The 144,179-nt window shown below is 50.6% G+C and overlaps 2 protein-coding genes across 2 annotated transcripts in view; one reads left to right on the top strand and one right to left on the bottom strand.

Moving 5' to 3' along the window:
- Nucleotides 1–40,992, top strand: part of LOC121284041 (collagen alpha-1(IV) chain-like) — a 208,769-nt gene extending 167,777 nt beyond the window's left edge. Inside the window, exons 30-52 of the mRNA XM_041199004.1 lie at nt 2,286–2,436; nt 4,195–4,308; nt 5,911–6,078; nt 7,949–8,038; nt 10,513–10,665; nt 11,982–12,080; nt 13,420–13,509; nt 16,268–16,407; nt 18,318–18,444; nt 18,541–18,621; nt 20,988–21,086; nt 21,414–21,464; nt 22,754–22,939; nt 26,538–26,671; nt 28,966–29,038; nt 32,814–32,885; nt 33,030–33,158; nt 33,528–33,626; nt 34,771–34,983; nt 36,433–36,610; nt 38,819–38,933; nt 39,961–40,133; nt 40,825–40,992. Coding sequence (XP_041054938.1) covers nt 2,286–2,436; nt 4,195–4,308; nt 5,911–6,078; nt 7,949–8,038; nt 10,513–10,665; nt 11,982–12,080; nt 13,420–13,509; nt 16,268–16,407; nt 18,318–18,444; nt 18,541–18,621; nt 20,988–21,086; nt 21,414–21,464; nt 22,754–22,939; nt 26,538–26,671; nt 28,966–29,038; nt 32,814–32,885; nt 33,030–33,158; nt 33,528–33,626; nt 34,771–34,983; nt 36,433–36,610; nt 38,819–38,933; nt 39,961–40,133; nt 40,825–40,906 — 2,817 coding nt within the window. The 3' untranslated portion in view covers nt 40,907–40,992. The remainder of the gene's footprint in view (nt 1–2,285; nt 2,437–4,194; nt 4,309–5,910; nt 6,079–7,948; nt 8,039–10,512; nt 10,666–11,981; nt 12,081–13,419; nt 13,510–16,267; nt 16,408–18,317; nt 18,445–18,540; nt 18,622–20,987; nt 21,087–21,413; nt 21,465–22,753; nt 22,940–26,537; nt 26,672–28,965; nt 29,039–32,813; nt 32,886–33,029; nt 33,159–33,527; nt 33,627–34,770; nt 34,984–36,432; nt 36,611–38,818; nt 38,934–39,960; nt 40,134–40,824) is intronic.
- Nucleotides 40,993–51,162: 10,170 nt separating this feature from the next.
- On the bottom strand, nt 51,163–135,126 carry LOC121284448 (growth arrest-specific protein 6-like). The gene is made up of 15 exons (XM_041199918.1): nt 134,860–135,126; nt 134,445–134,602; nt 127,637–127,661; nt 92,702–92,764; nt 91,359–91,481; nt 84,077–84,199; nt 82,573–82,698; nt 79,754–79,875; nt 78,631–78,749; nt 75,788–75,983; nt 74,233–74,394; nt 73,769–73,937; nt 63,990–64,141; nt 62,718–62,949; nt 51,163–51,877 (listed from the first exon to the last, which is right to left on the bottom strand). Exons 1-15 carry the CDS (start codon nt 135,017–135,019, stop codon nt 51,726–51,728), a joined length of 2,082 nt encoding a protein of 693 aa, XP_041055852.1. The 5' UTR covers nt 135,020–135,126; the 3' UTR covers nt 51,163–51,725.
- Nucleotides 135,127–144,179: the final 9,053 nt, after the last annotated feature.

Genomic DNA, 144,179 nt, shown 5'->3' with positions numbered 1-144,179 from the left:
GGGGATGTTCACTGATAATTGCACAATATTCACCATTCGCGACTCCTCAGGAACTGAAGCAGTCCATGTCCAAATGCAGCAAGACCTGGACAATATCCAGGCTTAGGCTGACAAGTAGCAAGTAATATTCGCACCGCACAAGTGTCAGGCAATGACCATCTCCAACAAGAGAGAATCTAACCATCGCCCCTTGACATTCAGTGGCAGCACCATCACTGAATCCCCCACTATCAACATCCTGGGGGTTACCATTGATCAGAAACTGAACTGGACTAGCCAGATAAATACTGTGGCTACAAGAGCAGGTCAGAGGCTGGGAATTCTGTGGTGAGTAACTCACCTCCTAAATCCCCAAATCCTGTCTACCATCTACAAGGTACAAGTCAGGAGTGTGATGGAATACTCCCCACTTGCTTGGCCATGTGTAACTCCCACAACACTCAAGATTTTTGACACCGTCCTGGACAAAGCAGCCCGCTTAATTGGCACCACATCCACAAACATTCACTCCCTCCACCACTGACGCACAGTAACAGCAGTGTGTACCATCTACAAGATGCGTTGCAGCAACTCACCAAGGGTCCTTAGGCAGCACCTTCCAAACCCACGGCCACAACCATCTAGAAGGACAAGGGCAGCAGACACATGGGAACACCACCACCTGGAAGTTCCCCTCCAAGCCACTCACTATCCTGACTTGGAAATATATCACCGTTCCTTCACTGTTGCTGGGTCAAAACCCTGGAACTCCCTCCCTAACAGCACTGTGGGTGTACCTACACCACATGGACTGCAGCGGCTGAAGAAGGCAGCTCACCACCACCTTCGCAAGGGCAATTAGGGATGGGCAATAAATTCTTGCCTAGCCAGCAATGTCCACATCCCATGAATGAATAAAAAATATAGGACCCACACCACCTCTTTGTACTATTTACATGCTGGAAGAGGATTTTTAGGCTCCCCTTTATGTTAACTGCTATTCCATTCTCAAACTCTCTCTCTCTCTGCCAGTCTTATTTTCCTCTTTACCTCCCCTCTCAGCCTATTATATTTGACCTAGTTCTCTTGACTTCCATCATACACCCTCTTTTTCCCGTCACAACCTCCATCTCCCTGATCATTCACGGAGCCCTGGCTTTGATTCCCCTGACTCTCTCCCTTCCAATGTATCCGGTCTGCACCTCAGACATTTCCCAAACTATTTTCCAATGTGACCCCATTTCAACACTAGAAAATTAACATGACCCCAGACACAGTCAAAAACAAAACAGTAATAAAGCAGCCTAGTGACATTCAGTATCTAATTATTAAAGTTTGTGTATTATAGATCAGCTTATAATGTGCCATATAAATATGAAAATCTGTATTTTGATCTACTTTGTAAAAATGTTATTATTTTATGTACTTATGTAGGTTTCTGTCTCCATAATCCCCAGTGACAGAAGACTCAGTAACAGCTCTCTGCTCTTACCTCCTGCTGCAGGATGGCTGCACATGCATCTTGCTGCACATTGCATGGACGCCACCTTTCTAGGGGGCAAACACCCGATTGCCCGTTGCCCCCTATAAAGAGGGCAGCTGTTAACCCGAGCCTGTCACCGGGAGAAGCCTTGTAGCTGCTGCCCTGCCTGGAATGAACGAGAGACTGGTCGCTTCTTATTTGAGGTTTGCGGCCTACGCAAGATGTTCATGAAACCTCTCCGCCAACCCAACATGTCCATTGCTCTCCCCCGCCATTCTGTAGAGGGGAACCAAGAGACAAGGAGGGCAAGGGCAGCACCTGGGCCTTGGTGGAGGGCGCAGTCCCTGAGGGAGGAGCTCACGGCTCTGCCTGCTCTTTCTGTGACAGCTACAGGGGTCAATTTGGGAAGCGCTGCTGTACCTGAAACATCTTGTTCTTAAAGGTCATCTATTGTTCCATTACCACTTCCATTTACAGTTGTCAGGATGGTCAGTAACCAGGGACCACAGATTGAAAGTGATTAGCAAAAGAACCAGAGGTAACATGAGGAGAAGTTTTTTACAGCGTGTTGTGTTGTGGTAGACGCTGCCTAACAGGGTGGTGGAAGCAGACTCAACAGTAACTTTCAAAAGAGAATTGGATAAGTATTTGAAAAATAAAAACTTCAGGGGCTCCAGGGGAAAAACAGGGGGGCGGGGTGGGGGGGGGGGTAGGATTAATTGAATAGCCTTTCCAAAGAGCTGGCACAGGCACGATGGACCGAATAGCCTCATACGTTGTATAATTCTGTAATTCTAACCCACTTATTCTTTACTGAATTCAGGGACAACCAGGAGCAGGACTCCCAGGCCCCCGAGGATTTCCAGGTGCCCCAGGACTCGATGGGGCTCAAGGTGATAAAGGTGACCCAGGCCTCCCTGGTATACCCGGAGCATCAGGACGTCCTGGTTCACCTGGCTTCCCAGGTGATAAAGGTGAGCAAAAAGTCAACTCCAATGAAAGTTACAAAGAATGAACTTCAAATCTACATGATCTGGACTGGCAGTTTCCCCAGCACCAACTCAAAAATTAACACCCGGCAAATTCCTCTTTTATATCCACGAAACTTGAAAAATGCATTTTCTTAATTCCTGATATAGCTATCTCACAACTGTTGCAGCTTAAGGTTTTTGTAGTTTCCCAGTTATTGACAATGGTTGCCAGAGGGTTTCATATTCCTACAGGGTCTATCCTCAGCAGAGACAACTACCCCAGATTCCCTGACTCACACTGATCTGTTCAGTGCAATCAACCTGCTGCAAACTGTACTATCCAGCAAGTATTCTTTGAACTGATGCATATTAGCACCAAACCTTGTGAATTTAGATCCCCGTCAAGGAGTCTTCCCTGGGTTGTCTCATGACTTCCTGTCCCTAATGGAACGTGGCTGCATGCAATTCCCAACAGTGAGACGGCCACTCAGGAGTACACGCGTGGAAAATCACCCCTACTGTCCCAAGTTTTTAACCGAAAGTGGTAGAGCAATTTGCAATTAACAATTGGAAGCACAAGGCTGTCCATGCAATATATCACAAGGTTCATGAAAGCAAAAGAATCTGTAATAGGTCAACCGCTCAACTTTGGAAATTGGAAGCAGTATGACAACTCAATCACTGATCATATTTCCGGTTTCTGGGAGAGTCAGGTGCATTGTGTTGTATAATTTAACAGGTTAATCTGGGCCCAAAAAGGAATCATCCATTTGATTATGTATCCAGTTTGGAAAGAATTATTAAGGTGAAGCCACCTTCAGTTTTTAATCTCTCATTGGTTAAAGCTCAGCCTCTTCCATCGTGAAGTTGTCACACGAGCTCAACGACCTTTACATTTGTTTACTTCCTGTAGGCACCATTGTGCTTCAGACATCACATTTCATTGGTTGCCTCAGGGTAAAACTGCAACAAATCAGAAAAATAAGGAACATGCAACTAAAATTCAGGAAATTGGGTAGAAAATTCAATGCATTGTTTGTTTTTTGGCATGAAAAGCCTAGAATACAACAGCAGATCCTGCACACGTCGAGCATTGGCCTGGGGAAGGGACTCTACTAACACAGGGAAAATCTCAAATATTGAGGACATCACTCCAGCCTAGAGCTGGACAGGAACCACCCATTGAACAGATTCCCACCCATCACCCAAACCAAGCAGTTTATTAAACATTATAAATTATTTACATTGTGCAGGCCATGGGTCCATTGCCAGTGCTTATGCTTCACTTGAACACAGAAAGTAGGAGCAGCAGAAGACCATTCAGCCCATCGAGCCTGCTTCACCATTCAACACCATCATGGCTGACTTTGGGCTTCAACTCCATTTTCCCACCTGCTCCCAATATCCCTCAATTCCCCAAGAGACCAAAAATCTCCTCTTGCAAAAGCTGTTGAGGCTGTGGGTGTGGTTTGTTGAGTAAGGGTATTAAATGTTACAGAATCAAGGTGAGTGGATGGTGTTAAGGTGCAGTTCCGCCGTGACCCAGTTGTTCAAGGGGCTGAAGGTCTCACTCATGTTCCTATCTTTCTACATCTGAGCAACGAGGTGGTCAAAGCTTCGGCCCTTAAAGACTTCTGATGACGGGTAAAAGGAAACAGAGGAGTTTGAGCTTCACTGTCCTCATTTTGAGGGTTAGCCGTGGATTTTTAAAATGGAATTGAGACAGTTCAAACGGACATTGGTTTTTTTCTGCTCTTTTAGGCAGCACTGGCCCAGCAGGTCTCCAGGGCCCTCCTGGACTCCCTGGAGCAGCAGGAGTCGGGCCACCAGGTCAGCCCGGAAACCCAGGGCCCCAAGGACCGGCCGGCCTCCCAGGTACCTTCAACATACTCGTCGCCTGGGGGTGGGGTGGTGGGGGGTAGGGGAAGGAAGATTTTTATAGCACCCTTCGCAGCCACAGGGCAGCCTCAAGCTCCTCACAGCCAATGAGATACTTTTAAAGTGTAGTCACTGTTGCAATGTAGGAAACGCAGCAGCCAACTTACGCACAGCAAGATCCCACGCACAGGAATGCAATAACGAGCAGATAATCTGTTTTTAGTGATTTTTTTTAAAAGTTCATTCACGGGATGTGGACTTCGCTGGCTGGGCCAGCATTTATTGCCCATCTCTAATTGCCCCTTGAGAAGGGGGTGGTGAGCTGCCTTCTTGAGCCGCTGTAGTTCATGTGGTGTAGGTACACCCACAGTGCTGTTAGGGAGGGAGTTCCAGGATTTTGACTCAGCGACAGTGAAGGAACGGTGATATATTTCCAAGTCAGGATGGTGAGTGAATTTGCAGGTGGTGGTGTTCCCATGTGTCTGCTGCCCTTGTCCTTCTAGATGGTAGTAATCGTGGGTTTAGAAGCTGCTGCCTAAGGAACCATGGTGAGTTCCTGCAGTGCATCTTGTAGATGGTACACACACTGCTGCTACTGTGCATCGGTGGTGGAGGGAGTGAACGTTTGTGGATGGGGTGCCAATCAAGCGCGGCTGCTCTGTCCTGGATGGGGTGAAGCTTCTTGAGTGTTGTAGGAGCTGCACTCATCCAGGCAAGTGGGGAGTTTTCCACCACACTCCTGACTTGTGCCTTGTAGATGGTGGACAGGCTTTGGGGAGTCAGGAGGTGAGTTACTTGCTGCAGAATTCCCAGCCGCTGACCTGCTCTTGTAGCCATAGTATTTATATGGCTGGTCCAGTTCAGTTTCTGGTCAATGGTAACCCCCAGGATGTTGATACTGGGGGATTCAATGATGGTAATGCCATTGAATGTCAAGGGGCGATGGTTAGATTCTCTCTTATTGGAGATGGTCATTGCCTGGCACTTGTGTGGTGTGAATGTTACTTTTCGCTTATCAGCCCAAGCCTGGATATTGTCCAGGTCTTGCTGCATGTGGGCGAATGCTAGTTAAATAGTAAATATTGGCCTCAGGATCCTGGAGGGAACTTCCCTGCTCTTCTTTGAAATAGTGCCTTGGGATGTTTTACGTCTACCTGAGAGGACTGGTCTAATGCCTTGTCCAGAACACAGCACTGCTGGCCTTCCCTTGGTACTGCACTGGGAGTGTCAGCCTGAATCTATTGATCCATTCTCTGGAGTGGGCCTTGAGCCCATGGCCTCTGACTCAGAGATGAGAGTGATCCAACTAAGCCAAGCTGACAGAGGGAAAAAACAAAGGAAGATAGTGAGAAAAAGAAACAGAAAAATTAGAGCTGGAAAGAACCAGAGACAAGCAAACGAAAGGAAAAGGAATGATAACAGAAGGGCAGAGGTATGGGATTCGAGTGAATAGTTAGCGTTGGGCAAGGCCAGGATAGGCTGGAATTTCTACAGTTCTGTTTGTGACAAACTCTTACTTTAACCCATGTAACTGAAGAGAGAATGTTACTCACTAATTCAATGTTTAGATATTTGATTATTCTGCTTTCTATAATGCAGGATTCCAGGGATCAGCAGGGCCAAAGGGTGACCCTGGTTTTCCAGGGTTGGATATCCCAGGTCCGCAGGGGGAGAAGGGGAGACAGGGATCCAAAGGTCTCCCTGGACCCCCTGGTTACCCAGGACAAATTGGGCCTCCAGGAAAAGATGGTCCTTCGGGTATACAAGGTAAGATATTGTTTGCAGAACATTTACCTTTGTTACTTATTCGTTAATTATTCGAAGGGTAGTTTAAAATCTTAAATCATTGAATCACACAGAGACCATTCAGCCCATCCTTCCTGTGCTGGCTCTTTGAAAGAGCTATTCAATTAACCCCACTCCCCGCTACTCTTGTATGCTTCTACCCTTAAATATTTATCAAATTCCCCTTTTGAAAGTTACTATTGAATTGCTTCCACTGCCCTGTCTGGTAGCACATTCCAGACCATCACAACCCAATGCTTTAGAATAAAATTCTCCTCATCTTCCACCCTGATCCTTTTACCAATTTTCTAAAATCTGTGTCCTCTGGTCACCAACTCTCCTCCCAGTGGAAACAATTTCTCCCTATCTATCCAATAAAAACCCTTCCTGATTTTGAACACCTCTGTTAAATCTCCCCTTAACCTTCTCTGCTCCAAGGAGAGCACTCCCAGCTTTTCAAGTTTCTCTATATGAACTGAAATCCTTCATCCCTGGGAACATTCCAGGCAATCTCCTCCACACCTTCTCTGAGGACCAGACATCCTTCCTAAAGTTCAGTGCCCGAGTTGGACACAACACTCCACTGGAGCCTAGGAACATAGGGACATAGGAACAGCAGTAGGCCATTCGACCCATCGAGCCTACTCCACCGTTCAATCAGATCAGGCTGACCATCTACCTCTTATGCCATTTTTCCCGCACTGTCCCCAGATCCCTTGATGTCATTAGTATCTGAAATCTATTGACCTCTGTCTTACACATACTCAACAACTGATCCTCCACAGCCCTCTAGGATAGAGAATTCCAATGATTCTCCACCCTCTGGGTGAAGAAATTCTTCCTCATCTCGATCCTCAATGACCCGCCCCTTATTCTGAGACTGTGTCCCCTGGTTCTAGACTCCCCAGCCAGGGGAAAATGTCCTATCCACATCTAATCTGTCATGCCTTGTAAGGATTTTGTAACTTTCAGTGAGATCACCTCTCATTCTTCGAAACTCTAAGGAATACAGACCCAGTCTTCCCAATCTCCCCTCAAGAGACAATCCCACCATCCCAGGGATTGATCTGGTGAACTTCTGTCGCACTCCCTCTAAGTCAAGTATATCCTTCCTTAGATAAGGAAACCAAAACTGTACATAATACTCCAGGTGCGGCCTCATTAGTGCTTTATAAAGGACTAGCATAACTTCCTTGTGACTATAGTCCACACCTCTATTCCCAGGATCCCATATGCCTTTTCAACAGCTTTCTCAACCTGTCCTGCCACCTTCAAAGATTTGTAAATGTGAGTTGTGGGCCTGAGTTTCTGCATCCCATGTCAAATGATATCACTTAGTTCATAGTGCCTCAATAATGCCTCTCCTTGTTCTTCCTTCCAACTTGATCAATTCTAATTAAAGATTTCCAGAAGGCCATCGGTCAACTGTTAACTACTAATGATCTTTGTTAGGTTTGTGAAATGGGAAAATGCCACAAAGACAAATACAGGAATCGACAACAAATCAATCCCTGCTCTCTCTAAACAAACAAGTTAGATATTTCCAGTAATCTACCATTGGTTAATATGAATAGTGAGAGTTATAACATGACCACAGAGATCATGAGGAGTTCGAGTTGGTAAAAAAGAAGCTTTGCAAGCCTTGCTGTTGGTGTGATAGATTCTCAGTTTCATAATGATGCTGGACCAAGTAGTGTGAGTCCGAGGTGAAGCCTCAGTCCGCACCAGTCTGGGCTCTGCCTCTTAGCTTTGGACCGACACTAACCGTAGCCTCAGCTACTGTGTGAACATCACTGTTGGGTTTCATTCTGGGCGTAAGTTCTGAAATTCTGATCACCCTCTCCAATTCTAGGTCCTAAAGGAGAAATGGGAGTCATGGGTACACCTGGAAGCCAAGGTTTCCCAGGTGCTTCAGGGAATGTGGGACATGCTGGTTCAAAAGGTCAGTGCTTATATCCTATTGCGAATGTTTTTTGATTGACAGCATGGTAACCGGAAGGTATTTTGCATGAAAACCAATGTATTTACATGATGTGTCATTGCAGGAGCAGGCTCAGCATTTAACAGTGTGTGGCTGAGTCTCCGGGAAAACCTCATTATTAAATGTAAAGGACCTTGCATTTACCGAAGTGCCTTTCACAACCAAAGGCATCTTAAACGTGTTGGGTGCGGTGGGGTTGTAGAGGGGTGTGGAGGGATATGGTGGGTGGTGTGGTTCGGGGGGTGGTGAGGGGTGTAGTGGGGGGTGGTAGGGAGGTGGGGAGTGTGCTGGAGGTGTGGAGGGGTGTGGTGGGGGGGGGTGGATGGTGGGGGCGGGGGTGTGTGGTTGCTGGGTAGTGGTGGGGAGGTGGGAGGTGTGATGGGGGTGAGATGGGGTGTTGAGGGGTTGTGGTGGGGGTAGTTTGGGAGGGGGGGTTGCTGGGGGTGGTGGGAGTGTGGTGGGTGGTTGGGGGTGGGGTTGTGGTTGAGTAAGGAATTTTGCTGTAATACTTTGTCACAATATTAATAGACATGTAAGTTTCCAGAAGCAAGATCAATCTTTTTTAGGAATCTCCTGCAGACTTGCAAATCTGCCCTTTAACCTCTATCGTCCTATTGGCCAAGCTGTACTCAATGCCAAAGGCCACTGACCATAGCCAAATGTAGGGAATTGTTTTTTATTATTCTTCCATAGGATATGGGCATCGCTGGCAAGGCCAGCATTTGTTGCCCATCCCTAATTGCCCTTGAACTGGGTGGCTTTCTAGGCTGTTTCAGTGGGCAGTTAGGAGTCAATCATATTGCTGTGGGACTGGAGTCACATGTAGGCCAGACCAGGTAAGGACAGCAGATTCCCTTCCCTAAAGGACATTAGTGACCCAGATGGGTTTCTACAATGATCACCACGGCCACCATCACTGAGACTAGCTTTTAATTCCAGATTTTATTAATTGAATTTAAATTCTAACAGCTGCTGTTTTGGGCCTGTGCCCCCAGAGCATTATCCAGGGCCTTTGGATTACTACACCCATGGTATTCCCACTACACAACCATCGCCCCCAATCGACTATATGACATCATACTGCCCTGACTTAACACGTAGTGTAACATGCTCAGCTACCTGCTTTATCATGCTTCAAGTATGCCCGGCCTCACAACACCCTGACTGTAATCTTCCAAAATTCATTCTTGGAGTGTGGACATCAGACACAAAGCCAGCATTTTTATTATCCATTTTATAACTGCCCTTGAGAAGGTGGTGGGTGAGCTGCCTTCTTGAGCCGCTGCAGTCCATGTGGTGTAGGTACACCCACAGTGCTGTTAGGGAGGGAGTTCCAGGATTTTGACCCAGCGACAGTGAAGGAACGGCCGATATATTTCCATGTCAGGATGGTGAGTGACTTGGAGGGGAACTTCCAGGTGGTGGTGTTCCCATGTGTCTGCTGCCCTTGATCTGTGTTGGAAAGAATCTTCTGAACTGTGAAGTTAACCAAATAGTTTTCTGTCCATGTACATTTCCACGCTGGGTGTACACCAGATAGTGTGCTACTAATAGTATACAGGGCACAGAAATATCCCCGGTTTAATATACAGGGAGATGCTGGCTTAGTGATAATGTTACTAGACCAGTAATACAGAAACCCAGGCTAATGCTCTGGGGACTTGGGTTGAAATTGAAATTCAGTTAAATAGTGACCATGAAACCATTGTTGATTGTTCACTATCTGGTTCACTAGTGGCCTACATGTGACTCCTGGCCCACAGCAACGTGGTTGAAATGGCCTCTGAAATGGCCTCACAAGCCATTCAAAGTCACAAAGGAATGAAACCGGACGGACCTCCCGGCGTTGACCCGGGCACCGGAAATGACAACAGCAATCTCAGCCCTGTCAACCCTGCAGAGTCCTCCTTACTGACATCTGGGGGCTAGAGGAGCACTGTCTCAATGACTAGTCAAGCAACAGCCTGACATGGTCATCCTCACAGAATCGTACCTTACAGGTAATGTCCCAGACACCACCATCACCATCCCTGGGTATGTCCTGTCCCACCGGCAGGACAGGCCCGGTAGAGGTAGTAGCACAGTGGGATACAGTCGGAAGGGAGTTACCCTGGGGAGTCCTCACTGATGTGATTCTCACTATTGCCTAATTCTGAGCAGGATAGAGAAGATGTAGAATTTGGTGCGAGTAGGATCTGCCTGCCCATTTAGTGACCCTCAATACTCCAGCCTAATGAAGATTGCTCAGGTGCATGAGGTTCCAATGAGTCACCGGGAGCAGCAAGACAGGGAGGAAGAGCAAAACTCAGAATAGAAAGAATGCTGAGTGTGTTTTTAACCACTTTGATGTAGTTTATAACACAGGAGCAGCAGGATTTGAGTGAGCTTAATTGATGTCAACTGATTGTGCCATATTGACACATTTTCATTGTTAGGTGAGCAGGGTTTACCTGGTTTCCCTGGACCCAATGGAGTACCGGGTGAGAAGGGGACAAAAGGAGAAGTTGGTCTTGTGGGAAAACCTGGAGTGATGGACAAAAGTGCGATGGAGAAAATGAAAGGGCAGAAAGGAGAAACTGGAGATCAGGGTAAATTAATCCATTTTGACTTTTCATAAGGCACTGTACTATGCTCCTGTGCCTTGTGCATGCGTGTGTGTGCATGTATGTGGCAGTGTGTGTGTGTGTGTGTAGGTGAGTGCAGTGTGTGCATACGTGCATGTGTGCATGCATGTGCTTGGCAGAGTGTGTGTGTGTGTAGGTGAGTGCAGTGTGTGCATACGTGCATGTGTGCATGCATGTGCTTGGCAGAGTGTGTGTGTTTCCGTGTTACATGTTGTATCCACATGCATGTGTGCGCTTTTGAAATATATAAAGTTGGATGTATGTACACACTTTCCATCCACTTCCTGTCCCTGTAACTCACAATGTGTGATTAGATTGGGTGTTAATATTTAATGTTTATGTAAACATTAGGGGGAATGAAATTGGTCTTTGACAGTAACGCAAAACAAGTGATAACAAATTAGCCCCCTGTTTTGCACCGATCTGATTGGCTTCCCTACTGATAAATAAATTGGGGACTCCTGACTGGGACATCTTGAGAAGTTGGGGATTTGATTTACAACGAAATCCACTTCAGGTCAGAGAGTGGGTGGGGGGTCAGGAACATCCTGACAAGGCCATGGTGGGATTGGGTAAGTTTGTTTCAGTGCTGTCTCTTAGGCTCTTCTGGCCTGTAAGCCTCCTCTTCAGCAGCAGGCACAAGGCCCCAAGGCTGGTACCCAGGCCTCCAGCTGTGGCAATCCTTCCCCCACCAGTTACTGCACAAGGTCCTGCTAAGTGGGTTGGCCCTTCAGCTGGAGGTTGCTGTGTACTTTGGGGGTGGTCTGCCTGCCCAGGGCCCAGGGCCCAGGGTGTAGAGAGGGAAGGTCAAGCAGCAACACCCACCAAAGCGGTTATTCAGGGGGCTTGGTGCAGAGGGACTGGGGCCAACCTTGTCACAAGAACATAAAAAATAGGAGCTGGAGAAGACCATTTGGCTCCTCTAATGTGAGAATAGAGTTAGATCAGGAAAGATGGAGCATAAATGCTGGCATGGTCTGACTGAGCTGGACAGCCCCTTTCCAAATGTATTTGATGTAATTCCGTGTACAGTTAAAATCATAACCTTACAGCATAGAAGGAGACCATCGAGCCCCAACGTCCTCTTTGAAAGAACTTTCCAGATGAGTCTCTCTCAACAAGGCCGCTGTGTCCTTGGGTTTACGATTACCACTCATGGTGGAATCACCCTCAGCTGTTGACAGCGGGGGAATGACAGCTTTGATTCAGGTACACACGGTAACAATGAACAGCTCCTCCTCATGGAATAGTCTTCTCAAAGTTTATGCATCTCTCCGCAGGGCTGTCAGGCTTACCAGGAACAAAGGGCCATCAAGGCATTTCGGGTGATCCAGGAATGCCAGGAAAGGATGGTCAACCTGGATTACCAGGCCAACCAGGTAAGGGGCAAAACAGTGCAACAGGTGGAATGTGACAGAAATATACTCAGTAAATATTCAAGCATTGGAGTTTTTAATCTTTTTAATGAATGGTGTTGACTGAATTGTTAAATACTATCACTTGGGTAGGACAGAACTGAGTGGAATCATTTCTATAGAGCCTTTCGCAGCATCAAAACACTGCAGAGCCAATAATACTTTTGAAATGTAGTCACTGTTGTAATGTAGGAAATGTCACAGATAATTTGTGCACAGCTAGCTCCCAGAAGGAGCAATGTGATAATAACCAGGTCGTTTGTTTTATTGAAGTGGGTTGAGGGGATAAATATTGGTGGGACTCTGGGGAGAGCTCCCCTGTTCTTCACATAATTTCATGGAATCTTTTTATATCCACTTGAGAGGACACCCTTGCCCCCAAATTAACACTGGATAGACAGGCGATGTCCACAAGTGAATTAACTGAGTGACTTTAACCAGAACACACTCCTGAGGCAAGAACTCAGAGGAAGAATGTGTGTCTCCCCTGCAACAATTCACTATGGGGCTGTTTATAGGGTTTTTATAGAATGGTTACAGGATGTTTATGGGCTGTCCGTAGGGTGGTTAATGGATGTTTCTAGGGCTCTTTATAGGGTGGTTAAAGGACATTTATAGGATGCTTCTGTCGCTCCCAGTATGGTGTCATTTTGTGCCATCATGCGATCACTGACCCCTGGCACCTGACCCTGACAGAACCATTGATGGGTCACATGCCCCATTTTCCAAACCGTCAGTGCTTGCTGGACACGCCCAGTCACAGGGACATGCCTTTAATGTTGACACATGGCAGGTTTACCTGATGAATGGATAATCCACACAGGTCATGAGGGTTCTCAATTCAAACCTTGACCTTTGTCAGGTTGGTTGATCTCATTCAGGGCAAAGTGAGAGAGCTCTCAGCTTCCACTGTGAGAGAGGGCACAATTCCACGAGTGGTTAATTAAAACCCAGGTGAAACGGTATGTGTGTGTGTGTTTGTCCAGGTGAAGCGGTATGTGTGTGTGTGTTTGTCCAGGTGAGACTGTATGTGTGTGTCTTTGATTGCATGGTGACCAGGAATCAGGTCAACCTTGAATTCAATAATCTGCCTGCTTTAGTGGAATAGCCCTCCCACACTCATCCACAAGGCTCAGACTGGAACACAAGTGTGGCACTGCCAGGTTGTAGTCTGACCCTACTCCAGTAAACATCTCAAACACAGAAATATAGCTCAAAATATAGAGGGAGGGGAGAGAGAAAATTGGGGAAAAATATAATGGAGTAATAAAACTAATAGAAATGTCACTCCTGCTTCCACTAGGGCCGGTGGGAGACCCAGGAAGACCTGGAAAACCAGGATTGACAGGTGTCCCAGGAGAGAAAGGATCAATTGGAGAAATGGGACTACCAGGTAACCTTGCAAAACAATAAAAACTCTACAAAGTGTGAACACGTCTCAATCTTTCAGTGATTTTGTACCTGTTGGACAGACCGTCCATTGTGTTTTGTTCCAAACAAATGAAAGAAAAGGCTTGCATTTCTATAGCACCTTTCATAGCCTCAGGACAGCCCAAAGCACTTCACACCCCGTGACTTTCTTTTGTAATGAAGGAAACATGGCAGCTGATTTGTGCACAGAAAGATCCCACAAACAGCAATGTGATAATGAGCAGATGCTGAGGGACAAATATTGGACATAGAGGAGAAATCTCCTGCTTTTTCAAAACGGTGCCATGGGATTATTACATCCATTTGTGAGGGTAGATACAGCCTCGGCTTCATGTCTCATCCTAAGGATGGTGCCTCTAACAGTGCAGCATGGCCTCAGCACTGCACTGGGGGTGTCGGCCTGGATTGTGTGTTCAAGTCTCTGGGGTAGCTCTTAAACCTTTGACCTTCTGACTCGGGCGAGGGTCTGCTAGCCGCTGAGTCTCAGCTTGGGCAGGTCGCAACAGTCTCGCATGTGAGATTCTTGAGGCAATCTTATGAAGAATAACCCAAGTCTTTTCCCAGAGACTTCCTCATGGTTTCTGGAAGAGGCTAGTCAGATACATAAAGACAAATAGTAAAAGCTTCTATAGGGATGTAAAAAGGAAGAGATGAGTGAAAGTAAAAGTGGATCCTTTACAGGTAGATCCAGGAGAAATTCTAATGAAGAATAAACATAATGACAGAGACATTAACAAACACCTTCGGCCAGATTTTCATGGAGGAGGCAGGAAGATCGAGTCAGGAAACTTCCCAACTCAGCAGACCCCCGTCTCCTTTAAAATGCCACCCTCCCACCACTTGAGACTGGGGGTTCCCCCTGTGTCTCATGACTCCTCTGAGGTATATGGGTCACTTATTCTTACTGACGGGCCTGACTCCAAAAAGTTACAAGAGTGTGGTGGAGGTTCTGGCTGGACTGCCCATTCCTGCAATGGAGATTGGCAAGGGTGGGCGAACTGCATGCAAACAGGCTACCCAGACCCACACCCTTATCCCTCACTGGCAAAAATTGCCAGCTACTGGTACGGGGGAGTGGGAATCCCAGAATCAGCTCCCACCCACCATTTTTAAAAGGTTCCTGAGAGAGTCTGGCTCAGGGAAAACCCAGGATTTTCTATCTGTCTTCATGATGGAAGAGACAAAAATCATTGTGGAAACAGTGGGGAACCAGGGCTACACTGAGAATGAGGAACTTAAAGAAATTAGTATCAGTAAAGAAATGGTACTGGAGAAAATAAAGGGACTGAAAGTGGTGAAATCCACTGAATCTGACAAGCTGCATCCATGGGGTTTAAAAGTGGTGGCTATGGAGGGTTAATAGATGCATTGGTTTTGATCTTCCTGAACTCTCTAGATTCTAGAACAGTCCCCATGGACTGGAAATGAGTAAAGGTAACTCTGCTATTCAAGAAAGGAGAGAGCAAGTAAACAGGGAACTCTAGGCTTGTTAGCCTGACATCAGTGACAGGGAAAGTTTTAGAATCTATTATTAGGGGACATGGTAACAGGACATTAGAAAATCATAATATGATCAAGTAGAGTCAACACGGATTTATGAAAAGGCAATCATTGGTAGAATTTAATGGCCTCCCTGTGGCGGGTTTGGTGGTGGGTGCTGCTGATTCCAATAAGTGTATGTTGAGGAAGAATGAGCCTGAAGCCAGCCTGCACCTTAAAACAGGTTTATTTCCAAGACAGCAGAGCAGAGTCACAGACTCTCCCAGTCCCTCCCCGACTCTCAGAGTGAACTGGTTTATATACTCCGGGGCGTGGCTGAGTTCCCTCATTCAAAGCCTGATCGAGGGGGTCTGACATCGGGAAGTGGGGGGTGGGGTGGGGGGGGGCGGGGATGCGTGGATGCACTGAGAGCCACCCCCGCCCTTGCTGCTGACCACCCTCTCCCCACTCCCCCACAACACCACCCTCTGACCCCACTCCCACCATCATTCACCTGCGCCTAGGTCCCGTCGGTGAACTTGTGCCTTGGGCGGGTGTAGTATATGCAGCAGGCCCCATCTCCCTGGTGGTGCTGCCAGGCAGTGAAGAGCTGCCAGCCTCCGACTGGCCGGGCAAGGCCTGATACTGCCTAGTTAACGTGGTCCTTCCAGGAAAGAGGCAATGCAGAACTCTCACCAGCTCTCCAGACCCCCGTCACCTCCGTTAAATACCACCCCATGTTTGACTAATCTATTGAGTAACTAGCAGGATGGATAAAGGGAATCAGCAGATATAGTAAATTTGAATTTTCGAAAAGCAATTGATAAGAGGCTATTACATAAAATTAAGAGCTCGTAATTGGGGGTAGTGTTTAGCACGGATTGAGGATTGGTTAATAGACAGGAAATAATCGGAATAAACGGGACATTTTCAGGTTAGTAGGCTGTAACTAGTGGGGTACTGCAAGGAGGTCTGTGCATCAGCAATTCTCAATCTGTATCAATGGCTTAAAAGAGGGGACAGAGTGTAATGGGTCTCTGAGATTGATCTCCATGGGCCATCTAATCTAATTAACACAATTCCATAAGACTTGAATGAAAGCAGGAAGAGATTCATTCGAAGAACAAAGGATTTCATCCATGGGAGGAACATTTCAGCAATCATTGTACATTCAGGCTCGGAACGGGTTGAACTGTTGACCCTACGATAAGAAATTCACCAAGTTGACATTATCTCCTCAGGTACCTCTGGACCCCAGGGTCCCCCAGGTGAGCCAGGACAGACGGGCATCCCAGGTTATACTGGACTGACCGGTGAGAAAGGTGAGAAGGGCATCCCAGGAGTGCCAGGATTCGGAGTTCCAGGTGATCCAGGTCCAAAGGTGAGTTTAGACCTTGAATGATTGTCCAAATATCCCCCTGGAATTGGGACTCTCTGCCGGATAAGTGAAGAAATACATTGCCAAAGAGCCTTGTGGGACAGGAAGATCCCACACTCCAGCCAGTTGACTCCGGTTGGCCTCTGTGTCACTATGATAAAAGGATGGAACAGCTGCACCAGATGTTCCTGATCCTGACGTTGATCCAGTCGCCGAGCTCAATGTGCTCATGGAATCTCTTTTCACCAATTGGCCAGGCTGAACCAGATATCCAGCCAGGACTCTCCCATGAAGACTGGCCATTTGGGATGAGGTAGCATGTAGAGAGTGGCAGCGCTCCAACTCCCAGTGAATAAGGCTGCAGGCCTGGAACAAGAATTTATCAACTCGGCTCCAGAGCTGTATTCAAAAATCGTCCTGTTACAGCTTGTGGGGCGTTGGGGGCTGAAATTAGATTTGGTCATAAGATATAAAACAGGTGGTAACTAATTATCTGTCCTAATATCCCCACAGTCTACATTTGCTCCTGTTAACTTGAAGAGACCTGAATTGATTGGGTGTGAGATGCAAAGGGATTCTGAGGCATTGCTCCAGCGAACTGCACTGGGTTCCTGAGGTGTTGATCGAAAGAACTGCACTGGGATCCTGGGGTGTCACTCCAGTGAGGTGCACTGGGATCCTGAGGTGTCACTCCAGTGAGGTGTATTGGGATCCTGATGTGTCACTCCAGTGAGGTGCATTGGGATCCTGATGTGTCACTCCAGTGGGCTGCACTGAGATCCTGAGGTGTCACTCCAATGGGCTGCATTGGGATTCTGAGGCATTCCTCCAGTGAACTGCACTGGGATCCTGAGGTGTCACTCCAGTGGGCTGCACTGAGATCCTGAAGTGTCACTCCAGTGGGCTGCATTGGGATCCTGAGGTGTCACTCCAGTGGGCTGCACTGGAATCCTGAGGTGTCACTCCAGTGGGCTGCACTGGGATCCTGAGGTGTCACTCCAGTGGGCTGCATTGGGATCCTGAGGTGTCACTCCAGTGGGCTGCACTGGAATCCTGAGGTGTCACTCCAGTGGGCTGCACTGGAATCCTGAGGTGTCACTCCAGTGGGCTGCACTGGGTTCCTGAGGTGTCACTCCAGTGGGCTGCACTGGAATCCTGAGGTGTCACTCCAGTGGGCTGCACTGGGATCCTGAGGTGTCACTCCAGTGGGCTGCACTGGGATCCTGAGGTGTCACTCCAGTGGGCTGCACTGGGATCCTGTTGACCTCCACACAACTCGCCTGAGAAACAAAAGTGAGGCTGAGGCCATTTTACTTCAGGAAACTGGGCTGATGGGGAGATGAGCAGATCTCTCCCCAATCACTTCCTCAAAATTCAAGTCAAGGAATTGTAGAATCTCGCATCACGGAAGGAGATCATTCAGCCCATCATGTCTGTGCTGGCTCTTTGAAAGAGTTATCCAATTAATCCCACTCCCCTTGCTTTCACCCCACAGCCCTGCAATATTTTTTCCCACAAGTTTATATCCAATACCCTTCTGAAATTTTTTACTGAACCTGCTTCCACTGCCCTTTCAGGCAGCGCATTCCAGATCACAACACCTCGCCGGGTTAAAAAAACATTCTCCTCATCGCCCCCTCCCATTCTTTTATCGATTATCATCAACCTGTGTCCCTCTGATTACCAACCCTCCAGTGGAAACAGCTTCTCCTTGTTCACTCTTATCAAAAGCTCCCTGATTTTGAAAATCTCTATTAAATCCGCCCCCCCCCATTCTTCTCTGCTCCAAGGAGAACAATCCCAGCCTCTCCACAGTAACTCTGTACCATGATTTGCGATGGCTCGATGAGAAGGTTGAGATCATTTGCTATGGGTGCGTGCTGAACAGGTTTTATTGTGTGTTGATGATTTAGGGAGATCCAGGTCTGTCAGGCTTCCCAGGTGGCCCTGGACTGACAGGTGAGCCAGGTTTGCCAGGCTTGTCGGGATCGCTGGGGCCAACGGGACCAAAGGGCAGCCCAGGTGTGCCGGGAATCCCAGGTAAGGTGGCTAGAATTCCCCTGAAGCTGAAATGACTCGTTTGAATTCTCTGAATGAAGAGGGGAGCTTAATAAATCTATATGATCATTTCTCTAGGTAACCCAGGACTTCCAGGAAGTAAAGGCAGCATTGGTCTCCCAGGTGAACCAGGTTTCTCAGGAATTCCAGGACAGCCAGGTACAGATAAGTAGCAAGCAAAACTATTCCTCCAAAATATTGGTTCAATCTTTTTTTAAAATGTTCAATTATATGTAACATGAGCGCAAGTTGTTTTGACTGTCCAGTCTGTATAGGTATCTATTCTACACATGAGAGGTTTCCTAATCCCACTTCCCCCATCCCCAGCACAGCGTTCCCATTTCTTTTATTTTATTAACTTTTGTTAATGAGATGTGGGCATTGCTGGCTGGGCCAGCGTTTATTGCCCATCCCCAGTGTGGTGTAGGTACACCCACTGTGCTGTTAGGGAGGGAGTTCCAGGACCTTGACCCAGAGACAGTGAAGGAACAGTGATATATTTCCAAGTCAGGATGGTGAGTGACTTGGAGGGGAACTTCCATGTGGTGGTGTTCCCATGTGTCTGCTGCCCTTGTCCTTCTAGATGGTGGTGGTCATGAGTTTGGAAGGTGCTGTCCTAGGAGCCTTGGTGAGTTCCTGCGGTGCATCTTGTAGACGGTACACACACTGCTGCTATTGTGTGGCGGTGGTGGAGGGAGTGAATGTTTGTGAATGGGGTGCCAGTCAAGTGAAGCTGCTTTGTCCTGGATGGTGTCGAGTTTCTTGAGTGTTGTGGGAGCTGCACTCATCCAGGCAAGTGGAGAGTATTCCATCACACTCCTGACTTGTGCCTTGTGGATGGTGGACAGGCTTTGGGGAGCAGGAGTTGGGTTACTCGTCACAGGATTCCCAGCCTCTGACCTGCTCTTGTAGCCACGGCGTTTATATGGCTGGTGTCTTTATCCCTCTTTCTTTCAATCAGCTGTCAACTCTATTTGTAAACGTAGTCACAGTCCCTGTTTCAATCACTAATGAATTCCATAGCCTCAGGATCCTCTGTGAGTACAGATGTCCTGATACTGTTCCTGATATCTGTGTCCCCTTGGTCAAGACTGTCTTCCCCTGCCCTATCCTGAATTTTAAACAATGCCCCCCCCACCCACAACCTTTCTCCATCTCTGAGCTTGTCCAATCTTCCTGTACATTGCCTTCAGTTCCCAAGTGAAGCTAAACATCCCACTGAAAATGAGGCCTTGAGATGATAGAGGCCTCCCAGTGAGAACCAGCCATCCATCCGAATTCTGTTCTGGGAGTGACCCTCCTGTCCACCCTCCTCCTGCTTCCATTTATCCAGCATTGCGCACATCCCAAGATCCAATCAGAAATGCTGTATGGTTATCTGTAAAGAGATGAATTAAAAAGAACGTGGATCATCATGTTAGAAAGAACATTAAGGGTTAATTCTCCAACAAGACACAGAACTTGGTGTTACATAGTGTTGATCTGAGGCTTTTTCAGTGTGACTTGCAACTAGAAACATCCAATCGGTACGTTTGCTCTTTATTCAACCATTCAAGTTCCAAAGGTCTCCTTGGGGGACATTTCTGATCGAATCTGGAACTCTCTCTGTGAGAATGTTGTTAATGCTGGGAGTCATTTGAACTTTCCCACAGATTTTTGTAGGGAAAGGATATCTATCAGGAGATAACAGAGAAAAGAGGAGTAAATGGAATTGAGGTATAATCAGCCATGATCTCGTTGAATGCTAGAACAGGCTTGAGGGGCTGAATGGCCTCCTCCTATTTGTATCTTCCTGTTAGAAAATAATGGTCCTGGAAGGAAACAAGATGAAAAAGAAGATGGATATTATGTGTATCATAATATGACCTTAGCATTCCTCATGAATACACCTCAAATATGGCATCGATCATATTGACCAGTATTGTCCTAGATTTAGTCACTGGCGTTTATTGACCTCTCTGGCCTCCAGCTACAGGGGAATGCCACAGAATCCCTGGGCCATTCCTGATCACTACCCAACAACCCCTTTTTGGGATTTCATGCCTGGAGTTATAAGCATTGGAATGGCATCAATGATGTCCTTTATTGGCTAGCCTTCCAGCACTCAATTCAAGATGTGTACAATGGGAATAACCACCTGTGATACCCTTGAGGTCCTTCCCCAAACGTGGGCTGGGATTTTCCGGTCCCACCAGCAGCGTGACCCGTTGTGGGCGGGATGGGAAATTTGGTGGACCGGCAAAAAGTCCATCGACGCTCTGCGGGAATTTCAGCAGGACCGGAAAATCCCAGCCACGGTTTGTTATTTTCAAGGGATGAGATGCAATGAGAAAGAATTGGAGGAGAAAAATTGAAACGTTTAGATTTTGCCCACAACCCAACTTGTCTTCATGACATTTTTTCCAAATAACAGCTACGAACCTGCTGGTCAATGGACGGGGGTCCGAGCAAGGTCATCCACTGCTCTCTAAATTGCAGATTTTAGTTTTGTGGATCTTTTTATGATTGTTGTTTTCTCGTGTCAGGTCCTCCTGGTCCTCCAGGCATCCCAGGAATTCTTGGAGAGAAAGGCTCAAGAGGCCTTGACGGAATCCCAGGAGTGATTGGCGAAAAGGGTAACCAAGGTATGTGTGTCTAATGCATAGGGGTAAATCTTTGAGGTTGTGACACAATGCATAGGGTCCTTCTAAAATCCCAAATATAAGCTAACAATTCAAACAACCAGTTGCAAAGGGTTTGGGCCGAGGGCGCGGGTGATAGTATGTCTGCCATTTGGAGGTCTCGAGAAGGCAGCATTGATGGAGAATTCCTCCATGCTGGACATCGTGCCTGGATTGTAGTGAATCTCCTCTGTATTAAAAACACCAGTTTAAGCGTGGAAACACTGAAGATTACTCTAATTTACAATCTTGCATCTAACGTCCAATCTGTACTTTTTGCACATTGTTTAGGCATCCCAGGAAGAGATATCCCAGGAATCTCAGGTCTGCCAGGAACTAAAGGTAAAGTCACCTGTTCTTAAAAAAAATGCTCCATCTCCACCTCTCTGTCTCCTCCTTTCAGATGCCCCTTAAAACCTGTCATTGGTTTTTGGAATATGGTTATTCCTCCACCTTCACTGTTGGCATCTACGGATTAAATTCCCTCTTTTAGCAGCTTAACACTTTACCTTCCTAACCAGAAGCTTTAGCCTAATGTTTGAATCAGGCAATGGCTAAATTTGAGAAGCAATGACACAAAGAACAGTAGCAGCAGTGTGTGTACCATCTACAAGATGTACTGCTGCGACTCACCAAGGCTCCTTAGACAGCACCTTCCAAACCCACAACCACGACCATCTAGAAGGACAAGGGCAGCAGATACATGGGAACACCAGCACCTGGAAGTTCCCCTCTAAGTCACTCACCATCCTGACTTGGAAATATATCGGCCGTTCCTTCACTGTCGCTGGGTCAAAATCCTGGAACTCCCTCCCTAACAGCACTGTGGATGTACCGACACCACATGGACTGCAGCGGTTCAAGAAGGCAGCTCACCACCACCTTCTCAAGGGGCAATTAGGGATGGGCAATAAATGCTGGCTTAGACTGTAATGGTAACATTCCAAAATGAATTTAAAAGAACACCAAACACAAAAGGAATTACCCAGGGAGGCTATGGACACCAGTGTATCAGCTAACGAGCTGGAGGCAACAGGACCTTCTCCTAATCTTTCACAGGATGAGGGTATCACTGGGCTAGGCTGGTATTTTTCCCATCCCTCATTGCCCTTGAGGAGGTGGTGATGTGCCACCTTCTTGAACCATGGCAGTTCATGTGATGTGGGATAGTATGTGGACTTACGACCGGACTCATGGCAAGCAGTATACCTTAGAGCAAGCAAAGCCTATTCACTCAGAGTCTGTTTAAGCAGCCTTCTACAACAAGCCATCTAAAGATTCCAGTTCAACTACAGCAAACAGCCCTCATGACTGAAAACTACAGCAACCTCTCTCAATGAAAGCAGATACAGTCCATGCAGATGGCTATATAAAAAAAGTGTCTAAAATCAATCCCAGTCATTTATAGCAGTGCGGCTCCAGGAATGATTAGCCAATCATCTTCCTCCTGGCTTGTAAGAATGGTGTCACTAGGTGCAACCGGAATTACCTCCACTGCCCCCTCCCCCCAACCACCTTGCACAAACCCAGAGTTTTGCTGTCACAAGACTGACAGTGTTTCCAACTGTGATCACCTGTGGAGCCGGTGGCTGCATCATCTACATTGTGCTAACTGTGTGCTCTTTCAACAGGTTTGAAAGGTGACCCTGGTTTACCAGGATACCCGGGTTCACCTGGAGTTCCGGGTATTAAAGGAGACCGAGGGTTTCCAGGTCTCAAAGGCCATCAGGGCAGTCAAGGTCCTCCGGGACCCCCCAATGTAGCTCTGGAGGGACCAAAAGGTGAAAAAGGAACTGTCGGTGAAACAGGCCATCCGGGTAAGTTGTCCATCTTGACTGAAGATTTGCTGTGACGATGAATGAGTAGAACACTAACTCCTGCCAATGCAGGATGGCCGGTCTGCACATGCTCCCTGGCATGGGCATGCACGGAATGCCAGTGATGTCATTCCACTGTGCCCAGCTGCTAATGCACCTCTGTGTGTGGGCGAGAGAAGCTTTCCTATCTGTATGGACGCAATGCCTGCAATGAATATGGTCAGAAGTTTAGGTTTAGCCAGAAGAGCAATAACGTTATCTGTCGATTAATTAATAAATCAATTATTTATTTTCAGCCACAATTATTTGTGATTGTTTGTTGGCCAATGAATGCATTCTGAAGATCATGTGCTCCTTGGCTTTGCTTGGTCTCAAGTCTATTCAGTGTGGAATCCCAAATACATGTGGAAGAATCTTAAAACTAAACTGTCAGGAAATTCATCAAAGATTCCACTTACTTACCTCATTTGGAGTGCCCACTCTCTTCACACACCGTGTACATCCATAAATCTTAGAATAAAGGATCCCCAAACCCTCTTAGTGTTGGAATTTAACCAGCCAAAACTGCTCACAGAGGATAAGTGAACTGCTGGTCCAGTTACAGCCTCACTTCTTTAAGAATGATCTGGAAACAATTTGATGAGACCCAGGCTCCAGGGACAGGTATCTTTCCAAAGTCCAATGTTGAGCCAGCCAAACTCAGTAACAGTAGGTTGCCCTGGCAAACTGTGTACATCTCTGGTTCATGTGTCTAATTGTTGACTCTGCCAGAGAGGATAAGCTGAAACCCAATCCCCCCTGGTTAAAACACATTCCTAAGGAGACCCTGCTCACACAGGTTGCATGAAATCACATCAACCCAGATCAAGCAATAATGACACAGGGAGGTCTTTAAAGATTGTTTAGCCGATCAAGAACCATTAAAATACTGTGTGTGAAAGACCCCTTATTTCATGTCTGGACTTCAAGCCTGCTATTAAATTTTGTGCTTAAATTACACTTCCATGAAATTATATGCCTAGTTTAAAAATAAAATACTAAAACAAAAGTCATTATTTTTTTCCCCCAACCACTTTACTTGTCTGCTGCTAACTCAAATATGAAAGATTGCAAATGCAAGAAATCTGAAATAAAGGCAAAACATTGAGAACGCACAGTAAGCGTGCCGGTATCTGAAAAGAGAAAGCCAAGTCCTATATGTCAAGTCTTGGTCAGAGTAGCAGTTGAACAAAAATCTTCAGCCCTTAAAGTTCAATGGAATGTTGTGTTAGACAATTTTAATAGGCGAGTTTGGAAAATAGCATCACAATATTGTTACTGATATCCAGTTGCAGCTTGTGTGGGATGTGGTTATACAAATTCGTGTATGTACGCATCTGATAGTCCCCTTCAGGTTGGCATTAACAGGTATTAAAATAAAGCATTTTGGTTTGTCTATACAAACCAAAATGCAATGGGGATGTTTGTGCAGTACATTTAATATTGACGACAGGTTTAAAATAAAGTGGACACGGTTTAAGATTTCTGCCTTTCTTCTTAAAAAGATATTGGTGAAGTCATTATTCACAAAGTAATTAATTCAAGTTTAACAGTGGGGTGGGGGCTTTGACCATTGCTTAAACAGCGGGGTAAACACAGCTGTGATTATTTGAGCGGTGCCATTTTTGGTCCTGGCTGTTGCCGACACCATCGCTCGCTATGACACAAGGGAACAACAGAATCGACTGCACTTGCCCAGCATTGACTGCAGAGTTGTTAGCAAACGCAACCTAGTTAGAATCACACTAACTCCCTGCTCCTCATATAACATCACGACCCAGAAAGAGGCCATGTGGCCCATCATGCTTGTGTTCACAGATCTATCCAATTCACCCCTGCCCCTTCCCTGAAACTCCAGAATTATTTGCCTTTTCAATTATTTATCCAATTCCTTTTGAAAGTTCCTATTAAATCTGCTTCCACCGCCCTATCAGGCAGTGCATTCCAGTTCACAATAACTCACTGCATAAAAAAGCAAATTCTCCTCATCTCCCCTCTGGATCTTTTGCCAATTATCTTAAACAATTGTCTCTTTGGAAACAGCCTCTCCTGCTAGTAAGAAGAACAGCAGTTGTGTAACTGGTATGAATTATAACCACACATTGCCTCCATTACAATTATAATATTCTGATTACATTTATTATAATTATAACTATGTCATAAACAAAAGCTTGTTCAGTTGACAATATTTGAATAAGACTGGGCGTTCGCCCCAGTGTCCCGGCCAATATTTATTCAGTATCATCAAATCGTTAATTGGTCATTTTTTCTCATTGCTGCCATGGGATTATCCTGTGCACAAGCAAATTACATTCCTACAGCATCTTTCATGGTGATAGGTCCTCCCAAAGAGTTATACAGCCAATGAAGCACTTTTTGAAGTGAAGTCAATATTACAATGTAGGAGATGGTGGAGCTCCCATAAACTGCAGTCAGACAACACCAGGTGATCTGTTTAATTGAGGGATAAACATTGTCCAGGACACTGGTCAGAACTGCCCTGTTCTTCCTTGAAATATTCGATCTTTCACGTTGACCTGAGAGGGCAAACAGCCTCGTTCTAAACATCTCATCTGAAATGCAGTACCTCAGACAGCACAGCACTCCCTCAGTACTGCACTGGATTGTCAACTTCAGATTTTTCTGCTCAAGTCTCTGGAGTGGGATTTGAACCCACAACATCCTGGCTCAGAGGCTAAAGAGTGTGTTATTCATGGGGCCATGTAACTGTTCCCCTCTTGGGAAGACTTGATGACTGGACTAAAAAATGTGACATCATTGAGTTTCACCAATGTTGTAATTACATAACTGACGAATGGATTCCTCTGTTCTGTAAGATTTTATGTAAATGACCTGAAGACCACAGCATGCTCAAATCCACCAGTTTCCCTTGTGACTCTCCCTGACACTGGGGTAGGATATGGAAGCAATCTACCTCTTGCTTATCGCGCACACACTTCTTGGATGGGCAGTTTGGTGACCTCAGCCTGAGGTAGGGATGGAATTTTAAACGGAAGTTCTGGATCTGGGAGTGGTGGTAACTGCGGGGTGTGGAGTCACCCCACAGTTAATGTTATAGAGAAAAAGACATGGATGAGAGAGCAGGAGCAGTTTGTTGGGTTCACCAATCGGATAACCAATTTCCCAAGACCTTTCCACCAGAATGCCCAGGAAATGGATCTTTATATCCTGGAGTCTCTGGAAAGGTTGTTAATCCGACATGGACTGGGGAAACAATGACGCTCATTTCCAATTAGTTTCCAGCCCTTCCTATTGGCTGTATCTGATGCTTGAACAAAGCTCTGCTGCGCTTGCTAAACAATTGGCAATGCTGCCACCACACCCACATCTAGAACCTTCCCGGTTGACACAAATGTCAACACCACAGATAAGAGTCTTCCAAACAATTCAAAGGTTGTGGTTGAATATTCACTTGCATTTGGACAATTGTAATGGAGGTTTTCAGCTCTAGAGCTACTGAGATCTGAGTACATGGTCTTTGGGGCTTGCTTGGAAGGTTATTAGAAAATTTTGATGAGCACCTAATTCCTTTTTACAGGGGCCCCTGGTATTCAAGGAGGTCCTGGAGCTCCGGGACCGCATGGAGCCAAAGGAGAGAAAGGAGAGATAGGGTTTTCAGGATCCCACGGCTTTCCTGGACCCAAGGGGGAGAGAGGAGTCCAAGGGTCTCCTGTAAGTTACATTATTGCACATACTATCCAAGTGTTCACTGCTGTTCATCAAATGCATTTAAGGGGAAGCTAGATAGCCAAATGAAGGGAATAGAAGGATTTGCTAATATGGTGAGATTGAGTAGGATGGGAGGAGGTGCAAGTGGAGCATAAACACCGGTCGGGCCAAATGGCCTGTTCCTGTACTGTAGCCTTGATGTAATTCTACCTATTAATTTTAATGGTAGCTAATCCATAACTCCTTGGCCAAATACCCAATTTTTCACATTGTAAGGTAGATGCCAAATAGAACACTTGCATCTCCCCAACAATATGGAAAATTGCCCAAGTTTATCCTGTCCACAAAAAGCAGGACAAATCCAGTCTGGCCAATTACTGCCCCATCAGCCTCCTGTCAACCAATAGCAAAGTGATGGAAGGTGCAGTTGACAGGGGCTATCAGGCAGTATTAACTCAACAATAACCTGCTTACCAACACACAGCTTTTTCCGCCAGGGCCACTCAGTTTTTTTTTAATATTCATTCATGGGATGTGGGTGTCGCTGGCTAGGCCAGCATTCACTGTCCATCCCTAATTGTCTTTGAAAAGGTGATAGTGACCTGCCTTCTGTTGCAGTCCATGTGGTGTAGGTACACCCACAGCGTTGTTAGGGAGGGAGTTCCAGGATTTTGACCCAGTGACAGTAAAGGAACATGGCTCCTGACCTCATTATATTCAAACTGGACAAAAGAGCTGAACTCCTGAGGTGAGGTGAGAGTGACTGCCCTTGACATCAAGGCCGCATTTGACCAAGTGTGGTATCAAGGAGCCCTAGCAAAACTGGAGTTAATGGGAATCAGGGGGAAAACTCTTCGCTGGTCTTAACAAACTCAAAGGAAGTTGGTTGTGAATGTTGGAGGTCAACGATCTCAGCCCCAGTGTAAGATTTGAGTTTGGGGGTCAGAGATGACCCAAAAAAAGTGGGTCTTTTTCATAAGGATTTTAAACTAGTGATTTAAGAAGCAACAGTTTAAACATGATGCATAAGCTGAATAGACAGGAAAAACAAATGACCCATAATAAGTAAGATCAGTTTACTGGTCCCGGAGGGAGAATGGTTGATGCAGAATGTGAGATGACCTCCATAACTGTTGGCAGTAGCCAGCATCCCCTAGCTGAGGTGAGACTCTCTTTTTCCTGTCTCCCTCAGTCTGCTCCTTATGAATCACTTCGAAAAACTCTTTTCTGTCCAAAGTGATTTTTTTCCGCTCTCGAGAGCCTGTTCTTGACCTTTTCTCAGAGTGTTGGTTTATGTACGAGCCACGAGATACAATCTTATTAGGAATGTCTGTGCTACAATCTCCCTGCCAGAGATAACAGGTCAGCCTGTGTTGTTCAGCCAGTAAACCGCTGTGGGAGCTTTCTTCATAATTCCAGTTGTGATTGGAGAATATCACAAAATATGAACCATACCCGTCAAATAGGACATCACCAAACATGGAGACAGTATCACCAGCTAAATTGGGGATATGCACAATTGGAAGTGATTGTACCGGGTGAATAAATTGCATCTGCAGGAACAGAGATTAAATCATTCACATGTTCCAAGGCAAATGACATTCCGAGAGTACAGAAACCATGTTCAGTTCTGGGCACCGCACCTCCGGAAGGATATATTGGCCTGAGAGGGAGTGAAATGCAGATTCTCCAGAATGATCCCAGGGCTGAAAGGGTTAAATTACGAGGACAGGTTGCACAGACTGGGCTTGTATTCCCTCAAGTTTAGAAGATTAAGGGGTGATCTAATTGGGATGTTGAAGATGATTAAAGGATTTGATAGGGTTGATAAAGAGAAACTACTTCCTCGGTAGGGGGGATGTGGTGTGGGGAGGGAGAGGAATCCAGAACAAGGGGCCAGAACCTTAAAATTGGAGCCAGGCCGTTCAGGGGTGATGTCAGGAAGCACTTCCTCACACAAAGGGGAGTGGAAATCTGGAACTCTCTCCCCCCCACCTCAGAAACCCGTTGAGGTTGGGGGTTGGGGTTGATTAAAATTTCAAAATGGAGATGGATAGATTTCTGTTGCTTAAAGGAGTCGAGGGATACGGAACAAAAAACGGATGGTTAAAGTTGATGAACAATGATCTAATTTACTGGAAGAACAGGGTCAAGGGGCTGAATATTCTCAGTTTCTACAATATAGTGTGTGAGCGCCGAACAGATTGACAAAGATGGTGACTGATAATCGGAAGCCATCAGGTAGATGATGATTGGTTTTGCTCTGAATGATTAAACATGGACTGTCTTCCCCACAGGGCAATGCTGGTTACCCTGGTGTTCCAGGGCCAAAAGGTGAATCAGGACCTCATGGAGTTCCAGGCTTTATTGGTTCGTTAATAATTTATTCAACTAATGAATTGCTAATCTAAGGTTGTTAAAGTATATACGGTTACAATGAATAAAGTCGGATTTGTTATGATCCAGTTAGGGACCAGGAACTTGTTGTTTAAAGTAGAAAAATTTTGAAATCCCAGTTACCCGCTAGGAGAATTTTAAAATTCCACAGTTTTAAACAAGCAAAATAAACTTTACTATACAAAGTTAGAAAAGTAAAACAATTTACAATATTTATCTGATACTCTGACATTTAGAATTAACATGAGGTAAATATGAATTAACAAGAAAACTGTGTTTGAACACCCCACATTGCATATTAAATGGCAGATGCAACCAGGACAGATCCCATGGATTTCAAAGCAACCCACCCAGATATCAGTGACCACTGTGAGTCACAAAATCTTGATAAAACTCAAGTCTCCCTTATGAGGGATTTCAACACTTTACTTTTGCGGGTCCAGCCTCTGAATTCCCTGAAAAGCCACTCCGACTCAGACTACCTCAATGACTGGCCACCTCCCGATGCTTCAAACTCTTGTCTTGAGACTGCACTCCACGGGATTCACAAAACTTCCTCCAGCCTCTAATTACCGGCACACTTCCCTCTCTTTCACAGGCCCCTAGCTTCCCTAAGCTGGCACTGTCCTGGGTTTCTCCAAACTCCAGTCTCCTGGCAGCACCACGCTAAAAATACTCGCAGGACTTCTCGGAGCCTTAATTGCCTCCAGGACAGAAGCAGTGACCTTCCACCACCTTCTTAGCTCCCAGGGCTTCTCTGAGCCCTAACTGCCCAAAGCCTGGTGACAGCAGCACCTTTTCACTACCCTCTTCCCTGTTGCAGAACACTCAGATAAATTGAAACCTGAGAACCTTACCACTGCCTCATGATGGTGCAGCCTTTCAAGGTTCACTGAATTCTTTTAAACTAACTCAGCTCTAACTTCCCAAAACAAAACACCTCTCTGGAGTGCACTTCTTTGCAAGCAATGTAGACATCACATCTCCTCCAGCTCTCCAGCTAAGTAAGCCCACCTGCTGTTTTAGGATAAAAGTAAAGTACTGCCGATGCTGGAAATCTGAAATAAAATCAGAACGTGCTGGAAAAGCTCAGCGGGTCTGAAATCATCTGTGAAGAGAGAAACAGAGTTAATGTTTCAATTTTCAGAACCCTCCGGCATTGCGGCACTCCCTCAGCACTGACGTTCCAACAGTGCGGCACTCCCTCAGCACTGACGCTCCAACAGTGCGGCACTCCCTCAGCACTGACGCTCCAACAGTGCGGCACTCCCTCAGCACTGACGCTCCAACAGTGCGGCACTCCCTCAGCGCTGACGCTCCAACAGTGCGGCACTCCCTCAGCGCTGACGCTCCCACAGTGCGGCACTCCCTCAGCGCTGACGCTCCAACAGTGCGGCACTCTCTCAGCGCTGACGCTCCAACAGTGCGGCACTCCCTCAGTACTGCACTGGGAATGTCAGCCTGGATTTTTGTGCTCAAGTCTCTGGAGTGGGCCTTAAATCCACAATTTCCTGACGTAGGTGATGGCGCTACCCACTGAGGCATGGCTGACACTCTCATGAATGCTAACAGATACATGTCCTTGGGTAGATTTTGTGCTCCTAGCTTGGGGTCATTTATGTCAGGAGCTCTTATTCTCCCCTCAGCTCATAAGGAATGAAGTTCAGCCTGGCTACCAGTAGTTTCAGCCGATGCATTCCTGACTGCCAGTGGGTGAATCACAGAATCACCGTGTTGTGAATTGGGGTGTGGTCCTCAGTGGGTCCTGCAGGATTGGCCTCTGACCTCCACCCCCAGGGCACCAAGCCCCGGTGTACCAGAAGCAGCTAAGTGCATGCTTCTTCCTTCACCCCCTCCACTTTATATCGAAATGTTGGTGCTAATGGGTTCAATCTTTATTCTGCACATCTTATATCATCAAGGCTGATTATTAGAGGTATGCAGTTTATCAGATTATTTACAGATATGCAGTTTATTAGGTTATTAGAGATACACAATTTACTCCACAGTAACTCCTGTAGGCTGCACCGCCCCCCACCCTGCGTGATCTCCCCAGTCTGAGATCCTTTTCCAACAGCCCACAACATCAAATCACAAATAAACTCTGCCCCAACATATTTTAAAGAATATTTCCTTAAACGCTCTTTATGTCCTTCTACAATTTAAATGTGTGTGTGTGGTCACAGGGGCAATGGCCCAGTTTTTATACTTGAACCCGAACTGGCACTGAGTACTGTTAATGTGCGGTGTCCTTTAGGAATATAATTCCAACATTAAAGTGAGACAATTTTCACTCCACCCAGCTAAGGAAGTAACAATCTCTGATTAATATAATTTAATATTATATCTACTCTACCCAAACTTATCTCTGCCTCATGTCTGGCTCTGTTAGGTAGAGATTGGCTCCAGCGACTAGGCAATAACTGAGTTATTAGGCGTAATCCTCCCAGTCTAAGTTTGGTGGTGGGCGTGGAAATGGGAGTGGGGGAGGGGGTGTGGCTGAACACATGTAACCTTGTGCTATTCCACTTGTTAAATGTGTATCCATGAGGAACTCGCCGATCCCCAAGGTGGGGACAAGCAGGAAGTCGCCACCCCCGCTGTTACCTCGTGGGGTTGAAGGTCCAGGTGCCATATTTTGAGGGCATCTGGACAGCCTGCACCATCCCTTCCACCTTTGCCCAGCCTCTGCTTCACCCTTCCCCCTTCTTCCAGCCTTCGTCTGCTGCCCATTTTCATTCTTGGTGTAGCTTCTGCTACCGGCACTCGAGAAGAGTCAAGTTGTGCAAGGTCTCCACGACGGCGAACACGACATCTACTGACCTCAAAGCTGTGGAAGTGGTGAAGTTCACTAGGAGCACACCTCTTATATACAGTTGTAAAACTGAACACTCTAATTTCCCACTGGCAGAGAACTTAACTTGGAGGGGGAGCTTAATCCCGGCCAGGCGGCTTTTTAATGAGCGTTCATGAGATGCTAAAGCATGAAAAAGGGCTTCCTGACATTGTTTGTTGGCCTTTAACATCCAAGGAATAAATTCCTCCAGTTCAGCCCAACACCTAGAGACTGATTTTTGACCTCCGGCCAAATTAAATTCCATCCCCTGCCATGCTTCTCGCTGCTGACCGGACCGGAAGATTCTGCCCATTGTTTGTATCACGTGGACCACCACGATGGCAGGAGGGGAGTGAGATGGACAGTCTGTTCATTCCGCTGTTCCAGACGGCCTGCTTGCTAACTGTGAAACTCCATGACCCCTCTTCCAGCTCATACATCATCCCTCTGACACCAGGATCAGTTTTAGTTTCTATGTACACTCTGGTGTAAAAGAGGACTGTCACACCATCTAAACATCCATCCGGTCAGCCATCGCTCCTTTCCAATCAGTGGCCGGAACCTGGATTACAGTTGGAAATTAAGAAGGAAGGTTTGTGGCTGGAACCAAAGGGACTGGCTTTGGTTTTCCAAATGTGAGGTGGGGGGGGGGTGCAGCTTATAGCAGAGAAATAGGAGGGGACACGACGATAGATCCTTGAGGAAGAGGAGAGGTAATGGTGCGGGAGTGGAAACAGAAACTGTCACAGGCGATTCTGTAGCTGTGATTGGATGGGTAATATTGTGTAATGAATTGTAACACGCTTTACATCATTGGAACCTTGTAGTTGTTTGATTCCTTTTGGAAATGTTGGACAGTTTCAGATTTGAACGCAGTGTACGTAAACATTCTTTTCACTAATATCTTTCTAGGAGTCAAAGGTGTAGCGGGAGTCCCTGGATTTCCAGGTACACAGGGTGAGAGAGGACCACCTGGACTACCTGGTAAACAGTTTTGTTCCTTTTCCATCTTGCTCTCAAACACCTAGCGGGGCACCACAATATTTTATGAATTTAAATAAAGAGTCTGCTTCAGACGGACTGTCTCACGCCGAGGATTTCACCCACATTGTGGTGTTTGGTTAACAGGTCCACCAGGTCCCCTTGGTCCACAGGGCCCTCTGCAGATTGTGAAAGGAGATCCTGGTTTACCTGGTCAGCCAGGAGAAGATGGAGCAAAGGGTTATCCTGGGTTTCCAGGCATTAAAGGCGACATAGGTAAGCAAATATTCCTGAACGTGCAACGTGGAACTCCAGAAAATGAATCAGTCAGTCCCAGGTCACAGTTCACCAACTCAGTTGTGAGCTACATACAGTTTCACACGAGTGCTTGGATTTTTGATGCGTGCTCCGAGCAGGTGAGATTCTCTTCCTGGAGCAAAGTCAGGGAATTATCCCAATTGCATCGCACCCTTAACCAATAAAAAGTTTCAGTCTCTCCCTGGCTGTACCCCTCCCCTGTCTGTGTAAGCTTCTCTCAGCCTACCGCTGTCTGAGAACTCTGGCCTCCTATACACCACCCGGAGTAGCGGATAACTTCAGAATAACGGGAATGTGAGTTGCCATATTAATCTGTTTCCCACACAGGTCTGACAGGGCCAGTTGGAGATCCTGGTGAAGAGGGGGCTCCTGGATTTGATGGGAGACCTGGACCAAAAGGAGAAGTTGGTCCATCTGGTCCAACAGGTAAGAATTGCTTTAGGAGTCTGTGCACAGAAAGAGGTCACGTGGCCTACGGAGCTGTTGGTGTATGTGGTGTTGTCAATTAATGAAACTGAATCCCTTGATTTGTAACCAGGCCCCCATCTTCCACCCTCCAAAAACCTGAACTCATCAGAACTATCCCAAGTCCTGTTTGTCCATCCCTCCTGTGCTCACTGACTTACCTGGGCTCTGGGTTGATCAATGCCTCAGTTTTAGATTTCCCATCCTTGTGTTTATATTCCTCCATGGCCTCACACTCCTTATTTCTGGGACCTCCTCCATCCCCACAATCCTCTCTGCTCTCTTCAAATTCTGGCCTCTTGCTATTGCTGATTTCCACCACTCCATCATTGGCAGATATACCTTCAGCTGACTGGGCCTTAAGCTCTGGGGTTGCCTCGTCTCCACCTCCCTGCCTCTCTCTCTCTCTCTCTCTCTTCCTTTAGGACATCCTTTAAAACTGACTGCTTTGACCAAGCTCTTCAGCACCTGTCCCAACAGCTCCTTATGTAGTTTGGTGTCAAATTTTGTCTCTAGCGCTGATGTGACTGAAGGTGTGTCAAATATGCTATATCAATGCAAATTGTTGTTGTTGTCCAAACACACACACACACACACACACACACACACACACACACACACACGTGCACACACAGACACACGCATACACAGACACACGCACACACAGACACACGCATGCACGCGCGCACACACACACACATGCATGCACGCACACACACACGCATGCACGCACACACACACAGACACACGCACACACAGACACACGCATGCACACACACACAGACACACGCATGCACACACAGACACACGCATGCACACACACACAGACACACGCATGCGCACACACACACACAGACACACGCATGCACACACACACACACGCGCATGCACACACACACACGCACACACAGACACATGCATGCACACACACACACGCACACACAGACACATGCATGCACGCACACATACACACACACAGACAAATGCATGCACGTACACACGCACACACATGCACACACACAGACACATGCACACACACACACACACACGCACACGCACACACATAGTGTACTTTAATTACCTCATTTATGTCTCTGTCTTTAAGGTCCAAGGGGTTATCCAGGACCTGCAGGCCCAGAAGGATCTCCTGGTCCTCGAGGATATCCTGGTCCTGCTTCAATAGCTCACGGCTTCCTTGTGACCCGACACAGTCAAATGACAGAGGTTCCCAGCTGTCCTCTTGGGACATTGAAAATCTACGATGGGTTCTCACTGCTTTATGTCCAGGGCAATGAAAGGGCTCATGGCCAAGACTTGGGTGAGTGATTTGAAAGGCCTGGTTAGGCTTTCCAGCTCAAGCACACTTCCTGTTCCAGGCAGCTAGGCCAGGATTTCCTTAGTGCTCCTGTTCACTGCCAGAACTTCACCAGAAAGGCAGTGCAAACCTTGTTAATACGAGGAATCGGGGAGGGGGGGGGGGGTCCAGATAATTCACCCCATTTATATCAGGGAACAATCTTGGTGCAACACAGGCCTCAACAGGAGGCCCAATGGCAGGAATGGTGGGAATCGAGGCTCCCACCTGACTGGATTGTTTTGGGTGAGCTGCAGGCGACAATCGTGGCTCGAGGTGCAACTGTCCAGTCCCTGGTGGGAATGAAGATCCATCAGCTCTGATACCAGGAGGGGAGGTGGGATGAGACAGGTGGGAGGAAGGGGGTGATGGGGGGGTTGAGACATGCGAGGGGTGGGGGTGGGTGATGGCGGGGGTGAGACAGGTGAGGGGAGGGGGTGGGTGATGGGGTGGGTGGTGGGGGGTGTGAGTCAGGCGAGGGGTGGGGTGTGTGGGGGGGTGAGAAGGGCGAGGGGTGGGGGGTGTGGGGGGGGTGAGATGGGTGAGGGGTGGGGGGTGGGTGATGGGGTGGGTGGTGGGGGATGTGAGACGGGCGAGGGGTGGGGGGTGTGGTGGGGGTGAGAAGGGCGAGGGGTGGTGGGTGAGTGATGGGGTGGGTGGTGGGGGGGTGAGACAGACGAGGGGTGGGGGTGGGTGGTGGGGGTTGTGAGATGGGCGAGGGGTGGGGGTTGGTTGGGGGGGTAGGGGGATGAGCAGCAGCCAGCAGTGGGAATTGAACATGGAGCTGGGAGGAGCAGGAGTTAAAATCTGGTGGCTGCTCCCAGCAGTTATTTAATGGCTGTTGGTTTGATTGCCAGTTGCCTGAGAATACTGGTCTCTGCGGATAGGGGGTATACTGCAGTTGATGTAAAAGGGGTATCTAATGGATGGTAAGCTCTTGATATGCATAAGCAGGGGGTCTAAGGCCAAGTTCAGACAGGGGTCCAGGAGCCATTACCAATATGGCGGGCAGCTCACTTCCAGATCAAAATGGCTGCCACAATTGGACCCAGTCACACCAGATTCATTCCTGTAACCATGGAGACAACGCCACTGACTATCCAGCCCAGGGCTTCCATCCCATTTCATGTGGCAGCGCAGGAGAATTCCCGAAGAACGATAACAGAGCCCAGGTCAGGAATCCAGCACAGTGACCAGTGTCCTTCCTGCAGGGTCAGTTCACCAGCAGCCAGACTGGCGTGCTTGCAATGGGGATTAGTGCCAACTGAAAATGTGTAATATTTATTGCCAGTGCCCAGTCAGCCCTTTACATTGGGAACTGCTCCATTAGTTTGATCACAGCGGAGCTCTGAGAGAAGGCCAGTCCCAGTCCTCTCCTGCTTCTCGGTTAACATTGTCCCTTCACCATTACAGGCACTGCAGGGAGTTGTTTGCGAAGGTTCAGCACCATGCCATTCCTCTTCTGTAACATCAACAATGTCTGCAACTTTGCATCAAGAAACGACTATTCTTATTGGCTGGCCACACCTGAACCAATGCCGATGAGTATGGCTCCTGTGGTTGGTGAAACTATCGAGCCATTTATCAGCAGGTGAGACTACAGACATTGTGGCACTGTGCAACTGTTTGGATGTTGAGAAAGACAGAACATCACAGTAACAAGAGGGCACAGACTGAGAATTGCTGAATCTTGCAGCACAGAAGGAGGCCATTTGGCCTATCAAGTCTGTGCTGGCTCCTTGAAAGAGCTATCCAATTATTCCTACTCCCTCTGTTCTTTCCCCTGCACAATTTTCCCCTTTCATCCAATTCCCCTTTTGAAAGTTCCTATTGAATCTGCTTCCAGTGCCCTTTCAGAGAGCGTGTGCCAGATCACAACAACTGGCTGTGTAAAAAAAGACTCTCCTCATCTCCCCCTCTGGTTCTTTTACCAATTATTTGAAATCTGTGCTGTCTCCTTATTTCATTATTATCAGAAGAGAAAGATGTTATGTTAGTGGAAACACATTCATACAGCTGGTTATTGAAAGGTGGAACGTTTTACCACCAGAATGTTTTATTCACAAGGATGATACCAGACTGAGGGGTTATTATTATCAGCAAAGATCGAAGAGGCTGGGGTTCCAACAAAGAGGTGAGGGAGTGTGACCTGATAGAGGTCTTTAACATTTTGAAAGTGGTTTGATAAGATAGATATAGAGGAGTTGTTTCCAGTTGTGGGGAGATCAAAGGCCATCAACGTGAGATAGTCACTAATAAACCCAGTCAGGAATTCAGGAGAAACGTTTTTACCAAGAGAGTCGTGAGAATGTGGAACTCGCTACCACATGGAGTGGTTGAGGTGAATAGCATAGATTATGATCACAAAAAGTTGGTATGTAGGTACAGCATGTAATCAAGGCAGCTAATGGAATGCTATCCGTTATTACAAGAAAGATTGAACATAAAGATAAGGATGTTATGCTTCAGTTATACAGGGCATTGGAGAGAGCACATCTCAAATACTGTGTGCAGTTTTGGTTTCCTTATTTAAGGAAGGATGTAAATGAGTTGGAGGTGGTTCAGAGGAGGTTTACTAGATTGATACCTGGAATGAGTGGGTTGTCTTATGAGGAAAGGTTGGACAGACTGGACTGAAGTTTAGAAGATTGAGGGGGATTTGATTGAAGTGTACAAGATCCTGAATGCTCTTGACAAGGTGGACATGGAAAGGATGTTTCCTCTGGTGGGTAAGTCTGGAACTAGGGACATTGTTTTAAATTTAGGGGTCAGGGATCTTTTAGGACAGAGATGAGGAGAAATTTTTTCTCCCCGAGGGCTGTGTGACTTTGGAACTCTCTGCTTCGGAAGGTGGTGGAGGCGGGGTCATTGAATATTTTTAAGGCAGAGATAGATAGATTCTTGTTAGGCGAGGGAATCAAAGGTTATCAGGGTTAGATGGGAATGTGGAAATCGAACCACAGAAGATCAGCCGTGGTCTTATTGAATGACGGAACAGGCTCGAGGGGCTGAATGGTCTACTCCTGTTCCTATTTCTTATATTTAAGGGGAAGCTGGATAAACTCATGGAGGAGAAAGGAATAGAAGGATATGTTGATAGAAGGGAGGGAGGAGGCTCATGTGGAACGTAAACCCCAGCATAGACCAGTTGGGCCGAATGGCCTGTTTCTGTGCTGTAAATTCTAAGTAATTCTATGGAGGTGATGAGACAATCAGGCGAGCTGATGCAGGGATTTTGCAGTTCATATTGTTGCATCTTTGCAATGTTTGCAAAGTTGGAGGGGGCTGGCTGCTCTCCATTTTGATGTGGTAGCACAGGCCCGAATCTCGGAACACAGTCCTGGTGGGACCTGACCCCTCACCAGTACAGCAAGCTCCTGATATCAGCTCCAGAGGCGAAACTACTGTAGAATCAAAAATTGAAGATGAGATAGGGAAGTGCAAAAGATTTGCAAAATGAACCCTCCACCATTCCTACCTACAGTGGTAGTGTGCAAATCTCCCAACACTGGCTGCAGTCTGGATGCATCCTCTTTTATGTATTTGTTGTCCAAACCCTGGCTCCCTCAGAAGGACAACTAGTTATCGGGGGGCATTGCTCGAGTTTGCTGGAGTTGTGTGTGATCAAGGCCAGGTAGTGATGGCAGATTATTGAGGCAGGTGGAAACCTACACCAGTCAGAGTTATTGGTTTTCAGGTGCCAGTCCTGAGGCTGTCAGGTTGATTGATCTGAGTGTTGGCTCAGTAAGAGCATAGTGTTGGATCTGGAATAATATATTAACCTGTTCACTTCCTACAGATGCTCTGTGTGTGAGGCTCCAGCGATGGTGATCGCTATTCACAGCCAAACAATTCAAATCCCGCTGTGCCCCACTGGTTGGCATTCTCTCTGGATTGGCTATTCCTTCATGATGGTAAGCACCTGATCACCTGATCACCAAGCACAACTGGGCAGGATTCCCACTCTCGGTCCAATTGGGAAAACGGGATTGAAGCTACGTTTGGCGTTTGAGACTTCAGCAAAAATTCATTTGCGTAATTACAAACATCAAATCAACATTACCCAGCACAGTCAGAGGAAAAACCAAATATTATCAGATGGTTCTTTTCTCTATTGAACCATTTTCCTGGATGTATTTAAGAGTGGTTACCTGGGCAGGCTTATTCATGGGGTTATCATCAAAAAGAAACATTTTTAATCAGACTAACCTGGTTTAAAATCACTGAAAATAACTTTAAAAAATGACACTGAACTGTGCACTTTTTGATCTGCCAGTTTCTACGTAAATTAAATATTTTTTGATATGAAGAGATTTTTGAAATGTGCCGACTCTCGTCTGTGCACCAGTGAGAAAATGAGGGTCGTTTCGTGAATTCCCAAACTGTGCAATTGGCAGAATCTCACCATGCCAACCTCGAGGTGTGACCAGCTGGTGGATGGTGCCTCATGCAGGCAGACTAAACCTTGGGCCAACTGTAAGGATCGAGGGAAAAACAGGAACATGAGTGGTCCCTGGGGGTAACTCACTTGCCTCTGGGAGTGTCGGCCTGGACCTTTGTGTCCCAGGCCTGATCCCAGAACCATCTGACTCCAAGGCGGGAGTGCCACCCCCGCTGACACACGGGTGGGTGACCAGCAGTGGGTTTGTCCCCATGTTCCACAGGGCTCCAAGTTCCCAATCTGAATGGCTCCACTGGCTGGAGGCTGACTCTGTAACACAGTCTTGGGGAGAGTTGCCCCAGACAGTTCCTGTGCATTCACTAACTTTAGAGCAGGGGCTTGGGAGCAACCGGAACATGTAAACAATGAGATGGGTAAGATAACAACCTGAAAATAAGAGCATGGGGACAGGAAAAGTTTGTACTAAGGAGTTGTTTATTTATGGTTGAGTAAAGCCAGTTTGATTAGCAGAAGGTTGAGTCCATTCTCTCTCTGTGCAGCACACCAGTTCTGGAGCTGAGGGCTCAGGACAGGCTTTATCATCACCCGGTTCATGCCTGGAGTCATTCCGCTCTGCTCCCTTCATCGAGTGTCACGGTCGAGGAACCTGCAATTACTACGCAAACTCCTACAGCTTCTGGCTTGCAACCGTCGAGACCACAGAGATGTTCAGGTTAGTGATGGGAATTCCTGGGCATCGTGTTTTACTGACTAGGATGAACAGATTGTTGCTGCGAGTGTAAATGGACATTGGAACATGACCTGCTATTTACATACAAACATATGAACTTACAAACGTACGAATTAGGAGTAGGAGTAGGCCACTGGGCCCCTCGAGCCTGCTCCGACATTCAATAAGATCATAGCTGATCTGATTTCTCCACATTGGACACTAACCTGTGGTATTGTCGTCATTTTAGCCAACTGAAGAGTTCCCGAGTTTTGCCAGTATTTAGTATTATTCCAGCACTGGTATTTAAATCTCATTCCAATTCACACCAGAGGAAAGATATAACTGCCCTTCTTCTGCGGAGACAGGACATTACAAAGTGCTTTACAGCCAATAAAGTGTAGTCACTGTTGTAATGGAGGAAATGCAGCAGTCAATTTGTGCACAGCAAGCTCCCACATGAGGTTTAAAACCTCTGACAGTGCAGCACTCCCTCGGTGTGGCGCTGTAGCGTCAGTGGGGTGAGGGGTTCAGGTCCCCGATTGGGGTTTCCGAACCCATGACCTCCTGACGAGGCTGGAGCCCTGGGGCTGATATCGGAATATCACTTCACTTCCTTGGGGGCGTGTTTATGGGACAGATATCAGCTTCTGTGGGGGAACCCTGTTCCTAAAAAGTCTCTGTTTTCCTCCAGGAAACCGGAATCGGAGACCCTCAAGGCGGGCGAGCTGCGAACACGCATCAGCCGTTGCCAAGTCTGCATGAAGAAGACGTAATGTATTCTGAGACTGCCAAGCTTATCAGCTGTCTCGCAATCCTCTAATGAACTATGGTGCTATTTCTATAATAAAGCAATTTACAATATCCTGTGTACCTCACTCATCTATCATGACGAAAGAAAAAGTGCAGAGCAAAAGGAATGGAGATAAAAAAAAAGAAAATGCTTTTCTTGCAATATTCTGGTGCCCTACCACTCAAAGAAAAACAATATAAGCTTTCTATTATTGACATACTAAATGGCACTTTGTTCATTAAAGCAATGCACTGAATATTAACAGAAATAAAAATACTTACAGTACAATGAAAAGATGGGAGAGAGTTAAGAGGCTGCAGACAACATTGAGGATTTTGTAAATGGTGAAAGATGCTCACAAGAACGGCTAAAGCTCGGGTTATTGGGTAAACCTCACACAGTGACTCTCATTGCCTGGAGCCTCACCCCTTGGGGGCACAGGTCACCGAGAGGTTTTCATTCTTAATCTGCAGCTATTGTGATTGAAATTACTGACCAGACCATCAGTTGGAGGCGGTGGGTGGGGGGGGTGTGGGGGAGGATGAGAGAGAATCACTGATCCTGGCTCCTGTTCTCCGGAGTTCCCTCTCAGCAGATTTCTCTTGGGTTGTGGGTGTCGCTGATGGCCAGCATTTGTTACCCATTGGTGAGTGACTTGCTCCGCCATTTCAGAGAACAGTTAGAGAATTAACCACATCGCTGTGGGTCTGCAGTCACCGAAAGGCCAGACCAGGTAAGGCTGGCAGATTTCCTTCCCCAAAGGACATTAATGAACCAGATGGGTTTTTATAACAATCTGGCCATTTCATACTTATTAATAAGACTGATATTTCATTCCAGATTTAACAATTGAATGAACTGAAAAATCTCCCCACTGGTGGGATTTGAATCCATGTCTCCAGATTACTAGTCCAGTAACATAACCACTGTACTACCAACCCCAGTAAATCAAGTGCAGATTAACTCCCTCCCATCTATTTAATATATACTAAATAGTTTCTATTTAAGGTTTTGTTTGTTTCCTGACTGTGGGTATGAGATTGAAGCAAGTAGCTGTAAAGACACCATGACATGAAGACATTGTGGATTTACGATTGTATAAACACAGGCTTTTCTGGAACTAGCTCAGGGCTGATTTTACATGCGGGGATTCTCCATGTCAGGATATTCCTGATCGGCACACCCAACAAATCAAGCTTCCCACTGGCAGCAAGACTTTGTAAAATCATCCCCAATATTTAGTATATATTATTGGAAATTCTACACCAAGGTGCTATGGAACATACACTGTCATTAAACTATCCAGTAATCGTTCTTTTGTAGTTCCAATTAGTATCTCTGCTCTCCTTCAATCTTCACTCATGGCTGCTAAGTGCTATTAAACTGCAACATTTTAAACTTTTTTTTAAAAAAAATGTGTATTAATATATGCATGGGCACCACAATTGCAAGTTACTGTAATCAATTCCTCACCATTAGTGTTTTGTTTGCGATCAATAACCACAAGTCCTGGTGTCCTATCACCCTCTGTTACTTGGCTGTTGCTGCCAGATCTAACTAACCAGGCCTGTTAACCCAGCTTCCTTGGCATGTGGGATTGGAGAACAGGAACAGGGAGGCTCAGCTGCTGAGATAGATCTTTAGAACATGTGTATATGTGGGGGTGGGTGGGTGCGTGAGTGTGGGGGGTGGGGGAGGGGGGTGGGGGGTGCGGGGGTGCATGTGTGGGGGGTGGGGGGAGTTGGAAGGAGCACAAGTTAGCCTGGACTCAGCATCCCACACTTACTTAAGGCAGGACTACCAGAGGCTCAAGATTTTAGCTTTGAAGCTGTTGCTGGCTACGTCACTCACACTGAACGGCACCAGTTAGAATAATTGATTCTCTTACCAAGAGATTATTTACTATCAGAGTAATAGCAATACGTGTAGATTTCCACTGTGTGTAAGCGTACATATGTAAGTGTGTCTGTAAGTGTGTCATTGATCACAATTTTCCAATTAGTAAGTGTACAAAACTTAAAAGCCATTTAGGAAACAAAGCTTTTGCTTAGCTGGACTATATTGAGATCTTTCAAACAATTTTTTGACTAAACCAGCGATATTATTCACCTGGTAAACTGTTCCTGCGTTTTATCAGTTGTGCACTGCTATTGTTAACACACAGCCCAGGAAGATTTTGTGCCTTGCGTTATGTAGCATGCACATTGTAAATGTCCACCCAGTTATCCACTCAAACTCTCCTCAGTACTGGAGATGGGGCAATGATGAAGAAACACCAAATAATGAAGACTGTTACCTGAAAAAAAGTGGTGACACATCATTAACGGCTGATGTTAGGGTTTTATGTTCACCCACTGGGGTTCATACTGAAGACTTCCAACTGCCATCCCAGTATTCTCCATCCAATTGGGACAGGAATTGTCAAATTGCAACAACAACATTTTCAGCAACAACTTTTCATTTATATAGCGCATTTAACGAAATAAAACATCCAAAGGCACTTCAGAGGAGTAATTATCAAACAAAATTTGACAACAAGCTACCGGAAGGAGACAATAGACCAGGTGATCAAAAGCTTGATCAAAGAGGTAGGTTTCAAGGAGCATCTTAAAGGAGAAGAGAGAGGTGGAGAGGTTTAGGAAGAGAATCCCAGAGCTCAGGGCCTTGGCGGGACAATGCCAATGCTGTGAGTTATTGATTAGAGAATGTTGTGATCACTGTTCCTTTTCTCATTGATGCTCTGTCTCCCCTGATTGGAATGAGTCCGTTATTATCAGGGTTTTTGTAAATTATATCTTGTACACTTGAATGACTTGATTCACTGCTTACCTAAGAGACTTTTATTCTTCTGTTTTGTATTTTTATACAGTTTGTATTGAAGTTTAGTAAAATGGTTCAGTAATGGAATATGTGGCTGTTACATACTGCAATTGCTTGATGCGAAAACATGTTAGTAACCAAATCAATCCATGTACAACACACATCTCTGTAAGTTCAATGTTTACATGGAAAGATTGAGGCTCTTTATTTTGTGGTACAGTAAACTAAACCAATTCGATTTCTCCAGACCTATTTGTACATTATAAGACATGGAAGATTAAAATTAATAATTTTGTGTTTTAAAACAAAATGTTTTATTCTGCTTTATTTCCAATAGTAACATAGGAAATTTTCAGTACAGTAAGAAGCCATTTGGCCCATCATGTCTGTGCTGGCTAAAAAAAAAAATCAAGTCTCATCGCATTTCCCAGCTTTTGGTCCAGAGCCCCATAGGTTACAGAACTTCAAGTAACTGTTTCTAGTCCGCTTTTGCCAAATCATCTCAGTTTAGTAAAATGACCTTTCCCTAATTTAAAGCTTTTGCTCAAGATCTATTGTTATCCTTTTCCATTACTACTTTAAATTAACTGAATTATGATCACTACTACCAAAGTGCTCCCCAACTAATAGCCTTCCCCCTGCCCAGCTTCATTCCCTAAAACTAAATCCAGAACTTCCTCTTCTCTTGTTGGTCTTGTTTTGTACTGGCTAAAAGATCGCGTTCTCTTAAACATATTCTGAGAATTCTGTACCCTCTATTCTTTTTACACTGATTTTACCCCAGTTAAGATTGAAATAGTTGAAATCCCTACTATTACTGCCTTATTGTTTCTGCACTTCTCAGTAATTTGCCAACATATTTCCTTTTCTTTCTCCCTCTGTTTGGGCATCTATAGCACACTCCCAGCAGCATTAGTGCCCCTTTTTTGTTCTTCACTTCAACCCACATGGCCTCATTTGATGAGCCTTTTATCATATCATATCTCCTTACAGCTGTTATTGTAACAGAATTGTTACAGTGCAGGAGGCCATTCAGCCCATCAGTCTGCACCGGCTTTCCAAATGATCATTATGACTCAGTGCCATTCTCCTGCCCTTTCCCTGTACCCCTGCACATTGTTTCTATTTAAATAATCATCCAATGCCCTCTTGAATGCCTCGATTGAACCTGCCTCCACCACACTCCCAGGCAGTGCATTCCAGACCCAAACCACCCGCTGTGTGGAAAAGTTTTTTTCTCACATCACATTTGCTTTTTTTGCAAATCACTTTAAATCTGTGCCCACTCGTTCTTGATCCTTTTACAAGAGGGAACAGTTTTCCCTATCTACCCTGTCAGACACCCCTTTTTTTAATGCCCTCTCTCCTTATTTTGACTTTGTCCCATATCCCTTACTCCTGTGCCCTGTGTTTGTACGGCAGTCTGTGGGAGACTGATCCTGGAAGTTTTGTTTAGTTTGGCAAACTCACATCTCAGCACTCAGGAAAATCTGCACACATTGTGGGATGAATGGGATGATGAGGTGATTAACTCTCTATAACTTCCCATGGTTTGTCCAACATGCAGACACTGACACCTGCTGATAGCAACTGGTTTCTGCAGCAACATTTGTTACTTGCAATGAGGAAATCCCAACACTGATACAGCACAGAAAGAGGACCTTCAGCCCATTGTGCCTGTGCTGGCTCTTTGAAAGAGCTATCCAATTAGTCCCACTTCTCCCTGGTCTTTCTCCGTTCCCCTGGAAATTTTCCCCTTCAAATATTTATCCATATCCCATTTGAAAGTCCCTAATGAATCTGCCTCTTCCGCCCTTTCAGACAGCGCCTTCCAGATCACAACTCACTGTGTAAAGAAAAAATTCTCCTCATCTCCATAATGGTTGCTTTGCCAATTTCCTCATCTATGTCCCTCTGGTTACCAACCCTCCTGACAACGGAAACACAGTTTGTCTTTATTTATTCTATCAGAACCCTTCATGATTTTGAACGCCTCTGTTAAATCTCCCCCTTAACCTTCTCTGCTGTAAGGAGATCAATCCCAATTTCTCCATCTAACTGAACTTCCTCATTACTGGGATCATTCCAATAAATCTCCTCAGCATTCTGTGTAAGGCCTCAGGAAATTGGCAAGCCAATTGTTAAAGCAGATCTAACCAATAGGAAGGCATATTTCTGCTGTTCTATCTCACCAACCCTCGCCTTGGTTGGGGGGGTGGGGGGAGTTGAGTGGGGGGGCTTTCTCTCTGTCAGTTTTGCTTTGAGCCCTAAAGCAAGTGCATCACTTGAGCACATGACCAGGATACTCAGGGCCTTGTGTTGTCAAGACTAAATGTAAAAAGATCTTGGCCTCTATTTAAGGGCAGGGGGAGTCCGCCTGCAGCGTCCTGCTCAACATTCCATGTAAAACACAGATTAACGGGTCTCTATTTGCTACATCGGAACAGCCGCTAAGAGACTCAGTTAGAATTATGTCCTGCCACCTGATCCTGAAGTATCAAAACTCTTTGTGAGAAATGACGACCCAACTATGTACAATCTATATGAATGACTTGGGTTCAGGGATGGAAGGTACTATCGCTAAATTTGCAGATGACACCAAAATAGGTGGGAAAGTAAGTTGCAATGAAGGGATAAGAAATTTACAAATGGATATGGACAGGTTAGGTGAATGGGCCAAAATTTGGCAGATAGAGTTTAACATGGATAAGTGTGAGGTTATCCATTTTGGTCGGAAGAACAAAAAGGCGACTTATTATTTAAATGGAGAGAAACTTCAGAATGCTTCAGTGCAGAGGGATCTGGGTGTCCTCGTGCATGAATCACGGAAAGCTTGTATGCAGGTACAGCAGGTAATAAGGAAGGCAAAAGGAATTTTGGCATTTATTGCTAAAGGAATATAATATAAAAATAGGGAAGTGTTGTTGCACTGCACAAGGTATTGGTGAGACTGTACCTGGAGTACTGTGCACATTTTTGGTCCCCTTACTTGAGGAAGGATGTAGTTGCATTGGAGGCGGTTCAGAGGAGGTTCTCTAGATTGATTCCAGAGATGTGGAGCTTGTCTTACGAGGGGAGATTGAGCAGTTTAGGCCTATACTCGCTGGAGTTTAGAAGGATGAGAGATCTAATTGAGGTATATAAGATGCTAAAGAGGATGGACAAAATAGACGTGGAGCAGATGTTTCCCCTTGTAGGGCATTCTAGAGCGAGAGGCCATAGTTTTAGGCTAAGAGGTGGTAGATTTAAATCAGAGATGAGGAGGAATTACTTTTCTCAAAGGGTGGTGAATCTGTGGAATTCACTATCTCAGAGTGCAGTGGATGCCGGGACGCTGAATAAATTTAAGGAGGAGATAGACAGATTTTTAATTAGTAATGGGTTGAAAGGTTATGGGGAGAGGGTGGGAAATTGGAGTTGAGGCCAAAATGAGATCAGCCATGATCGTATTGAATGGCAGGGCAGGCTCGAGGGGCTGACTTCCCTACTCCTGCTCCTAGTTCTTATGTTCTTCTGTTCTTTGCTGCCTGGCAGAGAGATGATTAGACAGGTAGAGGCTACCATCATCAGCTTTTCACACATATTCCTTCTCGAGATTAGACCAATAGGCAGAATATCAGAGGATGGCTTGATAGTATCTACACTGAAGTCTGTCACATCTGTCATAGCTGATTACTTTACATCTCAGACTCTGATTGTCTAAATGGCAGAGCAGGCACACAAAGGGGCTGAATGGCCTACTCCTGCTCCTTGTTGGTATAATTAAGGCAACCAGGTTTGTGTGCAGATCAAAGACAACACCGAGACAGTAAAGCTTTTAACAAGATAAATATTGGCCCTTACCCCATCACTAACTTTAATCAGCAACAGTTTATCATTAGCTGTAATTAAAGTTACAAATACTCTCAGGTTGAGAATATTTTACCTAGTTAATGACAGTTTTTTCTGATTGAAAAATGTTGTTAGAAGTCTGGGAGTAAGAGGTAACAGATGTAGTACAGCAATCCAGGACAGGAGGTCATGGTAACAGCCCTGCTCCTTTGAGAGCGCTAACAGGAGCGAAATATCAGACACCAAAATGTTTCATCAGGAAATACTTACATTGTATGTCTTAGTATTTACAGCACAGAAACAGGCCATTCGGCCCAACTGTCCTATGCTGGTGTTTATGCTCCTCTTGAGCTTCCTCCCACCCCTCTTCATCTCACCCTATCAACAGATCCTTCTATTTCTTTCTCCATCATGTGTTTATCCAGCTTCCCCTTTAATGTATCGATATTATTCACTTCAATTACTCCCTGTGGGAGCGAGTTCCATATTCTCACTACTCTCCAGGTACAGAAGTTTCTCCTGAATTCCCAATGGGATTTATTAGTGACTGTATCATATTGATGACCACCAGTTTTTGATTCCCAGACAAGTGAAAATCATGGTGAGAGATTTTTTTCCTGAAAGGAACCATTGCATGTTTTAATTTTGCAAAATACTTCATGAAGTACAGTCAGGCTGGGAAACTGAACTCTCTTATTTCTTATGTTTATGTTCAAAATCTGCTTGCAAGTGAAAGAAAGATTAACAAGGGTGTTGTTGAAATTCTAAACCCTCAATTCCAGATCATTCTAACATGTAAAACATTTCTTCACTTAGCTGAACCCAGTTAAAGTTGCCTGTTTGTTTATGTGATAGTGTACATTCAACCGTGTGTATTCAAACATACATTCAACTGTGTACATTCAAACGTACATTCAACCGTGTATATTCAAACATGTACATTCAACCGTGTAGATTCAAACATACATTCAACCGTGTATATTCAAACGTGTACATTCAAACGTGTACATTCAAACATACATTCAACCGTGTATATTCAAACGTGTACATTCAAACGTGTACATTCAAACATACATTCAACCGTGTATATTCAACCGTGTACATTCAAAAATACATTCAACCATGTACATTCAAACGTGTACATTCAGATCCATTGCTCCTGTGCACGGCTCAGAGTGTCACAACGAACCCCAGGCAGGATGAAGATGATTGGGTAATTTCCCTGTCAATCATTCCTGGGGACCACACTATTGTAAGTGGATGCAATTGATTTTATACTAAATCATTGGTACTGAAAGTTGTCTGAAGGTTTCTCATGGTGACAGCAGTAATATTGAGGAAGACAAATTCACAGTTAGACCATTGTAAAGTTTTGCTCTGCAAAGAGCAGCTGTTACCTTAGAAGAGTTCCTTGGAAGAATCACTAGGCAAGGCCTCGCATTACAAACACTAATACTATACCCATCATCTGGAGGCATGAGTGGAACAGGTAAGAGGTCATTTTATTTATTTAGTAGAGGATGGGAAAATGGGATCTTATTGCTGATTGGTCAGGCTATTGTGTTTGTAATTGGTCAGTTTGTGTTAACATGCTTGCTGCTGACTGGTCAACTGTGTAGAATGGCTGGTGGTGTCTTTCTTTGAGTAAGGGTAGTTTAACTTGTATTAGGTAACTACCCTCCACCAACTGCTTTTTCTGCAGGAATAATCCTGCTTTTGTTGGGAGACTTAATTGAATCACAGAGTGGTTACAGCATAAAAGGGGGCCATTCAGCCCATTGTGTATCTGCTGGCTCTCTGACCAATTCAGCTGGTGCCATTTCCCCCAGCGTCTCCCTGTATCCCTGCACGTTCTTCTGTTCCAGAGAATAATCCGATTCCCTCTGGACTGCCTTGAATGAACCTGCCTCTGGATTCAGGCCAGGTTTTGTCTGACAACCTGCCCCAATACTGATGCTCTTTGAATGGCTCAGCACAGTCAGCGTCAGAGGGGCTGAAACCTTTCCCCCTGTAAAATCCAAGACAATGGATCAGCACATTCGGCCAATAGTAATTCTGTCATTTGATCTGCTGCACAACAACCTACTGGATTGTGCTCTTCTGGCTAGTAATCAAATGGATTGTGATCTACTGAGTCATGAATTACTGCATGGTGATCTACTGGATAGCAATCCACTGGGTAACAATCTACTGTGTCCAGATAATCATTTTGCAGTACAGAACTTGAGTATTGCTGCAAAAAGAGACACGGACTCATCAGGACGGTTGGCAAGAGAAACCGACAGTAAAGGGGACAATTTATACTGCATGAGAAACAAGTGCTGATTGGTTGGCAAGTGGACTCTGATTGGTAGGGGCGTTGCCATGGAAAATGCAGCAGGGAACAGTTAACGGCCACACCTCCCTTCAAATTGAAACCAGGCAGGTCAACTCTGATTGGTCAAGGCATTGCCACAAGGAGTGAACTAGGGAATGGCTGTCCCCCAGGCTTCGGTTTAGTTGAAAGAGGCCCAATGTGTGGACTCGCTCCTTGTGTCAGAAAGGGCAGGGCCCTGTGTGTGTGGATGTATGAGGCCTCTAGCATGTGTAAGTGAGCCACACTGACAATATTAAATTGGCTTTCAGTGTAACTCTCAGCACTCTCAGGGACGAGTGGAAGATGAAAAGCTTATAGACAACCTGGGGCAGAATATTTGCCTCTCCGAAGTGGCGAAAAGTAGTGCGCCATGGTGTCGGGCGAGCGCCCCGAGTCATCACGCACCCTGACCACATTCCGCTCGCAGGGCAAGTGCAAGAGGCGGCAGCGCCCCCCCCACCCCCCTCCGACAATTAAAAGGCCGATTAAGACCCTGAATCAATGAATTAAATGGAATTTTTCGCTGCCCGTTCAGTTGGTGGGTGAGCCAATAGGCCAGGCGGACCTTGCGTTTTTTGTGAAACCTCTACCACTATGGGTGGGATGAGGTTTCGACCAGTGATTTAAAAATAAAAAATTTTAAGCTCCTTTTTAACGCGTCTCTGCTCATGTGACAGAGCCACACGAGGGAACATGTTTTCCTTAAATTTTCAATTGTTTATTTTTAATATTAGAAACCTTCAGCCCCCTGAGGCCGCTCTGTGCCTTCAGAGAGATTCCTGTGAACGCACACCCCCCACCCCCCCCCCGCCCCACCCCCACCGCGCACAAGCTCTGACCTCCGCACTCGCCCTCTCCCCCCCCCACCCCCTGCCCCCACACCACCCGGCAGTGCCGAGCGATGCAGCGCCCGGTTCTCGCTGGCTGGTCGTTGACTGGCAGCTGGGGCCCGATCGTGGGCACCGGTCAGTTTTGCAGCCGCTCCCGGTCTCGCCTGCCCGACCAGGTAAAAATCCTACCCCACGTCTCATTTTTCGGGGATAATCCACTGTGTTGTGATTTACTAGATTGTGATCTTCTGTGCAGTGATCAGCAGCTTTATGATCCACTGGATCTTGATCGGCTCTGCAGTATCAGTAGATTAATCATTATAGATTTCTCATAAAACTGTGATAATCTCACACAACATTAAACAGACAGAATCATTTTATAAAATTCACACCTTGAGCACCTGAGTCTCAAAAACAATGTATTATGGCTTTTTGTTAAATCCTTTCATTGCATGAAGTATATTTCCTTAACTTCCAAAATGCTGCCAGTGTTTACAGACGTACAGTTTGAATATAACAAAGTATATATATTGTATTTTATATACGCTGCATTTGAAAAGCATTAGTAATGATACTGCGATCAGTTTCTAGGTTACAGTAGGATAAACATCTGAAAGCTCTGCTGTTTATGGCCAGGATCAATCTGCCCCAGTTTGATACCAGTTAATGAAATTGTTTTTCTCTGGTTTAACAGCAGACTACAATTCAAAAGAGGAGCTTTAACTGCAGCCGGTGTCCCCATTACAGAACAAATTGTCACACATCTTTTTATTGTGGTGTCTCACAAGCCTTCACTACTGAACCACCTTCCTTCCACCTCACTCTTGTCAGCCTCCCGCGCTCAGAGAGAGAGAGAGAACCTCGACTGTTAAAGCTACAGTAAATCAGTCACTTCAGGTCTCGGAATGAACAGGAAATGGCTTCGGTGAAACAAGCAGACAGAGTGAAGGCTGGCTGCCACTTTGCTAATCGCCCTCATTCAGAAGAGGACAGGAGTGTGATCTTATTTCAAAGTGTTTGTAAAGAGCCTCATCCAGATCTATATAATGGTTATTGATGTAAGTCTCCATACAGCCGTTGTAGAATGCTGTCACTGGCGTGGAAGTTATTGGAACATCTGTGAAGAAAGCATTCAGAATCTGAGCTAACCGAGCATTAACAATGGCAACCTGACACTCTCACCACATCTTGGGATGAGACATACCAGAGACGACAATTATTAATCATAGGAATCTCAGGTTTCTGGAAGGCCGAGAGGCTGAATACGCCGGGTGACCAGTGTGCGGTCTGATGGGCTTTTCTCCCTTTTCATGGCTTCATCAGCAGATGTTTCCACAACTGTTCAATTAAACACATCCCTTACCCAATCAGTGTAATCAGAAAATAGATCATCGTCTGTACCAGTGCGTCTACTGCCTGAGGTACTGTAACCAGTGAGTCTACTGCCTGAGGGACTGTAACCAGTGAGTCTACTGCCCGAGGGACTGTAACCAGTGAGTCTACTGCCCGAGGGACTGTAACCAGTGAGTCTACTGCCTGAGGTACTGTAAACAGTGAGTCTACTGCCTGAGGTACTGTAACCAGTGAGTCTACTGCAGGAGACACTGTAACCAGTGAGTCTACTGTCTGAGGGACTGTAATCAGTGAGTCTACTGCCCGAGGCACTGTAACCAGTGAGTCTACTGCCTGAGGGACTGTAACCAGTGTGTCTACTGCCCGAGGGACTGTAACCAGTGAGTCTACTGCCTGAGGGACTGTAACCAGTGAGTCTACTGCCCGAGGCACTGTAACCAGTGTGTCTACTGCATGAGGGACTGTAACCAGTGAGTCTACTGCCCGAGGGACTGTAACCAGTGAGTCTACTGCAGGAGACACTGTAACCAGTGAGTCTACTGCCTGTGGGACTGTAACCAGTGAGTCTACTGCCCGAGACACTGTAATCAGTGAGTCTACTGCACGAGGCACTATAACCAGTGAGTCTACTGCCCGAGGCACAGTAAACAGTGAGTCTACTGCCTGAGGCACTGTAAACAGTGCATCTACTGCCCGAGGCACTGTAACCAGTGAGTCTACTGCAGGAGACACTGTAACCAGTGAGTCTACTGCCTGAGGGACTGAAACCAGTGAGTCTACTGCCCGAGACACTGTAACCAGTGAGTCTACTGCACGAGGCACTGTAACCAGTGAGTCTACTGCAGGAGACACTGTAACCAGTGAGTCTACTGCCCGGGGGACTGTAACCAGAGAATCTAATGCCCGAAGCACTGTAACCAGTGAGTCTACTACCCAAGGCACTGTAACCAGTGAGTCAACAGCATGAGGCACTGTAACCAGTGAGTCTACTGCCAAAGGGAATGTAACCGGTGAGTCTACTGCCTGAGGCACTGTAAACAGTGAGTCTACTGCCCGGGGCACTGTAACCAGTGAGTCTACTGCCCGAGGCACTATAACCAGTGCGTCTACTGCCCGGGGGACTGTAACCAGTGAATCTACAGCCTGAGGCACTGTAACCAGTGAGTCGACTGCCAGAGGGAACGTAACCAGTGAGTCTACTGCCTGAGGCACTGTAAACAGTGAGTCTACTGCCCGGGGCACTGTAACCAGTGAGTCTACTGCCCGAGGCACTATAACCAGTGCGTCTACTGCCCGGGGGACTGTAACCAGTGAGTCTACTGCCCGAGGCACTATAACCAGTGAGTCTACTGCCCGAGGGACTGTAACCAGTGAGTCTACAGCCCGGGGGACTGTAACCAGTGAGTCTACTGCCCGGGGGACTGTAACCAGTGAGTCTACTGCCCGGGGGACTGTAACCAGTGAGTCTACTGCCCGGGGGACTGTAACCAGTGAGTCTACTGCCCGAGGAACTGTAACCAGTGAGTCTACTGCCCGGGGGACTGTAACCAGTGAGTCTACTGCCTGAGGCACTGTAACCAGTGAGTCTACTGCCCGAGGGACTGTAACCAGTGAGTCTACTGCCCGAGGGACTGTAACCAGTGAGTCTACTGCCCAGGGGACTGTAACCAGTGAGTCTACTGCCTGAGGCACTGTAACCAGTGTGTCTACTGCACGAGGGACTGTAACCAGTGAGTCTACTGCCTGAGGGACTGTAACCAGTGAGTCTACTGCCTGAGGCACTGTAACCAGTGAGTCTACTGCCCGAGGGACTGTAACCAGTGAGTCTACTGCCCGAGGGACTGTAACCAGTGAGTCTACTGCCCAGGGGACTGTAACCAGTGAGTCTACTGCCTGAGGCACTGTAACCAGTGTGTCTACTGCACGAGGGACTGTAACCAGTGAGTCTACAGCCTGAGGGACTGTAACCAGTGCGTTTACTGCCGGAGGGACTGTAACCAATGAGGCTAGTGCTTGAGGCACTGTAACCAGTGCGTCTACTGCCTGAGGCACTGTAACCAGTGAGTCTACTGGTTGAGGTACTGTAACCAGTGAGTCTATTGCATGAGGGACTGTAACCAGTGCGTCTATTGCATGAGGGACTGTAACCAGTGAGTCTACTGGCCGGGGGACTGTAACCAGTGAGTCTACTGCCCGAGGCACTGTAACCAGTGAGTCTACTGCCCGAGGCACAGTAACCAGTGAGTCTACTGCCTGAGGCACTGTAAACAGTGCATCTACTGCCCGAGGCACTGTAACCAGTGAGTCTACTGCAGGAGACACTGTAACCAGTGAGTCTACTGCCTGAGGGACTGTAACCAGTGAGTCTACTGCCCGAGACACTGCAACCAGTGAGTCTACTGCACAAGGCACTGTAACCAGTGAGTCTACTGCACGAGGCACTGTAACCAGTGAGTCTACTACCCAAGGCACTGTAACCAGTGAGTCAACAGCATGAGGCACTGTAACCAGTGAGTCTACTGCCAAAGGGAATGTAACCGGTGAGTCTACTGCCTGAGGCACTGTAAACAGTGAGTCTACTGCCCGGGGCACTGTAACCAGTGAGTCTACTGCCCGAGGCACTATAACCAGTGCGTCTACTGCCCGGGGGACTGTAACCAGTGAATCTACAGCCTGAGGCACTGTAACCAGTGAGTCTACTGCCAGAGGGAACGTAACCAGTGAGTCTACTGCCTGAGGCACTGTAACCAGTGAGTCAACTGCCCGGGGCACTGTAACCAGTGAGTCTACTGCCCGAGGCACTATAACCAGTGAGTCTACTGCCCGAGGGACTGTAACCAGTGAGTCTACAGCCCGGGGGACTGTAACCAGTGAGTCTACTGCCCGGGGGACTGTAACCAGTGAGTCTACTGCCCGGGGGACTGTAACCAGTGAGTCTACTGCCCGAGGAACTGTAACCAGTGAGTCTACTGCCCGGGGGACTGTAACCAGTGAGTCTACTGCCTGAGGCACTGTAACCAGTGAGTCTACTGCCCGAGGGACTGTAACCAGTGGGTCTACTGCCCGAGGGACTGTAACCAGTGAGTCTACTGCCCAGGGGACTGTAACCAGTGAGTCTACTGCCTGAGGCACTGTAACCAGTGTGTCTACTGCACGAGGGACTGTAACCAGTGAGTCTACTGCCTGAGGGACTGTAACCAGTGAGTCTACTGCCCGAGGTACTGTAACCAGTGAGTCTACAGCCTGAGGGACTGTAACCAGTGCGTTTACTGCCGGAGGGACTGTAACCAATGAGGCTAGTGCTTGAGGCACTGTAACCAGTGCGTCTACTGCCTGAGGCACTGTAACCAGTGAGTCTACTGGTTGAGGCACTGTAACCAGTGAGTCTATTGCATGAGGGACTGTAACCAGTGAGTCTACTGGCCGGGGGACTGTAACCAGTGAGTCTACTGCCCGAGGCACTGTAACCAGTGAGTCTACTGCCCGAGGCACAGTAACCAGTGAGTCTACTGCCTGAGGCACTGTAAACAGTGCATCTACTGCCCGAGGCACTGTAACCAGTGAGTCTACTGCAGGAGACACTGTAACCAGTGAGTCTACTGCCTGAGGGACTGTAACCAGTGAGTCTACTGCCCGAGACACTGTAACCAGTGAGTCTACTGCACAAGGCACTGTAACCAGTGAGTCTACTGCACGAGGCACTGTAACCAGTGAGTCTACTGCAGGAGACACTGTAACCAGTGAGTCTACTGCCCGGGGGAGTGTAACCAGTGAATCTACTGCCCAGAGCACTGTAAACAGTGAGTCTACTGCCCGAGGCACTGTAACCAGTGAGTCTACTGCATGAGGCACTGTTACCAGTGAGTCTACTGCCAGAGGGAATGTAACCGGTGAGTCTACTGCCCGAGGCACTGTAAACAGTGAGTCTACTGCCCGGGGCACTGTAACCAGTGAGTCTACTGCCCAAGGCACTATAACCAGTGCGTCTACTGCCCGAGGGACTGTAACCAGTGATCTACTACCCAGGGGACTGTAACCAGTGAGTCTACAGCCTGAGGCACTGTAACCAGTGAGTCTACTGCCAGAGGGAACGTAACCAGTGAGTCTACTGCCTGAGGGACTGTAACCAGTGTGTCAACTGCCCGGGCCACTGTAACCAGTGAGTCTACTGCCCGAGGCACTATAACCAGTGAGTCTACTGCCCGAGGGAATGTAACCAGTGAGTCTACAGCCCGGGGGACTGTAACCAGTGAGTCTACTGCCCAGGGGACTGTAACCAGTGAGTCTACTGCCCGGGGGACTGTAACCAGTGAGTCTACTGCCTGAGGGACTGTAACCAGTGAGTCTACTGCCCGAGGAACTGTAACCAGTGAGTCTACTGCCCGGGGGACTGTAACCAGTGAGTCTACTGCCTGAGGCACTGTAACCAGTGAGTCTACTGCCCGAGGGACCGTAACCAGAGAGTCTACTGCCTGAGGCACCGTAACCAGTGAGTCTACTGCCTGAGGGACTGTAACCAGTGAGTCTACTGCCCGAGGGACTGTAACCAGTGAGTCTACTGCCCGGGGGACTGTAACCAGTGAGTCTACTGCCCGGGGGACTGTAACCAGTGAGTCTACTGCCTGAGGCACTGTAACCAGTGAGTCTACTGCACGAGGGACTGTAACCAGTGAGTCTATTGCCTGAGGGACTGTAACCAGTGCGTCTACTGCCCGAGGGACTGTACCTAGTGAGTCTACTGCCCGAGGCACTGTAACCAGTGAGTCTACTGCCTGAGGGACTGTAACCAGTGTGTCTACTGCACGAGGGACTGTAACCAGTGTGTCTACTGCCTGAGGGACTGTAACCAGTGAATCTACTGCCTGAGGGACAGTAACCAGTGAGTCTACTGGTTGAGGTACTGTAACCAGTGAGTCTATTGCATGAGGGACTGTAACCAGTGAGTCTACTGCCCGGGGTACTGTAACCAGTGCGTTTACTGCCTGAGGGACTGTAACCAGTGAGTCTATTGCCTGAGGGACTGTAACCAGTGCGTCTAATGCCCGAGGGACTGTAACTAGTGAGTCTACTGCCCGAGGCACTGTAACCAGTGAGTCTACTGCCTGAGGGACTGTAACCAGTGTGTCTACTGCACGAGGGACTGTAACCAGTGTGTCTACTGCCCGAGGGACTGTAACCAGTGAGTCTACTGCCTGAGGGACTGTAACCAGTGAGTCTACTGCACGCGGCACTGTAACCAGTGAGTCTACTGCCTGAGGGACTGTAACCAGTGAGTCTACTGCACAAGGGACTGTAATCAGTGATTCTACTGCCCGAGGCACTGTAACCAGTGAGTCTACTGCCCGAGGGACTGTAACCAGTGTGTCTACTGCCCAAGGGACTCTAACCAGTGAGTCTACTGCCTGAGGGACTGTAACCAGTGAGTCTACTGCCCGAGGCACTGTAACCAGTGAGTCTACTGCAGGAGACACTGTAACCAGTGAGTCTACTGCCTGAGGGACTGTAATCAGTGAGTCTAATGCCCGAGACACTGTAACCAGTGAGTCTACTGGTTGAGGTACTGTAACCAGTGAGTCTACTGCATGAGGGACTGTAACCAGTGAGGCTACTGCCTGAGGGACTGTAAACAGTGTGTCTACTGCCCGAGGCACTGTAACCAGTGAGTCTGCTGCAGGAGACACTGTAACCAGTGAGTCTACTGCCTGAGGGACTGTAATCAGTGAGTCTACTGCCCGAGGCACTGTAACCAGTGAGTCTACTGCCCGAGGGACTGTAACCAGTGTGTCTACTGCCCGAGGGACTGTAACCAGTGAGTCTACTGCACGAGGGACTGTAACCAGTGTGTCTACTGCCCGAGGGACTGTAACCAGTGAGTCTACTGCAGGAGACACTGTAACCAGTGAGTCTACTGCCCGGGGGAGTGTAACCAGTGAATCTACTGCCCAGAGCACTGTAAACAGTGAGTCTACTGCCCGAGGCACTGTAACCAGTGAGTCTACTGCATGAGGCACTGTTACCAGTGAGTCTACTGCCAGAGGGAATGTAACCGGTGAGTCTACTGCCCGAGGCACTGTAAACAGTGAGTCTACTGCCCGGGGCACTGTAACCAGTGAGTCTACTGCCCAAGGCACTATAACCAGTGCGTCTACTGCCCGAGGGACTGTAACCAGTGATCTACTACCCAGGGGACTGTAACCAGTGAGTCTACAGCCTGAGGCACTGTAACCAGTGAGTCTACTGCCAGAGGGAACGTAACCAGTGAGTCTACTGCCTGAGGGACTGTAACCAGTGTGTCAACTGCCCGGGCCACTGTAACCAGTGAGTCTACTGCCCGAGGCACTATAACCAGTGAGTCTACTGCCCGAGGGAATGTAACCAGTGAGTCTACAGCCCGGGGGACTGTAACCAGTGAGTCTACTGCCCAGGGGACTGTAACCAGTGAGTCTACTGCCCGGGGGACTGTAACCAGTGAGTCTACTGCCTGAGGGACTGTAACCAGTGAGTCTACTGCCCGAGGAACTGTAACCAGTGAGTCTACTGCCCGGGGGACTGTAACCAGTGAGTCTACTGCCTGAGGCACTGTAACCAGTGAGTCTACTGCCCGAGGGACCGTAACCAGAGAGTCTACTGCCTGAGGCACCGTAACCAGTGAGTCTACTGCCTGAGGGACTGTAACCAGTGAGTCTACTGCCCGAGGGACTGTAACCAGTGAGTCTACTGCCCAGGGGACTGTAACCAGTGAGTCTACTGCCCGGGGGACTGTAACCAGTGAGTCTACTGCCTGAGGCACTGTAACCAGTGAGTCTACTGCACGAGGGACTGTAACCAGTGAGTCTATTGCCTGAGGGACTGTAACCAGTGCGTCTACTGCCCGAGGGACTGTACCTAGTGAGTCTACTGCCCGAGGCACTGTAACCAGTGAGTCTACTGCCTGAGGGACTGTAACCAGTGTGTCTACTGCACGAGGGACTGTAACCAGTGTGTCTACTGCCTGAGGGACTGTAACCAGTGAATCTACTGCCTGAGGGACAGTAACCAGTGAGTCTACTGGTTGAGGTACTGTAACCAGTGAGTCTATTGCATGAGGGACTGTAACCAGTGAGTCTACTGCCCGAGGCACTGTAACCAGTGCGTCTACTGCCTGAGGGACTGTAACCAGTGAGTCTATTGCCTGAGGGACTGTAACCAGTGCGTCTAATGCCCGAGGGACTGTAACTAGTGAGTCTACTGCCCGAGGCACTGTAACCAGTGAGTCTACTGCCTGAGGGACTGTAACCAGTGTGTCTACTGCACGAGGGACTGTAACCAGTGTGTCTACTGCCCGAGGGACTGTAACCAGTGAGTCTACTGCCTGAGGGACTGTAACCAGTGAGTCTACTGCACGCGGCACTGTAACCAGTGAGTCTACTGCCTGAGGGACTGTAACCAGTGAGTCTACTGCACAAGGGACTGTAATCAGTGATTCTACTGCCCGAGGCACTGTAACCAGTGAGTCTACTGCCCGAGGGACTGTAACCAGTGTGTCTACTGCCCAAGGGACTCTAACCAGTGAGTCTACTGCCTGAGGGACTGTAACCAGTGAGTCTACTGCCCGAGGCACTGTAACCAGTGAGTCTACTGCAGGAGACACTGTAACCAGTGAGTCTACTGCCTGAGGGACTGTAATCAGTGAGTCTAATGCCCGAGACACTGTAACCAGTGAGTCTACTGGTTGAGGTACTGTAACCAGTGAGTCTACTGCATGAGGGACTGTAACCAGTGAGGCTACTGCCCGAGGCACTGTAACCAGTGAGTCTACTGCCCGAGGGACTGTAACCAGTGTGTCTACTGCCCGAGGGACTGTAACCAGTGAGTCTACTGCAGGAGACACTGTAACCAGTGAGTCTACTGCCTGTGGGACTGTAACCAGTGAGTCTGCTGCAGGAGACACTGTAACCAGTGAGTCTACTGCCTGAGGGACTGTAATCAGTGAGTCTACTGCCCGAGGCACTGTAACCAGTGAGTCTACTGCCCGAGGGACTGTAACCAGTGTGTCTACTGCCCGAGGGACTGTAACCAGTGAGTCTACTGCAGGAGACACTGTAACCAGTGAGTCTACTGCCTGTGGGACTGTAACCAGTGAGTCTACTGCCCGAGACACTGTAACCAGTGAGTCTACTGCACGAGGCACTGTAACCAGTGAGTCTACTGCCCGAGGCACAGTAACCAGTGAGTCTACTGCCTGAGGCACTGTAAACAGTGCGTCTACTGCCCGAGGCACTGTAACCAGTGAGTCTACTGCAGGAGACACTGTAACCAGTGAGTCTACTGCCTGAGGCACTGTAACCAGTGAGCCTACTGCAGATGACACTGTAACCAGTGAGTCTACTGCCCGGGGGACTGTAACTAGTGAATCTACTGCCCGAGGGACTGTAACCAGTGAGTCTACTGCCCAAGGCACTGTAACCAGTGAGTCTACTGCCCGAGGCACTGTAACCAGTGAGTCTCCTGCCCGAGGGACTGTAACCAGTGAGTCTACTGCCTGAGGGACTGTAACCAATGGGTCCACTGCCCGAGGGACTGTAACCAGTGCATCTACTGCCCGAGGCTCTGTAACCAATGAGTCTACTGCCTGGGGGACTATGACCAGTGTGTCTACTGCCCGAGGCACTGTAACCAGTGCGTCTACTGCCTGAGGGACTGTAACCAGTGAGTCTACTGCCCGAGGGATTGTAACCAGTGCGTCTACTGCCCGAGGGACTGTAACCAGTGCGTTTACTGCCTGAGGCACTGTAACCAGTGAGTCTACTGCACGAGGCACTGTAACCTGTGAGTCTACTGCCTGAGGGACTGTAACCAGTGAGTCTACTGCACGAGGGACTGTAATCAGTGAGTCTACTGCCCGAGGCACTGTAACCAGTGAGTCTACTGCCCGAGGGACTGTAACCAGTGTGTCTACTGCCCGAGGGACTCTAACCAGTGAGTGTACTGCCTGAGGGACTGTAACCAGTGAGTCTACTGCATGAGGCACTGTAACCAGTGAGTCTACTGCATGAGGGACTGTAACCAGTGAGTCTACTGCCCGAGGGACTGTAACCAGTGAGTCTACTGCAGGACACACTGTAACCAGTGAGTCTACTGCCTGTGGGACTGTAACCAGTGAGTCTACTGCCCGAGACACTGTAACTAGTGAGTCTACTGCACGAGGCACTGTAACCAGTGAGTCTACTGCCCGAGGCACTGTAACCAGTGAGTCTATTGCATGAGGGACTGTAACCAGTGATTCTACTGCCCGAGGGACTGTAACCAGTACGTCTACTGCCCGAGGCACTGTAACCAGTGAGTCTACTGCAGGAGACACTGTAACCAGTGAGTCTACTGCCTGAGGGACTGTAACCAGTGAGTCTACTGCCCGAGACACTGTAACCAGTGAGTCTACTGCACGAGGCACTGTAACCAGTGAGTCTACTGCCCGAGGCACAGTAACCATTGAGTCTACTGCACGAGGCACTGTAACCAGTGAATCTACTGCATGAGGCACTGTAAGCAGTGAGTCTACTGCCTGAGGTACTGTAACCAGTGAGTCTACTGCCTGAGGGACTGTAACCAGTGAGTCTACTGCCTGAGGCACTGTAACCAGTGAGTCTACTGCCTGAGGGACTGTAACCAGTGAGTCTACTGCCCGAGGCACTGTAACCAGTGAGTCTACTGCATGAGGGACTGTAACCAGTGAGTCTACTGCCCGAGGCACTGTAACCAGTGAGTCTACTGCACGAGGGACTGTAACCAGTGAGTCTACTGCCCGAGGCACTGTAACCAGTGAGTCTACTGCTCGAGGGACTGTAACCAGTGAGGCTACTGCCTGAGGCACTGCAACCAGTGAGTTTAGGGGGGTGGGGGTGTGACTGTGTCACTGGGGGGTGGGGGGTGGGGGGGGGGATGGGGCAGATAACCCCTCGCCCAATGACATGTGATGTCCTGAACTTGGACATCCAAATCCCATGAGGCAGAAAGTCTCGAGTCCTGACACCAAATTTTCCCCAAGAATGCACCAAGCAGCGGCCTGGAGACTATTAATTCCATTAAATGTGAAGAATCAGGAAGGATGTGATTCCAGTGCACTGGGTGCTGGGGTGAAGCCAGAAACCAGCAGTAAAATGAACAAAAACATTTAAAGATGGAGACCTGAGAGCTGTGGGCTGCAAACAGGCATCACCATGGGCTTCACCAGCTTCAGGCTGGTGCAGCGATGAGCACTCGGGAAGGGTTAGAGGGATCCTTTGCTCATGTCACGTCAGGAGCTCACAGGTTTCCAATAAAGCGTCAAAGGAAGAAAATGTGACACTGGCACGAAGCCTGGGAAATATGGAAAATTTCTAATACATTGCTAGCTGATCTCTGGTGGCATTGCTCACAGAACTGATCACAAAGTAGCCTCACATTGTGGCAGAAGATTTGCAATTGCTGTGTGACAGGCAAAATGTTGACATGAGATTTTTCCCAATGTGAATGTTAACACAAGCGTTACGGAAAAGACCATGAGACAGGAGTTAAAGGTGATGTGGACAGGTAGTATACGCAGGGGGTGTGAAAACAGATAGTATAAACTACAAAATGAATTTTACCTGGAATTCCACCCAGATAGGTCAGTCCTGATCCGTGCATATACTGGTCGAGTTTGGAGAGACGTTCTGCCAGCTCTGATTTCGTCAAAGAGCTCCTGCCAACCACACCGGACGACTCTAAAATGATGCGGCCTTTAGTTATGATGAGCTGTATGGACAATCTCTCTCTGGCACACCGTGGCAATCGTTCCAGTTTGTAAACAATCACATTCTCAATAGCTAGGATGATATCCTAAGGAAACACAACAACAAATGTGCAATTACATATCACCTTTAACACAGTAAAATAACCCAAGGTGCTTCACAGGAACATTATCAAACATTAACAAATGCTGTGACAGTGCGGCACTCCCACAGTCCTGCACTGAACTGTCAGCCTGGATTATGTGCTCAGGTCCTGGGCTGGGCCTTGAACTCACTGGGACTGATGCTGACGCCCAGCTCTAAGCCAAGTTGAATGAATGAGAGTGATGTTTTGTGAATCTTCCAGATGGTTTATGGTGGAATAAATGATGTCAAGATCCAATTTTTGACCTCATTCCTGCACTTCCTTCCTGATGACCCCATTGCTCCTCGAGCTGTGAATCATGTTTCGAGGACTCATTCCCGATTAGGTGCATCAGGTGCAGTCAGGTCAGAGCAGCATGTGTTAGATACAGAGCTAGAGAGTCCTCTGCACCATCCCCATGACGTCCTTCAACACAATCTCAGGAAACCTCCTCCCTCCCACCAACACAAACTTCTCCAAACCAGCCCCTTGGGAGTGAAAACCACAATTTAATGCCGAATATGAACAAGGATTGGGTTTGTTAGCTGCCATGGCTACACCCCAAATAGTGTGAGCCCAGGAGCAGATGGACAGAACGAGAAGTGTAGTCACCCATCCCATGACTAAAGATGAACAGCATCCACATTATCTGGCTCCTCTCCCACTCTTCCGTATCATTTTCTTGACCTTTCCCCCTTGAAACCCTTTGACCTTTCCCAGGGTACAGTCCCTCCTCCACCATCTATCAGGAAGGAATGTGTTTTCCCAGTGTGCAGCTCACCCACCAAGAAGCTGTCATCAAGTTGGGAGCTGATCTGCAAACGCCCCCACCCCCAATCTCAAAAAGAAATGACTCGGAGCCTATAGGTTAGACAAGCATCATCCATCAGGGTGAGGTGATCTCCACTCTCTGACCCCCCCCCACCCCCACCTCTGACCTTCACAGTCTGACCTCCGCTCTCTGACCTCTGTGCCCAATTCCATTATTTCCTCTCATTAATTACCTGTGTAACAGAGTTCGAATCCATGATGGCCAGGGACAGGGAGACATTGTTGCCGCTTACAAAAGCGAATAAGAGGCCAGTATCTGCTGAGGGGTGGATTGAAAGGTCCACATTCATGGCCCAGTTCCCATCATCATGACTTGGTCTTGTGGCTGTGGTTTTTAAAAATAGTTTATTTTTTACAGTTATTCTTTTTCCAGAACATAGATTTCAGAACCGTTTTGCAAAGATGATTTAGTTACAGTGATTAAGTCAAAACTAGCCAGCTTTGATAATAGTGGAGTTCTGTTAGTCAGTAAGCAGAGGACACAATTTTACAATAATCTGCAAAACATCTTGGGGTGGGGTGGGGAGGGGGGGGGAGGGGGGGGGGTGGGGTGGGGTGGGGTGGGGGGGGGAGGGGGGGGGTGGGGAGGGGGGGGGAGGGGGGGGGAGGGGGGGTCGGGGTGGGGTGGGGTGGGGGTGGGGGGTGTGGGGTGGGGTGGGGGGGGGGGGGGGGGGGTGGGGTGGGGTGGGGTGGGGTGGGGGGGGGACGGTGGGGTGGGGTGGGGTGGGGTGGGGGGGGTGGGGTGGGGACGGTGGGGTGGGGTGGGGTGGGGTGGGGGGGGACGGTGGGGTGGGGTGGGGTGGGGTGGGGGGGGGACGGTGGGGTGGGGTGGGGTGGGGTGGGGGGGGAGGGGTGGGGTGGGGTGGGGTGGGGGGGGTGGGGTGGGGTGGGGTGGGGGGGGGACGGTGGGGTGGGGTGGGGTGGGGTGGGGGGGGTGGGGTGGGGACGGTGGGGTGGGGTGGGGTGGGGGGGGACGGTGGGGTGGGGTGGGGTGGGGGGGGGGGAGGGGGGGGTGGGGTGGGGTGGGGTGGGGTGGGGTGGGGTGGGGTGGGGTGGGGTGGGGTGGGGGGGGTGGGGTGGGGACGGTGGGGTGGGGTGGGGTGGGGGGGGACGGTGGGGTGGGGTGGGGTGGGGTGGGGGGGGGACGGTGGGGTGGGGTGGGGTGGGGGGGGGGGAGGGGGGGGTGGGGTGGGGTGGGGTGGGGTGGGGTGGGGTGGGGGGGGAGGGGGTGGGGTGGGGTGGGGTGGGGGGGGAGGGGGTGGGGTGGGGTGGGTGGGGGGGGGACGGTGGGGTGGGGTGGGGTGGGGTGGGGGGGGAGGGGGTGGGGTGGGGTGGGGTGGGGGGGGAGGGGGTGGGGTGGGGTGGGTGGGGGGAGAGGGGGGTGGGGGACGGTGGGGTGGGGTGGGGGGGGAGGGGGTGGGGTGGGGTGGGGTGGGGGGGGAGGGGGTGGGGTGGGGTGGGTGGGGGGAGAGGGGGGTGGGGGACGGTGGGGTGGGGTGGGGGGGGACGGTGGGGTGGGGGGGGGGGGTGGGGTGGGTGGGGGGGGGACGGTGGGGTGGGGTGGGGTGGGGTGGGGGGTGGGACGGTGGGGTGGGGGGGGGAACGGTGGGGTGGGGTGGGGTGGGGTGGGGTGGGTGGGGGGGGGACGGTGGGGTGGGGTGGGGGGGGAGGGGGTGGGGGACGGTGGGGTGGGGTGGGGGGGGGACGGTGGGGTGGGGTGGGGTGGGGTGGGGGGGGGGTGGGGTGGGGGGGTGGGGTGGGTGGGGGGGGAGGGGGGAGGGGATGGTGGGGGACGGTGGGGGGGGGTGGGGGGGGGTGGGGGACGGTGGGGGGGGGGTGGGGGGGTGTGGTTGGGGGGTGGGGACGAGATGAAGGGAATTCTTTTTTACACAGCGAGTAGCTGTGATCTGGAATAAGCTGAGGATGGGCTGAATGACCTCCTTCTATGATTGTGTGATTTCCCTTCTTTTGATAAATGAAATCTCACAACGAAATCCATTCCATTTTATTGGGTTGCCCTCTCCTGCTCAGGATTTGCAGATGGTAGCACCATTTTGGAATGGCCCCTTTCCACTCGCCACCACTCCCACTCATCCCCTCTCATTCCCACTCCCCAACTCTCTCCCGCTCGCCCCCCCCAGACTCCCGACTCTCTCCCGCTCCCCAACTCTCTCCCACTCCCCAACTCTCTCCCGCTCGCCCCCCCAGACTCCCGACTCTCTCCCACACCCCAACTCTCTCCCGCTCCCCAACTCTCTCCCACTCCCCAACTCTCTCCCGCTCGCCCCCCCAGACTCCCGACTCTCTCCCACACCCCAACTCTCTCCCGCTCCCCAACTCTCTCCCACACCCCAACTCTCTCCCGCTCCCCAACTCTCTCCCGCTTACCCCCTCTCACTGCCAACTCTCTCCCGCTCCCCAACTCTCTCCCGCTCGCCCCCCCCAGACTCCCGACTCTCTCCCACACCCCAACTCTCTCCCACTCCCCAACTCTCTCCCGCTCCCCAACTCTCTCCCGCTCGCCCCCCCAGACTCCCGACTCTCTCCCCTTCCCCAACTCTCTCCCACACCCCAACTCTCTCCCGCTTACCCCCTCTCACTGCCAACTCTCTCCCGCTCCCCAACTCTCTCCCGCTCGCCCCCCCCCAGACTCCCGACTCTCTCCCACTCCCCAACTCTCTCCCGCTCGCCCCCCCAGACTCCCGACTCTCTCCCACTCCCCAACTCTCTCCCGCTCCCCAACTCTCTCCCACACCCCAACTCTCTCCCGCTCCCCAACTCTCTCCCACACCCCAACTCTCTCCCACACCCCAACTCTCTCCCACTCCCCAACTCTCTCCCCCTAGCCCCCTTCCACTCCTGACTCTCTCTCCCCTCCCCAACTCTCTCCCGCTCCCCAACTCTCTCCCCCTCCCCAACTCTCTCCCACTCCCCAACTCTCTCCCCCTAGCCCCCTTCCACTCCTGACTCTCTCTCCCCTCCCCAACTCTCTCCCGCTCCCCAACTCTCTCCCGCTCCCCAACTCTCTCCCGCTCGCCCCCCCAGACTCCCGACTCTCTCCCACACCCCAACTCTCTCCCGCTCCCCAACTCTCTCCCACACCCCAACTCTCTCCCGCTCCCCAACTCTCTCCCGCTTACCCCCTCTCACTGCCAACTCTCTCCCGCTCCCCAACTCTCTCCCGCTCGCCCCCCCAGACTCCCGACTCTCTCCCACACCCCAACTCTCTCCCACTCCCCAACTCTCTCCCGCTCCCCAACTCTCTCCCGCTCGCCCCCCCAGACTCCCGACTCTCTCCCCTTCCCCAACTCTCTCCCACACCCCAACTCTCTCCCGCTTACCCCCTCTCACTGCCAACTCTCTCCCGCTCCCCAACTCTCTCCCGCTCGCCCCCCCCAGACTCCCGACTCTCTCCCACTCCCCAACTCTCTCCCGCTCGCCCCCCCAGACTCCCGACTCTCTCCCACTCCCCAACTCTCTCCCGCTCCCCAACTCTCTCCCACACCCCAACTCTCTCCCGCTCCCCAACTCTCTCCCACACCCCAACTCTCTCCCACACCCCAACTCTCTCCCACTCCCCAACTCTCTCCCCCTAGCCCCCTTCCACTCCTGACTCTCTCTCCCCTCCCCAACTCTCTCCCGCTCCCCAACTCTCTCCCCCTCCCCAACTCTCTCCCACTCCCCAACTCTCTCCCCCTAGCCCCCTTCCACTCCTGACTCTCTCTCCCCTCCCCAACTCTCTCCCGCTCCCCAACTCTCTCCCGCTCCCCAACTCTCTCCCGCTCGCCCCCCCAGACTCCCGACTCTCTCCCCTTCCCCAACTCTCTCCCACTCCCCAACTCTCTCCCGCTCCCCAACTCTCTCCCACTCCCCAACTCTCTCCCGCTCCCCAACTCTCTCCCACACCCCAACTCTCTCCCACACCCCAACTCTCTCCCGCTCCCCAACTCTCTCCCACACCCCAACTCTCTCCCGCTCCCCAACTCTCTCCCACACCCCAACTCTCTCCCGCTTACCCCCTCTCACTGCCAACTCTCTCCCGCTCCCCAACTCTCTCCCGCTCGCCCCCCCCAGACTCCCGACTCTCTCCCACTCCCCAACTCTCTCCCGCTCGCCCCCCCAGACTCCCGACTCTCTCCCGCTCCCCAACTCTCTCCCGCTCCCCAACTCTCTCCCACACCCCAACTCTCTCCCGCTCCCCAACTCTCTCCCGCTCCCCAACTCTCTCCCACACCCCAACTCTCTCCCACACCCCAACTCTCTCCCGCTCCCCAACTCTCTCCCACTCATCCCCTCTCATTCCCCCTCCCCAACTCTCTCCCGCTCCCCAACTCTCTCCCACTCATCCCCTCTCATTCCCCCTCCCCAACTCTCTCCCACTCATCCCCTCTCATTCCCGCTCCCCAACTCTCTCCCACTCCCCAACTCTCTCCCGCTCCCCAACTCTCTCCCCCTCCCCAACTCTCTCCCACACCCCAACTCTCTCCCACTCCCCAACTCTCTCCCCCTAGCCCCCTTCCACTCCTGACTCTCTCTCCCCTCCCCAACTCTCTCCCGCTCCCCAACTCTCTCCCACTCCCCAACTCTCTCCCACACCCCAACTCTCTCCCACTCCCCAACTCTCTCCCACTCCCCAACTCTCTCCCACTCCCCAACTCTCTCCCGCTCGCCCCCCCCAGACTCCCGACTCTCTCCCACTCCCCAACTCTCTCCCGCTCCCCAACTCTCTCCCACTCCCCAACTCTCTCCCGCTCGCCCCCCCCAGACTCCCGACTCTCTCCCACTCCCCAACTCTCTCCCCCTTCCCAACTCTCTCCAACTCATCCCCTCAGACTCCCGACTCTATCCCGCTCTCCAACTCTCTCCCGCTCGCCCCCGCTCACTCCCGATTTTCTCCCCCTCCCCAACTCTCTCCCACTCACCCCCTCAGACTCCCAACTCTCTCTCCCTCCCCAACTCTCTCCCGCTCATCCCCTCTCACTCCTGACTCTCTCCCGCTCCCCAACTCTCTCCCACTCACCCCCTCTCACTCCCGACTCTCTCCCGCTCCCCAACTCTCCCACTCACCCCCTCAGACTCCCAACTCTCTCTCCCTCCCTAACTCTCTCCCACTCGTCCCCTCTCACTCCTGACTCTCTCCCGCTCCCCAACTCTCTCCCGCTCCCCAACTCTCTCCCACTCCCCAACTCTCTCCCACTCATCCCCTCTCATTCCCGCTCCCCAACTCTCTCCCGCTCCCCAACTCTCTCCCGCTCCCCAACTCTCTCCCGCTCGCCCCCCCCAGACTCCCGACCCTCTCCCACTCCCCAACTCTCTCCCGCTCCCCAACTCTCTCCCGCTCACCCCCCCAGACTCCCGACTCTCTCCCGCTCCCCAACTCTCTCCCACTCCCCAACTCTCTCCCACTCCCCAACTCTCTCCCGCTCCCCAACTCTCTCCCGCTCCCCAACTCTCTCCCACTCATCCCCTCTCATTCCCGCTCCCCAACTCTCTCCCGCTCCCCAACTCTCTCCCACACCCCAACTCTCTCCCACTCATCCCCTCTCATTCCCGCTCCCCAACTCTCTCCCGCTCCCCAACTCTCTCCCGCTCCCCAACTCTCTCCCGCTCCCCAACTCTCTCCCGCTCCCCAACTCTCTCCCACTCATCCCCTCTCATTCCCGCTCCCCAACTCTCTCCCGCTCCCCAACTCTCTCCCACTCATCCCCTCTCATTCCCGCTCCCCAACTCTCTCCCGCTCCCCAACTCTCTCCCGCTCCCCAACTCTCTCCCGCTCCCCAACTCTCTCCCACACCCCAACTCTCTCCCCCTCCCCAACTCTCTCCCACTCATCCCCTCTCATTCCCGCTCCCCAACTCTCTCCCACTCCCCAACTCTCTCCCACACCCCAACTCTCTCCCACACCCCAACTCTCTCCCACTCATCCCCTCTCATTCCCGCTCCCCAACTCTCTCCCACACCCCAACTCTCTCCCACTCATCCCCTCTCATTCCCGCTCCCCAACTCTCTCCCACTCCCCAACTCTCTCCCGCTCCCCAACTCTCTCCCACTCCCCAACTCTCTCCCGCTCCCCAACTCTCTCCCACTCCCCAACTCTCTCCCACTCCCCAACTCTCTCCAACTCATCCCCTCAGACTCCCGACTCTATCCCGCTCTCCAACTCTCTCCCACTCGCCCCCTCTCACTCCCAACTCTCTCCCCCTTCCCATATCTCTCCCACTCACCCCCTCGGACTCCCAATTCTCTCTCCCTCCCCAACTCTCTCCCCCTAGCCCCCTTCCACTCCTGACTCTCTCTCCCCTCCCCAACTCTCTCCCCCTTCCCAACTCTCTCCAACTCATCCCCTCAGACTCCCGACTCTATCCCGCTCTCCAACTCTCTCCCGCTCGCCCCCGCTCACTCCCGATTTTCTCCCCCTCCCCAACTCTCTCCCACTCACCCCCTCAGACTCCCAACTCTCTCTCCCTCCCCAACTCTCTCCCGCTCATCCCCTCTCACTCCTGACTCTCTCCCGCTCCCCAACTGTCTCCCACTCACCCCCTCAGACTCCCGACTCTCTCCCGCTCCCCAACTCTCCCACTCACCCCCTCAGACTCCCAACTCTCTCTCCCTCCCTAACTCTCTCCCACTCGTCCCCTCTCACTCCTGACTCTCTCCCGCTCCCCAACTCTCTCCCGCTCCCCAACTCTCTCCCGCTCGCCCCCCCAGACTCCCGACTCTCTCCCGCTCCCCAACTCTCTCCCACTCCCCAACTCTCTCCCGCTCGCCCCCCCAGACTCCCGACTCTCTCCCCTTCCCCAACTCTCTCCCACTCCCCAACTCTCTCCCGCTCCCCAACTCTCTCCCGCTCGCCCCCCCAGACTCCCGACTCTCTCCCACTCCCCAACTCTCTCCCGCTCCCCAACTCTCTCCCGCTCGCCCCCCCAGACTCCCGACTCTCTCCCGCTCCCCAACTCTCTCCCACTCCCCGACTCTCTCCCGCTCCCCAACTCTCTCCCACTCCCCAACTCTCTCCCGCTCGCCCCCCCAGACTCCCGACTCTCTCCCCTTCCCCAACTCTCTCCCACTCCCCAACTCTCTCCCGCTCCCCAACTCTCTCCCGCTCGCCCCCCCAGACTCCCGACTCTCTCCCGCTCCCCAACTCTCTCCCACTCCCCAACTCTCTCCCACTCCCCAACTCTCTCCCGCTCGCCTCCTCTCATTCCCGACTCTCTCCCCCTCCCCAACTCTCTCCCACTCCCCAACTCTCTCCCACTCATCCCCTCTCATTCCCGCTCCCCAACTCTCTCCCGCTCCCCAACTCTCTCCCACACCCCAACTCTCTCCCACTCATCCCCTCTCATTCCCGCTCCCCAACTCTCTCCCACTCCCCAACTCTCTCCCGCTCACCCCCCCAGACTCCCGACTCTCTCCCGCTCCCCAACTCTCTCCCACTCCCCAACTCTCTCCCACTCCCCAACTCTCTCCAACTCATCCCCTCAGACTCCCGACTCTATCCCGCTCTCCAACTCTCTCCCGCTCGCCCCCGCTCACTCCCGATTTTCTCCCCCTCCCCAACTCTCTCCCACTCACCCCCTCAGACTCCCAACTCTCTCTCCCTCCCCAACTCTCTCCCGCTCATCCCCTCTCACTCCTGACTCTCTCCCGCTCCCCAACTGTCTCCCACTCACCCCCTCAGACTCCCGACTCTCTCCCGCTCCCCAACTCTCCCACTCACCCCCTCAGACTCCCAACTCTCTCTCCCTCCCTAACTCTCTCCCACTCGTCCCCTCTCACTCCTGACTCTCTCCCGCTCCCCAACTCTCTCCCGCTCGCCCCCCCAGACTCCCGACTCTCTCCCGCTCCCCAACTCTCTCCCACTCCCCAACTCTCTCCCACTCCCCAACTCTCTCCCGCTCGCCCCCCCAGACTCCCGACTCTCTCCCCTTCCCCAACTCTCTCCCACTCCCCAACTCTCTCCCGCTCCCCAACTCTCTCCCGCTCGCCCCCCCAGACTCCCGACTCTCTCCCACACCCCAACTCTCTCCCGCTCCCCAACTCTCTCCCACTCCCCAACTCTCTCGCGCTCGCCTCCTCTCATTCTCGACTATCTTCCCCTCCCCAACTCTCTCCCACTCCCCAACTCTCTCCCGCTCGCCCCCTCTCACTCCCAATTCTCTCCCCCTCCCCAACTCTCTCCCGCTCCCCAACTGTCTCCCACTCGCCCCCTCTCACTCCCGACTCTCTCCCCCTTCCCATATCTCTCCCACTCACCCCCTCGGACTCCCAATTCTCTCTCCCTCCCCAACTCTCTCCCCCTAGCCCCCTTCCACTCCTGACTCTCTCTCCCCTCCCCAACTCTCTCCCCCTTCCCAACTCTCTCCAACTCATCCCCTCAGACTCCCGACTCTATCCCGCTCTCCAACTCTCTCCCGCTCGCCCCCGCTCACTCCCGATTTTCTCCCCCTCCCCAACTCTCTCCCACTCACCCCCTCAGACTCCCAACTCTCTCTCCCTCCCCAACTCTCTCCCGCTCATCCCCTCTCACTCCTGACTCTCTCCCGCTCCCCAACTCTCTCCCACTCACCCCCTCAGACTCCCGACTCTCTCCCGCTCCCCAACTCTCCCACTCACCCCCTCAGACTCCCAACTCTCTCTCCCTCCCTAACTCTCTCCCACTCGTCCCCTCTCACTCCTGACTCTCTCCCGCTCCCCAACTCTCTCCCGCTCCCCAACTCTCTCCCGCTCGCCCCCCCCAGACTCCCGACTCTCTCCCGCTCCCCAACTCTCTCCCACTCCCCAACTCTCTCCCGCTCGCCCCCCCAGACTCCCGACTCTCTCCCCATCCCCAACTCTCTCCCACTCCCCAACTCTCTCCCGCTCCCCAACTCTCTCCCGCTCGCCCCCCCAGACTCCCGACTCTCTCCCACACCCCAACTCTCTCCCGCTCCCCAACTCTCTCCCACTCACCCCCTCAGACTCCCGACTCTCTCCCGCTCCCCAACTCTCCCACTCACCCCCTCAGACTCCCAACTCTCTCTCCCTCCCTAACTCTCTCCCACTCGTCCCCTCTCACTCCTGACTCTCTCCCGCTCCCCAACTCTCTCCTGCTCGCCACTCCCCTCCCCGACCTCTCCCCTCACAGGAGAGTTGGTGAGCAGGCGAGAGTGATATCGCATGATGGCTTGTAATTTGTCTAAACATTTTGAATGGGTCACCTATCTGATTGGGTCAATAGGTTCAAGGGTACAGTAGTGGACCCCCTCCTGTTCATATCCAACCTGGAGCAGGTTACACGGTTATTAAATTATGTTGTAAAGCCAGAAGAGGACAATCATAAGTGGAAGCAGAGATACTGGAGAAGTGAATCCAAAAAGGGGAAAATGTCCAAAAGAGACTAAGCATTGTGATATAGAATGAGACAGAGACAGAAACCCTTCTAGATTCATCATTGAGCTAAACCTAAAAATACAAATGAATTTATTATTTTACAGTAAAAGCAAAATACTGCAGATGCTGGAAATTTGAAACAAAAACAAAAATTGCTGGAAAGACTGAGCAGATCTGATAGCTTCTGTGGAGAGAGAAACAATGGTAACGATTCCAGTCCGTATGACTCTCCTTCAGACTGAACTTCTCTCTCCACAGATGCTGTCAGACCTACTGAGTTTTTCCAGCAATTTTTATTTTTGTTATTATTTTAAGGATCACGTTCAGAATTCTGACACAAAGGTTACTTTAGCTCGTCAGTTCGCAAGTACAAACGAGTCTCACAGGTCACCTTCCTCCAAGTGGCTGATACTGAGGGACCACCAGCAGTCTCAGGCCCCAGGTCCATCTGCGGCACACAGACCTGACCTCATGCCCTAACCAGATTCTCAAAATGCAACTTGAAGATCCGCCAGTGAGTGATGGAGCTGTCTGAGGAGGCAAGCCTTCAGTCCGGTGAAACGGGAACGACATTTCCTCTTACCGTACTTGATGTCAAATGAAGCGAAGCCATGTCCAGGATAATAGGATCCCCTCTCAATGGCAGAGAAACATTGCATCCTTTCGTCATGTTTGATGGTCTCAGCTGTAATCGTGTCTTCACCGTTCATCCAGTTCCACCCTCGCATGCAGGCATCCAATCGCGGGTTAATCTACAGGGGGACCAATCAGGTCGTGAGGTTCGTTGAGAGCGGAGAATCACAGTCAGGTTCTCATTCCTGACAGGGAATCTCCCCCTAACGGAGGATTACACAGCAAGAGGAAACACTTTGGGGGAAAGCTCAGTTAAATGAGAAGAAGCAAACAACACCCACAAAGTTCATGTGACTCCCCGCCCCATGGAACATGTGACTCCTCGTAGGTCATGTGACTGTCGCCACATACTCTTTAACTGATGCTGAAACCTAGCCTGATAATTGGGAAGTACCGTTTCATGAAGTAAGTTACCTTTTTAACAAGCTGTCGATCATTAAATAGGCCTCCAACTGCGATGCTTAACTGAAATAGTCCCAGCATCTCCTGGAACAGACCAGTGGGGATGTTAATATTCATCACCGCCTCCCGGGCAACTTTCACAATTAAACTGTTCCTTGATTCTTCGACAGAAATCTGAAATGGAAAATATTTTGCAACTTCAGAGACAGCACATTGAAATCTGGGTCACTAATGGACACAGTCAATACAACAGGGGCAAAACCCGCATAATATAAGCAGGGCCCGCGCAACGCAGGACAGGACCCTCACAATGTGGATCAGGGCCCGTGCAACGCGGGACAGGGTCCTCACAATGTGGAGCAGGGTCTGCGCAATGTGGGACAGGGCCCTCACAATGTGGAGCAGGGACCGCGCAACACAGGACAGGGCCCTCACAATGTGGATCAGGGCCGATGCAACATGGGACAGGGCCCTCACAATGTGGAGCAGGGTCCGCGCAACGCGGGACAGGGCCCTCACAATGTGGAGCAGGGACCGCGCAACACAGGACAGGGCCCTCACAATGTGGATCAGGGCCCATGCAACACAGGACAGGGCCCTCACAATGTGGAGCAGGGTCCGCGCAACGCGGGACAGGGCCCTCACAATGTGGATCAGGGCCCGCGCAACGTGGGACAGGGCCCTCACAATGTGGAGCAGGGTACGCGCAACGCGGGACAGGGCCCTCACAATGTGGATCAGGGCCCATGCAACGTGGGACAGGGCCCTCACAATGTGGAGCAGGGTCCGCGCAACGTGGGACAGGGCCCTCACAATGTGGAGCAGGGTACGCGCAACGCGGGACAGGGCCCTCACAATGTGGATCAGGGCCCATGCAACGTGGGACAGGGCCCTCACAATGTGGAGCAGGGTCCGCGCAACGTGGGACAGGGCCCTCACAATGTGGAGCAGGGTCCGCGCAACGCGGGACAGGGCCCTCACAATGTGGAGCAGGGCCTGCGCAACGTGGAGCAGGGCCCGCGCAACGCAGGACAGGGCCCTCACAATGTGGATCAGGGCCCACGCAACGTGGGACAGGGCCCGTGCAACGTGGAGCAGGGTCCGCGCAATGCGGGACAGGGCCCTCACAATGTGGATCAGGGCCCGCGCAACGCAGGACAGGGCCCATGCAACACGGAGCAGGGCCCGCGCAAAGCGGGACAGGGCCCTCACAATGTGGAGCAGGGCCCGCGCAACGTGGAGCAGGGTCCGCGCAACGCAGGACAGGGCCCACGCAACACGGAGCAGGGCCCGCGCAACGCGGGACAGGGCCCTCACAATGTGGAGCAGGGCCCATGCAACGCGGGACAGGGCCCTCACAATGTGGAGCAGGGTCCGCGCAACACGGGACAGGGCCCTCACAATGTGGAGCAGGGTCCGCGCAACGCGGGACAGGGCCCTCACAATGTGGATCAGGGCCCACACAACACAGAGCAGGGTCTGAAAAGAATTGAACACAGAAGATATTATTCCAACCCTGGCACTCCTTATAAAGAGGAAGAGAAATAGTGAGTGAGTGAGGATGTACCGTGTGCCAATGGCCATTGTTTAGGAATGGACCTCCACTGGTAACTCCAGTCGTGGCTTCATTGTTGTTGCTATACTGAACCTGGAGCTTCCCATTGTGTAATCCCAGCATGATCCAGGTGCTGTTTTGCTGTTGTCCGGCTTGGAATATAGTGCCCTCAGTGTCAAACGTTCGAAAATCGAATTCCACTGAAAGACTGTCCATTAAAAAAAAACCAACCAGTCATTTCACAACGATTACTGACTGCACAGATCGCTGAGTAATACCGCTACAGCTAGGACCAACCTGGAAGTGGCATTACATAACCATCCACCTCCAACTGCTCCACCCTCCACTCTCCTGCATTGGATGCCCAGCAATTCCATTCTCATGGTGCCCAACCCACCCCCAGGCCCTTGGAAAACGAGCAAACTATTCATGACCCAATCCAATAATTCTTCACTGGGATTTTCCCCCTATCCACAATGTTTGTTTAACTTGTTAAAAAGCAAGATTTATATACAAGTTGGATTTATATACAACCCCTTTAACACAGCATAACATCCCGAGGAATGTTACAGGCTCGTTGTCAGTCAGAAATTGACACAAGTCCATATAAGGAGATATTAGGATATGTGCCCAAAAGCTTGGTCAAAGAGGTAGATTCTTTGGAGTGGCTTAAAGGAGGAAAGAACGATGAAGAGGTTTAAGGGGGGGAATTCCTGAACTTAGGCCCCAGGCAGCTGAAAGCACGGCCGCCAATGGTGGAATGATTAAACTCAAGGATGCTCAAGAGGTTAGAATTGGAGGAGCGCAGAGATCTTGGAGGGTTGTGGGGGGAGATTACAGAGATAGGAAGGGATGAAACCACGGAGGGATTTGAAAATAAGCACGAGAATTTTACAATTGAGGTGTTGTCAGAACGGAAGCCAGTGTAGTCAGTGAGTACAGGAGTGACGAGTGAACAGGACTAAGTGTGATAAAACATTTCTCAATGACCCAAACCTCCCTGTCGCTTGCCATTTTAACACTCCACCCTGATCTCTTGCCCACATGTCTGTCCTTGGCTTGCTGCATTGTTCCAGTGAAGCCCAACGCAAACTGGAGGAACAACACCTCATCTTCCGACTAGGGACTTTACAGCCTTCCGGACTGAATATTGAATTCAACAACTTTAGGTCGTGAGCTCCCTCCCCCATCCCCACCCCCTTTCTGTTTCCCCCTTCCTTTTTTTTCCAATAAATTATAAAGATTTTCCTTTTCCCACCTATTTCCATTATATTAAAAAAAACCCCCACTAGAGCTATACCTTGAGTGCCCTACCATCCATTCTTAATTAGCACATTCGTTTAGATAATATCTTTATCTAACATTAAGTTTAACACCTATGTGTTCTATTGTACTATTGTCTTTGACATCTTTTGATGATCTGCTTCTATCACTGCTTGTTTGTCCCTACAACCACACCCCCCCCCCACCTCTCTCTCTCTCTATCTCTCCGCCCCCCACACACACACCTTAAACCAGCTTATATTTCAACTCTTTCTTGGACTCGAACTCAAGTTCTGTCGAAGGGTCATGAGGACTTGAAACGTCAACTCTTTTCTTCTCCGCCGATGCTGCCAGACCTGCTGAGTTTTTCCAGGTAATTCTGTTTTTGTTTAGGACTAAGTGTGAGTTAGAACACAGGCAGCGGAGTTTGGATGGGCTCAAATTCAAGACTGAGATTAACAGATTTTAGTTCAGTGAAGGGTATGAGGCAAAGGTGAGTAAATGGAGCACATAGTACAGATCAGCCATGATCACAATGAACAGTGGGACAGCCTCAAAGGTTTGAATGGCCTCCTCCTGTTCCTATATTCAAAGCTTTCATTGTGTTATTTCTAGAGAAGACTAATGATTTGAAAGACCAAAAATCAAGCATGCTGCCAAATATTCTGGAGTCCTGCCCAGTGGGAACTGACTCAAGACCGACAACCACATGCGACTGAGTGTGTGTGGGGACTTGCACAATATCTGGCCACATCTCATTAGTGAGCTCTGGACTCAATCCCATCCTGGCCCTGGAAAGGGCAGTATTCTCCCTCCCTGTGCCCGGAGACCCCCACACGGGGATTCAAAACAAACTGAGGAAAAACATTATTTCATAACGATTTCAAAGGACTCATCTGCAAGGTTCACTCTGAACGAAAACAATTTACATGCTTCATGTTTTGCAATACATTTGTATATTTTGTTCAAACCCACACAACTGGCCTAACCAAACTGTAACAAAGTTCACCTGACTCTAGTGGGAGAGAATTGAGGGTGATGGGGGACACACCCTAATAAACACAATCAGAGGACTTGCTTTTATTTAGCACCTTTCATGACCTCAGGATATCCCAAAGCTCTCTCCAGCCAATAAAGCTTTGCCTATATTATCTATATTATGTATTGTCTATATTATGTATTATCTATATTATCTGTCGCAATCCCTCATTGCTGTGGACAAATTTAACTAGCAGCTGCAGAGAGTTACAAAATTCTTCCATCCAGAGACACATTAGGACTAGGAGGAGGCCATTCAGCCCCTCAAATCTGTCCTGCCATTTAAGCTGATCTGGACCTCAGCCCCATTTAGCCACATTTGCTCTATTACCCCCTTATCCAACAGAAATCATCAATCTCAGTTTGAAATTTTCAGTTGACTCTCAGCCTCAGTAGTTTTTTTGGGTGGGGGGAGAGTTCCAGATTTCCACCCCCCCTTTGTGTGAGGAAGTGCTTCCTGACATCACCCCTGAACGGCCTGGTTCGGATTTTAAGATTATACTTCCTAGCTCTGGACTCCCCGCAGTGAAATCTCGAATTTAACAACGTCTCACCTGGTTCGTTGTTTTCTCTTGAAGTTGAAGCGCATCACAGGTGTCCCCTTGAAGAATCTTCCCAGGTAGAGAGAAGCTTCATTTTTCCCAGTGTTCAGCGAAACACAAGACAAAATCGGCTGAAACACAGAGACACAAGCTCATCGTCTGCTTTAAAGGAAATGTCTAATGGCAAATTTTATAAAGTAGCAGATATTTGAAACCATTTGTTTTTGTCAAAATATCACAGAATCTGTGTGTCCCAATACACCCTGTTCATCAATGCTACCCCGCCCCCCACCCCATCCCCACCACCCCACCCACAACCCATGGTCCCTTGTAACTATCCAAATTACCCTACCACACTGTCAAGCTTCTTGAGTGTTGTGGGGGCTGCACTCATCCAAGCAAGAATGGAGTATTCCATCACACTCCTGGCTTGTGCCTTGTAGATGGTGGTCAGGCTTTGGGGAGTCAGGAGGTGAGTTACTTACCGCAGGATTCCTAGTCTCTGACCTGCTATTGTAGCCACAGTATTTATATGGTGAGTCCAGTTCAGTTTCTGGTCAATGGTAACCCCCAGGATGTTAAAGTGGGGTTCGGTGATACTAATGCCACTGAGGGTCAAGGGGAGATAGTTGGTTTCTCTCTTGTTCGATGAGGAAAAATTTGGAACTCTCTTCCTCAAAAGGCAGTGGAAACAGAGTCTTTGAATATTTTTAAGGCAGAGCTAGGTAGATTCTTGATAAGCAAGGGAGTGATAGGTTATCAGAGGTAGGCAGGAATTGGAGTTGAGGTTCCAATCAGATCAGCCATGATCTTATTGAATGGTAGAACAGGCTCGAGGGGCTGAGTGGCCTACTCCTAATATGTATGTTGATATGGAGATGGTCACGGCCTGGCACTTGTGTGGCATGAATGTTATTTGCCACTTATCCGTCCAAGCCTGAATATTGCCCGGGTCTTGCTGCATTCGGACACGAGCTGATTCAGTGTCTGAGGTGTTGTGAATGGAAGTTGGAGATTGCTAAAACGCACTTATTAAATACCATTAAAATAATCGATCAAATGGCATCATATTTTTCTATTCACCCCTTGGTACCCTCAAGGAGACAGAGAGCAAATACAGGTGCAAGGGTCTTACTGTACAACTCTGGAGATCTGCTGCTAGCTTTAATCCTCGCTTTCCATCACAGTAGCAGGTATATTTACCAGGTGTATTGACACAACCTTCCTCACAGATATTCTCTTCACATTCATCTATATCTGAACAACAGAACAAAGATTTAATGTTATTACACCTTAGCCTTGTCTCTGTTAAATTAAAAAAAGACTTGCATTTCTATAGCACCTTTCACTACCTTAGGATGTTTCACAGTCAGTGAAGTACTTCTGAAGTGTAGTCCCTGTTGTAATGTGGGATGCGGGACACACGGCAGCCAATAAAACAGAAAACTCCCACAAACTGCAATGAGATAAATGGCCAGATCATCTGGTTTTATGGTATTAGTTGCTGGAACTCACCTGCTCTGCTTTGGAATAACGTCATGGGATCTATTATGTCAACCTGAGAGAGCAGACAGAGCCTTGGCTTAACATTTCATCTTAAAGATGACACCTCTGACAGTGCAAGACTCCATCAGTATTATACTGGAAGTGTCACTGACCTGAGGAACTCCTGCAGTGATGTCCTGGAGCTGAGATGATTGGCTTCTAACAACCATCTTCCTTTGTGGTAGGTATGACTCCAACCAGTGGAGAGTTTTCCCATTGATCTGTTGGTTGTGGTTTTATGACCGCAGTCGATGTTATTCATTGAGCAAGTTAAATCCCGGAGACACTACCATTAACATTCCCTTTGTCTGGAGTCCATGACATCTTTGTCAAATCTCTCCTAGCTCCCACCTGTCCCTGACCTTTGCTCCACCTGCTCCACTCCCTCTTAAACAGTATAAAATCCATCACATTTCAACTTCTCTTTAGCTCTGAAGAAGGGTCATACAGACTCGAAACGTTAACTCTGTTTCTCTCTCCACAGATGCTGCCAGACCGACTGAGTTTTTCCAGCATTTTCTGTTTTTATCCCAAAGGGAAACTTATTTTACTGAACATAATCTTTTTTTTTTGGTATTCTGAAAGCAAGAGGAAAACTACTGCTCCCAGAAGCATAGGATCCCACTAATACTTTTAGGATTTTAAAATTAAAAGATTTATTCACAAGGAAGAAAACATAAATACACAAGATTAAAATTGCACAGTTGAAACAGATTTATAGAACATTCCCCAAAATAAACCCACTTGGTCAGAAGACCCAAGTAAACTATCTGGCAACAGCTCCCTTATAGATTTATCCAGTAATATTACCCAAGGTAAAAACTGTTTTTACGTTAGTAAAAGGTATACCACACGACTTCTCACTCTCTTCCACTGTCTGTGGAACTGAAGGAAGTTCAGAAACAGGTTGCTGCCTGAAAACAAAGACTTCACTGGTTTGAAACAGGATGGCTGGTTCAGATTCACAATTTCTCTCAGCACAGAACTGGCCTCAGTATCTCTGGCCCAGACAACCAACACAATCAATTACACATCTTTCTTTAAATACCTTTTTTATCCCTTACACCTCAGACATCGTTGTCCTAAGCACCACTTCTGACTCAACTTTTCCAAAATATAAAAATCTTTCATCTCTTCCTATTGCCTCCACTTGCAGGTCAAATACAATTCAATAGCTTTTCCCTTGTTTACTTGTGAAACCTTTGTAATTTATAAAAGTCCCTTAAACTCCCTTTGAAATTTAGCAGCTGAAAAGCCAAGTCCTTACCTATCACCTAATGCAAATCTTAAAACCCAATTTATTGTAATTCCAACTTCACCATAGCCTCTCATTACACATGCATGTATCTAGTAGGTTTACCTTTTATCTCTCAGTTCCCACTGACTGGCTGTCTGTACTAACCTTGCCCCCAACCTCCACCCCACCAGTTTAATTAATCACACACACACACCCTTTTTTAACAGAATACAACCATACTCTCAAAAATATTAAAATAATAACATCCATCTTCACAGTGGGATCACTTAGTTCCATCTGTAGCTCCTCATTGAACCAGCAGGTTTTTCATCTGGTTTGATGGTGCTGGAGGAGTAGATACTAAATACTAGGTGCTGACTGTGGTCAAATACAATTCCACTGATGCCTATGGCCTACATAGCATGGTAGTAGCGTTGTATGACCTCAGGGATGCCTGGTTTTCAGCTGTTCGATTAATACTTAATCTATTTCACTCAGCATGGTGGTAGTGTTACATGACACGATGGACTGTGACCTCAATGTGACATTCCTTACAGAGAGCGGTGAAAATTTGGAGGCCCAGCTTGTTGGTGGGACTCAGATAGTTGGATTTCCCTTGGACATCTAAGAGCACCAAGGGATATGGATCAAAGGTTGGAAGATGAAGTTGTGATACACATCAGCCATGATCTAATTGGACAGCAGAGCAGGCTCAAGGGGCTGAATGGCCTCGGTCTGTTCCTATGTTTTGCCACTTGTGTTCAATAATGGGAACGTAATCAGGGCATTAACTGCCACAAACTTATAGATTCTAACTTCTCCCTTCACTTAAACACTGCAACTGTCACCATAAAATCTGACAAAATAATTCCATCCTGCACCTGGATTCCCTGCATTCAGTTCATTTGAGGGTAATTTCCACAACTTGTCAAACCCATAAGCAGCTGGATGAAAATTCACTGACGGTTGTATTGTTTGATCATTGCTGCTATGGCTGTTTTGCTACGTTAAAGGTGCTATATAAATGCAGGCTGGTATTGTTGAATTCTGCCATTTCTCTATTCTCTGCAATGAAAGAATTGCCCAAATTGAGCATATTAAGGATCTCCCAGCTGAAGGGATGGTTAAGTTTTACCTCCCTTGCTCCCGTGCAGAGCTTGGGAAGTGTTTACCTTTACAAGACTTGGTCAAGGGGTCATATTTGTATCCACGTTCACATGTGCATTTGTAAGAACCCAACATGTTTTCACAATTCGCAAGTCCACAAGTCCCAGGCTCCAACTGACATTCATCAACGTCTGAAATTAAAAGTAATTTTACAAAACTTATAAAGTTATCAATGGAATTAATCTATTTTAATTAAAAAACATGAAACTGGTAAGAGGTCATTATGGCTGAAATATGGTGGGCAGTGATTCTGAGCTCCTGTCCTAATGTCTCGTGACTCGATATCCCTGTCACACCCGTGACAGGTAAACCTCTCCAGCCTCTTAGGGCAGGAGTTCCAGCTCGGAGCGTGGGGGCGTGCCTGACACACATGAGCGTGAAATCGTGCGCGATGAGGTCCGGTGAGCGTCTCGACATCATCGCGCACTCGCGCAATATTTTGGTCAGTGGGTGCGCCCTAGAGTCGGCGGAACGCCCGCTGATAATTAAGAGGTCTATCAATTCATTCAGTTGAATTTTTCACAGTTGGCAGGCAGGCGAATAGACCAAGCGGCCTGTGCATTTTTAGCGACGCCTCATCCACGGGTGGGGTGAAGTTTCCAACAGTGAACAAAAAAAAACAATAAAAATTCTTTCAACTAATTTTTCTCTTATCACCGTTCGTGTGACAGAGTCACATGTGGGGACATGTTTTCCTTATTTTTCGAATCTTTATTTTTCATTTTAAAAATCTTCAGCTCCCTGGGACAGCTCTGCGCCTTCTGGGAGCTTTCAGTGAGCGCATTCCTGTGCGCACGCACACAATTCAGCGCTCGCTTCCTCCCGCGCTCACCCTGGCAGCACTGAGGCTCCCTGTGCACATGTTTCACACTGGCTTGGCCATTAACTGGCCGGCACTGGGGGCCCGATCGCAGGCAGTGGACCATTTCACACCCGCTCCAGGGCCCATCTGCTGTCTGCCCACCCAGCAAGGGGAAAATCCTCCCCTTAATGTTTATCTTACACCTCCCAAACCTGCCAGGTCCACCACCAAGAAGCACAAGGGCAGGCAGGGGACACAAGGAAACACCACCACCCAGCAAGTTTTCACTAGGTCACACACAAGCCTGGTCTGGAAATACATTACCGTCCTTCCACCACCCCTGGATAAAATCCTGGAGCTCCATAAATTTATTTTTTAAACTTCTTCAATCATGGACAAGATCAGCATTTATTGCCCACCCCTAATTGCCCTTGAGAAGGTGGTGGTGAGCTGCCTTCTTGAACCGCTGCAGTCCATGTGGTGTAGGTACACCCACAGCGCTGTTAGGGGGGGATTGAATGATAGAAACTCAGGCCCATTTCAGGTCTGATTTTGATTTCCCTGGGCTCACTTCTCCATCATAAATATTAATGAACGGAAAACCACAGATGTGAAGCTCTGAAGTTCCAAAGTGACGAGGCTGTCCCTCCCTCCCAGAGCACAAACTCGGACTACTCTGCCCCTTAAGCCCCTGGTGTCTGTCTCACCTTGACATCGTCGTTTGTCCAGCTTCATGTTGAATCCTTCATTACACAGACACTCGTAACTCCCCTCCGTGTTTGTACAGATGTGCTCACAGCCACCGTTCTGCATCACGCACTCATTAATATCTAGAGGGCAGAGAAAGGTCACAGAGTCAATACCAGAACCAATCACAGGATATTGGGGTATGTAAACACTCCGCATAGAATGTCAAGGATAAAAATCTAGCCCCCTGTGGAAGTTAAAAGGAGAGCAGTGGGATGGGGTGTTAGCTGAGGCTCTGTGGATAGCAATCCTACCCCAGAGTCAGGCAGTCATGGGTTCAATCCCACTGCAGAGACCGGTGCAGGAAACAAAACTAAGGACCAGGAGCAGAAGCTGGCCATTTGGCCCATCAAGTCACAGTCACCAATTTCTAAGATCAAGCTCTTCTCTGCCAGCTGCACCTTCCCGCATTATATGTGATCCCCTTCGTACCCAAGGATCAGGTGATCTCGCTCTTGAATATACCCAACAACTGACCATCCAGAACTTCCTGGGGCAGAGAATTCCAAAGACCCAGCTGACCCTCGCAGGGCGGTACTGAAGGAGTGCTGCACTATCAGAGGTGTTGTCTTTTGGATGGGAGATTAAACTGAAGCCCCTAGTTTGTCCTTTCAGGTGGGTGTGGAAAACCCCATAGCACCATGTGGAAGAACCGTAGAGTTCCCCAGTGTCCTGGACAATATTTATCCCTCCATTGACTTCACCCAGAGGGATTATCCAATTGTTATAACATTGCTTTGATCACAGAAAATGGTTCATCTTCCAAGACTAAGAACATTCTGGAACAGTTTGTGTTTTTTAAAAGGCACTGTCCCTTAAAGGGTTAAGGCAAGGACTCTGGTTGCTGCTGTTCCTGGAAAAGACGGCATTTTATAACAAAAGATAATTAAGCAGTTTTAAAGGAGCTGGAAACCTCTTGACCTCGATGGACTGTTTACAAAAGGGTCACATGGTGGTTTATGTCTTAGAAAAAACCCGTGAATGGAAAACGGTGTCTCAAAGCTGCTCAGCTGCTTTGCTTTGGGGGGAAAATGGGGGAGAAAATGCCTGACTAAAGAATTCAGACGTTTACAGCACAGAAGGAGGCCATTCAGCCCATCATGTCTGCACTGGTCAACAAAGATCTGACTACACTGATCCCATTTTCCAGCGCTTGGCCCATAGCCCTGGAGACTATGGCAACGCAAGTGAATATCTAAATACGTCTTAAATGTTACGAGAGTTTCTGACTCAACCCCCCTTTCAGGCAGTGAGTTCAAGACTCCCACCACCCTCTGGGTGAAAACATTTCTCCTCAATTCCCCTCTTAGCCTTCTACCTTCTACCTTAAATTTATGCCCCTTGGTTATTGACCCCTCTACTAATGGAAAAATTGCCTTCCTGTCCACCCTATCTATGTCCCTCATAATCTTATACACCTATATCAGGTCCCCTCTCAACCTTCGCTGCTCCAAGGAAAACAACCCCAGCCTATCCAATCTTTCTTCATAGCTCAGACCCTCCAGCCCAGGGAACATCCTGGTAAATCTCCTCTGCACTCTCTATAGTGCAATCGCATCCTTCCTGTAATGTGGTGAGCAGGACTGTATACAGTACTCCAGTTGTGACCTCACCAGTGTTTTATACAGTTCCAGCGTAACCTCCCTGCTCTTGTATTCTATGCCTCAGCTAATAAAGGCAAATATCCCATATGCCTTCTTAACCACCTTATCTACCTGCCCTGCTACCTTCAGGGATCTATGGATATGCACACCAAGGTCCCTCTGATCTTCAGTACTCCCCAGGGTCCTACCGTTCATAGTGTAATCCCTTGTCTTGTTAGCCCTCTCCAAGTGCACTTTTCCGGGTTGAATTCCATTTGCCACTGCTCTGCCCACCTGACCAGTCCATTGATATCCTCCTGCAGTTTACAGCTACCCTCCTCACTATTTACCACCCTACCAATTTTTGTGTCATCCACAAGCTTCTTGATCATACCCCCTAAATTTAAGTCCAGATCATTTATGTACACCACAAACAGCAAGGGCCCCAGCACTGAGCCCTGCAGAACCCCACTGGAAACAGACTTCCAGTCACAGAAACATCCCTCTACCATCACCCTCTGCTTCCTGCCTCTCAGCCAATTTTGGATCTAACTCGCCGCATTGCCTTGGATCCCATGGGCTATTACTTTCTTCATCTGTCTGCCATGAGGGACCTTTTCAAAAGTGTTGCTGAAGTCCATGTCGACCACATCATATGCATTACCCTCATCAACATTCCTGGTTACCTCCTCAAAAAATTTCACATTTGTCAAACACGACCTTCCCTTAACAAATCCATGCTGACTATCCCTGATTAATCCGTGTCTCTCCAAGTGCAGATATATTCTTTCCCTCACAATTCTTTTGAGTAACCTCCCCACCACCGAGGTTAGACTGACTGGCCTAGAATTTTCTGGTCTATTCCTCCCTTTTTTAATAGTAGGACAATGCTAGCAATCCTCCAGTCCTCTGGCACCTCACATGTGGCCAGAGAGGATTTGAAAATTACTGCCAGGGCTCCTGATATCTCTTCCCTTACCTCCCTCAACAACCTGGGATACATGTCATCAGGGCCTGTGAATTTATCCAATTTTAAGGCCGCTAAACCCACTAGAATATTCTCTCTCTCAATTCCTTTCCTCTAATATTTCAGAGTCCTCCACCCTGATGTCTTTACCTGCATTGTCCTTTTCCATTGTGAAGACCAATGCCAAGTATTCATTGAGGACATCTTCTAGGTCCACACACAGATTATCTCTATGGTCCCTAATTGGTCCTACTCTTTCCCTAGTTATTCTCTTGCTCTTTATATACTTAAAAAAACCCTTTGGGTTTTCCTTTATTCTACCCACCAATGCTTTCTCATGCTCTCTCTTAGCTTTCCTAATTTTCTTTTTAGGATCCCACCCCCCCCCCCTATGCTTTTTATACTCCTCCAGGGACTCTGTTGTATTGAGCTCTCGGTATCTGTCATAAGCATCTCATCTTTTCTTAATTCTAACCTTTATGTCCCTTGACATCCAGGGTTCTCCAGACTTGGTCCCCCACTTTGTCTTTATGGGAACATATTTGCTCTGTACTCTCGCTAGTTCCTCCTTGAATGCCTCCTACTGCTCTGACACAATTTTATCTGCAAGTAGCTGCTCCCAGTCCACTTGGGCCAAATTGTATCTCATCTTAGTAAAATTAGCCTTTCCCCAGTTTAGAACTTTTATTCCCGGCCCAACTTTATCCTTTTCCATAACTATCCTAAATCTAACTGAGTTATGATCACTATCTCCAAAATGCTCCCCTGCTGATATGCCTTCCACCTGCCTGGGCTCATTTCCGAATATTAGGTCCAGAACTGCCCCCTCCCTTGTTGGGCTTTCTATGTACTGGCTGAAAAGTTCTCCTGGGTGCAACTTAAGAATTTTGCTCCCTCGCTACCTTGCACACTAAAACTATCCCAGTTAATATCTGGGTGGTTAAAATCCCCCATATTACTGCCTTATTATTCTTACACTTCTCTGAAATTTGATTACATATTTGACCCTCTATCTCTCCCTGACTGTTTGGGGGCCTATAGTATACACCCAACAGCGTGTTTGCTCTTTTTGTGTCTTTTACTTCTACCCATGTGGCCTCATTTGATGACCCTTCCAAGATATCATCCCTCCTCACTGCTATAATTGATTCCTTGATCAATATTGCAACCCTCCACCCAACTCCTCTTCCATTCCCCTCTCTATCTCGTCTGGATACCCTATAACCAGGAATGTTGAGCTGCCAATTCTGCCCGTCTTTTAGCCAGGTCTCGGTCATAGCTGTGATATCGTACTCCGAGGTGCCTACCTGTGCCCTCAGCTCACCTGTCATCTTCCTCAGGCCCCTTGTGTTAAACTATATTCCATTCAGCCTTGCTAAACTCACTTCTTTCTTATCTGGCCGATGTTTCATCTGCCTTCCAGACTCACTCACTCGCATTTTAACTTCTAATTCCATCTCAGCTTCTCTCCCTCTGAGCTACTTTTCAGGATCCCATCCCCCTGCCAATTTAGTTTAAACCCACCCCTACAGCATTAACAAACCTCCCCGCGAGGATGTTGGTCCTGTTCCTGTTCAGCTGTGACCCGTCCAACTTGTACGGGTCCCACCTCCCCCAGAAACGGTCCCAATGTCCCAGGAATCTAAAGCCCTCCCTCCTGCACCATCTCTATAGCCATGCCTTCATCTGGACTATCCTTCTATTCCTATACTCACTACTGTGTGGCACTGGGAGTAATCGGAGTTTACTACCTTTGAAATCCTGCTTTTCAATTTCCTACCTAACTCCCTAAAGTCTGCCTGCAGGACCTCATTTCTCTTTCTTCCTATGACATTGGTCCCAACATGGACCACGACCTCTGGCTGTTCACCCACCCCCTTCAGAATATCCTGCAGCCGTTCCATGACATCTTTGACCCTGGCGCCTGGGAGGCAACATACCATCCTGGAGTCACGCCTACAGCCGCAGAAGCACCTGTCTGCACCCCTCACTAACAAACCCCCTACCACTATTGCCCTTCCACACTTCTTCCTCCCTCCCTGAGCAGCTGGACCACCCACAGTGCCGCGGCCTTGGCTCTGATTGGCTACCACAGAGGAACCGTCACACTCGCCGTTTCCAAGGCCGATAAATGGTTTGTGAGTGAGATGCACTCGGGGGATTCCCTCACTACCTGCCTGGTCCCCTTCTTCTGTCTGGCGGTCACCCATTCCCTCTCTGCTTGCACTTCCTTAAACAGCAGGGTGATCACGTCCTGAAACGTGCTATCCACGAACCTCTGAGCATCGTGAATGCACCGTAGCGCCCCCAGCTGCTGCTCCAGCTCCAAACCCTGGAGCTCGAGTTACTCCAGTTGGGGGCACCTCCTGCACACGTGGTCACCCAGACCACCAGGAGCGTCTAGAATTTCCCACATAGCGTAGGATGTGCAAACCACTGGACTGAGCTCCTCAGACATATATTAACTAAATAGAATATGTACCCTTGCTTTTGTTTTACCCTTACTCCTACTTGAGTATAGATTAGATGCTGGATCCTCTAGCTAGACTAGATGGTCCAGATGCTGCTGACTGCCTGGCCCAGGGTCCTCCTCTCACACTCCCCTCTAGGTGCTGCTGACTGCCTGGCCCAGGGTCCTCCTCCCACACTCCCCTCTAGGAATAAGGGGCAAGTGTTGAATAGACTGTCAGTACTTAAAGGCACCCGGAACTGGATGAGATGCATCCAAGGATATTGAAGGGAGTAAGAGTAGGAATTACAGGAGCACTGACCATAATCTGATACTCAGGGGAGGTGCCAGACAACTGGAGAATTGCAAACATTACGCCCTTGTTCAAAAAAGGCTGTAAGGATAAGCCCAGCAATTACAGACCAGTCAGTTTAACTTCAGTGATGGGGAAGATTCTAGAAACAATAATTCGGGATAGAATTAGTAGTCACATGGTAAAATATGGGTTGATAAGGAAGAACCAGCATGGATAGCTAAAGGGGAAATCATGTTTTATTGGCTTGCTGGAGTTTTTTGAAGAGGTAACAGAAAAGGTCGATGAGGGTAATGCTGTTGATGTGGTGTACATGGACTTTCAAAAGGCATTTGGTGCAGTGCCACACAACACGAGAAAAGTTATTGCTCATGGAATAAAAGGGACAGTAGCAACGTGGATACAAAATTGGCTGAAAAATAGGAAGCAGAGAATAATGGTCAATGGATATTTTTCGGGCTGGTGAAAGGTTTGTAGTGGAGTTCCCCAGGGGTCAGTATTGGTACCCTTGCTCTTCCTGATATATATTAATGATCTAGAGCTTACTATACAGTAAAGAAAAGGAAAGTACTGAGGGCTTCTGCTGAAGCTGGAAGTGACGGTCATTAGCTGGGGGACAATTTCAAAGTTTGCCGATGACTCGAATCTTGGGAGTGTTGTGAACTGTGAGGAGGACAGTATGGAACTTCAAGAGGATATAGACAAGTTGGTGGAGTGGGCAGATAGGTGGCAGATGAAGTTCAATGTGTAGACGTGTGAGGTGATATATTTTGGTAGGAAGAACATGGACAGACAATATAAAATAAGGGGTGAAATTTTGAAGGGGGTGCAGGAGCAGAAAGACTTAGGTGTAAACGTGCATAGATCATTGAAGGTTGCAGGACAGGTGGAGAGAGCAGTTAATAAAGTATATAGTATTCTGGGATTTATTAATAGGGGCATAGAGTACAAGAGCAGGGAGGTTATGCTGAATTTATATAAGACACTCATTAGACTTCATCTGGAATATTGTGTACAGTTCTGGGCATCATATTATAGGAAGGATATGAACACATTGGAGAGAGTGCAGAAGAGGTTTACAAGAATGGTTCCAGGGATGAGAAACTTCAGCTATGAGGATAGATTGGAGAGATTGGGACTGTTCTCCTTGGAGAGGAGAAGGCTAAGAGGAGATTTGATGGAGATGTTCAAAATCATGAGGGGGCTGGACAGGGTAGATATGGAGAAGCTGTTCCTACTCGTAAAAGAATCAAAAACAAGAGGGCACAGATTTAAAGTGATTTGCAAAAGAAGCAAGTGTGATGTGAGAAAAAACTTTTTCACACAACGAGTGGTTCGGGTCTGGAACGCACGGCCTGGAAATGTGGTGGAGGCAGGTTCAATCGAGGCATTCAAGGGGGCATTAGATGATTATTTGAATAGAAACAATGTGCAGGGTTATGGGGAAAAGGCAGGGCAATGGCACTAGGTCATAATGCTCATTTGGAGAGCCGGTGCTGACATGATGGGCCGAATGGCCTCCTTCTAGGCCATTAAGATTCTGTGATTCTGTAAAGTGTGAGGAGTAACAGATAGAATGGAATGGAGGAAAGGGCTCAATGGGCTGAATGGCCTCCTCAAGATCCAATGCATTATATTCTCACTTCTCTTCCTTTTCTGAAACCAGGACAAGTCAGGCTGCTATGAAAACAGAGGTTACCCAGGTTGAAGTGAATCTTTCGCTGCCCAGACAGAGTTCTTAGTGAACCTAAGAAATTCAATGTACAGAAAGAGGCCCTTCGTTCCTTCATACCTGTGCTGGCTCTTTGAAAGAGCTATCCAATTAGTCCCATGCCCCCTGCTCCTTCCACAAAGCTGTTAACCAGGTCCAGCAGTACGGTTCAGTAATAGATTCACAGTCCTCTGTCAGATTACGAGACACATACTGTACCTTGCTCACAGAAAATCCCTTTCCAGCCAGGTTTACAGATGCATTTAAAAGCTCCCTGACCATCTTCACATCGTTCATAACCCTGAAGACTGCAGGGCTGTGGGGAACACTGATTCGGGATATCTACAAACCAAGCACAAAGTGATAAACTGGGATGGTACAGTTTCCAATGGGACTATTACAGACCTGGGGGTTTCACACCTCACAGCGTGTTTACAGATCAAAGCAAGTTCAAGTGGATTTAACGTTACATTTTCTGTTGTCTTCACACAAGTGTCACAATTAAATTCTTGTAATACGATACAAGCAGAACCTGGGAGGGAGTGCGATGTCGGAGGTCAATGAGTTATGCATATCAACAATGAAACAACACGAAAAGGAGATGAGCCCAAACACATTCATCCTGATTTACTAGACTGTGCACACTCCATCCCTGATCAAGTGGCAAGAGTAAATCCCAGGGCAGAAAAGTTCAATCAAACAGAACGATTTAGGTTTATAATCTAGGAGGACATAATGGGGCATAACGGAGGGAGTGCTGCACTGTCGGAGGGTCAGTACTGAGGGAGTGCTGCACTGTTGGAGGGTCAGTACTGAGGGAGTGCTGCACTGTCGGAGGGTCAGTACTGAGGGAGTGCTGCACTGTCAGAGGGTCAGTCCTGAGGGAGTGCTGCACTGTCGGAGGGTCAGTACTGAGGGAGTGCTGCACTGTCAGAGGGTCAGTACTGAGGGAGTGCTGCACTGTCGGAGGGTCAGTACTGAGGGAGTGCTGCACTGTCAGAGGGTCAGTACTGAGGGAGTGCTGCACTGTCAGAGGGTCAGTACTGAGGGAGTGCTGCACTGTCAGAGGGTCAGTACTGAGGGAGTGCTGCACTGTCGGAGGGTCAGTACTGAGGGAGTGCTGCACTGTCAGAGGGTCAGTCCTGAGGGAGTGCTGCACTGTCGGAGGGTCAGTACTGAGGGAGTGCTGCACTGTCAGAGGGTCAGTACTGAGGGAGTGCTGCACTGTCGGAGGGTCAGTACTGAGGGAGTGCTGCACTGTCAGAGGGTCAGTACTGAGGGAGTGCTGCACTGTCAGAGGGTCAGTACTGAGGGAGTGCTGCACTGTCAGAGAGTCAGTACTGAGGGAGTGCTGCACTGTCGGAGGGTCAGTACTGAGGGAGTGCTGCACTGTCGGAGGGTCAGTACTGAGGGATCGATACAATGACCCAATGCTTATTTTCCATGCAAAACTTAAGATGCAAACATCAGACTTTCACCTCATGAGCATTGGACTCAGGCACTGAGGAGATACAATTTGCCAGCCTGTCTCATTACACTGAGGGATGTTATCAGTAACTCACTGTGAACACATGTCAAAAGGTTAGGATTTCTTTGGCTGATGGGTCCATACTTTCTCAGGCAATCTGTGTATAAAAACAGCAAAAATTGTTCATGAGTAGGAATTACAGCCCAACATCGATCACAAAAAACAGCTGTAAAGTAACATTTTGCTCTGTCAAATCATCCAAACAATCAGACTAGATTTAAAACAATTTTAAAAGCCTCAAACTAAATCATTCCACATTCTAAAAGTAACCTTGCCCTACCAGTTTATAAAATATCCCGAGTGAATCCTTATGTAAATGCTGCAGATGTTAGAGACACACTTACCCAGGCCCCAATCCATGAGGAGCACAAATCATCACACTGTGAATGGTTTTCCTTGGATTCCATTTCTTTTCTACAGTTATTGTCCAAGGATTTTCACTTACCAACAGTGCGGAGTGTCACACACACACCGACAGCGCGGAGTGTCACACACACACCGACAGCGCGGAGTGTCACACAAACACCGACAGTGCGGAGTGTCACACACACACCGACAGCGCGGAGTGTCACACACACACCGACAGCGCAGAGTGTCACACACACACCGACAGCGCGGAGTGTCACACACACACCGACAGCGCGGAGTGTCACACACACACCGACAGCGCGGAGTGTCACACACACCGACAGTGCGGAGTGTCACACACACACCGACAGTGCGGAGTGTCACACACATCGACAGTGCGGAATGTCACACACACCGACAGTGCGGAGTGTCACACACAACGACAGTGCGGAGTGTCACACACACACCGACAGTGCGGAGTGTCACACACACCGACAGTGCGGAGTGTCACACACACACAGACAGTGCGGAGTGTCACACACATCGACAGTGCGGAATGTCACACACACACCGACAGTGCGGAGTGTCACACACAACGACAGTGCGGAGTGTCACACACACACCGACAGTGCGGAGTGTCACACACACACCGACAGTGCGGAGTGTCACACACACCGACAGTGCGGAGTGTCACACACACCGACAGTGCGGAGTGTCACACACACCGACAGTGCGGAGTGTCACACACACCGACAGTGCGGAGTGTCACACACACCGACAGTGCGGAGTGTCACACACGCCGACAGTGCGGAGTCTCTGACACACACGCCGACAGTGCGGAGTCTCTGACACACACACCGACAGTGCGGCGTGTCACACACACACCGACAGTGCGGCGTGTCTCACACACACCGACAGTGCGGAGTGTCACACACACACCGACAGTGCGGAGTGTCACACACACACCGACAGTGCGGAGTTTCTGACACACACACCGAAAGCGGAGTGTCACACACACACCGACAGTGCGGAGTGTCACACACACACCGACAGTGAAGAGTGTCACACACACCGACAGTGCGGAGTGTCACACACACACCGACAGTCCGGAGTGTCACACACACCGACAGTGCAGAATCTCTGACACACACACCGACAGCGCAGAGTGTCACACACACACCGACAGTGCGGAGTGTCACACACACACCGACAGTGCGGAGTGTCACACACACACCGACAGTGCGGAGTGTCACACACACACCGACAGTGCGGAGTGTCACACACACCGACAGTGCGGAGTGTCACACACACCAACAGTGCGGAGTGTCACACACACCAACAGTGCGGAGTGTCACACACACCGACAGTGCGGAGTCTCTGACACACACACCGACAGTGCGGAGTGTCACACGCACCGACAGTGCGGAGCCTCTGACACTCACGCCGACAGTGCGGAATGTCACACACACACCGACAGTGCGGAGTGTCACACACAACGACAGTGCGGAGTGTCACACACACACCGACAGGGCGGAGTGTCACACACACCGACAGTGCGGAGTGTCACACACACACCGACAGTGCGGAGTGTCACACACACACCGACAGTGCGGAGTGTCACACACACCGACAGTGCGGAGTTGCTGACACACACACCGACAGCGCGGAGTGTCACACACACACCGACAGTGCGGAGTGTCACACACACATCGACAGTGCGGAGTGTCACACACACCGACAGTGCGGAGAGTCACACATACCGACAGTGCGGAGTCTCGCACACACACCGATAGTGCGGAGTGTCACACGCACCGACAGTGCGGAGTCTCTGACACTCACGCCGACAGTGCGGAGTGTCACACACACCGATAGTGAGGAGTCTCGGACACACACGCCGACAGTGCAGAGTGTCACACACACACCGACAGTGCGGAGTCTCTGACACACACACCGACAGTGCGGAGTGTCACACACACACCGACAGTGCGGAGTGTCACACACACACCGACAGTGCGGAGTGTCACACACACACCGACAGTGCGGAGTGTCACACACACCGACAGTGCGGAATGTCACACACACCGACAGTGCGGAGTGTCACACACACCGACAGTGCGGAGTGTCACACACACACCGACAGTGCGGAGTGTCACACACACCGACAGTGCGGTATGTCACACACACCGACAGTGCGGAGTGTCACACACACCGACAGTGCGGAGTGTCACACACACACCGACAGTGCGGAGTGTCACACACACCGACAGTGCGGAGTGTCACACACAGACCGACAGTGCGGAGTGTCACACACACACCGATAGTGCGGAGTGTCACACACACACCGACAGTGCGGAGTGTCACACACACCGACAGTGCGGAGTGTCACACACACCGACAGTGCGGAGTGTCACACACACACCGACAGTGCGGAGTGTCACACACACACCGACAGTGCGGAGTGTCACACACACACCGACAGTGCGGAGTGTCACACACACACCGACAGTGCGGAGTGTCACACACACCGACAGTGCGGAGTGTCACACACACACCGACAGTGCGGAGTGTCACACACACCGACAGTGCGGAGTCTCTCACACACACCGACAGTGCGGTGTCTCTGACACACACACCGACAGCGCGGAGGGTCACACACACACCGACAGTGCGGAGTGTCACACACACACCAACAGTGCGGAGTGTCTCACACACACACCGACAGTGCGGAGTGTCACACGCACCGACAGTGCGGAGTCTCTGACACACACGCCGACAGTGCGGAGTGTCACACACACACCGACAGTGTGGAGTGTCACACACGCACCGACAGTGCGGAGTGTCACAAACACACCGACAGTGCGGAGTCTCTGACACACACGCTGACAGTGCAGAGTCTCTGACACACACGCCGACAGTGCGGAGTGTCACACACACACAGACAGTGCAGAGTGTCACAAACACACCGGCAGTGCGGAGTGTCACACACACACCGACAGTGCGGAGTGTCACACACACACTGACAGTGCGGAATGTCACACACACCGACAGTGCGGAGTGTCACACACACCGACAGTGCGGAGTGTCACACACACACCGACAGTGCGGAGTGTCACACACACCGGCAGTGCGGAGTGTCACACACACACCGACAGTGCGGAGTGTCACACACACTCCGACAGTGCGGAGTGTCACACACACACCGACAGTGCGGAGTCTCTGACACACACACCGACAGTGCGGAGTGTCACACACACACCGACAGTGCGGAGTGTCACACACACACCGACAGTGCGGAGTGTCACACACACCGACAGTGCGGAGTGTCACACACACACCGACAGTGCGGAGAGTCACACACACACCGACAGTGCGGAGTGTCACACACAACGACAGTGCGGAGTGTCACACACACACCGACAGGGCGGAGTGTCACACACACCGACAGTGCGGAGTGTCACACACACACCGACAGTGCGGAGTGTCACACACACACCGACAGTGCGGAGTGTCACACACACCGACAGTGCGGAGTTGCTGACACACACACCGACAGCGCGGAGTGTCACACACACACCGACAGTGCGGAGTGTCACACACACATCGACAGTGCGGAGTGTCACACACACATCGACAGTGCGGAGTGTCACACATACCGACAGTGCGGAGTCTCGCACACACACCGATAGTGCGGAGTGTCACACGCACCGACAGTGCGGAGTCTCTGACACTCACGCCGACAGTGCGGAGTGTCACACACACCGATAGTGAGGAGTCTCGGACACACACGCCGACAGTGCAGAGTGTCACACACACACCGACAGTGCTGAGTCTCTGACACACACACCGACAGTGCGGAGTGTCACACACACACCGACAGTGCGGAGTGTCACACACACACCGACAGTGCGGAGTGTCACACACACACCGACAGTGCGGAGTGTCACACACACCGACAGTGCGGAATGTCACACACACCGACAGTGCGGAGTGTCACACACACCGACAGTGCGGAGTGTCACACACACACCGACAGTGCGGAGTGTCACACACACCGACAGTGCGGTATGTCACACACACCGACAGTGCGGAGTGTCACACACACCGACAGTGCGGAGTGTCACACACACACCGACAGTGCGGAGTGTCACACACACCGACAGTGCGGAGTGTCACACACAGACCGACAGTGCGGAGTGTCACACACACACCGATAGTGCGGAGTGTCACACACACACCGACAGTGCGGAGTGTCACACAAACCGACAGTGCGGAGTGTCACACACACCGACAGTGCGGAGTGTCACACACACACCGACAGTGCGGAGTGTCACACACACACCGACAGTGCGGAGTGTCACACACACACCGACAGTGCGGAGTGTCACACACACCGACAGTGCGGAGTGTCACACACACACCGACAGTGCGGAGTGTCACACACACCGACAGTGCGGAGTCTCTCACACACACCGACAGTGCGGTGTCTCTGACACACACACCGACAGCGCGGAGGGTCACACACACACCGACAGTGCGGAGTGTCACACACACACCAACAGTGCGGAGTGTCTCACACACACACCGACAGTGCGGAGTGTCACACGCACCGACAGTGCGGAGTCTCTGACACACACGCCGACAGTGCGGAGTGTCACACACACACCGACAGTGTGGAGTGTCACACACGCACCGACAGTGCGGAGTGTCACAAACACACCGACAGTGCGGAGTCTCTGACACACACGCTGACAGTGCAGAGTCTCTGACACACACGCCGACAGTGCGGAGTGTCACACACACACAGACAGTGCAGAGTGTCACAAACACAACGGCAGTGCGGAGTGTCACACACACACCGACAGTGCGGAGTGTCACACACACACTGACAGTGCGGAATGTCACACACACCGACAGTGCGGAGTGTCACACACACCGACAGTGCGGAGTGTCACACACACACCGACAGTGCGGAGTGTCACACACACCGACAGTGCGGAGTGTCACACACACACCGACAGTGCGGAGTGTCACACACACTCCGACAGTGCGGAGTGTCACACACACACCGACAGTGCGGAGTCTCTGACACACACACCGACAGTGCGGAGTGTCACACACACACCGACAGTGCGGAGTGTCACACACACCGACAGTGCGGAGTGTCACACACACACCGACAGTGCGGAGAGTCACACACACACCGACAGTGCGGAGTCTCTGACACACACACCGACAGTGCGGAGTGTCACACACACACCGACAGTGCGGAATGTCACACACACCGACAGTGCGGAGTGTCACACACACCGACAGTGCGGAGTGTCACACACACACCGACAGTGCGGAGTGTCACACACACCGACAGTGCGGAGTGTCACACACACCGACAGTGCGGAGTGTCACACACACCGACAGTGCGGAGTGTCACACACACACCGACAGTGCGGAGTGTCACACACACACCGACAGTGCGGAGTGTCACACACACCGACAATGCGGAGTGTCACACACACACCGACAGTGCGGAGTGTCACACACACACCGACAGTGCGGAGTGTCACACACACACCGACAGTGCGGAGTGTCACACACACACCGACAGTGCGGAGTGTCACACACACACCGACAGTGCGGAGTGTCACACACACACCGACAGTGCGGAGTGTCACACACACACCGACAGTGCGGAGTGTCACACACACCGACAGTGCGGAGTGTCACACACACACCGACAGTGCGGAGTGTCACACACACCGACAGTGCGGAGTGTCACACACACACCGACAGTGCGGAGTGTCACACACACACCGACAGTGCGGATGTCACACACACCGACAGTGCGGAGTGTCACACACACCGACAGTGCGGAGTGTCACACACACACCGACAGTGCGGAGTGTCACACACACCGACAGTGCGGAGTGTCACACACACACCGACAGTGCGGAGTGTCACACACACACCGACAGTGCGGAGTGTCACACACACCGACAGTGCGGAGTGTCACACACACCGACAGTGCGGAGTGTCACACACACCGACAGTGCGGAGTGTCACACACACACCGACAGTGCGGAGTGTCACACACACCGACAGTGCGGAGTGTCACACACACACCGACAGTGCGGAGTGTCACACACACACCGACAGTGCGGAGTGTCACACACACACCGACAGTGCGGAGTGTCACACACACACCGACAGTGCGGAGTGTCACACACACACCGACAGTGCGGAGTGTCACACACACACCGACAGTGCGGAGTGTCACACACACACCGACAGTGCGGAGTGTCACACACACACCGACAGTGCGGAGTGTCACACACACACCGACAGTGCGGAGTGTCACACACACACCGACAGTGCGGAGTGTCACACACACCGACAGTGCGGAGTGTCACACACACACCGACAGTGCGGAGTGTCACACACACCGACAGTGCGGAGTGTCACACACACACCGACAGTGCGGAGTGTCACACACACCGACAGTGCGGAGTGTCTGACACACACCGACAGTGCGGAGTGTCACACACACACCGACAGTGCGGAGTGTCACACACACACCGACAGTGCGGAGTGTCACACACACACCGACAGTGCGGAGTGTCACACACACCGACAGTGCGGAGTGTCAACACACACCGACAGTGCGGAGTGTCACACACACCGACAGTGCGGAGTGTCACACACACACCGACAGTGCGGAGTGTCACACACACCGACAGTGCGGAGTCTTCACACACACCGACAGTGCGGAGTGTCACACACACACCGACAGTGCGGAGTGTCACACACACACCGACAGTGCGGAGTGTCACACACACACCGACAGTGCGGAGTGTCACACACACACCGACAGTGCGGAGTGTCACACACACCGACAGTGCGGAGTGTCACACACACACCGACAGTGCGGAGTGTCACACACACACCGACAGTGCGGAGTCTCACACACACACCGACAGTGCGGAGTGTCACACACACACCGACAGTGCGGAGTGTCACACACACACCGACAGTGCGGAGTGTCACACACACCGACAGTGCGGAGTGTCACACACACACCGACAGTGCGGAGTGTCACACACACCGACAGTGCGGAGTGTCACACACACACCGACAGTGCGGAGTGTCACACACACACCGACAGTGCGGAGTGTCACACACACACCGACAGTGCGGAGTGTCACACACACACCGACAGTGCGGAGTGTCACACACACCGACAGTGCGGAGTGTCACACACACACCGACAGTGCGGAGTGTCACACACACACCGACAGTGCGGAGTGTCACACACACACCGACAGTGCGGAGTGTCACACACACACCGACAGTGCGGAGTGTCACACACACACCGACAGTGCGGAGTGTCACACACACCGACAGTGCGGAGTGTCACACACACACCGACAGTGCGGAGTGTCACACACACACCGACAGTGCGGAGTGTCACACACACACCGACAGTGCGGAGTGTCACACACACACCGACAGTGCGGAGTGTCACACACACACCGACAGTGCGGAGTGTCACACACACACCGACAGTGCGGAGTGTCACACACACACCGACAGTGCGGAGTGTCACACACACACCGACAGTGCGGAGTGTCACACACACCGACAGTGCGGAGTGTCACACACACCGACAGTGCGGAGTGTCACACACACCGACAGTGCGGAGTGTCACACACACACCGACAGTGCGGAGTGTCACACACACCGACAGTGCGGAGTGTCACACACACACCGACAGTGCGGAGTGTCACACACACCGACAGTGCGGAGTGTCACACACACACCGACAGTGCGGAGTGTCACACACACACCGACAGTGCGGAGTGTCACACACACACCGACAGTGCGGAGTGTCACACACACACCGACAGTGCGGAGTGTCACACACACACCGACAGTGCGGAGTGTCACACACACACCGACAGTGCGGAGTGTCACACACACCGACAGTGCGGAGTGTCTACACACACCGACAGTGCGGAGTGTCACACACACACCGACAGTGCGGAGTGTCACACACACACCGACAGTGCGGAGTGTCACACACACACGACAGTGCGGAGTGTCACACACAACCGACAGTGCGGAGTGTCACACACACCGACAGTGCGGAGTGTCACACACACCGACAGTGCGGAGTGTCACACACACACCGACAGTGCGGAGTTGACACACACACCGACAGTGCGGAGTGTCACACACACACCGACAGTGCGGAGTGTCACACACACACCGACAGTGCGGTGTGTCACACACACACCGACAGTGCGGAGTGTCACACACACACCGACAGTGCGGAGTGCTCTACACACACCCGACAGTGCGGAGTGTCACACACACACCGACAGTGCGGAGTGTCACACACACACGACAGTGCGGAGTGTCACACACACACCGACAGTGCGGAGTGTCACACACACACGACAGTGCGGAGTGTCACACAACACCGACAGTGCGGAGTGTCACACACACCGACAGTGCGGAAGTGTCACACACACACGACAGTGCGGAGTGTCACACACACCGACAGTGCGGAGTGTCACACACACCGACAGTGCGGAGTGTCACACCACACCGACAGTGCGGAGTGTCACACACACCGACAGTGCGGAGTGTCACACACACCGACAGTGCGGAGTGTCAACACACACCGACAGTGCGGAGTGTCACACACACACCGACAGTGCGGAGTGTCACACACACACCGACAGTGCGGAGTGTCACACACACACCGACAGTGCGGAGTTGTGACACACACACCGACAGTGCGGAGTGTCACACACACACCGACAGTGCGGAGTGTCACACACACCGTCAGTGCGGAGTGTCACACACACCGACCAGTGCGGAGTGTCACCACACACCCGCCTGTGCGGAGTGTCACACACACCGACAGTGCGGAGTGTCACACACACCGACAGTGCGGAGTGTCACACACACACCGACAGTGCGGAGTGTCACACACACACCGACAGTGCGGAGTGTCACACACACACCGACAGTGCGGAGTGTCACACACACACCGACAGTGCGGAGTGTCACACACACACCGACAGTGCGGAGTGTCACACACACACCGACAGTGCGGAGTGTCACACACACCGACAGTGCGGAGTGTCACACACACCGACAGTGCGGAGTGTCACACACACACCGACAGTGCGGAGTGTCACACACACCGACAGTGCGGAGTGTTTCACACACACCGACAGTGCGGAGTGTCACACACACCGACAGTGCGGAGTGTCACACACACCGACAGTGCGGAGTGTCAAACACACACCGACAGTGCGGAGTGTCACACACACCGACAGTGCGGAGTCTCTCACGCACACCGACAGTGCGGAGTGTCACACACACCGACAGTGCGGAGTGTCACACACACCGACAGTGCGGAGTGTCACACACACACCGACAGTGAGGAGTGTCACACACACACCGACAGTGCGGAGTGTCACACACACACCGACAGTGCGGAGTGTCACACACACACCGACAGTGCGGAGTGTCAACACACCGACAGTGCGGAGTGTCACACACACCGACAGTGCGGAGTGTCACACACACCGACAGTGCGGAGTGTCACACACACACCGACAGTGCGGAGTGTCACACACACCGACAGTGCGGAGTCTTTCACACACACCGACAGTGCGGAGTGTCACACACACCGACAGTGCGGAGTGTCACACACACCGACAGTGCGGAGTGTCAAACACACCGACAGTGCGGAGTGTCACACACACCGACAGTGCGGAGTGTCACACACACCGACAGTGCGGAGTGTCACACACACACCGACAGTGCGGAGTGTCACACACACACCGACAGTGCGGAGTGTCACACACACACCGACAGTGCGGAGTGTCACACACACACCGACAGTGCGGAGTGTCACACACACACCGACAGTGCGGAGTGTCACACACTCACCGACAGTGCGGAGTGTCACACACACACCGACAGTGCGGAGTGTCACACTCACACCGACAGTGCGGAGTGTCACACACACCGACAGTGCGGAGTGTCACACACACCGACAGTGCGGAGTGTCACACACACACCGACAGTGCGGAGTGTCACACACACCGACAGTGTCGGAGTGTCACACACACCCGACAGTGCGGAGTGTCACACACACACCGACAGTGCGGAGTGTCACACACACCGACAGTGCGGAGTGTCACACACACACCGACAGTGCGGAGTGTCACACACACCGACAGTGCGGAGTGTCACACACACACCGACAGTGCGGAGTGTCACACACACCGACAGTGCGGAGTGTCACACACACCGACAGTGCGGAGTCTCTCACACACACCGACAGTGCGGAGTGTCACACACACCGACAGTGCGGAGTGTCACACACACCGACAGTGCGGAGTGTCAAACACACCGACAGTGCGGAGTGTCATACACACCGACAAGTGCGGAAGTGTCACACAACACACAGACGAGTGCGGAGTGTCATCACACACACCGACAGTGCGGAGAGTGTCACACACACAGACAGTGCGGAGTGTCACACACACACACCGACAGTGCGGAGTGTCACACACACCGACAGTGCGGAGTGTCACACACACACCGACAGTGCGGAGTGTCTCACACACACCGACAGTGCGGAGTGTCACACACACACCGACAGTGCGGAGTGTCACACACACCCCGACAGTGCGAGTCTCTCAACACACACCGACAGTGCGGAGGGTCACACACACCGACAGTGCGGAAGGTCACACACCACCGACAGTGCGGAGTGTCAAACACTACACCGACAGTGCGAGTTGTCACACACACCGACAGTGCGGGAGTGTCACACACACACGACAGTGCGGAGTGTCACACACACACCGACAGTGCGGAGTCACTACACACACACCGACAGTGCGGAGTGTCTACACACACACCGACAGCGCGGAGTGTCACACACACACCGACAGTGCGGAGTGTCAAACACACACCGACAGTGCGGAGTGTCACACACACCGACAGTGCGGAGAGTCACACACACACCGACAGTGCGGTGTGTCACACACACCGACAGTGCGGAGTGTCACACACACACCGACAGTGCGGAGTGTCCCACACACCGACAGTGCGGAGTTGCTGACACACACACCGACAGCGCGGAGTGTCACACACACACCGACAGTGCGGAGTGTCACACACACATCGACAGTGCGGAGTGTCACACACACCGACAGTGCGGAGTGTCACACACACCGACAGTGCGGAGTGTCACACACACACCGACAGTGCGGAGTGTCACACACACACCGACAGTGCGGAGTGTCACACACACCGACAGTGCGGAGTTCTGACACACACACCGACAGTGCGGAGTGTCACACACACACCGACAGTGCGGAGTGTCCCACACACCGACAGTGCGGAGTGTGACACACACACACAGCGACAGTGCGGAGTGTCACACACACACCGACAGTGCGGAGTGTCACACACACATCGACAGTGCGGAGTGTCACACACACCGACAGTGCGGAGTGTCACACACACCGACAGTGCGGAGTGTCACACACACACCGACAGTGCGGAGTGTCACACACACCGACAGTGCGGAGTGTCAAACACACCGACAGTGCGGAGTGTCAAACACACCGACAGTGCGGAATGTCACACACACCGACAGTGCGGAGTGTCACACACACACCGACAGTGCGGAGTGTCACACACACACCGACAGTGCGGAGTGTCACACACACACCGACAGTGCGGAGTGTCACACACACACCGACAGTGCGGAGTCTCTGACACACACACCGACAGTGCGGAGTGTCACACACACACCGACAGTGCGGAGTGTCACACACACACCGACAGTGCGGAGTGTCACACACACACCGACAGTGCGGAGTGTCTCACACACACACCAACAGCGCGGAGTGTCACACACACCGACAGTGCGGAGTGTCACACACACCGACAGTGCGGAGTGTCACACACACACCGACAGTGCGGAGTGTCACACACACACCGACAGTGCGGAGTGTCACACACACCGACAGTGCGGAGTGTCACACACACACCGACAGTGCGGAGTGTCACACACACACCGACAGTGCGGAGTGTCACACACACACCGACAGTGCGGAGTGTCACACACACACCGACAGTGCGGAGTGTCACACACACACCGACAGTGCGGAGTGTCACACACACACCGACAGTGCGGAGTGTCACACACACCGACAGTGCGGAGTGTCACACACACCGACAGTGCGGAGTGTCACACACACACCGACAGTGCGGAGTGTCACACACACCGACAGTGCGGAGTCTTTCACACACACCGACAGTGCGGAGTGTCACACACACCGACAGTGCGGAGTGTCACACACACCGACAGTGCGGAGTGTCAAACACACACCGACAGTGCGGAGTGTCACACACACCGACAGTGCGGAGTCTCTCACGCACACCGACAGTGCGGAGTGTCACACACACCGACAGTGCGGAGTGTCACACACACCGACAGTGCGGAGTGTCACACACACACCGACAGTGCGGAGTGTCACACACACACCGACAGTGCGGAGTGTCACACACACACCGACAGTGCGGAGTGTCACACACACACCGACAGTGCGGAGTGTCACACACACCGACAGTGCGGAGTGTCACACACACCGACAGTGCGGAGTGTCACACACACCGACAGTGCGGAGTGTCACACACACACGACAGTGCGGAGTCTCACACACACCGACAGTGCGGAGTGTCACACACACCGACAGTGCGGAGTGTCACACACACCGACAGTGCGGAGTGTCACACACACCGACAGTGCGGAGTGTCACACACACACCGACAGTGCGGAGTGTCACACACACCGACAGTGCGGAGTGTCACACACACACCGACAGTGCGGAGTGTCACACACACACCGACAGTGCGGAGTGTCACACACACCGACAGTGCGGAGTGTCTCACACACACCGACAGTGCGGAGTGTCACACACACACCGACAGTGCGGAGTGTCACACACACACCGACAGTGCGGAGTGTCACACACACACCGACAGTGCGGAGTGTCACACACACACCGACAGTGCGGAGTGTCACACACACACCGACAGTGCGGAGTGTCACACACACCGACAGTGCGGAGTGTCACACACACCGACAGTGCGGAGTGTCACACACACACCGACAGTGCGGAGTGTCACACACACCGACAGTGCGGAGTCTTTCACACACACACCAACAGCGCGGAGTGTCACACACACCGACAGTGCGGAGTGTCACACACACCGACAGTGCGGAGTGTCAAACACACACCGACAGTGCGGAGTGTCACACACACCGACAGTGCGGAGTCTCTCACGCACACCGACAGTGCGGAGTGTCACACACACCGACAGTGCGGAGTGTCACACACACCGACAGTGCGGAGTGTCAAACACACCGACAGTGCGGAATGTCATACACACCGACAGTGCGTAGTGTCACACACACACGGACAGTGCGGAGTGTCATACACACACCGACAGTGCGGTGTGTCACACACACACCGACAGTGCGGAGTCTCTGACACACACACCGACAGCGCGGAGTGTCACACACACACCGACAGCGCGGAGTGTCACACACACACCGACAGTGCGGAGTCTCTCACGCACACCGACAGTGCGGAGTGTCACACACACCGACAGTGCGGAGTGTCACACACACCGACAGTGCGGAGTGTCAAACACACCGACAGTGCGGAGTGTCACACACACACCGACAGTGCGGAGTCTCTCACACACACCGACAGTGCGGAGTGTCACACACACACCGACAGTGCGGAGTGTCTCACACACACCGACAGTGCGGAGTCTCTGACACACGCACCGACAGTGCGGAGTGTCACACACACACCGACAGTGCGGAGTCTCTGACACACACACCGACAGTGCGGAGTCTCTGACACACACACCGACAGTGCGGAGTGTCACACACACACCGACAGTGCGGAGTGTCAAACACACACCGACAGTGCGGAGTGTCACACACACCGACAGTGCGGAGAGTCACACACACACCGACAGTGCGGTGTGTCACACACACCGACAGTGCGGAGTGTCACACACACACCGACAGTGCGGAGTGTCCCACACACCGACAGTGCGGAGTTGCTGACACACACACCGACAGCGCGGAGTGTCACACACACACCGACAGTGCGGAGTGTCACACACACATCGACAGTGCGGAGTGTCACACACACCGACAGTGCGGAGTGTCACACACACCGACAGTGCGGAGTGTCACACACACACCGACAGTGCGGAGTGTGACACACACACCGACAGTGCGGAGTGTCACACACACCGACAGTGCGGAGTTGCTGACACACACACCGACAGCGCGGAGTGTCACACACACACCGACAGTGCGGAGTGTCCCACACACCGACAGTGCGGAGTTGCTGACACACACACCGACAGCGCGGAGTGTCACACACACACCGACAGTGCGGAGTGTCACACACACATCGACAGTGCGGAGTGTCACACACACCGACAGTGCGGAGTGTCACACACACCGACAGTGCGGAGTGTCACACACACACCGACAGTGCGGAGTGTCACACACACACCGACAGTGCGGAGTGTCACACACACCGACAGTGCGGAGTGCTGACACACACACCGACAGTGCGGAGTGTCACACACACACCGACAGTGCGGAGTGTCACACACACACCGACAGTGCGGAGTGTCACACACACTGACAGTGCGGAGTGTCACACACACCGACAGTGCGGAGTGTCACACACACCGACAGTGCGGAGTGTCACACACACACCGACAGTGCGGAGTGTCACACACACCGACAGTGCGGAGTCTCTGACACACACACCGACAGTGCGGAGTGTCACACACACCGACAGTGCGGAGTGTCACACACACACCGACAGTGCGGAGTGTCACACACACACCGACAGTGCGGAGTGTCACACACACACCGACAGTGCGGAGTGTCACACACACACCGACAGTGCGGAGTGTCACACACACACCGACAGTGCGGAGTGTCACACACACACCGACAGTGCGGAGTGTCACACACACCGACAGTGCGGAGTGTCACACACACACGACAGTGCGGAGTGTCACACACACACCGACAGTGCGGAGTCTCTGACACACACACCGACAGTGCGGAGTGTCACACACACACCGACAGTGCGGAGTGTCACACACACACCGACAGTGCGGAGTGTCACACACACACCGACAGTGCGGAGTGTCACACACACCGACAGTGCGGAGTCTCTGACACACACACCGACAGTGCGGAGTGTCACACACACACCGACAGTGCGGAGTGTCACACACACACCGACAGTGCGGAGTGTCACACACACACCGACAGTGCGGAGTGTCACACACACCGACAGTGCGGAGTGTCTGACACACACCCGACAGTGCGGAGTCTCACACACACACCGACAGTGCGGAGTGTCACACACACACCGACAGTGCGGAGTGTCACACACACACCGACAGTGCGGAGTGTCACACACACACCGACAGTGCGGAGTGTCACACACACACCGACAGTGCGGAGTGTCACACACACCGACAGTGCGGAGTGTCACACACACACTGACAGTGCGGAGTGTCACACACACCGACAGTGCGGAGTCTCTCACACACGCCGACAGTGCGGAGTCTCTGACACACACGCCGACAGTGCGGAGTGTCACACACGCACCGACAGTGCGGAGTGTCACACACGCACCGACAGTGCGGAGTGTCACACACACACCGACAGTGCGGAGTGTCACACACACACCGACAGTGCGGAGTGTCACACACACACCGACAGTGCGGAGTCTCTGACACACACCGACAGTGCGGAGTCTCTGACACACACACCGACAGTGCGGAGTGTCACACACACACCGACAGTGCGGAGTGTCACACACACACCGACAGTGCGGAGTGTCACACACACACCGACAGTGCGGAGTGTCACACACACCGACAGTGCGGAGTCTCTCACACACACCGACAGTGCGGAGTGTCACACACACACCGACAGTGCGGAGTCTCACACACACACCGACAGTGCGGAGTGTCACACACACACCGACAGTGCGGAGTCTCTCACACACACTGACAGTGCGGAGTGTCACACAAACACCGACAGTGCGGAGTCTCTGACACACACATCGACAGTGCAGAGTGTCACACACACACCGACAGTGCGGAGTCTCTGACACACACACCGACAGTGCGGAGTCTCTGACACACACACCGACAGTGCGGAGTCTCTGACACACACACCGACAGCGCGGAGTGTCACACACACACCGACAGCGCGGAGTGTCACACACACACCGACAGTGAAGAGAGTCACACACACACCGAGAGTGCGGAGTGTCACACACACACCGACAGTGCGGAGTGTCACACACACACCGACAGTGCGGAGTGTCACACACACACCGACAGTGCGGAGTGTCACACACACCGACAATGCGGAGTGTCACACACACACCGACAGTGCGGAGTGTCACACACACACCGACAGTGCGGAGTGTCACACACACACCGACAGTGCGGAGTGTCACACACACACCGACAGTGCGGAGTGTCACACACACACCGACAGTGCGGAGTGTCACACACACCGACAGTGCGGAGTGTCACACACACACCGACAGTGCGGAGTGTCACACACACACCGACAGTGCGGAGTGTCACACACACACCGACAGTGCGGAGTGTCACACACACCGACAGTGCGGAGTGTCACACACACACCGACAGTGCGGAGTGTCACACACACACCGACAGTGCGGAGTGTCACACACACACCGACAGTGCGGAGTGTCACACACACACCGACAGTGCGGAGTGTCACACACACACCGACAGTGCGGAGTGTCACACACACACCGACAGTGCGGAGTGTCACACACACACCGACAGTGCGGAGTGTCACACACACCGACAGTGCGGAGTGTCACACACACCGACAGTGCGGAGTGTCACACACACCGACAGTGCGGAGTGTCACACACACACCGACAGTGCGGAGTGTCACACACACACCGACAGTGCGGAGTGTCACACACACACCGACAGTGCGGAGTGTCACACACACACCGACAGTGCGGTGTGTCACACACACACCGACAGTGCGGAGTCTCTGACACACACACCGACAGCGCGGAGTGTCACACACACACCGACAGTGCGGAGTGTCACACACACACCGACAGTGCGGAGTCTCTCACGCACACACCGACAGCGCGGAGTGTCACGCACACACCAACAGCGCGGAGTGTCACACACACACCGACAGTGCGGAGTGTCACACACACACCGACAGCGTGCAGTGTCACACACTTACCGACAGTGCGGAGTCTCTCACACACACCGACAGTGCAGAGTGTCACACACACACCGACAGTGCGGAGTCTCTCACGCACACCGACAGTGCGGAGTGTCACACACACACCGACAGTGCGGAGTGTCTCACACACACCGACAGTGCGGAGTCTCTGACACACACACCGACAGTGCGGAGTGTCACACACACACCGACAGTGCGGAGTCTCTGACACACACACCGACAGTGCGGAGTCTCTGACACACACACCGACAGTGCGGAGTGTCACACACACACCGACAGTGCGGAGTGTCACACACACACCGACAGTGCGGAGTGTCACACACACCGACAGTGCGGAGTGTCACACACACACCGACAGTGCGGAGAGTCACACACACACCGACAGTGCGGAGTCTCTGACACACACACCGACAGTGCGGAGTGTCACACACACACTGACAGTGCGGAGTGTCACACACACCGACAGTGCGGAGTGTCACACACACACCGACAGTGCGGAGTGTCACACACACACCGACAGTGCGGAGTGTCACACACACCGACAGTGCGGAGTGTCACACACACCGACAGTGCGGAGTGTCACACACACACCGACAGTGCGGAGTGTCACACACACACCGACAGTGCGGAGTGTCACACACACCGACAGTGCGGAGTGTCACACACACACCGACAGTGCGGAGTGTCTCACACACACCGACAGTGCGGAGTCTCTGACACACGCACCGACAGTGCGGAGTGTCACACACACACCGACAGTGCGGAGTCTCTGACACACACACCGACAGTGCGGAGTCTCTGGCACACACACCGACAGTGCGGAGTGTCACACACACACCGACAGTGCGGAGTGTCACACACACACCGACAGTGCGGAGTGTCACACACACCGACAGTGCGGAGAGTCACACACACACCGACAGTGCGGAGTGTCACACACACCGACAGTGCGGAGTGTCACACACACACCGACAGTGCGGAGTGTCACACACACCGACAGTGCGGAGTTGCTGACACACACACCGACAGCGCGGAGTGTCACACACACACCGACAGTGCGGAGTGTCACACACACATCGACAGTGCGGAGTGTCACACACACCGACAGTGCGGAGTGTCACACACACCGACAGTGCGGAGTGTCACACACACCGACAGTGCGGAGTGTCACACACACCGACAGTGCGGAGTCTCTCACACACACCGACAGTGCGGAGTGTCACACGCACCGACAGTGCGGAGTCTCTGACACACACGCCGACAGTGCGGAGTGTCACACACACCGATAGTGAGGAGTCTCGGACACACACGCCGACAGTGCAGTGTCACACACACACCGACAGTGCGGAGTCTCTGACACACACACCGACAGTGCGGAGTGTCACACACACACCGACAGTGCGGAGTGTCACACACACACCGACAGTGCGGAGTGTCACACACACACCGACAGTGCGGAGTGTCACACACACCGACAGTGCGGAGTGTCACACACACCGACAGTGCGGAGTGTCACACACACCGACAGTGCGGAGTGTCACACACACACCGACAGTGCGGAGTGTCACACACACCGACAGTGCGGTATGTCACACACACCGACAGTGCGGTGTGTCACACACACCGACAGTGCGGAGTGTCACACACACCGACAGTGCGGAGTGTCACACACACACCGACAGTGCGGAGTGTCACACACACCGACAGTGCGGAGTGTCACACACACACCGACAGTGCGGAGTGTCACACACACACCGACAGTGCGGAGTGTCACACACACACCGACAGTGCGGAGTGTCACACACACCGACAGTGCGGAGTGTCACACACACCGACAGTGCGGAGTGTCACACACACACCGACAGTGCGGAGTGTCACACACACACCGACAGTGCGGAGTGTCACACACACACCGACAGTGCTGAGTGTCACACACACCGACAGTGCGGAGTGTCACACACACACCGACAGTGCGGAGTGTCACACACACCGACAGTGCGGAGTCTCTCACACACACCGACAGTGCGGTGTCTCTGACACACACACCGACAGCGCGGAGAGGTCACACCTCCACACCGACAGTGGGAGCGTGTCACACACACAACCAACGAGCGGAGTGTCCACAAACAAACACCGACAGTGCGGAGTGTCACACGCACCGACAGTGCGTAAGTCTCAGACACACTCGCCGATCCAGTGCGAGGGTTGTCACACACACACCCGACCAGTGTGGAGGGTCACACTACGCACCGACAGTGCCGGAGTGTCACAACCACACACCGACAGTGCCGGAGTCCTCTGACACCACACGCTGACAGTGCAGAGTCTCTGACACAACACGCCGACAGTGCGGTTGTGCACACACACACAGACAGTGCAGAGTGTCACCAAAACACACCTGCAGTGCGGAGTGTCACACACACACCGACAGTGCGGAGTGTCACACACTCACCGACAGTGCGGAGTGTCACACACACCGACAGTGCGGAAGTGTCACACACACACTGACAGTGCGGAGTGCACACACACACCGACAGTGCGGAGTCTCTCACACCACGCCGACAGTGCGGAGTTCCTGACACACACGCGACAGTGCGGAGTGTCACACAGCACGACAGTGCGGAGTGTCACACACGCACCGACAGGTGCGGAGTGTCACACACGCACCGACAGTGCGGAGTGTCACACACGCACGACAGTGCGGAGTGTCACACACACACCGAAGTGCGGAGTCTCTGACACACACGCTGACAGTGCGGAGACTCTGACACACACTGCCCAACAGAGCGGAGAGTCACACCACACACCGGCATGTGCGGAGGGTGTCCTCAAACACAACCGGCCAGTGCGGAGTGTCACACACCCACCGACAGTGCGGAGTGTCACACCCTTACCGACAGTGCGGAGTCTCTCACACACACCGACAGTGCAGAGTGTCACACACACACCGACAGTGCAGAGTCTCTCACGCACACCGACAGTGCGGAGTGTCACACACCACCCCGACAGAGCGGAGTCTCTCACACCATGACAGTGCGGAGTGTCACACACACACCGACAGTGCGGAGTCTCTGACACACACATCGACAGTGCGGAGTGTCACACACACACCGACAGTGCGGAGTCTCTGACACACACACCGACAGTGCGGAGTCTCTGACACACACACCGACAGTGCGGAGTCTCTGACACACACACCGACAGCGCGGAGTGTCACACACACACCGACAGTGCGGAGTGTCACACACACACCGACAGTGCGGAGTCTCTGACACACACACAGACAGCGCGGAGTGTCACACACACACCGACAGCGCGGAGTGTCACACACACACCGACAGTGAAGAGTGTCACACACACACCGACAGTGAAGAGTGTCACACACACACCGACAGTGCGGAGTGTCACACACACACCGACAGTGCGGAGTCTCTGACACACACACCGACAGTGCGGAGTGTCACACACACACTGACAGTGCGGAATGTCACACACACCGACAGTGCGGAGTGTCACACACACCGACAGTGCGGAGTGTCACACACACACCGACAGTGCGGAGTGTCACACACACCGACAGTGCGGAGTGTCACACACACACCGACAGTGCGGAGTGTCACACACACACCGACAGTGCGGAGTGTCACACACACACCGACAGTGCGGAGTGTCACACACACCGACAGTGCGGAGTGTCACACACACACCGACAGTGCGGAGTGTCACACACACACCGACAGTGCGGAGTGTCACACACACACCGACAGTGCGGAGTGTCACACACACACCGACAGTGCGGAGTGTCACACACACACCGACAGTGCGGAGTGTCACACACACACCGACAGTGCGGAGTGTCACACACACACCGACAGTGCGGAGTGTCACACACACACCGACAGTGCGGAGTGTCACACACACCGACAGTGCGGAGTGTCACACACACCGACAGTGCGGAGTGTCACACACACACCGACAGTGCGGAGTGTCACACACACCGACAGTGCGGAGTCTTTCACACACACCGACAGTGCGGAGTGTCACACACACCGACAGTGCGGAGTGTCACATACACCGACAGTGCGGATTGTCAAACACACCGACAGTGCGGAATGTCACACACACCGACAGTGCGGAGTCTCTCACGCACACCGACAGTGCGGAGTGTCACACACACACCGACAGTGCGGAGTCTCTCACACACACCGACAGTGCGGAGTGTCACACACACACCGACAGTGCGGAGTGTCTCACACACACCGACAGTGCGGAGTCTCTGACACACACACCGACAGTGCGGAGTGTCACACACACACCGACAGTGCGGAGTCTCTGACACACACACCGACAGTGCGGAGTCTCTGACACACACACCGACAGTGCGGAGTGTCACACACACACCGACAGTGCGGAGTGTCACACACACACCGACAGTGCGGAGTGTCACACACACCGACAGTGCGGAGTGTCACACACACACCGACAGTGCGGAGTGTCACACACACACCGACAGTGCGGAGTCTCTGACACACACACCGACAGTGCGGAGTGTCACACACACACTGACAGTGCGGAGTGTCACACACACCGACAGTGCGGAGTGTCACACACACCGACAGTGCGGAGTGTCACACACACACCGACAGTGCGGAGTGTCACACACACCGACAGTGCGGAGTGTCACACACACCGACAGTGCGGAGTGTCACACACACACCGACAGTGCGGAGTGTCACACACACCGACAGTGCGGAGTGTCACACACACACCGACAGTGCGGAGTGTCACACACACACCGACAGTGCGGAGTGTCACACACACACCGACAGTGCGGAGTGTCACACACACACCGACAGTGCGGAGTGTCACACACACACCGACAGTGCGGAGTGTCACACACACACCGACAGTGCGGAGTGTCACACACACCGACAGTGCGGAGTGTCACACACACACCGACAGTGCGGAGTCTTTCACACACACCGACAGTGCGGAGTGTCACACACACCGACAGTGCGGAGTGTCACACACACCGACAGTGCGGAGTGTCACACACACACCGACAGTGCGGAGTCTCTGACACACACGCTGACAGTGAGGAGTCTCTGACACACACGCCAACAGTGCGGAGTGTCACACACACACCGGCAGTGCGGAGTGTCACAAACACACCGGCAGTGCGGAGTGTCACACACACACCGACAGTGCGGAGTGTCACACACTTACCGACAGTGCGGAGTCTCTCACACACACCGACAGTGCAGAGTGTCACACACACACCGACAGTGCGGAGTCTCTCACGCACACCGACAGTGCGGAGTGTCACACACACACCGACAGTGCGGAGTCTCTCACACACACTGACAGTGCGGAGTGTCACACACACACCGACAGTGCGGAGTCTCTGACACACACATCGACAGTGCGGAGTGTCACACACACACCGACAGTGCGGAGTCTCTGACACACACACCGACAGTGCGGAGTCTCTGACACACACACCGACAGTGCGGAGTCTCTGACACACACACCGACAGCGCGGAGTGTCACACACACACCGACAGTGCGGAGTGTCACACACACACCGACAGTGCGGAGTCTCTGACACACACACAGACAGCGCGGAGTGTCACACACACACCGACAGCGCGGAGTGTCACACACACACCGACAGTGAAGAGTGTCACACACACACCGACAGTGAAGAGTGTCACACACACACCGACAGTGCGGAGTGTCACACACACCGACAGTGCGGAGTGTCACACACACACCGACAGTGCGGAGATTCACACACACACCGACAGTGCGGAGTCTCTGACACACACACCGACAGTGCGGAGTGTCACACACACACTGACAGTGCGGAATGTCACACACACCGACAGTGCGGAGTGTCACACACACCGACAGTGCGGAGTGTCACACACACACCGACAGTGCGGAGTGTCACACACACCGACAGTGCGGAGTCCTCTGACACAACACACCGACAGTTGCGGAGTGTCCACACACACACCGACAGTGCGGAGTGTCACACACACACCGACAGTGCGGAGTGTCACAACACACCGACAGTGCGGAGTGTCACACACACTCCGACAGTGCGGAGTGTCACACACACACCGACAGTGCGGAGTGTCACACAACACCGACAGTGCGGAGTGTCACACACACACCGACAGTGCGGAGTGTCACACACCACCGACAGTTGCGGAGTGGTCACACACACACCGACCAGTGCGGAGTGTCACACACACACCGACAGTGCGGAGTGTCACACACACACCGACAGTGCGGAGTGTCACAACACACACCGACAGTGCGGAGTGTCACACACACACCGACAGTGCGGAGTGTCACACACACACCGACAGTGCGGAGTGTCACACAATCACCGACAGTGCGGAGTGTCACACACACCGACAGTGCGGAGTGTCCACACACACACCGACAGTGCGGAGTGTCACTACACCACCGACAGTGCGGAGTCTTTCCAGACACACACACCGACAGTGCGGAGTGTCACACACAACCGACAGTGCGGAGTGTCACATACACCGACAGTGCGGATTGTCAAACACACCGATCAGAGCGGAATGTCACACACACCGACAGTGCGGAGTCTCTCACGCACATACCGACAGTGCGGAGTGTCACACACACACCGACAGGCGGAGTCTCTCCACACACACCGACAGTGCGGAGTGTCCACACACACACCGACAGTGCGGAGTGTCTCACACACACCGACAGTGCGGAGTCTCTGACACACACACCGACAGTGCGGAGTGTCACACACACACCGACAGTGCGGAGTCTCTGACACACACACCGCCAGTGCGGAGTCTCTGACCACACACACCGACAGTGCGGAGTGTCACACACACACCGACAGTGCGGAGTGTCACACACACACCGACAGTGCGGAGTGTCACACACACAGACAGTGCGGAGTGTCACACACACCGACAGTGCGGAGAGTCACACACACACCGACAGTGCGGAGTCTCTGACACACACACCGACAGTGCGGAGTGTCACACACACACACTGACAGTGCGGAATGTCACACACACACCGACAGTGCGGAGTGTCACACACACCGACAGTGCGGAGTGTCACACACACACCGACAGTTGCGGAGTGTCACACACACCGACAGTGCGGAGTGTCAACACACCGACAGTGCGGAGTGTCACACACACACCGACAGTGCGGAGTGTCACACACACACCGACAGTGCGGAGTGTCACACCACACCGACAGTGCGGAGTGTCACACACACACCGACAGTGCCGGAGTGTCACACACACACCGACAGTGCGGAGTGTCACACACACACCGACAGTGCGGGAGTGTCACACACACACCGACAGTGCGGAGTGTCACACACGACCGACAGTGCGGAGTCGTTCACACACACCGGACCAGTGCGGAGTGTCACACACACCGACAGTGCGGAGTGTCACACACACACACCGACAGCAGTGCGGAGTGTCACACACACCGACAGTGCGGAGTGTCACACACACACCGACAGTGCGGAGTGTCACACACACCGACAGTGCGGAGTGTCACACACACACCGACAGTGCGGAGTGTGTCACACACACACCGACAGTGCGGAGTGTCACACACACACCGACAGTGCGGAGTGTCACACACACACCGACAGTGCGGAGTGTCACACACACACCGACAGTGCGGAGTGTCACACACACACCGACAGTGCGGAGTGTCACACACACCGACAGTGCGGAGTGTCACACACACACCGACAGTGCGGAGTGTCACACACACCGACAGTGCGGAGTCTCTCATACACACCGACAGTGCGGTGTCTCTGACACACACACCGACAGCGCGGAGGGTCACACACACACCGACAGTGCGGAGTGTCACACACACACCAACAGTGCAGAGTGTCACACACACACCGACAGTGCGGAGTGTCACACGCACCGACAGTGCGGAGTCTCTGACACACACGCCGACAGTGCGGAGTGTCACACACACACCGACAGTGTGGAGTGTCACACATGCACCGACAGTGCGGAGTGTCACAAACACACCGACAGTGCGGAGTCTCTGACACACACGCTGACAGTGCAGAGTCTCTGACACACACGCCGACAGTGCGGAGTGTCACACACACACAGACAGTGCAGAGTGTCACAAACACACCGGCAGTGCGGAGTGTCACACACACACCGACAGTGCGGAGTGTCACACACACACCGACAGTGCGGAGTGTCACACACACACTGACAGTGCGGAGTGTCACACACACCGACAGTGCGGAGTCTCTCACACACGCCGACAGTGCGGAGTGTCACACACACACCGACAGTGCGGAGTGTCACACACGCACCGACAGTGCGGAGTGTCACACACGCACCGACAGTGCGGAGTGTCACACACGCACCGACAGTGCGGAGTGTCACACACGCACCGACAGTGCGGAGTGTCACACACACACCGACAGTGCGGAGTCTCTGACACACACGCCGACAGTGAGGAGTCTCTGACACACACGCCGACAGTGCGGAGTGTCACACACACACCGGCAGTGCGGAGTGTCACAAACACACCGGCAGTGCGGAGTGTCACACACACACCGACAGTGCGGAGTGTCACACACACCGACAGTGCGGAGTGTCACACACACACCGACAGTGCGGAGTCTCTCACGCACACCGACAGTGCGGAGTCTCTCACACACACTGACAGTGCGGAGTGTCACACACACACCGACAGTGCGGAGTCTCTGACACACATATCGACAGTGCGGAGTGTCACACACACACCGACAGTGCGGAGTCTCTGACACACACACCGACAGTGCGGAGTCTCTGACACACACACCGACAGTGCGGAGTGTCACACACACACCGACAGTGCGGAGTGTCACACACACACCGACAGTGCGGAGTGTCACACACACACCGACAGTGCGGAGTGTCACACACACACCGACAGTGCGGAGATTCACACACACACCGACAGTGCGGAGTCTCTGACACACACCGACAGTGCGGAGTGTCACACACACACCGACAGTGCGGAGTGTCACACACACCGACAGTGCGGAGTGTCACACACACACCGACAGTGCGGAGTGTCACACACACACCGACAGTGCGGAGTGTCACACACACACCGACAGTGCGGAGTGTCACACACACACACCGACAGTGCGGAGTGTCACACACACTCCGACAGTGCGAGTTCAGCACACACACCGACAGTGCGGAGTGTCACACACACCGACAGTGCGGAGTTCACACACCACCGACAGTGCGGGGTGTCACACACGCACCGACAGTGCGGAGTGTCACACACACACCGACGTGCGGAGTGTCACACACACACCGACAGTGGCGGAGTGTCGACACACACACCGACAGTGCGGAGTGTCACACACACACCGACCGTGCGGAGTGTCACACACACACCGACAGTGCGGAGTGTCACACACACACCGACAGTGCGGAGAGTGTCACACACACCCGACAGTGCGGAGTGTCACACACACCGACAGTGCGGAGTGTCACACACACCCGACAGTGCGGGAGGTGTCACACACACCGACAGTGCGGAGTCTTTCACACAGCACCGACAGTGCGGAGTGTCACACACACACCGACAGTGCGGAGTGTCACACACACCGACAGTGCGGATTGTCAAACACACCGACAGTGCGGAATGTCACACACACCGACAGTGCGTAGTGACACACACACACCGACCAGTGCGGAGTGTCACACACACAACCGACAGTGCGGTGTGCAACACACACACCGACATGTGCGGAGTCGTCACACACACACCGGACAGCTGCGGAGTGTCACACACACAGCCGACAGCGGCGGAGTGTCACACACACACCGACAGGCGGAGTGTCACACACGACCGACAGTGCGGAGCTCTTCAGCACACACTACCGACAGCGCGGAGTGTCACCACGACACCGTAACAGCGCGGAGTGTCACACACACACACTGACAGTGGCGGAGTGTCACACACACACCGACATGGCGGGAGTGTCACACACTTACCGACAGTGCGGAGTCTCATCACACACGACCGACAGTGCAGGAGTGTCACACACACAGCCGAAGTGCGGAGTCTCTCAGGCACACCGACAGTGCGGAGGTCACACACACACCGACAGTGCGGATGTCACACACACACCGACAGTGCGGAGTGTCACACACATCACCGACAGTGCGGAGTGTCTCACACACCGACAGTGCGAGTCTCTCACACACACCGACAGTGCGGAGTGTCACACACACACCGACAGTGCGGAGTCTCGACACACACACCGACAGTGCGGAGTGTCACACACACACCGACAGTGCGGAGTGTCACACACACACCGACAGTGCGGAGTGTCACACACACACCGACAGTGCGGAGTGTCACACACACACCGACAGTGCGGAGTGTCACACACACCGACAGTGCTGGAGTGTCACACACACCGACAGTGCGGAGTGTCACACACACCCGACAGTGCGGAGTGTCACACACACCGACAGTGCGGAGTGTCACACACCACACCGACAGTGCGGAGTGTCACACACACCGACAGTGCGGAGTGTCACACACACACCGACAGTGCGGAGTGTCACACACACACCGACAGTGCGGAGTGTCACACACACACCGACAGTGCGGAGTGTCACACACACACCGACAGTGCGGAGTGTCACCACACACCCGACAGTGCGGAGTGTCACACACACACCGACAGTGCGGAGTGTCACACACACACCGACAGTGCGGAGTGTCACACACACACCGACAGTGCGGAGTGTCACACACACACCGACAGTGCGGAGTGTCACACACACCGACAGTGCGGAGTGTCACACACACCGACAGTGCGGAGTGTCACACACACCGACAGTGCGGAGTGTCACACACACCGACAGTGCGGAGTCTTTCACACACACCGACAGTGCGGAGTGTCACACACACCGACAGTGCGGAGTGTCACATACACCGACAGTGCGGATTGTCAAACACACCGACAGTGCGGATTGTCACACACACCGACAGTGCGTAGTGTCACACACACACCGACAGTGCGGAGTGTCACACACACACCGACAGTGCGGTGTGTCACACACACACCGACAGTGCGGAGTCTCTGACACACACACCGACAGCGCGGAGTGTCACACACACACCGACAGCGCGGAGTGTCACACACACACCGACAGTGCGGAGTGTCACACACACACCGACAGTGCGGAGTCTCTCACGCACACACCGACAGCGCGGAGTGTCACGTACACACCAACAGCGCGGAGTGTCACACACACACTGACAGTGCGGAGTGTCACACACACACCGACAGCGTGGAGTGTCACACACTTACCGACAGTGCGGAGTCTCTCACACACACCGACAGTGCATAGTGTCACACACACACCGACAGTGCGGAGTCTCTCAGGCACACCGACAGTGCGGAGTGTCACACACACACCGACAGTGCGGAGTCTCTCACACACACCGACAGTGCGGAGTGTCACACACACACCGACAGTGCGGAGTGTCTCACACACACCGACAGTGCGGAGTCTCTGACACACACACCGACAGTGCGGAGTGTCACACACACACCGACAGTGCGGAGTCTCTGACACACACACCGACAGTGCGGAGTCTCTGACACACACACCGACAGTGCGGAGTGTCACACACACCGACAGTGCGGAGTGTCACACACACACCGACAGTGCGGAGTGTCACACACACCGACAGTGCGGAGTGTCACACACACCGACAGTGCGGAGTGTCACACACACCGACAGTGCGGAGTGTCACACACACACCGACAGTGCGGAGTGTCACACACACACCGACAGTGCGGAGTGTCACACACACCGACAATGCGGAGTGTCACACACACACCGACAGTGCGGAGTGTCACACACACACCGACAGTGCGGAGTGTCACACACACACCGACAGTGCGGAGTGTCACACACACACCGACAGTGCGGAGTGTCACACACACACCGACAGTGCGGAGTGTCACACACACACCGACAGTGCGGAGTGTCACACACACCGACAGTGCGGAGTGTCACACACACACCGACAGTGCGGAGTGTCACACACACCGACAGTGCGGAGTGTCACACACACACGACAGTGCGGAGTGTCACACACACCGACAGTGCGGAGTGTCACACACACCGACAGTGCGGAGTGTCACACACACACCGACAGTGCGGAGTGTCACACACACCGACAGTGCGGAGTGTCACACACACACCGACAGTGCGGAGTGTCACACACACACCGACAGTGCGGAGTGTCACACACACACCGACAGTGCGGAGTGTCACACACACACCGACAGTGCGGAGTGTCACACACACACCGACAGTGCGGAGTGTCACACACACACCGACAGTGCGGAGTGTCACACACACACCGACAGTGCGGAGTGTCACACACACACCCGACAGTGCGGAGTGTCACACACACCGACAGTGCGGAGTGTCCACACACACCGACAGTGCGGAGTGTCACACACACCGACAGTGCGGAGTGTCCACACACACCGACAGTGCGGAGTCTTCACACACACCGACAGTGCGGAGTGTCACACACACCGACAGTGCGGAGTGTCACATACACCGACAGTGCGGATTGTCAAACACACCGACAGTGCGGATTGTCACACACACCGACAGTGCGTAGTGTCACACACACACCGACAGTGCGGAGTGTCACACACACACCGACAGTGCGGTGTGTCACACACACACCGACAGTGCGGAGTCTCTGACACACACACCGACCAGTGCGGAGTGTCACACACACACGACAGCGCGGAGTGTCACACACACACCGACAGTGCGGAGTGTCACACACACACCGACAGTGCGGAGTCTCTCACAACACACCGACAGCGCGGAGTGTCACACACACACCAACAGCGCGGAGTGTCCACACACACACCGACAGTGCGGAGTGTCACACACACACCGACAAGCGTGGATTGTCACACACACACCGACAGCGCGGAGTGTCACACACACACCGACAGCGCGGAGTGTCACACACACACCACCGACCCAGCACACCGACCGGAGTGTCACACACCACCTGACAGTGCGGAGTGTCACACACAGACCGACAGTGCGGAGTGTCACACACACACCGACAGTGCGGAGTGTCACACACACCGACAGTGCGGAGTGTCACACACACACCGACAGTGCGGAGTGTCACACACACACCGACAGTGCGGAGTGTCACACACAGACGGACTGTGCGGAGTGTCACACACACACCGACAGTGCGGAGTGTCACACACACCGACAGTGCGGAGTGTCACACACACACCGACAGTGCGGAGTGTCACACACACACCGACAGTGCGGAGTGTCACACACACACCGACAGTGCGGAGTGTCACACACACACCGACAGTGCGGAGTGTCACACACACACCGACAGTGCGGAGTGTCACACACACACCGACAGTGCGGAGTGTCACACACACACCGACAGTGCGGAGTGTCACACACACACCGACAGTGCGGAGTGTCACACACACCGACAGTGCGGAGTGTCACACACACCGACAGTGCGGAGTGTCACACACACACCGACAGTGCGGAGTGTCACACACACCGACAGTGCGGAGTCTTTCACACACACCGACAGTGCGGAGTGTCACACACACCGACAGTGCGGAGTGTCACACACACCGACAGTGCGGAGTGTCAAACACACCGACAGTGCGGAGTGTCAAACACACCGACAGTGCGGAATGTCACACACACCGACAGTGCGTAGTGTCACACACACACCGACAGTGCGGAGTGTCACACACACACCGACAGTGCGGTGTGTCACACACACACCGACAGTGCGGTGTGTCACACACACACCGACAGTGCGGAGTCTCTGACACACACACCGACAGTGCGGAGTGTCACACACACACCGACAGCGCGGAGTGTCACACACACACCGACAGTGCGGAGTGTCACACACACACCGACAGTGCGGAGTCTCTCACACACACACCGACAGCGCGGAGTGTCACACACACACCAACAGCGCGGAGTGTCACACACACACCGACAGTGCGGAGTGTCACACACACACCGACAGCGTGGTTTGTCACATACACACCGACAGCGCGGAGTGTCACACACACACCGACAGCGCGGAGTTTCACACACACACCGACAGCGCGGAATGTCACACACACTGACAGTGCGGAGTGTCACACACAGACCAACAGTGCGGAGTGTCACAGACACACCGACAGTGCGGAGTGTCACACACACCGACAGTGCGGAGTGTCACACACACACCGACAGTGCGGAGTGTCACACACACACCGACAGTGCGGAGTGTCACACACAGACCGACAGTGCGGAGTGTCACACACACACCGACAGTGCGGAGTGTCACACACACACCGACAGTGCGGAGTGTCACACACACCGACAGTGCGGAGTGTCACACACACACCGACAGTGCGGAGTGTCACACACACACCGACAGTGCGGAGTGTCACACACAGACCGACAGTGCGGAGTGTCACACACACACCGACAGTGCGGAGTGTCACACACACCGACAGTGCGGAGTGTCACACACACCGACAGTGCAGAGTGTCACACACACCGGCAGTGCGGAGTGTCACACACACCGACAGTACGGAGTGTCACACACACCGACAGTGCGGAGTGTCACACACACCAACAGTGCGGAGTGTCACACACACACCGACAGTGCGGAGTGTCACACGCACCGACAGTGCGGATTGTCACACATACCGACAGTGCGGAGTCTCTGACACACACACCGACAGTGCGGTGTCTCTGACACACACACCGACAGTGCGGTGTCTCTGACACACACACCGACAGTGCGGTGTCTCTGACACACACACTGACAGTGCGGAGTCTCACATATCAGGAAATCATACCTTGTGTTACCAACTCTGCTTGAATTGATTCCTGGAGAACATTGTAGAAAATCGGAAATAACAATCAGCGGAAATTGCTTCCCATAGGGCCATAAATTCTGTCACTCTCTGCCCTGTATATACTCAATGGCTGAGTATGCACAGCCTTCTGCGGCAGAGAATTCCAAAGATTCACTACCGTCTGAGTGAGCAAACTTCTTCTCTCAGTCTGACATGATCGTTCCTTTGTCCTGGGATTGAGATCCCGAGTTCTAGATTCCCTAGCCAGGCAGAAACAAGTCTCTCAGCATCTCCCCTGTCAAGTCCTCTAAGAATTTTATTCAGCTCATTGAGAGCACCTCATTCTCCTAAACTCCAGAGAATATAGGTCTTTCTACTCAATCTCCAGTGCTTGGACAATCCTGTCTTCCCAGCATCAATCCAGTGAAGCTTTGCTGCACTCTTTCCAAGGCAAGTATATCCTTCCTTAGATAAAGAGACCAGAACTCTACACACAATTCCAGTTGTGATCTTCACCCTTTCATCTCTTTATTTATCCAATTTCCTTTTGAAAGTTTCTATTGTATCTGCTTCCACCGCCCTTTCAGGCAGCACATTCCAGATCACAGCAACTCACTGCGTAAAAAATTCCCCTCATTTCCCTCCACCCCCTGGGTTCTTTTGCAGATTGTTTTAAATCTGTGTCCTCTGGTTACTGATCAACTGAGCTGCATTACTGTTAAAATTGGCTGGTCCTGACTTAATCGCCTGTGAACTCTTCAATATGGAAATGACATAAGTGTTTTCAACACTTGCTCCCACACAGTGTGAGGGGATCTTAGGAAATCAATGATTAATATTGTACATTCCAGACAGCCGCTCTGGCTGCTTTAGGGTCAGGGCCCGAGACTTTCGGATTCCAGGTGTATATTTGACCTTCATCAACGTTCTGTAATGACCCAGTGGATAAAGCTTTGTTTGCAGATGTGACAAACTGTTAGAACCGTCATCACTAAATTTCCACACGTTAAGGGTCATTTTGCTTTTGTACAAAGTGTAAAATGGACAATCGTGAATCTGCTGTCCCTTTCAAATCTCCCCCCATTTTCAGTCCCATTGAAATCAAAGGAATTGACAATCGGGAAAGTCTGAACAGGCTGGGGGTCTTTAGAAAACAGACTGATAGGTGACCCGATCGAGGGTTTTATGGGGTACATGTGGAGAAGATTGTAGGGGGTGCAAAGCTAGACGCAATTTAATGTAAGGTTGTCGCTAATGTGAACATCCAAACATATGAATTAGGAGCAGGAGGAGGCCATTCGGCCCCTGAAGCCTGCTCTACCATTCAATAAGATCATGGCTGATCTGATTGTGGTCTCAACTCCACATTCCTACCTACCCCTTGTTAGTCAAGAATCTATCTCTTTCTGCCTTAAAAATATTTAATGATCCGGCCTCCACTGGTCTCTGGGGAAGACAGTTCCAACGACTCATGACCCTCTGATAGAAAAAATTCTTCTCACCTCTGTCTTAAATGGGAGACCTCTTATTTTTAAACTGTGCCCCCTAATTCTAGTCTCTACCCCAAGGAGAAACATCCTTTCATCAACCATCCTGTCAAATCCCCTCAGAATCTTATATGTTTCAATAAGATCACCTCTCAATCCTCAATAATTCAGGAGAAACTTCTTTACCCAAAGAGTGGTGAGAATGTGGAACTCGCTACCACAGGGAGTGGTTGAGGTGAATAGTGTAGATACATTTAAGGGGGAAGCTGGATAAACACATAGGGGAGGGAGGAATAGAAGGAAATGCTGATAGGGTGAGATGAAGAGGGGGTGGGAGGAGGCTCGTCTGGAGTATAAACACCAGCATGGACCAGATGGGCCAAATGGCCTTTTTCTGTGCTGTAAATACTCTGTAACCATTGGTCTGGTAATTATTTGTTTCAGAGTGACAACCCCAACTTTGGGGCAGGGGTTGGAACGAGGTGACAGTTGCAGCTGCTGCACTCAGTGTCACCCAATGATTAAATCATCACAACCCGAGAACTCCACTGAGTTAGACTTTGAAGCAACCATCCTGAACGAATGCGGATCCATCGCCTGTTTATAGAAACCGCCCGGTCTTAACTCCACCAAAACGGGACATGGAAAGTCTTTTCTACAGCATTTGAGCCTCTGTCAGCAGGTTAAAATCTATCACTGAGTGTGCAAAATGATTTCAAAAACTTTGTTTGATACAAAGAGTGAACTTACCCAGATACTTTGGATAGAAGTATTCCTGTGGAGAGAAAAGGCATCATATCAAATGTGAGAGGAAAGGCATCAAATATCGGACAATATTAACACTACAGTAAAAGAATAAATAAAGCCATATAATCAGAGGCTGGCACATCGAGGATAACCAGGGCGAGATTGCTCACCCCAGGAGCTTCTGGGGATTCAGTAGCTCTCACACTCAGATAGCCACGTACAAAAAAAGAAACATCCTGCATTTATATAGTGCCTTACACAACTTCTCAAGGCACTTGACGATTAAGCAATTATTTTGGAAGTGTAGTCGCTCTTTTTATATTCTTTCACTGGTTGTGGGCACCGCTATCAGGGCAGTGTTCATTGCCCATCCCTAACTGCCCTTGAGGAGGTGCTGTCTTCTTGAAAAGCTGCAGTCCATGTGGGGGAAGTCCCCCGGCAGAGCTGGTAGATCAGAACTGCAAGGTTTATAACTGCTGACATGAGACAAAGCTTCCCAGAAAATATACCATCCTCATCCAAGGGTGTCTCAGGATGAATTACAGTTTGGAAGCTTTAACTAATAGAGATACTTCCAGAGAATTGAGAGAGCCAAAAAAATGTCACATATTCTAACTGGAGCCCAGTCACAGACAGGTAATGTAAGGATATGTCTAGAATAAAAAACATAAATTATGGGAACAGTATGTTAACAAACAACTCACCAAGGCTCCTTAGGCAGCACCTTCCAAACCCATGACCTCTACCATCTAGAAGGACAAGGGCAGCAGACACATGGGAACACCACCACCTGGAAGTCCCCCTCCAAGTCACTCACCATCCTGACTTGGAAATATATCGGCCGTTCCTTCACTGTCGCTGGGTCAAAATCCTGGAACTCCCTCCCTAACAGCACAGTGGGTGTACCTACACCACATGGACTGCAGCAGTTCAAGAAGGCAGCTCACCACCACTTTCTCAAGGGCAATTAGGGATGGGCAATAAATGTTGGCCTAGCCAGCAAAGCCCACATCCCATGAATGAATAAAAAAACAGTGACTACACTTCAAAAGTAATTGTGGTCCATAAGAGGGATTCAAGAAAAGGAGCCCTGACTGAAAATACAACAGATCAGTAGCATTAACTGCAGCTGTGAGTTCGAGTGTGAACATTGCTGTGAGTTCAGGAGAGGTGAATGCAATACATGAGAGTTATAAAGAATTCTTATTGAGAGGAGAAGTAACCCTTTATCCCTCAAATGAGACAGCTAAACTACAATCGTATGCAGAGATACGAGAGCCACTCAAACACTTTTACTGGGGAAAGGTATAAACTTTTCCCCAAGAGCACATTAAAATCCGAAGTTTTAATAAATGGTATTCGCAGGGATTATATACCCGTACCTTTGTATCGGGTGCATTTGGAGTGTGACCTAACGTCTGGTGTTATGAAAGGGGTAAAGTCCTAGTGATACAATGAAAAACTTACATTCAAAGAGAAAGCTAGGTATATAAAGAAAGGAGTTTGTGTGTGTAAGGGAGAGGCACTTAAGACCTAACCAGCCTGTACGCCTACAACCAACTTGCAAAGGAACATCATTTGGAATTCGTAAGGTCAAATGTGCTTTGTCTGGTGTCTATTTCAAGTCTATGGGTTACTGTTGACTTAGTGGAGATTTACCTGGGGGTGATTAATTTGGGGATTTGTTAAAAAGTTATTATAGTAGCAATTTGTAGCCATGTGTATGTGCTTAATTTGTTGTCAAATTAATAAATGTTTAACTTAGTTGTATATAAAAACCATGAGACTCGGTGGTCTTATTCCTGCTGAATTAAAAGTCTGCATCTCAAAATTACAAATTTCAAAAATGGGTTATGACAGTTGTTTCAAATTTCCCACTGGGATTTGCACAGCTCAAACTTTACCATCGGCTGGGTCATAATGTAAAACAATATCACCATAGAGAGGAGGATGAGAAGGAACAGGTATGTCAGGTAGTGAGGACAGGAGAGAATGGAAGAGACAGCGAGAGTGAGGCAGAAGGGGACTTAGACAGCTCCCAAATTGAACCTCCTACTACCTGGTTAGCTAACTGAAATATTCGGATAGTTAGACATTATTTTTTCATACCTAGAAGCTGGAGGAAAAGATTCCAGGAATTTTTCCTGGAAGATCTAGTGAGATTATTTACAGAATTTAAAGAAATCTGTAGGGAGAAACCAGGATGTACAAGCTTAGCCATACATGATGTGGATGTAGGAGAATGCTCTCTGAAAAAACAGCATCCTCCTTGCTTAGGGCCAGAGAAACAGCCTCAGGTAAAAGCAGAGATCCAGTACGTGTTAGAAAATCACCAGCCAAAGCAGCTAGAGTCCCCGTGTTGTGTTAGTGCCAAAACCAGATGGTTCGCTCAGATTCTGTATAGACCACAGAAAAGTCAATGCAGTAACAAAAGCAGATTCCTACCTAACTCCTCACTTGGAAGACTGTATTGACAGAGATGGCCATGCCATGTTTCTTACCGAAATAGATCTGTTAAAGGGATATTGGCAGATTCCTTTAACAACCCGTGCTAAAGAAATATCGGCCTTTGCCACACCAGATGGTCTTTCCCAATGCCGAGTGACATCATTCAGACTAAAAAGCAACTTTTCAGAGGCAAATGAATCACATGGTTTACCTTGATGATGTACTGATACGTAGTGACACTTGGAAACAACACCTGAGACAGCTAGAAGCCCTGTTTAAAAACTACAGTCAGCTGATTTGGTAATAAACCTTCCCAAAAGTGAATTCGCAAAAGGATGAGTAACTTATCCAGGGCCTACTGTAAGGCGAGAACAAGGGCCACCAAGAACAGTGAAAGTACAAGCATTGGTGGAGTTCCCTGCCCTAAAACTAAGCAGGAGATCATGAAGTTTTTGCAGATCTGTGGGTTTTACTGCAAATTTGTACCAAATTTCAGCACTATAGCTGCCCCACTGACGGACTTGTTACAAAAGAGAGCCAAGGTAGGTCAGTAGGGGGACTGCCAGGCATCCTTGGAAAGGCTGAAAGCAATTTTGATCAATGAACCAGTGTTGAATGCTCCAAATTTCACTAAACTCTTCAAAGTAGCGATTGATGCTGTGAGCTGGGGGGTCAGTACTGTCCAGTTACAGGAAGATGAATCGGGCATAGAAAGGCCATTGGGATACTTTCCCAGGAAGTTGAATTGACACCTAAAACAATACTCTACAGCGGAAAAGGAAACCCTGGGCAAGCTATCAGCCCTTAAACATTTTACATGTATGTCCACCATGGAAACAGAGACACACTGGTAATAGTGATCATAGCTCCTCGGACTTTGTGGAAAAATTTAATAACCAAAACTCTAGACTATTTCAATGGAGTTTATCATTACAGCCTTATCACATAGAGATTTTCCCCATTGCAGAGACAAACAATGTAATTGCTGATGTTTTGTCTAGAATTGAACTTTGCTTTAAATTTGCTAAAGGCCAAAATGATACAGAGAATATCGGTATTAGCTTTGTATGAAAAGTGAATGACTGAGAGTGTGGGTGTGTTTTAGTATTTTTGTGTTTGTTTTATTACACTCTGTAATGAAACATATATAAATACAACGTTCCATTTCTTCAGGGTGGGAAAGTGTCATGGACATTTTAATCATGGAAAGTGGTTCATCTTCAAGAACTAAGAACATTCTGGAAGAATTTGTGTTTTAAAAGACACTGTCCCTTAAAGGGTTAACGCTATTCCTGGAAAAAGCATCCTTTTACAAGAAAGCAGTTTAAAAAACACTGTCAACCTCTTGACCCGGGTAAACTGTGTACAAAGAGTACATGGTTTTTATGGCTCTGAAAAAGAAACCATGCCTGGAAGACTGTTTTAAAAATGGATTTTGGTTTCGCTTTGAGAAAAGGACGAACTGCTTGAGAAGGAAGACAGCAGCATTTTGCAGCCCAGAGCCAGTTCACAAGTGGAACGGAATATAAGCTGCTCCTGAGATGCTCTACATGCTGGAATAGAGCATCCTCGAGTATTCCTTAAGTCTACCTGAAAAGCAGTACCAGAGTCACTCATTCTTTTGGGGACCTGTGCTGAGAGACCAACCACATAACCAGGATGCTATTTCAAGAACTCCTCCATGTGTGCGTGTGTGTTTGTGTGTGTGTGTGAAAGACTTAGGGTATCTTGAAAAAGTAATTAGCATAGTTTCATATTCCATACTGTATGTCAGTAAGCTTTGCTTTCCTATTTGACAAGACAGGTTTTATAATAACCTAATAAGTTTGTTGTTTATTGAAATAAGCCTGGTTAAAGTCTCTTCTATTCTGGGTAACAGTAGTTGAAGGTAAACAATTGGCCATTTTGGTGAGTAAATTAAACTTTTAAGCTAATGGTCTGACCTGTAGAGTGTGGGGCTAGAGAAACCACACACTCCTCCCATCCCGGCCATACCCCGGCACTTTGTGATGGTGACCACAAGGCAGCATTCCAACAGAAAGAAGAGTTTTACAATCATTGAATCATCGACTAGCCCAGCACATTCAGCCTTTAGGGAAGGATATCTGTCATCCTTACCCCATCTGGTTATATACGTGACTGCAAACCCACATCAATATCATCAGCTCTTTACCAACCCAGAAAACCACTCAATCGTATGAAAAGGGGGCAAATTGAGATTGTTCAAGAAATACTAATCTTCAGAGTCTCACCCATTTTTATTGCAAATTTCAGGCTCCCAGGATGAAATGTCAAGTTTCCTCCTTCATCTAGCAGCCTTGACCTCTCTGAGACTCTGACCTCTTGCACATCCCCTTCCTCCTGTCACTCCAGCTTTTGTGGCCGTGCCTTCAGCTGCCTGGGCTCCAAGCCCTGGAATTCCCTCCCTAAACCTCTTCAATGTCCCCATCCTCCTTGAACCTCATCGCGTTAGCCTTTTGGTCGCCTCTCCTTCCAGCTGCCTCAGTGATGCAGCCTCGAGATTTCTCCTTGCGTCTCTGTGAAGTGCTGTGGGATATTAATTCCCTTTTTCCATTAAAGGTGTTCTATAAATGCAACCTGTTGGGATCCTTTAAAGCTGACAAAACAATCTGTGAAACAATAAAAGGGTGCATCATCCAACATAATACCAGCAGAACCAACTGCATTGGAGTTTGTTCTATATTAGCAGGTCTGAGTATCTCTACAGCATGGTTCTTTTTTAAAAATCTGTCCACAGGATGTGGGCTTCGCTGGCTGGACCAGCATTTATTGCCCATCCCTGGTTGCCCTTGAGAAGGTGGTGGTGAGCTGCCTTCTTGAACCGATGCAGTGTGTGCTGTAGGTACACCCACAGTGCTGTTAGGGCCTAGGTCGATTCCTTTTGATATAACTGAGTGACTTGCTAGGCCATTTCAGGGGGCAGTTAAGAGTCAACCACATTGGGGTCTGGAGTCACACGTAGGCAGATGGCATTCCTTAAAGGGAAATTAGTGAACTAGATGAGTTTTTATGATAATCAGCAATGGTTTCATGGCCATCATTGGACTTTTAATTCCAGATTTTTCTTGGATTAAAATTTTACCATCAGCCATGGTGGGATTCGAACCCAGGTCACCAGAGCATTACTCTAGGTCTCGGGATTACTAGGCCAGTGACAATCCCAGTGTGCCCCCACCTCCCAATAATGTATGAATAGATGTATTATACCACATAATGCACAATTCTGCTGATATCGAGTTATCCCTTCAAGCAAAGGCTGGAATTCTCTTCCACAAAATAGCAGTTAATGCCAGCTCAATTAATCTTACATCTAAGGTTAGGAGGTTTTGCGAATCTAAGAGACCATGGAGGCAAAGCGGTTAGGTAGAGTTTCAGATACAGATCAGCTATGATCACAATGAACAACAGCAGAACAGGCTCAAGGGGCTGAATGACCTCCTCCTATCCCTATCTTCCAAAGCCTATGTTAAAGCAGCTTTGGGTTAATTAAAGAGCATCAAGAATTTTAATTAAAGAGAAGTTAGAATGTTTGCTCTTGGAACTGAGAGCTGGTGTTAGTGACAGAACTACAGCCCTTCGCATTTTGGTGACATTATTCTTACTGTAAATTACAGTTTATTTTAACACTGACGTGCCAGCTACAATTTAGAGAATTGCTACATAGAGCCAGAGATTTAGCTGAGCATGAATCAAGCATTCCTCCACTGAAAGTGTTGACACAATCACAGACAAGCAGCAAAACATGTCAGAAAAAATTATGAAGTTCACGAGGAAACCTGACTATCAATTGTTCCTTGATATTTATTTAAAGGATGCCTTGTTTGTGGCCTTGACTGTGGGAACACATGAAAGACTCCTACAGTGACAAACTCTGAAATGTAACTTGCACTGCTCCAATAAAGCACACGGTGATCTTCTAGGTAGTTTGTTAAAGCAGTTATTTCTATGCAACAATTTTTTTTAAAAAAAAAGTCTTGGAAAGCAAGACAGCTTTGGAAATAATGAGTCCCGTGTCCCACTCACCAAGAGGTCGACCCTCACAGGGGCACGGATTTACTAACATCTCCTGGGCACAAGTCCAGATGCTTTCACTCAATTTAAATGTGAAAGTAAAGAATTTGCGGCGTTTGCCCCTCTCGGATTATGTAAACCAGACTGAAAGGCTGGACTGTTAGTGTCCCAGTGACAGTTTCACATCTCTGCATGAACATAGCTACATACACACACACACACACATCACACATCACAGGGTGAGGGCCAGAAGTTTGAAAAAGAAAACCCGTCCTAAACTGGCCAACTCCTGGCAGTAAGGACTGGGGTGGGGGGGGGGGATATTCTCTACCGTTTCTGGGTCGTTTTCGAAGACCTCTCTGGCCTCTTCCTTGTTACAGGATTCCTCCACACATTCTCGCTCCAAGTGTCCCTGTTTGGTTTCCTCAAAGACGTGGTTCGCCCGTTTGATCCGACTGAGGAAGCTGGAAGCAGCTGTGTGTGACAAGACTAGACAAAGGAAGAGTGAGTGAGTGAGAGAGAGAGAGAGCCGGGGGGAGAGAAATTCAGAGTCAGAGAGAGGGAGAGAGAGTCAGAGACAGCTAGAAAGTCAGAGATAGAGACAGGGAGAGAGAGTCAGAGGGAGAGAGAGAGAAAGTCAGAGATATAGTCAGGGAGAGAGAGAGAGAGATTCAGAGAGTGAGAGACTCAGGAAGAGAGAGTCAAATAGAAGGGGACAGACTGTCCCGGTTGAAGAGCTCACTTACACTGCCAGGACTCTGGGCTGAGGAGTAGCAGCAGGAACAGGGTGCCCAGCATCTTGTGTCGCTCAGATTGCCGGCCACTTCTCAGCTCTGCCTCTCTCAGTCTGCACCAATTAGCAGAGAGAGTAAGAGCAGAGTAAATATTACAACATCTTATATTCATCACCTCTTTAACTCTTCCCCCACAGAGAGATTACACCAACAAGCTGAGACACAGTCTCTACGTCAACTGTCAGCATCGCAGGAATGAGGAACCTGTACATGTGGAGGACGGGAGATTGTGAAGCAGATGGTGAATGAACAGATTGTGAAGCAGGCTGTGGAGAGCACTGCTCTTCTTCTGTTCTGGAGCCGGGGCCTGGTCACGAGTTTAATTGTCCTGACAATAGACAGGCTGCATTCTTCAACCCGGGGACAAGGTGGACACCAGCAGATATCACCCCTCCCCCACCCCCAACCTCCCCAGCCTCTCCACCAACAGTGCAGCACTCCCTCAGTACTGACCCTCTGACAGTGCAGCACTCCCTCAGTACTGACCCTCTGACAGTGCAGCACTCCATCAGTACTGACCCTCTGACATTGCAGCACTCCCTCAGTACTGACCTTCTGACAGTGCAGCACTCCCTCAGTACTGACCCTCTGACAGTGCAGCACTCCCTCAGTACTGACCTTCTGACAATGCGGCGCTCCCTCAGTACTGACCCTCTGACAGTGCAGCACTCCCTCAGTACTGACCCTCTGACAATGCGGCGCTCCCTCAGTACTGACCCTCTGACAGTGCAGCACTCCCTCAGTACTGTCCCTCTGACAGTGCAGCACTCCCTCAGTACTGACCCTCTGACAGTGCAGCACTCCCTCAGCACTGTCCCTCTGACAGTGCAGCACTCCCTCATACTGACCCTCTGACAGTGCAGCACTCCCTCAGTACTGACCCTCTGACAGTGCAGCACTCCCTCAGTACTGACCCTCTGACATTGCAGCACTCCCTCAGTACTGACCCTCTGACAGTGCAGCACTCCCTCAGCACTGTCCCTCTGACAGTGCAGCACTCCCTCAGTACTGTCCCTCTGACAGTGCAGCACTCCCTCAGTACTGACCCTCTGACATTGCAGCACTCCCTCAGCACTGACCTTCTGACAGTGCAGCACTCCCTCAGTACTGACCCTCTGACAGTGCAGCACTCCCTCAGTACTGACCTTCTGACAATGCGGCGCTCCCTCAGTACTGACCCTCTGACAGTGCAGCACTCCCTCAGTACTGTCCCTCTGACAGTGCAGCACTCCCTCAGTACTGACCCTCTGACAGTGCAGCACTCCCTCAGCACTGTCCCTCTGACAGTGCAGCACTCCCTCAGTACTGACCCTCTGACAGTGCAGCACTCCCTCAGTACTGACCCTTTGAAAATGCCGCACTCTCTCAGTACTGACCCTCTGACAGTGCTGCACTCCCTCAGTACTTGACTGGATGTGTCTGTCTGGGTTATGGGCTTCAGTCTCTGGAACAGGTCTTGAACTCAGAACCTTTTGTCTCTGAGATGAGAGTGACTGACATTTAGAAATATTTGCATATCATTGGTGAGCCAATGGCCTGTGATTGAATCTGTTTACATTATTTTAATACCAACTGAAAAGAGTGATAATATTCAGTGAGTGATGACAGTGTGTGTCCAGCATAAAATAGGTGGAAAGCGTTGATGTTAAATCCCACCTCTTTGTGCTAACCGCAAAGCATCTGTTAAACTGTCTCCCCTATCCCATCCATTGTCACCTCCAACAACAAATGAATGGAGATCCTTATCAATGCCTTTGAGATTGTCCAATTATCTGCTTCTGTCACTTCCATCCTACCTCCTAACCTATCAGGTCATATGTCCTCTGAAATTGCCCCCTGCCCTCAGCCTGAACTTACATCTCTCTCCAGTTTTCCCCCCCATCCCATCTCTGAGCTCATCTTGTCCATGAGACCCACCCACTCCTCCCTCAACCTTGTTCCCACTAAACTGCTGACCTCCTGGGCCCTGTGCTAGCCGATATTGTGAACGATTCTCTCCCTTCAGCTTTGTCTCTCCTGAATCTGCCATTATCAACCCTCTCCTCAAAAATCCAACCCATGCCTCCCCCATTCTTGCTAACTGCTACTCCATCTCCAACCTCCCTTTTCTTCAAAGGCCTTGAATGTGCTGTCCCCTCCCCAAGCCATTGCCATCTTTTCCAGAACTCTGGGCCTGTATTCTCCAGAGTTTCAAAGGATATGAGGTGACCTCATTGAAACTTAGAAAGTTCTTACAGGGGCTGACAGGGTGGCTGTAGACAGGATGTTTCCTCTGGCTGGTGAGCGCAAAACCCAGGGGAGACAGTCTCAGGATATAAATGGCAGGTCATTTAGGACTGAGGTGAAGAGGATTATCCTCACTTAGAGGGTGGTGAATCTTTGGAATCCTCTACCCCAGAGGATTGTGGACACTCAGTCATTGAGCATGTTCAAGACAGAAATCAATAGATTTCTGGAGACCAGTGACATCATGGAATATGGGGATAATGGGGAAAAATGCAGATGATCAGCCCGGACCTAGTAGAATGCAAAAGCAGGCTCAAGGGGCTGAATGGCCTATTCCTGCTCCTGTGTTCTATATTTGAATCCCTCCAGTCGGGTTGTCCACCCTGCCTCAGTACTGCAACAGCTCTTATTAAAATAACAAATGACATCCTATGTGACTATTGCAAAAGTAAACGTTTTTGGCGGAGTAAGGGGATGCACAGGGTAGAGACTATGCTGGAGTCAGACCTGGACAGTGTGTGTAGTTGGGAATTTGATTCGGGTGGCAATTCAACTCAGAGGGGAAAAAACGTGTTCCTTTTTCTACTTTCTCAGCCTCCATTGAATGGTGAGCTAGGAGAGTGCAACTTTCAATTACTTCAGCTAACTATTACCTAACTGACTAATTAAACAAATAAGATTAGACAGAAATGGCAGGGCTGGTGGTGTGCTGTGACTGCAGCATGTGGGAACCTGTGGAATGCACTGCAATCCCCAGACAGCCATATCAGCCGAAAGTGTCTGCAACTTAGGCAACTTTGGCTCCGAGTTGCTGAGCTGGAATCTGAGTTGGGGACATTGCAGAGCATCAGGGAGGGGGAGAGTTACCTGGACACTTTATTCGAGGAAGCAGTCACACCCCTTAGGTTAGGCAGAACTTTAGAGTTGGTCAATGGTCAGCGACAGGAGGATGTGACTGCGAGTCAGGCAGGTAAGGGGAACCAGCGTGTTGTGATGAAGGAACCTCACCCCCTGACTTTGTCCAGTAGATATGAGGTGAGTGCTGCCTGTGTGAATGAGGAGGACTGCAGGGTAGATGAGCAGACTGACCATGGCACCATGGTGAAAGATGCCATTCAAGTGGGAGCAAGCAAAAAGGGATGTGAGATAGTATAATCAGGGGGAGAGATACTGTTCTCTGTAGTCGTGTCTGGGAGCTCTGAAGGTGCCAGGGTTAAGGACAGCTCCTCACAGGTGGAGAGGAATTTGGAGTGGGAGGGGGAGGATCCAGTGGTCATGGACCATGTGGGAACAAATGAGATAGATAAAACCAGGAATGATGTTCAACTAAGAGAATTTGAAGAGTTAGGGATTAAAACACAGAACATCAAAGGTAACCATCTCTAGATCGTTAACTGAGCTGCAAGCCAATTGGCATTGGATCAAGCAGATTGGAGACTTAAACGTGAGGCTCGAAGAGTGGCGTGGGAAGAAGGGGGTTTCAATTCATCGGGCACTGGCATCAGTACTCAGGGCAGGGGGAGCTACTCCAATGGGATGGGCTCCACTTGACCTGAGCTGGGACCAGTGTCCTGGCCAATTGTATAACTAGGGCTGTGGACAAGGATTTAAATTAACAGAGGGAGGGCCCCAGTATGGGGGCTGTGGGTGGTGGTGGTGGAGTGTTCAGGTGAATTTAGAAATCCAAAGAGAAAGGTCGAGGCATCAGAACAATATAGCAATCAGGGTAAAGAGAAGCAGAGTAGGTCAGGAGACCCACAGAGAGTTTAACAAAAAGTGTACATCAGTGAATAAGGACATTGCAGAGAATAGAAGTAAATAAGTTAAAAGTTCTTTATCTGAATATTCGAAGCATCTGCAATAAGATAGATGAACTAATGGCACAGATAGACATAAATGACTTTGATCTAATCACAGTAACGTGGTTACAAGATGATTGAGACTGGGCAATAAATATTCCAGGGTTCACAAGATTTCAGACAGGCAGAATGGCAAAGGAGGAAGGTCAAGGTGGACGTAAGGACATTGGTGAGAAAGGATTTGGCCTAAGAAGATCATGACGCTGAATCAGTATGGGTGGTAACGAGGGATAGCAAGAGTCAGAAAACACTGGTGGGAGTAGTTTATTGGGCCTCTAACAGTAGTTATACCACTGGACAGAGCATTAAACAAGAAATTATTGGAGCCTGTAGCAAAGGCAATGTAATAATTGTGGGGGACTTCGATCTTCACATTGTGATGCAATCCAATTGGGAAGAGTAATTTAGAGGATGAGTTTGTAGAATGTTCTTGAGATTGTTTTTTGGAGCAATACATTGTGGAACCGACTAGGGACAAAACTATCTTACATCTAGTATTGTGTAAGGAAGCAGGTTTAATTAGTAATGTCATAGTAAAAGATCCACTGGGAAATAGTGATCATAATGCTATTGAATTCCAGTTTGAAAGTGACATGCTCCAATCACAAACAAAAATATTAAACTTAAACAAAGCCAATTACATAGGTGAGGGGAGAATTAGCTAAGGTTAATTGGGTAATTAGACTTAAAGGTATGGAGGTAAATGAACAATGGGAACCATTTAAAGAAACAATTCAAAATATTCAACTAAAATACATTCCATTGAAGAACAAAAACTTAGCAAGAAAAACCCACCCGCAGCTCAGGAAGTCAGGGATAACTATTAGATTAAAAGAAGATGCTTACTGCAAAAATACAGAAGGATTGGGAGAGTTTTAGAAACCAACAGAGGGCCACCAAAAAGTTGATAAAAAGGGAAAAAATAGAAATAAATCATAAAAACCTTTAGAAATATATAAAAAGAAAGAGAGTAGCTAAAGTAAATGTGGGTCCCTCAGAAGCAGAGACAGGAGAAATTATCCTGGGGAATGAGGAAATGGCTGAGGCATTGAACAAATAGTTTGTGTCTGTCTTCAAGGTAGAAAACACAAGTTTCATACCAGAAATAGACAGTAACCTAGGGGCTAAAAAGAGCAGGGAAATTAATATCAGCAGAAATAAAGTATTGATGAAACTTAAGGGACTAAAATCTGACAAATCCCTGGAGCCTGGCGGCCTACACATAGGATTTTAAAAGAGAGAGCTGCAGAGATAGTGGATGTGCTAGCTATGGTTTTCCAAAATGCCTTAGGTTCAGGAACGGTCCCATTGGATTGGAAGTTGGCAAAAGTTACACTGGTTTTCAAGAAGAGAGAGAGAGAACACAGGGGGTTACAGGCCAGTTAGCCTAACATTAGTTGTTTGGAAAATGCTGGAAACTATTATTAACAAAGTCTTAACAATGCACTTAGAAAAGCAGAGTATGATTAGAATAAATCTACATGGTTTTACTAAAGGGAAATCCTGTTTAACAAATTTATTAGAGTTTCTTGAGGATAGTAAGATAGATAGAGAGAAAGCAGTAGATGTAATATACCTGGATTTCCAAAAGGCTTTTGATAAGATGCCGCACAAAAGGTTAATAGGTAAGATAAGGGATCATGGACCTTGGCAGAGGGTAATGTATTAGCAGGGATAGGGGATTGGTTAATGAATAGAAAACAAAGAATGGACATAAACAGGGCTTTTACAAGTTTGCAGGCAGTGAATAGTGGAGTGCTGCAAGGATCAATGCTGGGCCATCAGCTATTTACAATTTATATTAATGACTCAGATGAAGGGAAAGTGAGGATTGTAGGTTTGCTGATGATACGAAGGTGGGTGGGAAGATAAGCTGTAGGAAGGACACAGAGGCTGCAACAAAATATAGACAGGTTAAGTGAATGGGCAGCACGATGGCAGATGGGGTATAATATAGGGATGTGTGAAGTTATTCACTTTGGTCATAATAATAGAAAAACAGAATATTATATAAAAGCTGTGACTACATTAAAGTCACTCCATAAATGCCAGCTGCCATTAATTCCTTAGGTTCGGGAATGGTCCCATTGGATTGGAAGCTGGCAAATGTTACACTGCTTTTCAAGAGAGAGAGAGAACACAGGGGGTTACAGGCCAGTTAGCCTAATATTAGTTGTTGGGAAAATGCTGGATGGTGATGGTTAGCATCATTTGCCTAATAGAAGGGAATCTCTGAGATTAGCAATGGTGTAAGTGATCAGCACCATTGCAGGAAACCAGGGTACAGACTTTAAGAAGAGTCAGTGGGTAATCTTCAACAGACTGAGATCAGAGAGCAAAAGTGCTCATCTCTCTCTTCACCCTCCGATATCCTCACCGTGTAAGTCAGCGATAGTTTTATTGCATTTATGCTGAATAATAAAGATGCAGACGCCAAGCCAGAGACAAACACCCAACTTCACTCTTTCAGAGCTCAGCAGAGCAGTTAGCTGCTATGGACTAAGAACACTAAAACCAGAGCAAAGTATCTAACACACACACACACACACACACACACACACACACACACACACACATATATACATATATAAAACTAGAAATGTCCATTTAGCAACTCCTTTTCTTAAATGTTAACAATTGCTTTCAGAAACTCCTGACTCAGCAAAGAGCTGATTGAAGCTGGCTATAATCAACAGAACATTAGAAACAGGCCAGCCCTCACTGAACTGCCTGGAATAGCTGGTGCCTTTAACACATTAGAAGGGGCTGCATTGTAACGATGCCTGTGGCAATGATGGATATTATCTGTGTGATATTGATACTAAATGTGAACAGTGCGAGTGGTGAAATGTGCAGAGACGCATTCATAAATTGGCACTAATTTATCAGGGGCGATTTAAGTGCATTCTCCAGGAATATGATGTGATTTGCTGTGCAGTAGTTTCAAGGTTGCACTCACATTCTCTCTACCTGCTACACTGACACTTGTGAAGCACCTCAACACCATGTTAAAGGTGCTATATAAATGCAAGTTGTACCAGAAGTCATAAGATGTCCATAAGGAAAACAAAAAGTGCTCATTTACCAATATTCTTTAAACAAACATAATTAACAATAATACCCGTTAAAAAATAACCAAATACTTGTGGAAACATTCTGTGGCAGTTTTTTGTTTGAATATTCATGAAGTTCTCGAGCTATAATTGTGTCGCTGAATATCAAACAAGGTGATGGGAAGGAAAATGAAGACATAAAAGACTTGTATTTGTACAGCATGACCTCAGGACATCACACAATACCAGACAGGCAGTGAAATACTGTTGTAATGTAGGGAGTCAATTTGTGCACAGCAAGATCCCACAAACTAGTTAGGCCACAGCTGGAGTACTGTGTGCAGTTCTGGTCACCACACTATAGGAAGGATGTGATTGCACTGGAGAGGGTGCAGAGGAGATTCACCAGAATGTTGCCTGGGCTGGAGCGTTTCAGCTGTGAAGAGAGACTGGATAGGCTGGGGTTGTTTTCCTTAGAGCAGAGAAGGCTGAGGGGGGACCTGATGGAGGTATACAGAATTATGAGGGGCGTAGATAGGAAGAAACTTTTCCCCTTAGCGGAGGTATCGATAACCAGGGAGCATAGATTTAAGGTAAGGGGCAGGAGGTTTAGAGGGGATTTGAGGAAAAATTTTTTCACCCAGAGGGTAGTTGAAATCTGGAACACACTGCCTGAGGGGGTGGGAGAGGCAGGAACCCTCACAACAGTTAACAAGTATCTGGACAAGCACTTGAAACGCCATAGCATACAGGGCTATGGGCCAACTGGTGAAAAATGGGATTAGAATAGATAGGTATTGATGGCCAGCAAAGATTCAATGGGCTGAAGGGCCTGTTTCTGTGCTATATAACTCTGTGACTGTATGACTTTATAAACAGTGATGTGATAAAGGCCAGATCATCTATTTTTTTGATGTGATGTTGGTTAAGAGATAATGCAAGATCTCCTTCAAATAGTGACCATGGAATCTTTTACATTCACTTGTCAGGAACCTGGTTTCACATCTCATCTGAGATCCAGCACCTCCAACAGTGCAGTAGTTCTTCAATACTGACCCTCTAACATTGTAGCACTCCCTCAGTACTGACTCTCCAACAGTGCAGCACTCCCTCAGTACTGACCCTCTGACAGTGCAGCACTTCCTCAGTACTGACCCTCTGACAGTGCGGCACTCCCTCAATGCTGACCCTCTGACAGTGCGGCACTCCCTCAGTACTCCCTCAGTTCTGAACCTCTGACAGTGCAGCACTCCCTCAGTACTGACCCTCTGACAGTGCGGCACTCCCTCAGTGCTGACCCTCTGACAGTGCAGCACTCCCTCAGTACTGACCCTCCAACAGTGCAGTACTCCTTCAATGCTGACCCTCTAACATTGTAGCACTCCCTCAGTGCTGATCTTCCAACATTGCAGCACTCCCTCAGTACTGACCCTCCAACAGTGCAGTACTCCTTCAATGCTGACCCTCTAACATTGTAGCACTCCCTCAGTGCTGATCCTCCAACATTGCAGCACTCCCTCAGTACTGACCGTCCAACATTGCAGCGCTCCCTCAGTACTGACCCTCCAACATTGCAGCACTTCCTCAGTTCTGACCCTCCAACATTGCAGCACTTCCTCAGTGCTGACCTTCCAACATTGCAGCACTCCCTCAGTACTGACCCTCCAACATTGCAGCACTCCCTCAGTACTGACCCTCCAACATTTCAGCACTCCCTCAGTACTGACCCTCCAACATTTCAGCACTCCCTCAGTACTGACCCTCTAACATTGTAGCACTCCCTCAGTGCTGATCTTCCAACATTGCAGCACTCCCTCAGTACTGACCCTCTGACAATGCAGCACTCCCTCAATGCTGATCCTCCAACATTGCAGCACTCCCTCAGTACTGACCTTCCAACATTGCAGCACTCCCTCAGTACTGACCCTCCAACATTGCAGCGCTCCCTCAGTACTCACCCTCCAACATTGCAGCACTCCCTCAGTACTGACCCTCCAACATTTCAGCACTCCCTCAGTACTGACCCTCCAACATTGCAGCACTCCCTCAGTACTGACCCTCCAACATTGCAGCACTCCCTCAGTACTGACCCTCCAACATTGCAGCACTCCCTCAATGCTGCACTGGAGTGTCA

This window comes from Carcharodon carcharias, chromosome 11 (assembly GCF_017639515.1).
Source record: "Carcharodon carcharias isolate sCarCar2 chromosome 11, sCarCar2.pri, whole genome shotgun sequence".
Classification (NCBI taxonomy): Eukaryota; Metazoa; Chordata; class Chondrichthyes; order Lamniformes; family Lamnidae; genus Carcharodon; species Carcharodon carcharias.
The sequence above is the reverse complement of the archived record's forward strand: the minus strand, read 5'-3'. Positions and strand labels throughout refer to the sequence as shown.

Coding starts and splice junctions, on each gene's coding strand:
- LOC121284448 (XM_041199918.1), bottom strand. CDS start 135,019: ATGAATATAAGATGTTGTAATATTTACTCTGCTCTTACTCTCTCTGCT. Junction 92,765..127,636: donor CTTCTATCCAAAGTATCTGG/GTAAGTTCACTC, acceptor TTTTATACACAG/ATTGCCTGAGAAAGTATGGA. Junction 73,938..74,232: donor ATCGACAGCTTGTTAAAAAG/GTAACTTACTTC, acceptor GTCCCCCTGTAG/ATTAACCCGCGATTGGATGC.